General features: G+C 34.5%; 4 protein-coding genes and 2 long non-coding RNA genes across 11 annotated transcripts; 4 read left to right on the top strand and 2 right to left on the bottom strand.

The window, feature by feature from the left end:
• The first annotated feature begins 56,766 nt into the window (after positions 1-56,766).
• LOC117315028 lies at positions 56,767-65,350 on the top strand. The gene is made up of 3 exons (XR_004529666.1): positions 56,767-56,843; positions 60,992-61,061; positions 64,763-65,350. It is a non-coding gene; the product is annotated as an uncharacterized LOC117315028 (long non-coding RNA).
• Positions 65,351-70,231: 4,881 nt separating this feature from the next.
• LOC117314992 (cilia- and flagella-associated protein 77-like) lies at positions 70,232-82,670 on the bottom strand. Of its 6 annotated transcripts, none has more exons than XM_033869117.1 (8): positions 82,456-82,670; positions 81,172-81,274; positions 78,939-79,188; positions 78,594-78,696; positions 77,705-77,740; positions 74,006-74,011; positions 72,237-72,347; positions 70,232-71,770 (listed from the first exon to the last, which is right to left on the bottom strand). In XM_033869117.1, exons 1-8 carry the CDS (start codon positions 82,555-82,557, stop codon positions 71,642-71,644), a joined length of 840 nt encoding a protein of 279 aa, XP_033725008.1. In that variant the 5' UTR covers positions 82,558-82,670; the 3' UTR covers positions 70,232-71,641. The 6 variants fall into 6 exon arrangements, with proteins under 6 accessions (XP_033725008.1, XP_033725020.1, XP_033725027.1 ...); XM_033869129.1 differs by lacking the exon at positions 77,705-77,740 and adding an exon at positions 76,039-76,065; XM_033869136.1 differs by lacking the exons at positions 74,006-74,011; positions 77,705-77,740 and adding an exon at positions 76,039-76,065.
• A 1,381-nt stretch (positions 82,671-84,051) lies between these two features.
• On the top strand, positions 84,052-85,436 carry LOC117340636. The gene is made up of 2 exons (XM_033902403.1): positions 84,052-84,726; positions 85,416-85,436. Exons 1-2 carry the CDS (start codon positions 84,052-84,054, stop codon positions 85,434-85,436), a joined length of 696 nt encoding a protein of 231 aa, XP_033758294.1.
• Positions 85,437-88,113: 2,677 nt separating this feature from the next.
• LOC117314976 (zinc finger CCCH-type with G patch domain-containing protein-like) lies at positions 88,114-130,372 on the bottom strand. Its single transcript, XM_033869101.1, has 13 exons — positions 130,218-130,372; positions 127,754-127,850; positions 127,212-127,333; positions 118,929-119,153; positions 118,594-118,688; positions 118,188-118,250; positions 116,618-116,775; positions 116,103-116,272; positions 115,126-115,234; positions 114,101-114,289; positions 90,619-90,746; positions 90,076-90,159; positions 88,114-88,809 (listed from the first exon to the last, which is right to left on the bottom strand). Exons 1-13 carry the CDS (start codon positions 130,263-130,265, stop codon positions 88,789-88,791), a joined length of 1,509 nt encoding a protein of 502 aa, XP_033724992.1. The 5' UTR covers positions 130,266-130,372; the 3' UTR covers positions 88,114-88,788.
• On the top strand, positions 97,971-106,629 carry LOC117314969. Its single transcript, XM_033869088.1, has 2 exons — positions 97,971-98,723; positions 103,359-106,629. The coding sequence occupies exon 2, from the start codon at positions 103,394-103,396 to the stop codon at positions 105,590-105,592; it is 2,199 nt and encodes a 732-aa protein (XP_033724979.1). The 5' UTR covers positions 97,971-98,723; positions 103,359-103,393; the 3' UTR covers positions 105,593-106,629.
• On the top strand, positions 109,775-111,753 carry LOC117314984. The gene is made up of 2 exons (XR_004529654.1): positions 109,775-110,422; positions 111,621-111,753. It is a non-coding gene; the product is annotated as an uncharacterized LOC117314984 (long non-coding RNA).
• Positions 130,373-143,681: the final 13,309 nt, after the last annotated feature.

Here is a 143,681-nt window from a genome sequence, read left to right as displayed (position 1 = left end):
TGTCGTTATTCCAGTTCGTTGAATGCGAACATACACTGAGCATTCCTTAGTCCATAATTTGACCACTTAAACACCATTTCCTGGCGAGGTCACGCAGACATTTCGCTATTAGTGCGAAACCGAACATGAATTTCCGATAATTTGACGCAATTCCGAGATCTAACACTCTATAGCTGTAACTCGGTAATATACAAAACTGGAGCAACATCGCTTCAACTGCCGCGATTTTCGAAGGAGTTCCAATGCTATCCTGAGAAACCACCTGTCCTAGGATCTAAACTTCATTGTACAAGAAGTTGCATTATTCGCCTTAAATTTCGCGCGATATCAAGGCTACCAAACAGCGGTCAAACTATACCAAAACTGTTTAAAATCCTTCGCGTACACAATTATTGTCCAGATGAAGCACCATATATATAGTATTATATGCACTAGCTTCCACTTAGCGCCTACTCCATCCTGGACACATGATTGGCACTATTCAAAGTCCAAAATCATCTACATGTACAAATATCATCCTCACTAGCTAAGACGTAACGAACGCGGACTTGGCTCATTAATCTGACATCGATGAAAAGAGTCAAATTAACAAATACAAGCGAATTAAACCACAGCTCCACTGAATGCGACCAAATATCATCTATACGACCAAATACGTGTAGGATACACATCATCTGCTATGTTAACACATATTCTCCAGGAATTCTTCATTTTCTATACCAAAACCACGAGCTAAAACTTGTCTCTTCAATTCCACATTTTCACAATTTCTGAATAATGCACATTTCTCCATGACATAAGTAGTTTCAAATCGCGTGCGAAACGGTACTAACACAGGGCGTTCTTCTGGTGTTACATTGTATTCGATGATACGCCAAAAGATGTTTCCATCATGGAATTACTCCTGGCCCCAGAGTCTAATTTCCAATTAAGTTAACGGCTATTTTGCTATCAACTTCCTATTCGCGTTGCTTCGAACATCACGAATTTAGCTTTCACATCTTCCTGTCTGCGACTTTGCGCGGAAGATTTTAAACTTTTCCACTTTCTCCCAATGTCTGTTTTAGCACCACCGTTCGCTTTCCCCGTATGGTCGACCCCATCAACCTTACTGTCTTAGGTCCAGAAATTGGCGATACTTGACTTTGGTTATTCCCTGATTTGAGCCTTCCCGAATCTAGGACTGACACACGATACACTGATCAAGTTCCTGCTCATTTTACTACTTATTCTGAGAGTCGTCAAAATCTATGAACGATCATAGTTTCCTAAATGGTCAAAAACATTTGTCTAAAATGCTTAATCATTTTATTTAGCAATCCGAAAGTTCTTTGACACCGTCACAGCTTTTATAACCGTTATTCAACAATATTTCGATGATTTTTAAATGTACTCACTGTTCATTGGATAAAATTTCCTATACATGTCCTGTATATATCCTGTATATAATCCCGGAAAATTGTCGGATTTTAACTTCCAAGTAGCGAAAATATTCATTTTTAATTTCCTAAATACTTCTCCGTTAGGCACTATCAACGCGAGAAAACACAATGAGTTAACTTCCATAGTAACTCGGAAACCACTAGAAAAATCCTCAGCTTCCCGAGGGTAAATATCCTCCGAAAATCCCAGACCTGTGTCCTGCATCATATCCCGAGTAAATAGATCTCTCATTACAACTTCAATATAATAGAGAACACAACTGCTAAACACACAGTCAAAACGTTCCATTACTCAACATTTCTTTGTGAAACACACAACTATATGATGTGGGTAGCGGAGATAAATCCACAAGCTCGAGGCAAGCGCTTCTAGGGTTAAAATCCATTTCCGAACAAAGTTTCCGAATATATGCCGTTCCTTTGTAAATTAAGAGTAACGGACTTAAAACACACAGTTTTCGTGCTCTCGATAGCACTACAGGATTTGACGAGTTGTATGAATCCAATCGTACCAAACTCCGTCGAACGAAAGACATCGCAGTTTTTCGTAGAATTCAAACATCCATAGTGTTAGTTACAGTTTATCACAACCACATTTTAAAACCATCCCACCGCTGCTGCCACCAATTGTAACGTCCGCTCTCCATGGACACGGGACGTGAAAGTTCGTTTTGGGATGGTTGTGGTGTGATAAACATAATTCAACACTGGATATAAAGTTTACTTATATTTATTAATCCACAGGAAAATCCCGAAGGTACAATACAATCCAATGAAGTTTCATCCATCTTCCACACTATCGCCGGCGCATTCACACTTAACAGTTCACACACATTTAAACAAAACTAAGTCCTCACATCCTAAATATGTACATCCAAACGGCACTAAGTCCGTTTAGACTGAAAGCTGCTGGAGAACTCCTTATGCAAAACGCGCAAGTCTTTTTATATCCCCTAAGGGTTAATTAATATGTATGAATTGAGGATGTGGTCAATTGACCAATCCTGACCTTTAACCCGAAATATGGGCGTATCTAAACCCCTATCTCGTCATTTCCAAATATAGCCCTAGGCACTGACCACTGGTCCCACGGACCGTGTGCTACCTAATAACGACTGACTTTCAGGTTCTACCGTTTGGTTATATTTTACCTTGATATAGAATGAAGGGTGTAAACCTAAAACGGGTTAATTAACTACTGATCTAAGGGAAGCAACTCGAATAGATTTGGCTGACTATAGCGTATAGCTTTAACTACTCTAGGTAACTTTGAACACATAACATATAAAACTTGTCTATTTCCTAGTTCACTACACTTAATCAAAATATCTCCATAGATATTCCCCCGATGTCTGTATATCCAAAGAGAACCAAACTTTAACACGACATATCCATACAGCATGTTATATTTTGAAATTCCATCTCATATTCATACAACGTGTTATGTTGTCAAATTCAATCTGATATTCATACAATATGTTATGTTGTAGAATTTCATCTCATATCCAGACAGCATGTTATGTTGTGAAATTCCATCCTTAATAAGGTCATTGGTACGTGAAACCACATGTACAATACAATGCCACCTTAATACGTCTTCACGTTTTTGTATGGACTCCTAGATTAGTAATAGAAATACATTACCTTGGTAATTATACCTTGATTGAATTACATTTTTGTATTTGATTTTATCTTATTTTGGGCATAACAAATTATTGCTCTATGATTTTCGTTCACGCGACTAGAGATTTCTTTTCAAAGACAGGCGAACGACGTTTAGGTACATATGGCTGTGAATTGTATTAGCATTTTTCATTAAACAAATATGATGGAATTGTGAGAATGATTAAATGTTTGGTTATACACATCTTTGTGGAGTTAAGTGACAATATCATGAAATGCTACTAAATGTACGATAGACTTTTCTTGAAAAGCTGTCTTACATATCCAGCATGGCGAGATATGAAAAACAGATATAATTGCACGTTAGAGGGCATTATTCCATTCTGGCATTACAAATTACTTCACCGCGTTAACTTTAGCACAACTAATATTCATTTCAAGGGACCTCCCTTTCCTTACATATTACACAGTTAAAAAGCAGCTTAGCGTTTAAGTGTGGATACGGATGGGAAGGATTAAGTATTTGGTATGATTATTCTTTTTATTTCCTCCAAATAATGAAGATTTCATAAACAGAATATTAAAGTACAAACAACATGTAGACTAGGATAATATAATTGTACACAGTTATTTTACAAGTAAAAAGGAACTGGATACTTATTTATAAGTGATAAATATTCAATATCTTCTTTTGACAAGTCATAGTTAATGAACTTCCTAGTAAAATATTAGTTAAATGATGGTCTGATGAATCGTGTAGAGATATAAAGAAATTTATCCCATATTTTTGATTAAATGACACCACAACTCTGGAACATTTTCCTCGAGTAAATATGACAGCAGTTCACCAGAAGTTGGGCGTCGTACGAACTCTGCTCAACAGATGTGAAACCATCGTCACAGAAGATCAAGACAAGAAACAAAAGCAAAATCACATTTATTTAACACAAACGCTTACTCCCCCAGAACATGTATACATTGGAATGCTGCCAAGGTTGGGACCTTGGGGGTCAGTCTTCAAAATATAAACAATGTCCCCACACAGGGGGCTTTCACTCACCTAACAACTGACATATGTTACACATGTCATACTCTCACACTTGAAATAACACATAACAATAACAATTTACACTGATTATCTCACCCAGTCTATCAGTAAATCTTTTACCATCTCGGACACTACATCAGACAGTGCTGGTACGCTTCACATTGTTCATTAGTCTGATGAAGGTGAAATTGTAGTCATCGAAACGCCAGACTCTTAAATATCATATTGGTTGTGTCATATAACTTCTATGACACCACAATTCGTCTCGAACATATGTCGTTTTACCATCGTGAAGAATTATATTTGTTATAGTATCATTATGTACATTGTAAAATACCACAGTAATGACATAATTGCATGTTATTCATTAGGAGAGAACTTGTACATACTCTAAGAATACAAGGAATATATGTATATGTAATACTGGAATATTTCACAGCTAGTTTCCATAGGTGATATGACAAGCTTATAATGAATGGACGTAAATATGAAGAAAAAAAATCGTTATCTTTGACATACTTTCTAACCATGCATTTCCTTCTGTCCTATTGATACCTTTATAAAGACATTTTTCCATTGTTAGGACCCAAGTTATATGTTACCATCAAAACTGTCATATAATGAATATTTCTTCAAAGAGAGTTTGAAGTTTCATAAGCTGTGTATCTTAATCTGTTTGAAAAAGGACAATTACAGTATTTCTCAACATTCTAAATGTATACCAGTCATTAACTTTATTGGTTTGTTTGGCTATTTTATTAAGTCTATTTCTTTTTCCATTCTAGGTTATTATTTCATTAGCCATCTATGGTTTATCATTCTTATTACTTTACATGGTATATACTTTTCAGTAAGCAAGTTCATTTGATTTATAATACACTATTTATCTCATTAACAGTATCAGTAGTTCCATTTAACGTATTAAAATCGATTGCTAAAAGACATCTTTATTCATTCCCCTCATAAAATTAAAAAAACTTCTTTTACAAATGATTATACTTAAAATACTTTAAGACAGAAATTCATAACAATAGGACCGTGATCACTACAAAGTGGTGATAAAACTTCCGAACTCTGTACTATGTCGAGTTTGTTTACATAAAGTATGTCAATAACAGTTGCTAATATATAAGTAATTCTTGTAGGATATTGAATGACATTCTGAAGTTGATATTTACTTCTTGCAAATTCTTGCAAGGTGTGTTTGATGTGGAAGAGAAAACATTCTTGGTTAGTTTATCAATTTATTTTAATATACGTATAATATCGGGTATAAATCCCCGTTGCTTTCAAATACATTGTATTAACATCAAGCATACAAATCTAATAATAAAAATTCTGTGTACCAGCATACTACTACCCATACTATAAATTCGCACTAGAATTTATTTTCATTTTTCTATTAATATACAATATATCATTCAATGCTTGTCCAGCCAAGTAATGTGTCCACACATGTCTGTTCCCAAATGACCAAACTCAGATGAAAGCAGCAAACACCAATAGACCAACAGCCTAACTAATCTAGTCCTTTTTTCAAATTCTTGGATAATTTAAAAAAAAAAATTGTGTTCGTTCCAAAATTAGAAATTCGAGTTTAGAAAGTAACAAATACGACACAGGAAATCCTTTTCCTTTCAGATAATACAGTAAAAAGCAGCTTATAATTTACGTGAGTTTAAGTGTTTGACGGATTAAGTACTTGGAGTGATATTTAACGGTACATATATAATACACATCCATATTAAAGTCAGCATGATCTTAACTCTGTATTTGTCAATGGGTCGTTGTCCCAGAAGTTTTCCGTAATGTATCCAACATTCGGAGCTGTCGAGTTTAACAGGTAAGTATACATGCATGTCAACTAACTATCATTTCCTCGTGGATTTGGTTTCAAAAATATATGCTGTACCTGTCATATATCTAAACTCTTGCAAGAAATTAAACAATGAACTATGAAAATAACATATCCTGGACAATGTTTAATGGCTTTCATCGTGGTCTACTTTACTGATAAGTAAATAATATACGACGCGTTAACTTACGGGTCTGATCCTAATGACAACTAGTAAATGTACACTAGTATAAATATCAAATTTAAATGCAGTTAAGAAAATAGTGTTAGTGCCAGGGACATGATAGAAAAAAACTAGGATGACATGGTAGAATGATCACTTACGGAAAAACAATAATGAGATGAAAACAAACAAACAAACAAGCTCTTGAACTAGAGATCTTGTATTGAAGTATTGAATATGCTGAACTTTTGAAAATCGAAATGATTAAATTATATTACACGAATCAGCGAATGTGGATGATACGCACAATATAAAGATATATAAATATACAGTATATTTCAGTTTCCTTAAGATACATTAATTGAAAAGTTATGCATGCCAATGTTGTATTGAAAAAAGACATCATACCTTGTCTGTCTGTCTGTCTGTCTGTCTGTCTGTCTATATATCTATCTATCCAATCGATCAATCCATCCATCGATCATAATTGCCGTTAATCTATTACCCTTTTTTCTGGAGTCTTCTATTCGAAACTGAAGATAAATTTTTCTGTCTCATTATATAAGAATAATAGCGAATCACACAAATAATGAATGTTATAGAACCACAGGTATCAACTAAGAAGATATTGAAGGTATACATTAACAAAAATTACACGTTTATGTAATTTCATGTCTCGCGTGTCCCGCTTTGTCAGCATAGTGAATTTTCACCAAACATTCGCTAAAAAAATCCCTCAACAAACAACCAAACAAATATTCACATTAAAAACGTGATAGTATGTGAGCATCCCCTTAAACGTTTTATAAACTTGTGTAAATATTGATGGATTACATATCAAATAAAAAAAGTCTCAAAAAGATAAAAAATAATAATAATAAAAATAATCATAACATAAAATGAAATAAAACCAAATAATCAGAAAACACGAATTAATAAAAAAAATATATCAGTGAGATATTGTACACATAAAGGTTACCTTACACAAAGTACATCCGGAAGCTTACTGTTCTTATCCGTTTTTGTTGTTGTGGTTATGTTATTGAAGAATTGGATTAAATATTCTTAGAAACACTCCGTATTTACAAAATGTTTATAACCCCTCAAACCCATTCCTAACACACATACACAAACAAAAGAAGAAAAAAACACAGAAAAAAAAAATTACTACTATTATCTACACCATTAGTTATTCCGCGGTAGCGGTTCTCTCGAGTTTTAACAACCTCGGTTGGACCCCGTATCAGGAGTAACATTTGAAAGATTATGATATAGACCAATAAATGCATACTTTAGGGTTTTAGTGATATCGCCTGTAAATCAAACTCTCTGCAGTGAGAACAGGTTTGCTTGCTATTTTTAGCTTCAAGACTCGAAAGGCAAGACTATGCGTGGCGTAGCGTGCGTTGTCAGTCGGCAACTTTTCCTAAACAATACGTACTTGTCATAAATGACTCAGTGGATTCTGCCCAAATATGTTCTAAAGCATCCTTGGGTGACAGAAAACCAATTTGGCATAAACAAAGGGCCTGAATCCCTAGGAAGCTGAGGGCGGGACCGATTTGGGAAATACAACAAATTCTGTAAAATCATTCTTCTATGTGAATAAAAGCATTTTATCTTTATTTGGGCTGAAACATCCTTTGTTGAAGAGGAACGATTTTGTACAGAGGTGGGTGATGTCCTATAGAGGTATTATAGCAAATTCTTTAAAATCCCCTCTTCTGCAGGAATGAAAGGTTTTGATCCATATTTGGTCGGAAGCATCATTGTGTGACGGAGAACCTATTTTGTATAAACTATGACTGACCTGAGGGTCGGAGCTCATTTGGGGAAATACACCAAATTCTTTGAAATCCTTCTTCATCAATAGAAATGTTGAGTGTTTTACCATAACTACTGCAATATTCAGGTGAGCGATACAGGCCCTTCGGGCTTTTTGTTTTGCAATCTATGCCATGCCCTCAATCAATCTATGCTTTGTTTTCGTGCACACATGTTATGAGGTTAACACAACCCGATTGGCACTAACACTAACGTGTGATCTTAACACAATTGCTTATCATTTCACAAACAGAACGCACTAAAATCGTCATAGGGATTATATGTTTTCGCTGGTGCAAAATATTTATATTTATTGAAAATGATGGCTGCATTTCTAAGGCATTGTTCAGAGGAAAATGCAAAATGTGTCGTGTTAATTATTTCGACATTGTAGAATGTTCTGTTAGAATTCGTATAATTATTATAAAAAAAAAATCAATGATTTAAACATTTGACTCTCGTCATTTCATGCAAGGAACATATTATATTAGAAATATCCAACGTCGTACTAAGGATAGTTAATTATTTGAAAAATACCTTTGTATATCCAGTAGCTTACATTTCTTCACCGCTCCTATTGATGCCATATATGGGAGGCTGCGGTACGTCGTAATATTGCTGATGGTGGTGAATCAGGGTTTCAGTGATGGTGCTGACGTCGGTAAGAAATCACATACACTTTATTAAAATATGTCCTTGGACGGTCAGTGTTAGGATTGAATTATTTATAGAACACATATTACACGGTCTTTAACGGAAATTATATGAGAAGCACACTTTTTCAATATGGGCTAATATAAGAATAAATCGTCCGTGGACTTATAGACTTCACCACAGGAATAGAGAAATTGTTGTTACTTATACCAGAGACAAGTACTGTAATTTCCTGTGTATTGCCCTTCCGTTTGATTTGGCAGCTACGTAAGATTGCCTGCAGCAGCAGAAATATTGGGTTTTTCTTTTATGGTCTATATATAGCTCGCTTCGGTACATTGTCCGCAGGTTTCGTAATAAAGTACAATTTCACTATCAGGCGAATGCCCTGCCGTATTGTGTTTAGCTTTCACGGTTGACATGCATTGTCTTGACACGTGAACAACAGAGAAACACAAAAAGTCAACTTGGATTTGACAAATGTCGTGTAGCTCGCAGTTTTGGTGATTTTTCGAAAACAAATTGTCAGATAGACCTCTTTATCAGATACTCAACAGTTGGCATTTTCTAATGTTTTAATTCGCGGACACAGGAGATTACGGTACATATATAGAATATAGTTCTCAGATTCCACTCTACATCATAAACACATGTATGGAAAAATAAGGCATTGATAAACACTTATTAATCGTAAACTACCTGGTGTCCCATCCTTGTTGATGACGATCATACATTAATATTGAGACAATGACTGATGCGACAGGCTTGCAATGAAGCTAAATGGAATATAATCATAATCAAAAACAAAGTATTTAGCTCTAAATTCAAAATATATGTAAAGATTCTGAATTGTAGAGTAGATATGCAGTCCAACCCACTTAATACAAACTCTGATTATACAAAAACTCGCTTTATACGAATGAACATCAAATCCCCTGCAAACCGTGCACAATGTGCTTATATTGTTTACCCACTTAATACGGAGCGGTTACGTCGAAAACCCGGGTAATACACAGACATGCCAGGGTCCCTAGACCACTGTTTGTGTTGTTTTAAACCCACATAATACGAAGTGTCAAAGTCAGAGTCAGCCAAGTGTGACATAGGTAAGTTTTCATGACTTTTGTCTCAGACCGACCCACACGCTCTATAGAAAGTGTATACAGCTGTAATATACAACAATCAAAATGACGTTCAAGATGGTGTTTTCAAAAATCTCTTATATATGGAGATATTTGTAAGTAAGGTCAGCTCGGAAGGAGTCAAACAAACACAGGTCAGTGAATATTTCGCAGCTGCAAAACGTGATTAGCGCGATCGTGATATGACATTACGTAGCCGTTGTAGGTCCATTGTGCATAGGTAGGCCAACTGTAAATAACCAAAGGCTGAACGCCAGGCACTTACAATGTACAATGTTTTAAACATTATATTTTTTTCGGCATAGCCGTATAATTTGCTTTTGTTCCTGGATATGATGCGACAGGTGGCGTTACTGGTCAAGATGGAGTATGTGATTGGTCAAAGTAGCGGTAAATGCAAAATGCAGACACGCAGTTTAAGTGGATGTATCTATTCAAATGGCACATTAATAAAATCATATTCCTGATTCAAATGCAGTCTTATTATCACTAAAAATGATTCAAACTGATATAGTTTTGTTATCCGTGCTGAAACTGCACATTTATTAATAAAATTAGTTCGTTAATTTATTTTACCAGCGGTTTTACATTAAAACCACTAGCATTAAAACTATGCCGTTTATCTTTTTTAAAGATATTTCTTGTTATATTAAATAATTAAATTAACATTCGAATTTGTTTATTTTCAGTGAGAAAAGTGTAACATGAAACGTGTGTATACAACCATGTTCAAAGTGTACATGTGCTGTGCGAGCATACATGGTGTTGCACATTGGAAATACGACCCCAAATAATACGAAACCCGTATAGTACGAAAACATTTGAGGGGTCCCCAGAAATTCGTCATAACCGGGTTGGACTGTATGTGCAGTCAAAATATCAAGCTTTGTTTCTTATTTTCAGAGATAAGAACCAATGTTGGCAAATGTGTGGACGTCGGTGAGACCTTTAAACTAAGCTGCAGTATTAACAACTGGGATGAAAGCAATGAACCTGACCTGCAACTACTAAGAATAACACACACGTACAAAAGATTGACAGCAGTCAACACTTCCGTAGTTGATAATAGAACGATACACGCCATTATACCAAATGTGGAAATACATGACAGCGGGAGATATGAGTGTTGCTACAAACCAAGCTGCAGAATAGCATATTCTGTTCTCCTTGAAGTGTCAGGTAAGTCATTAGATAAGGGCACATAAAGATAAGTATAGTATGCATATACATATATATGTATTTGCTAATTTAAGACGCTGCTTGTGCAATTACATATTACATGTTTTTTGGATTTTGAGCATATCTCATGGCGCGGCGTCCGTCGTCCGTCAACATTTGCTTCAAATCGCTAAATTTGGTCAGAAACATCACCCAGACTCTGATCCTAAAGGGGCCGGAGAGGCGGGGCCCAATAGGGGAAATAGAGGTAATGCCTCTAAATCGCTACTTGTCATAAAGTTTTGAATAGATTTTTACCCAATTTGGTCAGAAACGTCCTTGGGGGAAGGGGAACAGATTTTGCAAAAATGAAGACTCTGACCCCCAAGGGGCCAAAGCGGCAAGGCCAATAGGGAAAATAGAGGTAATGCCTTTAAATTGCTACTAGTCATCAAGTTATGAATGGATTTGATTCAAATTTGGTCAGAAACATCCTTGGGGGAATGGGAACATATTTTGCATAAATGGTGACTTAGACCCCCAAGGGGCCGGAGGGGCGGGGCCCAATAGGAGAAATAGAGGTAATGCCTCAAAATCGCTGCTAGTCATTAAGTTAGGAATGGATTTGATCCAAATTTGGTCAGAATCATCCTTGGGTGGAGGGGAACAGATTTTGCATAAATGGTGACTCTGACCCCAAAGGGGCCGGAGGGGTGGGGCCCAATAGGGGAAATTGAGGCAATTCCTTTAAATCGCTACTTGTCATAAAGTTATGAATGGATTTAAACCCAATTTAGTCGGAAACATCCTTACGGGAAGGGAAACAGATTTTGCATCAGTGGTGACTTTGACCCTCAAGAGGCCAAAGGGGCGGGGCCCAATAGGGGAAATAGAGGTAATGCCTTTAAATCGCTACTAGTCATAAAGTTATGAATGGATTTGTTCCCAATTTGGTCAGAAACATCCTTAGGGGAAGGGGAACAGATTTTGCATAAATGGTGACTCTGACCCCAAAGGGGCCGGAGGGGTGGGGCCCAATAGGGGAAATTGAGGCAATTCCTTTAAATCGCTACTTGTCATAAAGTTATGAATGGATTTAAACCCAATTTAGTCGGAAACATCCTTACGGGAAGGGAAACAGATTTTGCATCAGTGGTGACTTTGACCCTCAAGAGGCCAAAGGGGCGGGGCCCAATAGGGGAAATAGAGGTAATGCCTTTAAATCGCTACTAGTCATAAAGTTATGAATGGATTTGTTCCCAATTTGGTCAGAAACATCCTTAGGGGAAGGGGAACAGATTTTGCATAAATGGTGACTCTGACCCCCAAGGGGCCATAGGGGGGGGGGGGGGGGGGGGCAATAGGGGAAATAGAGATAATTCCTTTAAATCGCTGCTAGTCATTAAGTTAAGAATGTATTAAACCCAATTTCATCAGAAACATCCTTTGAGAAAGCAAAACAAATTTTGCATTAATGATGACTAAGACCCCAAAGGGACCAAAGAGGTGGGGCCCCATAGGGGAATAATAGTAATTTCTTTAAATCACTATTAGTCATAAAGTTATTAATGCATGATGTAAACTTAGAGAGTCTGGACTTTGTTTGAGGTTGACAAACAAAAGGAATTGAACATGAACATTATTTTGACATATGGTTAAATCCAACCAGGTGATCGATACAGGCCCCATGGTCCTTTTTTTTTCTTTCAGTAATTGCATCAAGGTTGAGATAATGTTTAGAAATGTAACGTATTATTAGGGTAAATTAATTTATCTAATTGTCGACTTCATAATTGTACTATCATACTAGTATACATATATATAAACCTATTCAGAAATAATATGGATTACATTCAAATATTGTTCAGTATATTTTTTCTTATAACATGTAAAACATTGCAATATGTAGCTATTTTGGTTTCTTGAAGGAGATAGATTTGGTACGAATTCCAACTGTCGGTTTAAAATAACATTTCTGTGTGTTCACGTTCTGTTACACCTTTAAAACCATTGGGATAGACTAACTTTTCTAAATATTTTGAAAAACGTCCTTGTGATGCCGTATCACCAACAGGAGCGTTTTTCAAAACATTTAGAAAAGGTATAATTCATATGCGTTGTATTACATTTATTCATTGAGACCGGAAGCTATATTCATAATGACCATTTAAACACAATATGCGATTAAATTATCCAAAGGCCCTGTTCAATTGGTTGGTTTGTTTTGTTTGTTTTTGTTTAACGTCCTATTAACAGCCAGGGTCATTTAAGGACGTGCCAGGTTTTGGAGGTGGGGGAAAGCCGGAGTACCCGGAGAAAAACCTCCCACGTAGGTTTCGAACTCGTAACCCAGAGGTGAAGGGCTAGTGATAAAGTGTCGCCCCCCACCCCCCACCCCTGTAATACACCGCGTTAATTATTTGACAGCCGTACGAAAACTAACCAGACTAACAACAAGAAGTCTTGCTGTACTACAGGATCGAACTGTTATGTTCTAATATACAATACATAATGGAATATTTCATTTCAATTTTATTATCTTAGAGACTGGTCCAATACCAGATTTCCATTGCATTGCTAACGGACTGGAGACAAAAGCCCATTGCGTCTGGATGAGTCATAACCAATGTTCGACCTGGCGCCTGATGTTTCGTTCAAAGTAGGTCATGGAAAGGGATAGTTTTATTATCTGTATTATTTCTATATCCGCATCCATATTTATCATTTAGGAGTCAGTGTCCGGAATTTGATTAACCCTCCTTAGTTATATCTGACCAATGCTCTAGATTTTCCTCTGTATGGTCATGGTTATAATATCATGTCGTAACTTTATTCCATTATTGCCAGATGATAACTTCCTTGTTTATTGACATAATTACTACAACTATCTGTAGATTGGTACAACAAAACCTCGATACTGATGCCCTTATATATGATAAATACTGCAGAGCATTTAAAGTAGTAAACTGAGAATACCCCGGTCTAACGAAAACAAAAAGTCAAATCATTTGGTAGCAGGAAAAAGATACCGGCTATGAAAATAGCTCATAAGACAGCTTTTTCATTTACTCCCCGAACCTGATGTTGTCTGATGATTTAATGGGATTTTATAAAGGAAACTGTTGACAAGAACTGCCCAATCAAACAGTAAATGAAAATCGTTCACAAATTTCATGTATTTTATTATAATATGCAGTCGTTTTTTTAATAATAATTATGATGTAAATTTACATAGTGATGGCATTGAGACCGAGTGTGTTCATCCACGGCACAAGGTACCAAAGAGATGTGCAGGGAGCAACATTGATTCTAACAGATATGTACGTACTTCAGTCTAGTGTTTTACTAACAGAGGTACATGTATGTTAACATTTAAAGCTATAATAAATATCAAACAATGTAAATTCATACAAATCCATCTGTATCTATTGTTTTATCTTATTAAAAATCTGTTACTTTCTACAACCATTGTTCTCGTCTCTTCTGTCTTTCACTTATATGGTCTTTTGTATTCCTCTGTGTGGTTCCTTTCGTTTGCTGTTTTCCCCTTTCCTAAGGCGTTTTAGCCTTCCTCTACCAGTCTTTACTTTTATTTTTGTCTTTGCTGTCAAACTGTTTATTGTCATCACATTTCTATGGTTATTATTCTTTCTTAATATCCTATTCATGTAACGGATGATTATCTGTTTCAAATGCAGATGAGGACACGATGCCGCATTCCCTATGAAAGCAAACCATTGGAAATTGGCTGTGAAATAGACCTCTATAAATCTAATTATACTGTCCAACTTGAAAAAACCAGTCCATACTTGCAAGTCATCAGTACACAATGGATCGTTCCTTATAACGGTAAGTATGACAGCGACAATTACTACACGTGTTTAATGAAGATATGGAGATATATTCAGATATATAAGAACTTATATTGCCAGACACAGTCTTTTTGCAACAAACATAAACTCTCTATATACGTTTTTGATGCACATATCCACTTAGTCACATACCATCTTTCCCAATAGAGGATATGCCTTGATATTTTTGCCTTGCCTGCGATATTATGCAGCAAGCATGCAATTTAGTTTCATAGTCCTATTTTTCACGTTTTAATTCATTTGAATAGTGACATCCTTCATACTATACAAATGTACTTGATGTTATGTTGAAATCCAATATTGAAAATTATAAAATCTGTTGAAATATTGGGGTCTTTTTACCATCCCGTAGAGACTCGGACATTTCTTTTACACCATCCCATAGAGACTTGGATATTTGTTAAACACCATCCCATAGCGACTTGGATATTTCTTTTACAATCCCATAGCGACTTGGGCATTTGTTTTGACCTATTTTGAGTTTTTGATCACCTCCTTTTTTATCCACACATTTAGGCTTTAAAGATTAGTGGCGAGTCCTAGGAGGACGAAGTAGCTGTATGTTGCTGTTTGCTTCATGTTAGCTTTAAGTTATCTAACTCACATTTTGTTTTGAAAGGTGCACAATTCGTGTTTGTCTTTTGTATAATCCTGATATTCTTCGAAAAACCATGTTTCCAATATAAATTTGGGGAAATGTTATCGAAAGGAGTCTATCAAAGAAAAGAGCGGGCACCGTGGAATTTTCATAAGGGCTCTGTCCGAGCAGTGTTGGGTCAAGAGTTTTCTGTTTGAACTATTTATCAAACATGCCTGTAATGGACCATTATCATTAAATAAGATCATACGAAAAAGTGGAAATCAGAATCAACCTGTTTAATCACTACCACACCCGTACTATTAGTCAAAGATGACTGGGTGTCATTACGAATCGTCATTCGATGGTTTCAATCACCGTATGACCGCACCGTGGATAGGCGACAGAAGTCTTAACCTACTGCGTTACAAAACTAGGGTATATTTCAATATTCTGTAAATGAACAATTCCGGACACCATGTCTTGAGATTATATCAATAACGGACTGTTCATTGATTTGATAACGTTATAATGGACACTAATTTAAAATTATCTTACAGTCAAGATAGATCCTGTACAAAACCTGAAAGTAAAGCAGACATCTACAGCATTCTCTGTCGACTGGACATTCCAAACCCCTTTATCGTGTAATTATGAGGGAGGAAGTTCCTGTATGGTGACATGTGGTGACGAGACAACATTATTGGTAAGAAACAATACATGAACATTTTCACTACATTTTATTATATCTTATACTAAGTCAAATCGTATTCGATCATTTAAATTTTCTGGAGAAACAAATGTTTAATGGGTCTAGCATATGTACAGGTGCGTCGTTTTAAGTAGTAGAATAAAATGTTCAGATTTCTTGAAGATGCGTAGATAAAATGATCAAATAATCGAAAAGAAACGGTTTTTTTTTTACTTTGTTACACACATATATAACTAATACTGTTTCATGAGTTCAGACCAGTTTAAATCAATTAAAATTTAGTGTTTATATAACTTACACTTTTTTAAGAAGCTGATGTAATTGCATATTTTTAACGTCTATGCACGCGACGATTATACAGACGGAAAGAGCAATACGCCTGTCTTGGTGAAACAATAGTAAATAAAGTAACAATGTTCATACTCCAATGCTTCAGGAATTCCATAGTAATGCCAGTACCTATGACGTTACTGGCGTTCTGTTTGACGGGCTACGTCCATTCACAGAATATAACATATCCGTCATGTGCAAGTGCAAGATATCACGTTATTGGGGAGATCCAATTGAAAAGTCGTTCTTCACAGAGGAAGACGGTGAGTACTATCACATCTAGAGTACCGATAGTGCCTAGGGAGTGATGGTGGGTATTTGGAATGTCCGGAGAGTGATAATGAGTATTTCGAGTGTCTGCAGAGTGATAGTGAGTATTAGAGATGTATAGAGAGTGATAGTGAGTATATGGAATGTTTGTAGAATGATGGGGAGTATATGTGAGTACAGTAGATGATAATGACGATAATGTGTCAAAGGTCAAAAGGTCCATATCAGTATATCTAAACTGTTAAGAACTTTGGTCTACATACCCCTTTTCAGTAAGAATAACGCCCAAAGAAATCTCTTGAGTGACAGCACTAAATCTATACAACAGCACCACAGAGATGTACAGATATTATTGAACACAAATTATGAATGTTTTTTTATCTCAAGTCAGTGCTCTTGTGTTTATCATCTATTAATACTCAGTCATAGGATAATGGTAACTTATTGTAAAATATGCTTTAAGTACATTTAAATGCATAGCATCTGCGGCATTTTCCCCCATATAGATCTTGTCCGTTTTAACTGATATAACTTCATAAAATGTAAAACATGGTTTGTAAAGTAATTATGAAAGTTGATTTGTTATGTTGAATATCAGTAGATAATTATTATCGCTACAATATTAATGTATTTGCGCTAAACGATCGTGAATAATTCCTTAGTTACGACTATGACACTGAAGACAAAACAATGGAGGGTATGCTTTTTAAATCGTTTGCTTGTTTGATTGTATACACTCGTTAATTTAATTAATAGCACCAGTTAATTCTTATTGTTGTATTCTTTACATATAGTTCCTCTTGTCGGACCTGACACAACAAACCACTCCTACATGTTATCTGGATGTACAAGGAATAAATCTGCTATCTGTTTGAGCATCCACACCAAGGTAAATATAAAATAGAATATATATACATGTGCCTTAGATACTTTTGTATTTTATTGAATCTGAATATTTTCAAAACATTTTCACGTTTGAAAACTACCTGGTATTTCATGCAACAGAAAGTTAAAAATTGTTGGGCATTTGATGATACCCTTTCTATTTTCTAGCAGGTAGACGTGATCAACGCTAATGGGAATATATGTGGATGTGAGGTTAGGATCAGAAGCAAAACCAAGCCATGTTTGAACCAGTGGTTTAATGTTTCAAGCATACCAGCAACGCTGGAGATTGGTCCGTTAGACCGTGGAATGATACCGCCGTATGAAGTATCTATATGGTCTAAAACTTCTAAGGGACTGTCCATTAGATCAACAGACATTTTCATTAATCCAAACAAAGGTATGTACACATTGTACACACAGGAAATGTATATACATATATGATAATGTTAGTGAATTGTAAACCAGAGCGATTTTCCTAGTAGTAATAACATATGTTTATTGTGACAAAGGGTTGACAATACCATACAAGAATCAATTACAACTCGCCAAAAGATAAAACTTTTTTTTGATAATATTCGACTACATGGCATACTAAAACGTACAATGCACTTAACTGTGTGCTCATATTGAACATTTCATACACAGAATACTCCAAGGCTTCCATTCATAGCAGACATTTCATGAAAAGTATACATCTTTATATTGAGCATCGATATCTAGCATTCCGTATACAGCATACCATCATATCAAATGTTTCATAGACACCATACATATATAGATAATATTCATATTGAACACGTCATACACTGATACTCAAGCTTCCATTCCTATACAACATCTTTAAAAATAAAAACTGAAAAAAGTAGCCATGTGTAGCTTTTTAAATGAAAGAACGAAATAAAGAAAGCAAGGTAAATAGGGGCAAATAAAGACATGGCAAAAAGAGTAATAGACAAGACAGACAAGAGCTGTCAAATAAACATACAGACACATACAAAGATGCGACACACAAACGAACGAAAACTTAATAAAAACAGAAAAGCACACAAACATCACACACAGCAGGCACAAGGACAAGGGCAGACAGTTCAAAGGAAAAAACAGACCTTTGGAAAATCATAGGTTAGAAACGTTGAGAATAAGTCATTGACAATTGTTCCATTTATATAACTTACTCAAAGATATAATACATCAAACAATTTGAATTTAGTCTTTTACACAAGCTGTCAAAGTTCAGTATATTATAGTCAGTAATTGATATAAATAGATGTGATCATACAAATCGAGTCATTCTAAGTCTAATGATTTTTACCCCTCCTCTCCCACTCTGTATTAAACTTTTTTAGAAACCCGTCACCCTTAGCAGCTGTTATTTATATTCTAACGTTGTGATGCTCTTTTATCAAGTTGATTAGAGAGTTTATGTCAAGTGAAGTGTCAAGTTATCAGTTTTGCAAATCTTATGTTTAATTATGATGTTTATTTCATTGTCACTTTACTGCACTCATTTTGAATAGACAAGGAACCAAAAAATAGCGAATGTTTTCATACTAGTGAATGGAAATAAAAGAGCTTCTTAAAGTATTTCCTGACTCCTGGCAGTAGATTTTGAACATTTTGACATTTCCAAAATATTTGAGTTATGGATTTCGACTTGGATTTGCGAAAAGTAAATAATGGGGCTTTCAGTAATATTTGCTTTAAACTGAAGTGAATTTGTATTCAATATATTATGTAGAATTCTATACTGAAACCACTTTTGAATCATTTGTTACTTTGAAAGGAAGGGAAATATTTAATAATGTTTCCCAGATAGAATCATCGAAGCCAAAATCATCTGCCCATCTTTTCCTACCTGTTGGAATTTCATCATTCTTGGATAAGTTTAATTTTTTTATTCATCTTGCCTGTTTAAAAAATGGGGCGATGTTAAAAGGAATGAAGAGGGTAGAAGTTTTATATACTGGAGCCTTTATGTATCTAATTAATGTTCAGAACATGTCAACTTTCTTTATTAATTTTGAATGCCTGCTTCAGTCAATGATGTTGCTGTCGGTGAAGTGCTTGTAGAGGAATATAATTCATACTTCTCCCTTTCCACGAGAACATCAGGATCCATTCCTTCATATTATATCTTCCATTGGTGCTACGGAATTAAAACTGACATTGAAACGGTAACATGTAAGGTATGTAAAGAAACTTTAAAATTGCATTTCTTTAGTAGAATTCATCTCAGAAGTGAGAAATATGATAAATAAAATCATTGAATAACTAATTAAAGAATTTAGCTGAACAAATAGAGATTATACAACGAGTGGTTGTTATACATAATATTTCTTTCAATCAAGTTAAGTAAAAAAAACAAAACAAAAATAAAACAACTTCGCTAGCTAAGGGTGTTCAGTCCTGAATGGAGAGTATCGTGTTAAACAACCTTGGCTGGCGAAGTTGCAAAAAAAAAGAAGAGCGAGTGTGGAAAGAGGAAAAAACTACCGAGAGTGAATGAAATAACATTTATGACAACCACGAGTACGTTTGACTTGTTTCCACCACAATAGAAAAGCTATTCTGAAGTTGAGTTACCTGTTTTGTGTCAACGTAGGTTCTTTTCACAATATCAGTCCGGATGTAACGATATGACTTGCTAAAATACTGCTAAAAATATATAAAATGTGTGGAAATATTGCAAGTTATTATAAATCATAACAGGTAATTAGCAAGTTTGTATTATCAAAGCAATAAAATTATATAAATATATATTTAAAAAAACCCATAATAATCACAAAAAACGATTTCGTTTCCGTGGCACTGTGAAATGGCCTTTATGTGTTAGCTTGTCAAAACGCATTGAACTACGGGATAGAAAATTAGTTTATTCCGCGTGTGGCATAAACTAAAAGTCATCCAACAGTGGCAATGATATGTGGTGCGTTGGGAGATGATTAAAACCCACCTGTTGTCGTAGGAACTGTCGTATGAAATATACAATAAAATATTTTGAATGGTTTATTTAAGGTAGATAACAATACTGTCACATGATAAAACAGAACGGTATTTAGCGTATAAAATGTCTATAATGATAGCAATCTCGCTTAAAGGGTGGCTACGGATATCGGAATTCTTCCACACCGAATTTAAGGATATCAGGACGAGAACTAAATTGGCCAGATGTTTTCACCGAAGACACTGAAGATCAGGACCGATGGCATTTTGGTGTGTCAGTCAGTGGTGGGCTGGATACGACAGGAATACACTGGGAAGACTGTACATTCGTGTCAACAAGCGAAGGTAATTTGCTTTAAAATTCCAAATATTTCATTGCTGACAATTTACCTGTAAATCTGACACGTAACCCCACTTCCAGTCTCCTGAAATTTATATAGGCTCTGCTTTAGAAATGTTATTTTCCTGAACTCAATCTGATGTCATCGCTTAATTATCTGTTGAGGAAAAATTGCGACATTAACTATTTCTGTCTTACTGAATAAGCTTAAAATTATTCTCAAGATTACCCACAATAATGAAATTCATATGGATGTCCAAATGGATTTGTAAGTATTTAATACTTTAAACTAAATGTTTTATTATTAGAGTTTTATTATTAAAGTTTTATTAAAAGTTTTTTGATGAGATGTTGAAATCAGAATTGCTTTATTGAAATATCTAGTTCGGCGTCCTTACCAACCAGAAAAGCCGGTACTGTCTGACGGAAGTGATGACAGGATAGTTGTGGATGTCCAGTCATTCTGTCCACCAGACACTAGCAGCAACCAAAGCACTCGGCCGATGAATTACACCATCGTCTGTGTTAACAACGATAATCCTCCGCGTAAGTTACTCTACATTGATTTGCCCCTGACATTTAATAAGCCAGAGTAATAAAACCATATGAACTAGGATACATAGTTAAATGGATACTGATCGTTCTAACACTGTAGTATATTGAATAATGGACATATCCGTGTACCTTGACACTAGGGATGTGTCATGTTATCCCGTCCGACCATCAATCTTTTTCTGCTTTCCTATGTTTGCAATTTAGGGTCTATCGAAAACTCACATCAGAATATTTTTAAAAATCACAAACCAGTTATGGGAAATGATTGAACTTTCGACCTATGACCTTCCTAAAGAGATTTCTCTAAATGTCTTAATCATAGGTTTCCCGGAACAGTCATTCTTATGAGAAGATTACAGGCATGTTGAGTCAGTGGAAGATTATGTTTGTAAATATATCCTCACTTCCGCATACATAAAACAGATAACCACGAAAATCTAATAAGATGACTATGAACTAAATCTGTGGAGCGGTGCATGAGGTATTTTATACATGAGCTTTTTTATTTCAAAACTAAAAGTGTATGACCTTTTATCATTTGGTATTCATCGATCACAACCTACTTATATGCTTGATGTTGGTACTGTGCAACTATGAATTAAGGGATTGATATGCTGCACCGGTTATCAAGGAATCAAGGAATTTTTTTTTTTTTTTTTAAGAAATTTTGTGTGGACATCGGATACTTTCTAATTCATACCTTACTTTAAAATGTATTGTGTTATAACACTAAACATGAATATTATTCAAGACATTCAACCAATTTATATGTACACCTTTCAGATGAACGAACAAAAACATTTCAAGCTCGCTACGAACATGGCCGTTTTGAAATCGACAACTTAAAACCTGGTACAACCTACAATGTGAAGTACAATATTGGATATCGACGAAGTATTAGTCTCTACAGCGAAACAGCCACCAAATACATTAGCCCTAATCCAATCTTCAAAAGTACGTACTCCATGTGAAATTATATGTATATGGAACATTGCATTTCCATGAATAATAGTAGTTATAAGATATTCGTTCTAAATTCATAGGATTTTGAATAGAAAGACACTGATATTAGCACATTCCAAAGCAAACCTGGAGTAAGGATTGATAGGCCTATAACTTAATTAAACTACATGATACAAACCATACCTACTGTTGTATATATGTTATGCTATTAGTATTGTATCTATATGACAGGTGTGCATTTTCACAGCGTAAATCTGTATTAAACAACATACTTTACAAACATGACAAAACGAGTAAATTGTATGTAACTTCTATCACCAAAATGTCTTCTACGAATTCTTTCTTATGTTATCTATCACAGGGAATCTACCAGGAATCTGTACTTGCATTAATACGGCGATAGACGGTTGTTGGTTTTCACCATACACTTATATATGTATCATAATTCTTGTTTCAGAGGTCACCGGATTAGGTACATATAACGTACATAACGTACATATAAGCACGATTTCGATTCTAATGTTTTGTTTTGTTACAACAGAGCAAGTTTAACTGTGGAGCCAACTGCTTTTCTGATGAAAGCAGCACCGGGTCCCAAATCATTGAAGACGCCACAGATAACATAGTTGTTGGAATCTGCAAAGGAGATTATCGTCTCATTGTCCGCCTGATATCCCGAGAAAAAAACCATGTTCAAAGAATATTCGGATTAGTTGTCGTGATTCTGGCATCTCCAACTCTACGACAGAACAATTGATTTAAACTCAAATCAAACTTCTGAGAATACTACGTCGATAAATGTAGAACTATCTTTTATGAAAAATTCCACTCCAGAATGCTGTCCGGGAATCGCTGCGGAACGAACTGAAAATATAAGAAAACTGCTCGGACACTCTTCGGTAACAACACTTGCTACATGCAACGGAACATCGACGGTTAGTAGAACCATTCGCAGTCAGTCTGTCCAGAGAATCATCAAAGTGTCTGAATCACAATTCGATGTAAATGATACTGGTTATATTCCAATGAACGGACGATGTAAATTGACATCAGACGAGCGGAATATTGCGGTGACGTGGCAAGGTACAGTTGGCAATGACGATATCAATGATAGAGGTTATTCAGCCATGTATATGCAACAAATCGAGGACTACAGTTCAGTGCACCTAAATAACTTCCCTAAGGAAGAAGCTTACAACGGGACAATGCCAACTGAAGGTCACGTGTCACCGAAATCTGATGAAAGTGATGATGACATTAAACCTGTAAAGACTGATACCAAACAACATGTTTAGATACCGAACGACTGTCACTTGTTATCCGCAGCAGTGTATATAAGATGCAATATAATAACAATAATATTGAACTGTTACCCGGTTACAAAAGCGCCATCACTCGGAGGCGATATTACCAAAGGCCGAGGGAAAATAATCTTCGTATTCACATAAACAGGTCAAGAATTGTATAATAAACATTACATTATACACGGTCAAATCATTTATGATGTAAATATCGGATAAATAACCAAGAGAGATTCTGTTATTTCAGTGTAAATATGTAATAAATCGTCTTTCCTTCAATTAACACCATAATATCTTAATATAGATTATAAGCTAGCCTTGTTAAGATTCAGAGGGTCATTTGTCAACTGTGAAATGAGTAAATTGTCAGTTTTACATCCGATCACTATAATCATTATTATCTTTATGGCATATGGGTGTCTATCCGCAATTGTAATCGTTAAATAGATACATGTAGTTTATTCATCTTCTTCATAAAGAGTTCTCTGTTCTGTTTCCTTTATTGGCATGCTCGTTCTAATCAGTCTTTATTTTGCAATAGTGAAAGTGACCTTTAATCATTAGACAGTAATCCCATTTTCCTTAAAAACGCTAACAGTTAAGAAGGTCGAGTTTATTTTTACGAATTGTCCAGTAGTGTATAAAAGGAGGGCGTGCCCCCCTGGGGCAGGGGTGATGGTCGCAATAGGAAAATAGAGGTAAATCTTTTGTAAATCTGGGTATTTTGAACATCAGAGTTCGGTTGACTTGGCTAATAGGGTAATAACATACCCTCATGTGCAATCCGTCATGTTCGCCAGGTCCTAATGTTTGACACCCAAATCAATTCAAATATCGATAGGCCGTAAAAATACATAACCGAAGACTCATTGTATAAATAGTAAGACACATATATACAGTGTATCTAATTAAATTCATCTTACTCTGTTTCAACTGTATTTAACCTAAGGCGTAATAGGTATGGTATAGGTACACTATACACAGAATTACATCAAGATTCAGGGTGTATTCTTAATCTATGTGTTTAAGGTTATGCTTTATCATACCTGCGAATCACCATGTAAACTGTCGTCTACAAATCTTGCCCGCGAATCTCTTCCTAACCCTGTGAATGAATTTGAGCAGATGTACATGCGAATTTTTCTTGACATCAGTTTATGGATCCGTTTTAATATCAATAAAATACATGTCAATATACATAGGTTTTTTTATGGAATGATCAATATTATGCATACTTAGCCAAGTGGTGTAACTTACCTATGCCTGTAAATCGACATTTCTTCGATTGTAATTCCATATAAGTTGATTAATTATTTGAATACACACGATAAAGTCCATTTATGTATATAATCCCATATCTTCTATTTTATTGTAATGGTTGATGTATTTTTTGCTTTCAGAAAATATTGGAGTTGTGTTTTTCAATTACACAAATATACAAAAACGTATAGAGTATCTCATAAGCAGCAATACAAAAATTATCTCATAATAATCTTTTATGTCTGTTACACCAAAAATAAAGGTCATTGGATGTCTAGGTAAAGTTATTTGGCATTTGTTTCCCAACATTTCCATAAACGAAAGCCAGAAAGTTTTCACAACACAACATTCCCAAAATAAATGGAGAATAGTTTCCAATTGTGCAGCAGGTACATCTTTCAGTTTCTGAAAGTTTACATTTCATCAACTTAGTATTGGTGTACAATATCCTGTGTACCAGTTTATAATGGAAGTTAATAAGTTTAGTATCATCAGTTACATCCCTTGGTAGAAGATATAGTAATTCCCAAGTTTCATCACTGATATTAGTATTTAATATTTCTTGCCATTTTCTTTGGCTATTAATTGGTTTTTCAGAAAGAGGACTGATCATAATATGATAAAAATAATTGGTGATTTTTATTAATCAACTTTTAAGTTAACAAGTTAACTGGTTTGTAAATTACACAATCTTTGTCTTTTGTTTAACCAATGGGTTTGTAAACTACACAGTTTCTGTTTATAGTTTTACCATGTTTCGTAAGGTAACAACAGATACATGTCCATATCTTACATGTGTAATGTACTGTAGATACATATCATAAATATAAAGATCAGTTCAGTAAAGAAGAAAGGGTAAAATATAAATGGATTTTTATTAATCAACTTTTAAGTTAACAATTTAACTGGTTGGTAAATTACACAATATTTGTCTATTATTAAACCAATGGGTTTGTAAACTACACACTTTCCGTGTATAATTTTACCATGTTTCATGAGGTAGCAACAGGTACATGTCCTTTCTTTTTTTTACATGTGTAATGTACTGTACATGCATATTAGGAATATAATGATAATTTAAATAATCTATTTAAAATTGTCATTGAATATAAGTATAAGTTGTAATGTGAATAATTATATATCAAATTACATATGCATATTAATGAACTCATTTAAATGATAGTCTGATGAATCATGTAGAAAAATAAAGAAATTTATACCCATATCTCTGATTAAATGACACCACAACTCTGGAACATTTTCCTCGAGTAAATATGACAGCAGTTCACCAGAAGTTGGGCGTCGTAGGAACTCTGCTCAACAGATGTGAAACCATCGTCACAGAAGATCAAGACAAGAAACAAAAGCAAAATCACATTTATTTAACACAAACACTTACTCCCCCAGAACATGTATACATTGGAATGCTGCCAAGGTTGGGGCCTTGGGGGTCAGTCTTCAAAATATAATCAATGTCCCCACACAGGGGGCTTTCAGTCGCCTCACAACTGACACATGTTACACATGTCATACTCTCACACTTAAATTACCACATAACAATAACAATTTACACTCATTATCTCACCCAGTCTATCAATAAATGATCAATAGCAAACAGTTTTCCAAACAAAAATATCCAGGCACATAGGATATAAAATAAGCAATTGCAAATATATTGGCTAGAAATTTAGTAAGCCCATGTCCAGATACACAAGTATAAATATAAAAATTTGTGCTACATATTTTTATCAGCATCTTTATATTTTGTCAGGAAACAAAAACACGATTAAGGCGCATATGATGAAATAAACAAATTCAAATATATTGGCTATAATTAAGTAAATTCATAGCCAGATACACAAGTATATTACTATACATGTGCTGTATATATCTATAAACTTTATATATACTTTGTTATGAATAGGAATAGGAATAAGATCAGGCCACATAGAGGGAAAAATAAATTAAAAGAAAATGACTAGAATTAAGTTAACCCATATGCATGATCAGATGTCAGGTAACACAAATATAAATATACACGTGCATTCACATTTACAGAGCTGTTAAACGGATGTTAATACGGATGTTAAACGGATGTGAAAACCCCGACTGGACAATCCAGATACACAATAATGCAATAATAATTAATACCGACCTGAAGGAAAGCAAAAAGAAGACCGAGAGGCGCGGAACACCAAACGCAAAGAACGAAACGTAAGGGCGGGTAGTTATTCCATACATCAAACGTCTGTCAGAAACCATCCAGTGAATTTATCGCTGTCATATGATTGCTACAGCCATGAAAACTGAAAAGATTCTCCGAAATATCTTAGTCCACTAAAAGGATAAAACACCTAAAGAGAGCGTCGCCGAGTGTATATCCAAAATAGGATGCAAGAACTACGAATCATCATATATCGGACAAACGGGCAGAAGATTTGGGGTCTGATTTAACGAACACCAGAAAGACGTGGAATCCCAAAAAATCACCTGATTAGAAAGGAAGCAATCTCAGTCCCAGCTCAATAAATCGGCACTTATTTCATTTTCATTTCAACAAATTTTATTGATAGATGGAAAAGTCAATTGGATTGAATAACAGGCTAAAGCCTATATAAATTCCTTCCATAAGTCGAACAAGTTTTACAAATCAATATTCATTATATGATAATTATGATATGTGAAATGAAATTTTATAAACATATACACAAATGTTAACAATAAATATATAAGGGGAGGTAACTCATTTGAATGAAATTATAACAAGATAACACAAGAACACATACAATACATCCACTCACACAAAGTACAATAGCTACAAACATAGTCAATGTTTAGTATATACATGTAGTTGAAATTAATTAGTAGTAAGTATAATTAATCGTGCACATACAAATTGTTTAATTTAACTACAGTTGAGTGGCTAGACCAAAAGTCCACGTGCAATTACTGCACAGGTCATCCCCACCAAAACTGTTTAATGCTTAGGATAATAAGGATATGCTCTATAATTGAAATGCATGCACATGATTTTAACAAATTAATTACAATATAAATAACGCACAAGATCATTGAAAGTAAATTTATTCATACTAAACTAATTTATTTTACATGTTCAACTGGCCTCACATATCATGGATTAAAAACTTCAAAATAAAATAGATGTCATAATAATTACAATTAACAAATTTATTAATTAATTAGCATGATCATTGTGACGTGACTATAAGATAACATTTTTGAAGCTTTGAGACTTCCCTATCAAGTAATAAATGTTATTTAGAATTTGCCTATTTATGAAAACATTACAGTTAGGACATCCATATAGGAAAATGTCAATACTAATATGGTTATGATCATGTGCATAATTATAAAGAACTTGAAAAAGGTTATTACGTAGATCATTGTAAAAGCGACATTCAAAGAAAAAGTGAGAAACTGTCTCAAGTGCGTCTGAGCAGTTACAAACATGACTGTCTGTGAGGTGGTCATGATGTAAATCAAATTTTAAATCACTACAATAATTTCTAAGCTGACAAAGAATAATATTGGCCCTTCTTCCCCCTTCAGATTTAAAAAAAAATTTACAGAGTCTATATCAGACACTTTATCTTTATCTAGTATATGTTAAAAGTTTGCAAGTGTAGGAATCAAAAAGGTTAGCATTATAATTAATTTTGCGACACATAAGAGGAAAAAACTGTCATAATAGTTATTAGTTCTGCATAGTGGCGGGTTAAATTGCCTTGTGTGACGGAGAGGATAGTGATTTTGATTGGGAATGCTAGTAAAAGGAGTGAGTACATCTTGTAAATAAGTTGGTGCGTGTCCATGCATAAGTTTGGACATCATGATGTATTTGTGTTTTTCTCGTCTGGCTGCCAGAGATTCCCAACCAAGTTCAGTATACAGTTTATGATGTGAGGTTCCTGATCTGAGTCCTATGATAATTCTTGCTGCTTCTAACTGTATGGATTCCAAAAGTTCAGATAATTGTTGGGTGCAATTATCCCAGACAATGTCTGCATAATCCAAAATTGGTCTTATAAATGCTGTATAGATTGTAACTAATGTTTTTCTGTTGACTTTTGTTTTTATGTAGCGAAGAATGTTAAGTCTGCTATAAACTTTTTCATAAATTATCTAAATATGTTGATTCCATGAGGCATCATCTTTGAAAGTTAGTCCTAAATGTGTGTGTGATCTAGTGTCTGTAATTTGACTGTTTTAAAACGTTATTTTGGGGTGGTTTGTGTTATGTTTCCTGGAAAAGATTATAGATTTTGTTTTATTTGGGTTGAATTTTATGTCCATATTTAAATTATCTAAAGGTCCAGGATTACTTTCAAGATCAAAACAAATGTAGAGGATGATAAAATGTGATACTAAAAAGTATGAAAGGTTATCAAAATATAAATTCAATGTAGATATTAAGCAAGCAAGCAGTTAAAGTCACTACATTGACCATTGATAGAATGACTATATATGATCGATAATAATATACAAGTTTACGATGTACCGATGAACAACAATTTACAATAACAATTTGGATATAGTTTGATTTACCCATTATCGATCTTCAACCAGTGGACATCGTGACAGCATGCGTCGATCATCGGATGGCATAGTACTTTTTGTAATGTTATAAGTGAAAACCAGTTGAACATGGCTGTAAAATAATGAGGCGGCATATAACACAAAGATACAAACACACACACACAAACACACATAACACACATGGCGAAAAAAAAGCGGAAGTCAATTAACTCATCGAGGTACTCGGGACACTTGAATACACCAATCGGGAACCGCCGGCACTTTCCGTGAACGATCGCGAGAGCTCCGACGGCTCCCGATTGCTGAGGACACAGGTCATTGAGAAACATAAGTTTATATGTACAAGCCTAATACGTATTCCAAACACTGCGAAAACAACAAATAGATGGGGAAATCAAAATTACTAATCCACTATGATATATATGATACATTATATATGCAATAACAGAATGAAAATTTTAATTGTATAATATAGGATATCGAACATAATACGTCAGAGTATAGATTTGGGCTACCGTGTATCAAATCCCTGTGAAACGGTCACCTTGATAGAGTACTTACTTTTAGTAAATCATACCGATCAAAACCTTTAGATATTTCATAGTAAGGAAAGGAAGGGAGCAAAGCGTAGTCGATTCGACTACAGTACCTCATACCATCTCGCACACTTGTTAAATTCTATTTTATTTTAACCATCTCGTCACGATATTTTCGAACTTGGTGTCAATAGGATCATGATAAAGACGGAAAATCCTTCGGAGTAAATCGAATCTTTTACCATCTCGGACACTACATCATACAGTGCTGGTACGCTTCACATTGTTCATTAGTCTGATGAAGGTGAAATTGTAGTCATCGAAACGCCAGACTCTTAAATAGCATATTGGTTGTGTCATATAACTTCTATGACACCACACTTCGTCTCGAACATATGTAGTTTTACCAACGTGAATATCATATTGGTTATAGTATCACTATGTACATTGTAACGTACCACAGTGATGACATAATTTCATGTTATTCATTAAGCGAGAACTTGTACATACTCTAAGAATACAAGGAATATATGTATATGTAATAGTGGAATATTTCACAGCTAGTTTCCATAGGTGATATGATAAGCTTATAATGAATGGACGTAAATATGAAAAACAAAAATTGTTATCTTTGACATACTTTCTAACCATGCATTTCCTTCTGTCCAATTAATACCTTTATAAAGAAATTGTTCCATTGTTAGGACCCAAGTTATATGTTACCATCAAAACAGTCATGCAATGAATATTTCTTCAAAGAGAGTTTGAAGTTTCATAAGCTGTGTATCTTAATCTTTTCGAATAAGGTCAATTACAGTATTTCTCAACATTCTAAATGTATACCAGTCATTAACTTTATTGGTTTGTTTGGCTATTTTATTAAGTCTATTTCTTTTTCCATTCTGGGTTATTATTTCATTAGCCATCTATGGTTTATCATTCTTAATACTTTACATGGTATATACTTTCAGTAAGCAAGTTCATTTGATTTATGATACACAATTTATCTCATTAACAGTATCAGTAGTTCCATTTAACGTATTAAAATCGATTGCTAGAAGACATCTTTATTCATTCGCTTCATTAGATTAAAAAACTTCTTTTACAAATGATTATACTTAAAATACTGTAAGACAGAAATTCATAACAATAGGACCGTGATCACTACAAAGTGGTGATAAAACTTCCGAACTATGTACTATGTCGAGATTGTTCACATAAAGTATGTAAAAAACAGTTGCTGATATATAAGTAATCCCTGTAGGATATTGAATGACATTCTGAAGTTGATATTTACTTAAAATTCTTGCAAGGTGTGTATTATGTGAAAGAGAAAGCATTCTTGGTTAGTTTATCAATTTATTTGAATATACGTATAATCTCGGGTATAAATTTCCGTTGCTTTCAAATACATTTGTAACATTAAGCATACAAATCTAATAAGAAAAATTCTGTGTACCAGCATACTACTACCCATACTATAAATTCGCACTAGAATTTTTTTTGTTTTATTTTCTATTAATATATGATTCAATGCTTGTCCAGCCAAGTAATCTGTACACACGTCTGTTCTCAAATGACCCAACTCAGATGGAAGCAACAAACACCAATAGACCAACAGCCTTACTGTTCTAGTGCTTTTTTTCAAATTCTTAGATAATCTTAATAACTTTTTGTGTTAGTTCCAAAATTAGAAATTCGATTTTTAGAAAGTAGCCAATACGACACAGGAAATTCTTTTCCTTTCAGATAATACAGTAAAAGGAGGTTATCATTTACGTGAGATTAAGTGCTGGACGGATTAAGTACGTGGAGTGATATTTAACGGTACATGTATAATACACATATCCACATTAAAGTCAGCATGATCTTAACTCTGTATTTGTCACGGGGTCTTTGTCCTAGAAGTTTTCCGTAATGTATCCAACATTCGCAGCTGTCGAGTTTAACAGGTAAGTTTACATGCATGTCAACTAGCTAGCATTTCCTCATGGATTCAAATATATATGCTATACCTGTCATTTATCTGAACTCTTGCAAGAAATTAAACAATGAACAATAAAAATATCCTGAACAATGTTTAGAGGTCGGGGTGCGTGGTGGTGATGGCGTTAGTGTAACTGGCTTTCATCGTGGTCTACTTTACTGATAAGTAAATAATATACGACGCGTTAACTTATGGGTCTGATCCTAATGACAACTAGTAAATGTAGCAAAAATATCAAATTTAAATGCAGTAAAACAATAGTGTTAGTGCCAGGGACATAATAGAAAAAACTAGGCTGCCATGGTAGAATGATCACTTACGGAAAAACAATAATGAGGTGAAAACAAACAAACAAGCTATTGAATATTCTAAACTTTTGATAATCAAAATGATTAAAAATTATATTACACGAACCAACGAATGCGGGTGATATGCACAATATAAAGATATATGTCTGTCTGTCTGTCTGTCTGTCCGTCCGTCCGTCCGTCCGTCCACCCATCCACCCATCCATCCATCCATCATAATTTCTGTTAACCTTTTTTCTGGAGTCTTCTTATTTGAAACTGAAGTTAAACTTTTCTGTCTTATTAAGAATTAATAGCGAATCACACAAAGAAAACCACAGGTATCAACTAAAAAGATATTTAAGGTATTCATTAACAAAAATTACACATTCATGTCATTTTATGTCTCGCGTGTTCCGCTTTGTCAGCATAGTGAGTTTTCAGCAAACTCCAAAATTCACTAAAAAAATCCCTAAACAAACAACCAAACAAATATCCACATTAAAAACGTGATAGTATGTGAATAACCCTTAAACGTTTTATAAACTTGTGTAAATATGGATGAATTACATATCAAATAAAAAATCTTAAAAAGATATTAAAAAAATAATAATGAAAATAATCATAACATAAAGTGAAATAAAAAAATAATCAGAAAAAAACAATTAATAAAAACTATATCAGTGATATATTATACACATAAAGGTTGCCTTACACAAAGTACATTCGGAAGCTTACTTTTCATATCCGTTTTTGGTGTTGTGTTTATGTTACTGAAGAATTGGATTATATTTTCTTGGAAACACTTGAAAACACATTTACAAAATGTTTATAACCCCTCAAACCAATCCCTAGCCCCTAGGGTTTTAATGATATCGCCTGTAAATCAAACTCTCTGCAGTGAGAATAGTTTTGTTTGTTATTTTTAGCTTCAAGGCTCGAAAGGCAAGACTATGCGTGGAGTAGCGTGCGTTGTCAGTCGGCAACTTTTCCTAAACAATTCGTACTAGTCATACATGACTCAGCGGATTCTGCCCAAATTTGTTCTGAAGCATCATTGGGTGACAGAAAACCAATTTGGCATAAACACAGGGCCCGAGTCCTTAGGAAGTTGAGGGCGGGACCCATTTGGGAAATACAACAAATTCTGTAATATCATTCTTCTACGGGAATAAAAGCATTTAATCTTTATTTGGGCTTAGACATCCTTTGTTGAAAAGGAACTATTTTGTACAGAGATGGTGATGTCCTATAGGGGTATTATAGCAAATTCTTTAAAATTCTCCTCTTCTGAAGGAATGAAAGGTTTTGATCCATATTTGGTCTGAAGCATCATTGTGTGATGGAGAATCTATTTCGTATAAACTATGACTGACCTGAGGGTCGGAGCTCATTTGGGGAAATACACCTAATTCTTTCGTTTTGTTTTCGTGAACACCTGTAATGACGTTAACACAAGCCGAATGGCACTAACACTAACGTGTGATCTTAACACAATTGCTTATCATTTCACAAACAGAACGCACTAAAATCGTCATAGGGATTATATGTTTTCGCTGGTGCAAAATAATTATATTTATTGAAAATGTTGGCTGCATTCATTTTTAAGGCATTGTTAAGAGGAAAATGCAAAATGTTTCGTGTTAATTATTTCGATATTGTAGAATATTCTGTTAGAATCCGTATAATTATTATATAAAAATCAATTATTTAAACATTTGGCTCTCATTTCATTAAAGGAACATATTATATAAAAAATATTCAACCTGGTCGTACTAAGGATAGTTAATTATTTGAAAAATGTATATTTGTATATCCAGCAGCTTACATTTCTTCACCGCTCCTATTGATGCCATATATGGGAGGCTGCGGTACGTCGTAATATTGCTCCTTGTGGTGAATCAGGGTTTCAGTGATGGTGCTGACGTAGGTAAGAAATCACATACCCTTTATTAAAATATGTCCTTGAACGGTCAGTGTTAGGATTGAATTATTTATAGAACACATATTACACGGTCTTTAACGGAAATTATATGAGAAACACACTTTTTCAATAAGTGCTAATGTTAGAATAAATCGTCCGTGGACTTATAGACTTCACCACGGGAATAGAGAAATTGTTGTTACTTATACCAGAGACAAGTACTGTAATTTCCTGTGTATTGCCCTTCCTTTGATTTGGCAGCTATGTAAGATTGCCTGCAGCAGCAGAAATATTGTTTTTTTCTTTTATGATACATAGCCCACGGGTTTCGCAATTAAGTACGATTTCACTATCAGGGAAATGCCCTGCGGTATTGTGTTTAGCTTTAACGGTTGACATGCATTGCCTTGACACGTGAACAGCAAGTTGTTTCTACCAGGGAAACACAAAAAGTCAACTTGGATTTGACAAATGTCGTGTAGTTCGCAGTTTTGGTGAATTTTCGAAAACAAACAGTTGGCATTTTCTAATGTTTTAATTCGCAGACACAGGAAATTACGGTACATATATAGAATATAGTTCTCAGATTCCATTCTACACCATAAACACATGGATGGAAAAATAAGGAATTGATAAACACTTATTAATCGTAAACTACCTGGTATCCCATCCTTGTTGATGGCGATCATACATCAATATTGAGACAATAACTGATGCGACAGGCTTGCAATGAAGCTAAATGGAATATAATCATTATTAAAAACAAAATATTTAGCTCTAACTTCAAAATATATGTAAAGATTCTGAATTGTAGAGTAGATATGTGCAGTCAAAATATCGACAAGTCGTACGTAACCATCTCATTGATGTGAGTGAAGAAAGACAATTCGACAGATGACATCGATAGGACATTCTGGCATTTAAGATTTGAACAACGCACACACAATTTCATATGATTTGACGAAATACTTTAACATAGAGGAGAAATCAAATATGCGGGCTTTGTTTATTATTTTTAGAGATAAGAACCAATGTTGGCAAATGTGTGGACGTCGGTGAGACCTTTAAACTAAGCTGCAGTATTAACAACTGGGATGAAAGCAATGAACCTGACCTGCAACTACTAAGAATAACACATACGTACAAAAGATTGACAGCAGTCAACACTTCCGTAGTTGATAATAGAACGATACACGCCATTATACCAAATGTGGAAATACATGACAGCGGGAGATATGAGTGTTGCTACAAACCAAGCTGCAAAATAGCATATTCTGTTCTCCTTGAAGTGTCAGGTAAGTCATTAGATAAGGGCACATCATGATAATTATAGTATACATACATATGTCTTATATGTCTATGCTAATTTGAGACGCTGCTTGTACAATAACATATTACATGTTTTGTTTTTTGTTTTGCAGTAATTGGATAAAGGTGGAGATAATGTTAAGAAATGTAAATTGTTATTAGGGTTATTTAATTTATCTAATTATCGACTTCATTATTATCGTACTAGTATACATATATACACTTATTCACAAATAATATGGATTACATTCAAATATTCTTCAGTTTATTGTTTCTTATATCATGTAGAAGACATTGCAATATATAGCTATTTTGGTTTCTTGAAGGAGATTGATTTGGTGCGAATTTCAACTGTAGGTTTAAAATTACATTTCTGAGATCGAATGTGTCACATTCTGACACACCATTAAAACCATTGTGATAGATTAACTTTGTTCATCCACAAAAGGGTGACGGTGATCAATATTATGTATTAAACGCTCTGCGCTTCATTGTAAATTACATATTATGAAAAATGTCTAGAACATAGGTGGCCCGTCGTGGTGATGCCGTATCACCGACAGGAGCGTTTTTCAAAACATTTGGAAAAGGTATCATTCATATGCGTTTTATTACATTTATTCATTGAGACTAGAAGCTATATTCATAATGACGGAACATAGCCACTGTAATACACCGTGTAATTATTTGACAGCCGTATGAAAACTAACCAGACTAACAACAAGAAGTCTTGCTGTACTACAGGATCGAACTGTTATGTTCTAATATACAATACATAATGGAATATTTCATTTCAATTTACAATGGCATTTTTATTATCTTAGAGACTGGTCCAATACCAGATTTCCATTGCATCGCTAATGGACTGGAGACAAAAGCCCACTGCGCCTGGATGAGTCATAACCAATGTTCGACCTGGCGCCTGTTGTTTCGTTCAAGGTAGGTCATGGAAAGGGAAAGTTTTATTATCTGTATTGTTTCTATATCCGCATCCATATTTATCATTCAGGAGTCAGTGTCCGGAATTTGATTAACCCTCCTTAGTTATATCTGACCTGAACCTGATGTTGTCTGATGATTGAATGGGATTTTATAAAGGAAACTGTTGACAAGAGCTGCCCGATCAAACAGTAAATGAAAATCGTTCACAAGTTTCCTGTATTTTATTATGATATGCAGTCGGTTTTTTAATAATATTTATGATGTAATTTTACATAGTGATGGCATTGAGACCGAGTGTGTTCATCCACGGCACAAGGTACCAAAGAGATGTGCAGGGAGCAACATTGAATCTAACAGATATGTACGTACTTCAGTCTTGTGTTTTTCTAACAGAGCTACATGTATTTAAAGCTATAATAAATATCAAACAATGTTAATTCATACAAATCCATCTGTATCTATTGTTTTATCTTATTAGAAATCTGTTACTTTCTACAACCGTTGTTCTCGTCTCTTCTGTCTTTCACTTATATGGTCTTTTGTATTCCTCTGTGTGGTTCCTTTCGTTTGCTGTTTTCCCCTTTCCTAAGGCGTTTTAGCCTTCCTCTACCAGTCTTCACTATTTTTGTCTTTGCTGTCAAACTGTTTATTGTCATCACATTTATATGGTTATTATTCTTTCTTAATATCCTATTCATGTAACGGATGGTTATCTGTTTCAAATGCAGATGAGGACACGATGCCGCATTCCCTATGAAAGCAAACCATTGGAAATTGGCTGTGAAATAGACCTCTATAAATCTAATTATACTGTCCAACTTGAAAAAATCAGTCCATATTTGCAAGTCATCAGTACACAATGGATCGTTCCTTATAACGGTAAGTATGACAGCGACAATTACTACACGTGTTTAATGAAGATATGGAGATATATTCAGATATATAAGAACTAATATTGCCAGACACAGTTTTTTTTTGCAACAAACATAAACTCTCTATATACGCTTTTAATGCACATACCCACGAAGTCACATACTATCTTTCCCAATAGAGGATATGCCTTGATATTTTTGCCTTGCCTGCGATATTATGCAGCAAGCATGCAATTTAGTTTCATAGTCCTATTTTTCACGTTTTAATTCATTTGAATAGTGACATCCTTAATACTATACAAATGTACTTGATGTTATTTTGAAATCCAATATTGAAAATTATAAAATCTGTTGAAACATTGGGTCTTTTTACCATCCCGTAGAGACTTGGATATTTGGTTTAAAATCCCATAGCGACTTGGGCATTTGTTTTGACCTATTTTCAGTTTTTGATCACCTCCTTTTTTATCAACACTTTAGGCTTTAAAGATTAGTGGCGAGTCCTAGGAGGGCGAAGTAGATGTATGTTGCTGTTTGAGTCATGTTAGCTTTAAGTTATCTAACTCATATTTTGTTTTGAAAGGAGCACAATTCGTGTTTGTCTTTTTTATAATCCTGATATTCTTCGACATGTCATGTTTCCCATATAAATTTGGGGAAATGTCATCGAAAGGAGTCCATCAAAGAAAAGAGTGGGCACCGTGAAATTTTCATAAGGGCTCTGTCCGAACGGTGTTGGGTCTAACGCCGCTTTGGCACCGTATGGTCCACTTCTGACATTTGCTGCACAGCAGAATACGCTTAGTTTTCTGTTTGAACTATTTATCAACCACGCCTGTAATGGACCATTATCATTAAATAAGATCATACGAAAATGTGAAAATTAGAATCAGCCTGTTTAATCACTACCACACCCGTACTATTAATCAAAGATGACTGGGTGTCATTACGAATCGTCATTCGATGGTTTCAATCACCGTATGACCGCGCCGTGGATAGGTGACAGAAGTCTTAACCTACTGCGTTACAAAACTAGAGTATATTTCAATATTCTGTAAATGTACAATTCTGGACACCGTCTCTTGAGATTATATCAATGAGTCTTTAATTGATTTGATAACGTTATAATGAACACTAATTTGAAATAATCTTACAGTCAAGATAGATCCTGTACAAAACCTGAAAGTAAAGCAGACATCTACAGCATTCTCTTTCGACTGGACATTCCAGACCCCTTATTCGTGTAATTATCATGGAGGAAGTTCATGTATGGTAACATGTGGTGACGAGACAACATTATTGGTAAGAAAAATTACATGAACAATTTCATTACATTTGTTTATATCTTTATATCTCGTTTAATGGGTCTAGTACATGTACAGGTGCGTCGTTTTAAGTAGTAGAATACAAAGCTCAGATTTCTTGAAGATGCGTAGATAAAATGATCAAATAATCAAAAAGAAACTTTTTTTGTGTTACTTTGTTACATATATATAAATAAATAAATATGTGATGACTAATACTGTTTCAGGAGTTCAGACCAGTTTAAATCAATTACATTTTAGTGTTTATATAACTTACACGTTTTGAGAAGCTGATGCAATTGCATATTTTTAACGTCTATGCACGCGACGATTATACAGACGGAAAGAGGAATACGCCTGTCTTGGTGAAACAATAGTAAATAAAGTAACAATGTTCATACTCCAATGCTTCAGGAATTCCATAGTAATGCCAGTACCTATGACGTTACTGGCGTTCTGTTTGACGGGCTACGGCCATTCACAGAATATAACATATCCGTCATGTGCAAGTGCAAGATATCACGTTATTGGGGAGATCCAATTGAAAAGTCGTTCTTCACAGAGGAAGACGGTGAGTACTATCACATCTAGAGTACCGATAGTGCCTAGGGAGTGATGGTGGCTATTTGGAATATCTGGAGAGTGATAATGAGTATTTCGAGTGTCTGCAGAGTGATAGTGAGTATTAGAGATGTATAGAGAGTGATAGTGAGTATATGGAATGTCTAGAATAATGGGGAGTATATGTGAGTACAGTAGATAGTAATGACGATAATGTTTCAAAGGTCTAAAAGGTCCATATCAGTATATCTAAGCTGTTAAGAACTTTGGTCCAGATACCCGTTTTCAGCAAGAATAACGCCCACGGAAATCTCTTGAGTGACAGCACTTAAACTATACAACAGCACCACAAAGATGTACAGATATTATTGAACAACTATGAATGTTTTTTATCTCAAGTCAGTGCTCTTGTGTTTATCATCTATTAATACTCAGCCATAGGATAATGGTAACTTATTGTAAAATATGCTTTAAGTACATTTAAATGCATAGCATCTGCAGCATTTTCCCCCATATAGATCTTGTCCGTTTTAACTGATATAAATTCATAAAATGTAAAACATGGTTTGTAAAGTAATTATGAAAGTTGATTTGTTATGTTGAATATCAGTAGATAATTATTATCGCTACAATATTAATGTATTTGCGGTAAACGATCGTGAATAATTCCTTAGTTACGACTATGACACTGAAGGCAAACAATGCAGGGTATTTTTATTTTTTTTAATCGTTTGCTTGTATTTGTCACACGATTATCGTAGGTCCTAGGAAATACTTGCTGCGGACGCGTGATAATGATATTATGATTGATTAGTTATTAGTACCACAATATTGTAGACACTCGTTAATTTCATTAATAGCACCAGTTAATTCTTATTGTTGTATTCTTTACATATAGTTCCTCTTGTCGGACCTGACACAACAAACCACTCCTACACGTTATCTGGATGTACAACAAACAAATCTGCTATCTGTTTGAGCATCCACACCAAGGTAAATATAAAATAGAATATATATACATGTGCCTTAGCTACTTTTGTATTTTGTTGAATCTGAATATTTTCAAAACATTTTCACGTTTGAAAACTACCTGGTATTTCATGCTACAGAAAGTTAAAAATTGTTGGGCATTTGATGATACCCTTTCTATTTTCTAGCAGGTAGACGTGATCAACGCTAATGGGAATATATGTGGATATGAGGTTAGGATAAGAAGCAATACCAAGCCATGTTTAAACCAGTGGTTTAATGTTTCAAGCATACCAGCAACGTTGGAGATTGGCCCGTTAGACCGAGGAATGATACCGCCGTATCAAGTATTTATCTGGTCTAAAACCTCTAAGGGACTGTCCATTAGATCAACAGACATTTTCATTAATCCAAACAAAGGTATGTACACATTGAACACACAGAAAATGTATATACATATATGATAATGTTATTGAATTGTAAACCAGAGCGATTTTCCTAATATTAATAACATATGTTTATTGTGACAAAGGGTTGATAGTACCATACAAGAATCAATTATGACTCGACAAAAGATAAAAACACATCCAACATCTTTTTTATATATAATATTTGACTATCTCGCATACTAAAACGTACAATGTACTTAATTGTGTGCTCATATTGAACATTTCATACACAGAACACTCAAGCTTCCATTCATAGCAGACATTTCATACACCGAATACTCATGTTTCCATCCGTATCAGTATACATTTTGTATATTTAGCATCAATATCTAGCATTCTGTATACAGCATACCATCATATCAAAGGTTTCAAAGACATCATACATATGTAGAGAATATTCATATTGAACACGTCATACACGAATATTCAAGCTTCCATTCTTATACAACATCTTTAGAAATAAAAACATAAAATAGAAGCCATGTGTAGTTTTTTAATGAAAGAAAGAAATAGAGAAAGCAAGGTAAGTAGGGGCAAATAAAGACATAGCAAAAAGAGTAATAGACAAGACAGACAAGAGCTGTCAGATAAACATACAGACACATACACAGATGCGACACACAAACGGACGAAAACTTAATAAAAACAGAAAAGCACACAAACATCACACACAGCAGGCACAAGGACAGACAGTTTAAAGTAAAAAACAGACCTTTGAAAAATCATAGGTTAGAAACGTTGAGAATAAGTCATTGACAATTGTTCCATTTATATAACATACTCAAAAATATTATACATAAAACAATTAGAATTTTGTCGTTTATACAAGCTGTCAGAGTTCAGTATATTAAAGTCATTAATTGAAATAAATAGATATGAACATACAAATCTAGTCATTCTAAGTCTAATGATTTTTACCCCCCTTCTCCCACTGTGTATTAAACTTTTTTAGAAACCCATCACCCTTAGCAGCTGTTATCTATATTCTAACGTTGTGATGCTCTTTTATCAAGTTGATTAGAGAGTTTATGTCAAATGAAGTGTCAAGATATCAGTTTTGCAAATCTTATGTTTAATTATGATGTTAATTTCAATGTCACTTTACTGCACTCAATTTAAATAGCCCAGGAACAAAACAATACCGAATGTTTTTTAATAGTGAAAGGAAATAAAAGAGCTTCTAAAAGTATTTCCTGGCTCTGCAGTAAATTTTGAATATTTTGACATATCCAAAATATTTGAGTTATGGATTCCGATTCGAAAAGTACATAATGGGCTTTCATTTATATTTATTTTAAACTGAGGTGAATTTTAATCAATATATTATGTAGAATTCTATATTGAAACAACTGAAGTTTTGAATCATATGTTACTTTGAAAGGAAGAGAAATATTTGATAGTGTTATCCCAGATAGAATCATCGAAGCCAAAATGATCTACCCATGTTTTCCTACCTGTTGGAATTTCATCATTCTTGGATAAGATTAATTTTTTTTATTATTATTATTCATCTAGCCTTATTGAAAAATGGGTCGATGTTAAAAGGAATGAAGGGGTAGAAGTTTTATATCCCGGAGCCTTTATGTATCAATATCTAATTAATGTTCAGAACATGTCATCTTTCTTTATTAATTTTGAATGCCTGCTTCAGTCAATGATGTTGCTGTCGGTGAAGTGCTTGTTGAGGAACATAATTCATACATCTCCCTTTCCACGAGAACATCAGGATCCATTCCATCACATTATATCTTCCATTGGTGCTACGGGATTAAAAGCGACATTGATACGGTGACATGTAATGTATGTTAAGCAAAGAAACTTTAAAATTGCATTTCTTTACTAGAATTTGTCTCAGAAGTGAGAAATATGATCAATCAAATCATTGAATAACTAATTAAAGCATTAAGCTAAATAAATAGATATTACATTACGAGTGGTGGTTATACATAGTATTTCTTTCACTCGAGTTAGTTATTTTAAGTTACAAAGCAACAAAAACAAAAAAACACAACTTCGCTAGCCAAGGGTGTTCGGTAAACAACCTTGGCTGGCGAAGTTGCAAAAACCAAGAGCGAGTGTGGGAAGAGGAAAAAAACTAACGAGAGTGAATTCAATAACATTTATAACAACCACGAATTCGTTTGACTTGTTTCTACCAAAATAAAAAAAAACTATTCTGAAGATGAATTAACCTGTTTTGTGTCATCGTGGGTTCTTTTCACAATATCAGTCCGGATGTAAAGATATGACTTAAGTGAAATGCTGCTAAAATATGAAAAATGTCTGGAAATTTTGCAATATATTATAAATCATAACTTAATAATTTGTTATTATCAAAGCAATAAAATTGTAAAAATATATATTGAAAAAAACCATAATAATCACAAAAAACAATTTCGTTTCCGTGGCACTGTGAAATGGCCTTTATGTGTTAGCTTATCAAAACGCATTGAACTACGGGATATTTATTCCGCGTATGACATAAACAGAAAGTCATTCAACAGTTGCAATGATAAGTAGTGCGTTGGGGTATGAATAAAACCCACCTGTTGTCGTAGGAACTGTCGTATGAAATATACAATAAAATATTTTGAATGGTTTATTTAAGGTAGATAACAATACTGTCACATGATAAAACAGAACGGTATTGAGTGTACAAAATGTCTATAATGTTAGCAATCTTGCTTAAAGGGTGGCTACGGATATAGGAATTCTTCCACGCCGAATTTAAGGATATCACGACAAGAACTTAATGGGCCTGATGTCACCGAAGACACTGAAGATCAGGACCGATGGCATTTTGGTGTGTCAGTCAGTGGTGGGCTGGATACGACAGGAATACACTGGGAAGACTGTACATTCGTGTCAACAAACAAAGGTAATTGGCTTTAAAATTCCAAATATTTTATTGCTGACAATTTACCTGTAAATCTGACATGTAACCCCAACTTCCTGAAATTTATATAGACTCTGCTTAAGAAATGTTATTTTCCTGAACTCAATCTGATCTCATCGCTTAATTTTCTGTTGAGGGAAATCTGCGACATTAACTATTTCTGTCTTACTGAATAAGCTTAAAATTATTCTCAAGATTACCCACAATAATGAAATTCCTATGGATGTCCAACTTGATTTGTAAGTATTTAATACTTTAAACAAAATGTTTTATTATTAGAGTTTTATTATTAAAGTGTAAACAAAAAGTTTTTTGATGAGATGTTGAAATCAGAATTGCTTTATTGAAATATCTAGTTCGGCGTCCTTACCAACCAGAAAAGCCGGTACTGTCTGACGGAAGTGATGACAGGATAGTTGTGGATGTCCAGTCATTCTGCCCATCAGACACTAGCAGCAATCAAAGCACTCGGCCAATGAATTACACCATCGTCTGTGTTAACAACGATGATCCTCCGCGTAAGTTACTCTGCATTGATTTGCCCCTGACATTTAATAAGCCAGAGTCATAAAACCATATGAACTAGGGTACATAGTCATTTTTTCTGCTTTCCTATGTTTGCAATTTAGGGTCTATCGAAAACTCACATCAGGATATTTTTAAAAATCACAAACCATGGGAAATGATTGAGCTTTCGACCTATGACATTCCTATAGAGATTTCTCGAAATGTCTTAATCATAGGTTTCCCGGAACTGTCATTCTTATGAGAAGATTACAGGCATGTTGAGTCAGTGGAAGATTATGTTTGTAAATATATCCTCAATTCCGCATTACCACGAAAATCTAATAAGATGACTATGAATTAAATCTGTGGAGCAGTGCATGAGATATTTTATACATGAGCTTTTTTATTTCAAAACTTAAAGTGTATGTATGACCTTTGATCATTTGGTATTCATCAATAATCATCACAACCTACTTGTATGTTTGATGTTGGTACTGTGCAACTATGAATTAAGGGATTGACATGCTGCACCGATGATCAAGGAATCAAGGATTTTTTTTTTTTTTTTTTAGAAATTGTTTGGACATCGGGTACTTTCTTATTCATCTCTTACTTTAAAATTTATTGCGTCATAACACTAAACATGAATATTATTCAAGACATTCAACCAATTAATATGTAAACCTTTCAGATAAACGAACAAAAACATTTCAAGCTCGCTACGAACATGGCCGTTTTGAAATCGACAACTTAAAACCTGGTACAACCTACAATGTGAAGTACAATATTGGATATCGGCGAAGTGTTAGTCTCTACAGCGAATCAGCCACCAAATACATTAGCCCTAATCCAAACTTCAAAAGTACGTACTCCATGTGAAATTATATGTATATGGAACATTGCATTTCCATTAATAATAGTAGTTATAAGATATTCGTTCTAAATTCATAGAATTGTGAATAGAAAGACACTGTTATTAGCACATTCCAAAGCAAACCTGGAGTAAGGATTAATAGACCTATAACTTAATTAAACTGCATGATACAAACTATATCTATATATATATTATGTTATTAGTATTGTATCTATATTTCAGGTATGCATTTTCACAGCGTAAATCTGTATTAAACAAAATACTTTACAAACATGACAAAACGAGTAAATTGTATGTAACTTCTATCACCAAAATGTCTTCTACGAATTCTTTCTTATGTTATCTATCTCATGGAATCTACAAGGAATCTGTACTTGCATTAATACGGCGATAGACGGTGGTTGGTTTTCACCATATACATATACTGTACATGTATCATAATTCTTGTTTCAGAGGTCACCGGATTAGCAGTTGGGCTCACCATTATCTTACTGGTCGGATTCTCGTGAGTTCTAATATGTAATGTAGTTTTGAGCGCAAAAACATATTACTGCGTTCGCGTTGGAAATGTACCTCGCTCTTTTGCGTAGCTTGTTAGTATTAATGCCTTACATTAGAGTGAAGATAAAGGTTATATCGACCATCCTTAAAATGTCAAATATGCTGTCTGATTTACTTAATATCATCGTTCTAGCTTCATACACATAGCACGCGTATTTAGTAATAACGGATTATAATGAATCTCATTGTTTCAGTGTAGTTTTTATCTTGTTATCTGCAACATACATGCGTACTTATAATGTACCTTGAGTATTACACCGTAAAATGCAAGCTAGATAATTACCTTTATTATCCCCTCGCGATGAAGTCGGGAGGAGTGTATAGCGTTTCATTCGTAATTGTGTTCATATCTCGCTTTTTTAGCGCTTTTGCCCGGGTTTCAGGGTTGCAATCAAACTTCATACATTGATAAAATATACCTCGAAAGCAATCGTGTTTCAAGGCCAATACGGATACAACCATCACGGTTGTAATCTATAGAAAATCTTGTGACCTTGTGACTTATTTAATGCATTTTAATCAAGATTCATATAATCAATGCTCATGCATGAAAATACCTCCAAAGATGCGTTTCAGGGCGTTAAGGTCAATGACAGGATCACTGTTACTATCGAAGCCGCAAGGCTGGTCTCTACATTTTGGATGCAAATTGTTATAGTTTGTACATAGTGTATAAACATGTAAAGGACACTACTTATGTAATAGATAGAACATATGTGTTAATGTTCTAACTTCCTTTTTAAATTGATGTTTATCAAAGTTATATATTGGTAACGCAAGAGAATACCTCGAACTAGTCTCAGGGCTTAGTAATAGCAGAATATTTCGGCGCGTATACCGGGGGTACTCGGCAAGCGAGATCAACTGTATGGCTTGCGATGCCTTGTTGATATTCATGTTGTTCATGTTATTATCTTTTATTATTATTATTGTAAGATATTCACGACTTTACATTTATCCTATATCATTTCAGAATGATTGCGAAATTCATCATATGGTATAAAAATATCGAGCAGCCAATTGAGGGTGTTGAAATTAACAAGAGCAATGAGGTAGGTACTACTGATATTGAAGTATTTGCTATCAATAATGAGTTAGGTACAATTAATAATCAGATAGGTAAAATTAATAACCAGGTAGGTACAATCAATAATCAGGCAGATACAATTAATAATCAGGTAGGTACAAGTAATATTGAGGTAGGTAAAATTAATAATCAGGTAGGTACAATTAATAACCAGTTTGGTACAATTAATAATCAGGTAAGTACAAGCAATAATCAGATAGGTACAATCAATAATCAGGTAGGTGAAATCAATAACCAGGTAGGTACAATTAATAATCAGGTAGGTACACGCAATAATCAGGTAGGTACAATCAATAATCAGGTAGGTACAATCAATAATCAGGTAGGTGAAATCAATAACCAGGTAGGTACAATTAATAATCAGGTAGGTACACGCAATAATCAGGTAGGTACAATTAATAATCAGGTAGATATAATCAATAATCAGGTAGGTATAATCAATAATCAGATAGGTACAATCAATAATCAGGTAGGTACAAGCAATAATCAGATAGGTACAATTAATAATCACGTAGGTACAATCAATAATCAAGTAGGTACAATTAATAATCAAGTAGGTACAATTAATAATCACGTAGGTACAATCAATAATCAGGTAGGTACAATCAATAATCAGGTAGGTACAATCAATAATCAGGTAGGTACAAACAATAATCAGGTAGGTACAAGCAATAATCAGATAGGTACACTCAATGATAAAGTAGGTATAATCAATAACCAGGTTGGTACAATCAATAACCAGGTAGGTACAATTAATAATCAGGTAGGTATAAACAATAATCAGGTAGGTGAAATCAATAACCAGGTAGGTACAATTAATAATCAGGTAGGTACAATCAATAATCAGGTAGGTATAATTAATAATCAGGTAGGTGAAATTAATCATCAGAAAGATACGATTATTAATCAGGTAGGCACAATTAATAATCAGGTAGGGACCAAGTATATCAATTATAAGTAATATTGATAATGAGGTAAATAAGGTAAGTATTTTGGAAAGCAAAATTGATTAGGTAAATAAAATCGATAATGTGGTACGTAGAACCAATGATGACATGCAAGTCAATTCGAGGTACAATTATCGTTGACAACAACAGTCATTGGGATGAAAAATATTAATGTACATAATCTCGCTGGGCGTCTTTCCGTCAAAACAATGCTGCTTCAAATAAGTTTAAGCTGCTTACACTTGAATATCGTGTTATCTTAAACAGTGTGTATCGGATTTGTTAAGCACGCAATCGCGATAACAAGGGTGGGGCATTTCCCTTATTCCCTATTTTGAGATAATGAATAAAAACCCACGTGGGTATAGTTATTTATAAAACATTAATATGACGTAATAGACACTCATTTTTTAACATTGAAGGTTTGAACCGGGTAGCAATTAATACGTTTGTAAAAGTCCGCTTATAATTGGTAGCAAACACACAAAACAGACGCAAATACTCCGACTGATGTACCATTGTCGGGTTGACATGAGATAAAAAAAAGAAATCCTTATCTTGCCAAAAATACAGCTTATATTTTGAGACACTGACCATTGTTCTATCTATCCTGCAACAGTAATAAAAAAACATCTTTATGTATAAATCAATATGAGAATGATGACTGCAGGTCTAGTACTTCCATTGTATTTACTGGTCAATCAGACGATTGCACTATCACGTTTTGGACTGAAAGGAACCTTAAAATGCACCATGCACAATGTAAGTAAACTAAGAGAAGCTAAAGTAACATTTGATATCAAGTTACAGACGGGGTTGCGATTATAGCTCGGTAAAGTCACTGACGACGGTTTCTGTTACATACCAGTTAAGTTGTCCACGTGGGTTACATTTATTTAAGCAATGAACTGTTTTTGTATGGTATTTATGATCTATTTGAATACAAAGGGCTTTGCAAGCAAACAACATCATGTGTGTTACGATTATATATCAGTAAAGTTACAGACGTGTGTTACGGTTATTACTCATGTTTGATACGGTTATATATCGGTTAAGCTACAGACGTGTGTTATGGTTATATATCAGTTAAGTTACAGACGTGTGTTACGGTTATATATCAGTTAAGTTACAAACGTGTGTTACAGATATGTATCGGTTAAGTTACAGACGTGTGTTACGGTTATATATCGGTAAAGTTACTCACGTGTGTTACGGTTATGTATCGGTTAAGTGAAAGACGTGTGTTACGGTTATATATCGGTTAAGTTACTCACGTGCGTTACGGTTATGTATCGGTTAAGTTACAGACGTGTGTTACGGTTATATATCGGTTAAGGTACAGACGTGTGTTACGGTTATATATCGGTAAAGTTACAGACGTGTGTTACGGTTATATATCGGTTAAGTTACAGACGTGTGTTACGGTTATATATCGTTTAAGTTACAGACGTGTGTTACGGTTATATATCGGTAAAGTTACAGACGTGTGTTACGGTTATATATCGGTTAAGTTACAGACGTGTGCTACGGTTATATATCGGTTAAGTTACAGACGTGTGTTACGGTTATGTATCGTTTAGGTTACAGACGTGTGTTACGGTTATGTATCGGTTACGTTACAGACCTGTGTTACGGTTATATATCGGTTAAGTTACTCACGTGTGTTACGGTTATATACCAGTTAAGTTACTCACGTGTGTTACGGTTATATATCAGTCAAGTTACTCACGTGTGTTACGGTTATATACCAGTTAAGTTACTCACGTGTGTTACGGTTATATACCAGTTAAGTTACTCACGTGTGTTACGGTTATATATCGGTTAAGTTACAGATTTGTGTTACGGTTATGCATCGGTTAAGTGAAAGACGTGTGTTACGGTTATATATCGGTAAAGTTACAGACCTGTGTTATGGTTATATACCGGTTAAGTTACAGACGTGCGTTACGGTTATATATCAGTTAAGTTACTAACGTGTGGTACGGTTATATATCAGTTAAGTTACTCACGTGTGTTACGGTTATATATCGGTTAAGTTACAGACGTGTGTTACGGTTATATGTCAGTTAAGTTACTCACGTGTGTTACGGTTATATATCAGTTAAGTTACTCACGTGTGTTACGGTTATATATCAGTTAAGTTACTCACGTGTGTTACGGTTATACATCAGTTCAGTTACTCACGTGTGTTACGGTTATATATCAGTTAAGTTACTCACGTGTGTTACGGTTATATATCGGCTAAGTTACCCACGTGTATTACGGTTATGCATCGGTTAAGTTACCCACGTGTGTTACGGTTATGCATCGGTTAGGTGAAAGACGTGTGTTACGGTTATATATCGGTTAAGTTACAGACGTGTGTTACGGTTATATATCGGTTAAGTTACAGACGTGTGTTACGGTTATATATCATTTAAGTTACAGACGTGTGTTACGGTTATATATCGGTGAAGTTACTCACGTGCGTTACGGTTATATATCGGTTAACTTACAGACGTGTGCTACGGTTATATATCGGTAAAGGTACTCACGTGTGTTACGGTTATGTATCGGTTAAGTTTCAGACGTGTGTTGCGGTTATATATCGGTTAAGGTACAGACGTGTGTTACGGTTATGCATCGGTTAAGTTACAGACGTGTGTTATGGTTATACATCGGTTAAGTTACAGACGTGTGTTACGGTTATGTATCGGTTAAGTTACAGACGTGTGTTACGGCTATATATCGGTTAATTTACAGACGTGTGTTACGGTAATATATCGGTTAAGTTATAGATGTGTGTTACGGTTATGTATCGGTTAAGTTACAGAGGTATGTTACGGTTATATATCGGTTAAGTTTCAGACACGATTTACGGTAATGCATCGCTAACCTTACACGTCCATGTGTGTTAAGATTGTTTAGTGGTAAAGTTATAGACACGGGTTAATGCTCAAGATCGCTTAAGTTATAGACGTGGGTGCCAGTTATATATCGGTAAAGTTACAGACACGGACTACGGAGTATAGTGGTCTAGAGTACTCGCAATACATATAACTCATTATCGCAATGAAATACGTTTATGTACTTATTTACTGATCGATTTACATATCATAACATACAGTGTACATATAAGCACGATGTCGATTCTAATGTTTTGTTTTGTTACAACAGAGAAAGTTTAACTGTAGAGCCAACTGCTTTTCTGATGGAAGTAGCACCGGGTCCCGAATCAGTGAAGTCGCCATAGATAACATGGTTGTTGGAATCCGCAAAGGAGATGTATCGTCTCATTGTCCGCCTGATATCCCGAGAAAAAAGCCATGTTCAAAGAATATTCGGATTAGTTGTCGTGATTCTGGCATCTCCAACTCATCCGACAGAACAGTTGATTTAAACTCAATTCAAAGTTCTCAGAATACTACCTCGATAAATGAAGAACTATCTTTTATGAAAAATTCCAATCCAGAATGCTGTCCGGGAATCGCTGCGGAACGAACTGAAAATATAAGAAAACTGCTCGGACACTCTTCGGTAACAACACTTGCTACATGCAACGGAACATCGACGGTTAGTAGAACCATTCGCAGTCAATCTGTCCCGAAAATCATCAAGGTGTCTGAATCACAATTCGGTGTTAATAATACTGGTTATATTCCAATGAACGGACGATGTAATATGACATCAGACGAGCGGAATATTGCGGTGACGTGGCAAGGTACAGTTGGCAATGACGATATCAATGATAGAGGTTATTCAGCCATGTATATGCAACAAATCGAGGACTACAGTTCAGTGCACCTAAATAACTTCCCTAATGAAGAAGCTGACAACGGGATAATGCCAACTGAAGGTCACGTGTCACCAAAATCTGATGAAAGTGATGATGACATTAAACCTGTAAAGACTGATACCAAACAACATGTTTAGATACCGAACGACTGTCACTTGTTATCCGCAGCAGTGTATATAAGATGCAATATAATAACAATAATATTGAACTGTTACCCGGTTACAAAAGCGCCATCACTCGGAGGCGATATTACCAAAGGCCGAGGGAATTAATCTTCGTATTCACATAAACAGGTCAATAATTGTATTATAAACATTACATTGTACATGGATAGTCTAATCATTTATGATGTAAATATTTTATAAATAGAGAGATTCTGTTATTTCAGTGTAAATATGTAATAAATCGTCTTTCCTTCAGTTAACACCATAATATCTTAACATAAATCATAAGCTAGCCTTGTTAAGATTCAGAGGGTCATTTGTCAACTGTGAAATGAGTAAATTGTCAGTTTTACATCCGATCACTATAATCATTATTATCTTTATGGCATATGGGTGTCTATCCGCAATTGCAATCGTTAAATAGATACATGTAGTATATTCATCTTCTTCATAAAGAGTTCTCTGTTCTGTTTCCTTTATTGGCATGCTCATTCTAATCAGTCTTTATTTTGCAATAGTGAAAGTGACCTTTAATCATTAGACAGTAATCCCATTTCCTTAAAAACGCTAACAGTTAAGAAGGTCGAGTTTATTTTTACGAATTGTCAATAGTGTATAAAAGGAGGGCGTGCCCCCCCCCCCCCCCCCCCCCCCCCCCAAATACACCCAAATCAGTTCAAATATCGATGGGCCGTCAAAATACATAACCGAAGACTCATTGTATATATAGTAAGACACATAGGTATGTAATTATTTTCCTCTTACTTCTCAACTGTATTAACCTAAGGCGTAATAGGTATGGTATAGGTACTCTATACACAGACTTACATCAAGATTCAGGGTGTATTCTTAATCTATTTGTTTAAAGTTATGCTTTATCATACCTGCGCAATGAAGTTAGGGTGGGGTATATTTGAATCACCATGTAAACTGTCGTCTACAAATCTTGCCTGCAAATCTCTTCTTATATAACCCTGAATGAATTTGAGTAGATGTACATGCGAATTTTTCTTAACATCCGTTTATGGATTCGTGATTACATCAATAAAATCAATGTCATTATACACATGTTTTTCGTAATGATCAATACTTAGTCAAGTGGTGCAACTTCTGAACATAGGTAAACAAAGCTTTTGATTTGAGAAGTGGTACTATTTTCCAAAACATTGGATGTCATTTGGTTGCCATAGTAACCAAAGGAATACCAATGAAAAGACGGATCTTGCCCAAACTACACTTTGTAAACTTATAACCCAGTTTCAATGAAAACAAACAGAAATATTACAGGGCAATATGTAGATGTGAATACATGTTGTTTTTTGTAGAAGTTTCGGTTATCATGTTAACATGGTCACTTCACACGTTTTGTGTCAAATTTCATAGCTCATCAATTCCAAATCAACTGTATTCAAAACTGGTGGAATGGTGCGACTTATCATAGCCTACGATTGACATGCCCATGGGAACAAACTGTACCTGTCTGTTGGCTAACTTAATTATGTTTGCACACGACGCTGATTATATTGAAGAAGGTATATTGACGATGTGTTATACTAAGATAATAAACAGTATTGACCATATCGATCAGATATACCCTGTGGAACTTCAACATCACCTGCTTTTCTCGATATTTACTAACAACGTAACCAGCATGGCCAGCTTAGAAATTATCTGTATGATAAGCGTGATTATTTCAGTTTTTCAATTTTTTTAATTATTTTTCCATTTATAAATAGTAATATCCCTACTTTCCCTAACCATGGTGTTTACATATTCTTGTTGATTCACTATTCAAGGGCTAGATGGACTCGAGCACAGCGAAGATTTTGTACAAACGCTAAAGGGTTAAGTCTTATGGTGTAACATCGTTGTTTACCAGTTTACAAGTTGGCAAATCTATAAAGATTAGCAAAGAGAAGCCAATCGGGTGCCGCCGTGGAACAGGAAGATTGTTCGGCTGGCAGTCAAACAAAAAGCATTATGGAGCGAGCACACTAACTCCGATGCATGTTTATAAACGCTGACACACTAACAAACAAAATGGAGGAACTAGAATTTATCACCAGACATGAGAAATTAGACATCGTTGGCGTTGTTGAAGAATTATCATATATATGGCACACAATCTAAGAGCAACGGAGATAACAATTAAGAAACCGCTTGACGAGCAGCTTTGGAAACAAATTTATTTAAATAAAGGAAACACCTTAACAATCGGATGCCTTTATAAGAGTCCTAACAGCGTAGATGAAAATGGTATGAAATTATGGGAGCTGCATGCCAATATAGGGGGAATCAAAACATCCCATTTATTAGTAATGGGAGACTTCAACTTAAAAGATATAGACTGGCCTCAATGTATCCCGTCTAGTGGAGCCAATAATTTAGAATATATATTTATCGAGTCGGATAATTATGCAGTTCTATGTCAACACATCAATAAGCCAACAAGAGTACGATCGAATAACGAACTAAAGCATTTTAGATTTGATTTTTTTCGAATGAGCAGGATATGTTTAGTAATATTGAAATACGAAGTGGATTTGGAAAAAGTGATCATGGTACTATATTTTTATATTTTAACTGCACATAAACGCATAGATTAAGCAAGACAATCAAGCATAACTACAACAAAGGAGACTATGAATTAATAAAAAGCCGCTGAGAACGATCAATTGATTGGAGGGAACCATTAAACTGTGCATCGGATACAAAAAGTACGAAATATTCTATCAAAGAATTCAGTCCGCCATAGATCGACATATACCCAAAAGCATGCAAGAAACAAAGGAAGGCAGAACCCTCTAGATAGCCAACCTATACAGGCCATCAAACGGAAACACGGGAGCTGGCAGCGATATCTTGATTCAAAAGAAAACGGGAAATAAAACGAATATGTAAGAGCAAGAAACAAAGTTCAAAAATGCAAAAGAAATTTAGAACGTGAAATTCCTAAGGAAGTAAAACTAAACCACAAGAAAGTTTGGGGATATGCAAGCTCCAAAACGAAAACGAGATCTGGAATCTCGGATATTGACATTAAGTGTGGAAACGAAACGATAATCGTGCAAAATGATCGGAATAAGGCCAATGATTTCAGCATAAAGAGTCCATGTATTACTACTGAAATATCAAAGCTGCAAGTACTTAATACCTTTAAAGACATTGAATCCCTACAAGTTCACCCGGACTACATAATATCCATTCGAAAGTACTTAAACCAATATCACTCCCACCTCACTATGACTAACCGGTCGGCCGACGAATTCCTTTCAAGTTGATCGACAGACACCTTTCTCATTTTAGTCGCTTTGGTCAAACGTAGTTCTCGATCTGGAACGTTAAACACCTGTAAGCAAGAAATATGGAAGAATCTGGCCAGAAACGTGTGACGATATCGGTAAATATTTTATTCAAGTGTCGCACACCAATTCACGAAAAACATCCGTTACATAATACATCAAAAGGAGTTGATATCCGGACAAGTCTTGTTTAACTATTGTAATCAGCATGGCGTAATGATAAAATTCACTTCTACATAAAGTCAACATTATGAGAGTTAAGTAAAGAACCATCTCAGAATTATGTACATGTATGTATTCCTACTTTCATGACAATATAATGATAAAAGTACATACATATCAAAATACAATTTCCGTTAAACATTCTTAAAGGGTTAGAGGCTAATATTCTAGTGTAAACCATATTCATAAGTAAATCCTTTGTAAAAGTAGTTGTTACTTTAAATCTGAATAAAATTCGCAAGCAGTTAAAAAAGTCACTTCCAATCACATTTCATTTACAATGATAACATATTTGATATAATGTGACCTTTGGCACGTAATACAACCAAGTTTCTACGGCAAGCAACAGACTTACTACAACAAAACCAACTATGGATTCTGCGGGCAATAGAAAAGAACAGTTTTCTATAACAATTTCTGATTGAAATAAACTCTAGGTTCGTAGTTTGTTTCCATCATTACCTAGTCTGTCACTCATTAAATCTCCGTAAATGTACCATTTAAAAGGTTCCTCAAATGATAATCGAACTTCGAGCAATGTTGTCAGAGTTGCATGCATATATATATAGCCTGTCTTTTAGCACAAAATGCCAGCCTCGTATATATATTAGTTTGCGTGATAATAACCAGGGTCTAAAGCTTTAGTTAATTAACCGAATTCGTACTTCAACAAGAAATACTGTCCTTAGGACACATTACCAAAGTTACTTCTAAACATTTACACCACGAAACTCATTCAACAACACTTAATTTTGATCAGAGAGATGGTAAATCCATTAGTAAATATATGATGAAAATATGACACAAAAAGCCCACAGGTTTAGACTTTTTATCCACAAAGCTGCTACATATGACCAAAAGTAAAATTCCATATATTGTAAGGTGGAAATGTTCGATACCAACTAAAAGTAGAAAGGGTCACGCCTATACAAAACATCGTCCAGTCAGTATCCTCTTCCAAAGTGGAACAGCTTGAGGGTTTGTTTCTATCCGTTTATCGGCTAGGTTAAAGTTGTCCAAGTTAAAGCTGTCAGCACTCGTAGAGGGGTAGCGATCGGCTCTGGATAATAACCAATATGACTGAACCAGTTTAATGGATCTGACCAGGGCATTCGACTGTGTCTTGCCAGGACTGCATTGCGATAAATTGAGGGCATATGGTGTTGTAGATTACGCTGTCAAACTTATCATAAATTACCTCTCAAATAGAAGGCTATAGATAATCTGTCAAATGGGAATTAGCAAAAGTACAGTGCAGAAAGAGGTAAAAGGGGCTCACAGGTTTCAATGCTGGTCCGACCAGAAACTTGTATATCAGGTATATATACATGTACGTCTCTGTATATACGTCTCTGGAGTCTGGTCCGACCTATTTTCCTTTTCACAATAGATGCATGCTGATTTTTATAAACATGTAAAATATAATACGGATATATTTGAAGAAAATGCCCGTATGCAGATCTAGGTCATTAGATACGTTAAGAAAAAGAAATTTTGCGTCCCGTGTTGGTCACATATTGCCGACAACCCATATCCCGCAATACCGCACCCCAAGTGGTGTGAAATAGTTGAAATATATGTAACAAATTCTCAAATCCCTGTGGCTAAATCATGTCAGTGTCAAAGTGTACATTAATATACAGTAGATCAGGCAATCCACGTTATATCGGAATTACTAAGTATACGCGAATACATCTTTAAAGCAACTCATACATAGTAACTCATACATAGTATTGAATTCGGCATGCCAAAATCAAGTACGCCCTCGGATAAATAATTGTACGAAACTAATAGTTAGAAAAATACATCTAGCTCTGTATGTGACAGCCATATTTGTTGTTTTTGATTTCACGCAAAGACCACGTTTTGACAACATCTCGATAAAGAAAGCGGTGAGTTTGCAATGTTTGTGATCTTATAAACAAAATCAACGGTTAGTGATATAAGTAGTGATTTCTGATGTATCCCATAAGCCAGTAATACTCCAGTGCTTCTGTATCACGACAGCTCGTTTCTATTGATAAAAATAATTAAAAATATTTGCGGTTCATTCGTGCCGCGACAATAACAAAACAAATACAATCTACGTAGTGGCCTTAATTATGATATATTTACATTCTGTGTTGCATTTGCCTATATGACGTTAGTAAACCAAATTGTATTCATCAGAGTGTATACTACAATTTACAGTGATTCGGTCAGAGTAGGGATACAGCCCCAGGTGTTGCTGGTCAAAACAATGGTCCCCAGTTACATTCGGCCAGGAGAGATTTCGAATGCTAGCATTTATCTACGTAAACCACCACAAAAAAAGCAACGCAAGTTATGAGAGTAAAATTTAATAATAGAAAAAATGAAGTCGACGGACTCGACACAAAATTATTATAAGCTCTATTCCTGATCTATAGGAAGTGATCAAATTGTCACTGTCGTCACACAGGGGCTCGTTGTCGAATTGTCAGAAATGCTAGACACGACAACATTTAAAGTCCAGCAATTAAAATAAAAAATGTTGCCAAAAATCGACAGTATCGACATGGTTTCTGGTTGTGTATGCATACTGAATTATAGTTATGTGGTTATTCACTGATGTCAAAGGCCTACCTTACTCCAAAATCGAGCCCCTGTGAAGTTGAACATCGTCTGCTAAGTTAGCGACACTGATGTGACCGGTTAGACTGGATTCTGTTTCTAATGAAATATCCTTGGAATCGTTTTCACCTACTGTCAAGACGACGTTCATTTAGAATTTAAGAGATGATATTCCTCTGAAAATAACGTAAATCCAGTCGATAGAAACATAAGTGTTTCCGAGGAATCGAGTCTGTCCTGTGCAGTACCCATTCAACGCCGCATCACTTCTAAATGTTAACCGTATATCATGCGCCGAAAAACGGCTTTATTTTTAAACAATCAGAAATTATGCAATTGTGAACAATTTGAAGATATCTACAAACGTTTATAAAATATAATATAAAGCCAAATTGTGCAAAAAACATTTCATGTGATTGCTATTTTTAACGATATGAGGGACTATATTATTCCTTCTGGAAATTTCGGCTGTTCCGGTATTTGAACTTGATGACGTCAGTGATAGGAGAAGCGGCAAATTTAAACGCGTCTTAAGCTACAGTAAATAAAATAAAATTATGAATATAAATATAAGCATTGAACTGTTACCAAATGGTAGTATACAGTCGATATGAATACAATTTGGGTGACAAATAAATATTTCATGTCGCCATTTATCTGTCGCCCAAATTGTATTCATATCGACTGTATACTACCATTTCGTAACAGTTCAATGCTTAATTGAAGGTGACTATGTGGATTTTCAATTGTATGAACTTTTAAAATGAAGCATCCCATTATATTGCTATATGAAAACATGGAATTCTCCGACGTTTGGTGTAGCCCGAGTTCTTCTGGCCCTGACACCATTCACACAAACTCTTTAAAAAAAGCCTTTAGGCAACCTAGCTTGTTATACGGAAAAAAATATTTACTGTCCGTCATACATGCCATACCTCCCGGCGTGAGACAAAATCTCCCTTATTTTCAAGTCATATATTTCCTCCCGGGAGGAGAGCCCAAATTCCCGTATTTTGTAATTCCCTCAGGTATTTTTGCCGACGCCATTTTTGTTTACAATTGAGTAGTTTTTCTCGCGAGATTTGACTAAATTTAGCGATCACGTGATCCATCTGTTCACGTGATCACTGAATCAAAATGGCGCCTGTTGGACACGGCTTTCACACGGAGCTCTGGCTAGTGTAATGTTTGCGCTAGAATATCTATCACCATGAAATAAAGGCAAGTCGCTTACAACTTAAACCCCCTTTGCTAACAGACTTGAATTATTGTTTGTTTTCTTTTAGGACCATACCTTGACGATGGTAATTGATACAGAGTCTAGAGTCAGACGCAAAATCACCAAAATCACGCGTGTTTTTCATTTAACATGTGTGTCGTTGATCAGTGATAGCAAGATGAAATCCGATATTTTCTTTTAGAAAACTATATATCAAAATTAGCACATCTGTTGGTCGTAGTGGTCAATCATGATGTTTACAATGACTGTACCGTCCATGACAGAGACAATATACAAAATCTAGAATGATCGTGATAAGATTTACTGCAGTCTCATAACATGAACATCTTCAGTTCTCATGACTTCATGTACATGTACATGTATATACTTGCACACTTGGAATATTTTTATGTCTAAATGGTCCAACATAAGAGATCCCACAGGACATTTCATGGTGATTTTTACAGCTGGTGTGCTCCCTCAGAGTGGATCAAGCTTTCTAATTTTCAGAAAATCCAAACTGATAAATGATTACCTTGCTTATCTTAATCTTTAGCTATGTAATTATTATAAACCCTTTTCAAATACTGTTATGTAATATGCATAAAGCTGTGAAACTTTTTGTGTTACATAAAAAAAAATTAAAAAATAATTTCAAAGCACCAGAATCTGAATATATACTTATTGCATTTTTTTACCTTATACAACTTTTTGTTTTTTGCATATACAATATGATTAATATCCAAAATAAAGATAAATATTCTTTATCACTTTAAAAATTAGTTTATTGGCTTAAAATTGAGTAAAACTGTTGATATTCATGTCGCGCACAAATCTCCCTTATTTTAGGCAAAACTCCCTTAAAATAATCCTCAATCTCCCTTATTGGTCTCCCAAAAATATGGCATGTATGGTCCGTGTAGTTGATCTTTGGAACAGTCTTCCTCAGGATGTAATAGATTCAACCAATGTTATAATGTTTGAAATTAATTGCTCTAGATGAGGTCTATAAACGTGGTAGTAGAACTTTAAGATTTTAGTTTAAATGCTGTTCATTTGACACAGGAAGTATGTTATAATGCAAATTTTGTTTTTGTGTACAGATTTCATTTCAAAATATTTTATTCAATCAAGCATTTGAATTAATTTACATACAATATTTCATAATAGAGATAGATTTTAGATATAAAGTGGATTGGACAACAGGCTAAGCCTATACAGGTCCTTTCCGTACTTCCGTTATAAATATTATAAATATTTTTATTGGTATAGTTATATTTGTAATTAATTAACGATATAGTAAAATGGAATGCTTATTATCAATTAATGGAGGAAAAGAAAGATCATAGTTGAGAGGAAAGTTTTGCTTATAATAGAGAAGATAATTTATTGAAGAGAAAGTATAACAGAGAAGAGAAAAGGTCAATAATAAATATATATATAAATAAATAAATAAATAATTAAGTAAAAAATGAATAATAGATTTAATAGTAAATAATAGAGATGCTAAAAAAAAAAAAAAAAGACAACAGATATTGATATATCTATATAGGCTTATATCCTACATTCGTAATGTCTAATATTAAAATATATTGAATCATATGCATGTCTGGTGTAGGCCAGAGTGCACTACTACAGTATACTACATGAAAACGTGGAATTCTCAGATACTGGGTGCCGCTAAGATTTTAGTGCAAACAAAATAAAATCGGGGGTGACATAACACCTTCCTAACATATATGGATTAATGAGATATTATAATTTATTTACCCCTAAACACCCATTTAGTCCCAAATCGATGCTCTATTCTGTCTGTATAGCCTTCGCTTTACACTGGTCAAAATTTTTTACACATGACTCAATGCCATATTGCTAATTATATATGTAGGTTATATTAATGGGCCTCATTCCTGATTCAGATTGAAATTATTTCATATTCGATCAAATTACCAAAATTTGCAGTTTACTCAAGTCTACCAATTCACCATTTTGGTCCAAAAATGAGGCTAAAAGACCCCATCCCAAAAACAATGAGAAAATGTCCTGGACAATATTTGGTAGACTTTGATATTAATTAATTACTTCACAGTACATTTCATACACACTGATCATGAGTTGTATCAGATATTCAACCAAACCATTGTGTGTACTATCATTCGTTGATTCAAAATGAAATTCTTGATAATGAATATAACTATATCTAAATGTAAACAATATGTTGTATTTCAGAAGTCTACGACAACATGCTTGAAATCACGTGTAATGATCGGCTCGGGAAGAAGGTGCGGGTTAAATGCAAGTATCCTTTATGATGAGTTCATGCAAAGACATGATCATTGTCAGAACTAGTAAAATGTATCACTTTTGGTCTTGGAGTTGATCGTGAGGGCTTGTCCATCAAAGGAAGACTGGGTTTTGTCCCAGGCAGTTGCGCATGCATACCAAAGCCACTATATATAGTTATGGTAGTTCATGTTCCTGCATGATGCTCAAGAATGAAATGAATTCACACAGCTATGTTTCAGTCTCGGTTAAATAAACTGGGATCAGGAAATATCATTTTGATGTGTCCGCAACACGACATTTTCGTGAAATAGCAATAGATATAGAACAGTTTCTATTATTCCCAATTTAAGTAGGCACCATGCATGATATGGGTAAATGACCTTAATTTGCTGATAGAATATCTAAATGCTAATTATAACCCATATTAAGGAGGGTTTGTGATATCACTTCCAAGGGGTGTAATTCACCTGATCTGATATCAACTTGTGGAAATTTTAGACTTATTATGTATGCTAAAAGGGTGTTAATTATTAAAATCAAACATATGATCATGATAATAAACGTTAATAATTGATAGCAAACACTAATAACGGATCATATTCAAAACAGGGATCAACATTAAGGTTTGTTTAAGTTGTTATTGTCTGGTACCAGACTAATTAAATTGCAGTCAGACAAGTGAAAGTATCAAAACACTTGTCTGTCGAGACATGGAAAGTAACAAATATTGTCTTCTTGTTGTTCATTTGTATTCTAAAATCAACATTGACAACATTTCATTTTACTTTATGGTAAACGATTTTGAGATCTGAGGCCTTTTAGATTTTTGACTGGATCAAATCATGGAATTGACCAATACTATCTCATTCGGAACTGAATATGTGGAAAATAAAATAAAGCTTAAACATTAAAATATCTTAATAAAAGACGGAGTCAATGATAACATAATTATAATTCATTCAAGTTCACTTATTGTATAATGCTATAGTATATAAGTATATTTTATTCATTTTACTTAGTCAAAACACCAATAAATATCAGTAGTATATATATATATAGTTGTCATTGCAATAGGTTTTGCCTGCGTCCGTCTGTCAGTCCGTCCGTCCGGTTAAAGTTTTGGTTAAAGTTTTATAAGGCACACCATTCACTTAATAATGGTATTAGGATGCTGATTCTTTGCATAGAGGTTCTTTGGGTGTGTGGCATTACTTTTGTATGGTTAAAAGTGAAAAAATTATTTTCATTTTTTGAAATTTTTGCCATATTATGAATTTAACTTTTTTCTCTGTATTCTTCAGGTTAAAGTTTTGGTTAAAGTTTTATAGTGGCACACCATTCACTTACTAATGGTATTAGGATGCTGATTCTTTGCATAGAGGTTCTTTGGGTGTGTGGCATTACTTTTGAACAGTTGAAAATGAAAAAAATTTTTTTTTTTTTTGAATTTTTTTCCATAATATGGACTTAACTGTTTTCTCTCTGTATTGAATGCTTCACTGATGTGAGATTCTTTTGGAATAAAATCAGTGTACTACTATGCTGTGCTATGCAGAATTATGTTTATATTTCAATCCAAGGCTGTTATTACACATTTCAATTTAAATTCACTTTAGATTCTTTTACTCTGTACAGTAGACATACCAAAAGAATACCTGAATATCTTTTATGGGCAGGAAACATTATTTATTCACCCCAATAGAGTTGAATTTACACATTGATTGGAATGAACTTATTTTCATAAAATGATCATGTTTCAGTTGTGGCTAAACTTTTTTACTCAAATTTTGCTAAAGTTTTAACTTGGGGGCACCGGTAGGGGACATGCATTGGTTTAGCAATACTCACAGAATGCTTGTTTCAAAAGTTAATGTCAACCCCTAGCCTGCAATATTGAACATTAATAATACAGTTTTTCTACACTTGAATGATTGTACTCCTTAAGCTTATTCCAATTATGCATAATGCCATTTATAGAGTGTATGAGGCACAAATAATAAGAGAGAAACCTTTATGAACTTTTTTGGAAATGTTGAAAATTAAATTTTGTTGTTTGTCCATTAAAAAAAAACATCCTTGACCATGGGAAGTGATGATGATAAAATTGGAGATCTCAAGAAGTTAATAGCTGCCCAAACAGGAACAAGGCCAGAAAAAATTGTGCTAAAGAAATGGTGAGTGATGTTCATGGACAATCTATATACTAATGGGATCTAGCTTTTATTCCAAGCAGAATATTATACTCCAAATAAAGAATGCCCCTTGTGACAAAGGTGTAAAGGAATATCCTATTGTCATTATGTTTTCATAGGGAGGTCAGGTGGTAGTGGTACCACACTTTTATTTCACCGATAGGTGGCCAGAGTTGGATTCCACAATTGGTCGACGTGAACAGAGAAGTTATAGGGCACCTGCCCAATAACATGTTTTCCCAGTTACTGCGGTGTCATCCCACATTAAGGCTGCTTGCATATGTGCTTTCGTCCAAGCCATCAAGTCATTACTAGTCTGATTACCCGGTAATATACCAGTTGATATAACTTGCTTCACAATTATTGTAAAACAAATAAGTTTATATTTTCTATCACATTTTCACTCTTCTATCATACCAGATTTTGCATAAAATGTTTTTTGTCTGGTAATAATACCCATTCTCAATTGAAAATTAGCCAAGTATCTTCTCAGTTGTATTTTTAAATTTATATTTAAATATATATTTTTTATATTTTATGGTCAATTTCATATTTGTTTTCATATTTTACAGGTATACCATCTTTAAAGATCATGTGACTGTAGGAGATTGTATCCTTTCTCAAAACTTCTTCTGATGAACTACATGTATCAGATTAAACACATCAATCAGTGACTAAAACAAGAAAGTAGTGTCAACTTTTCCTTACGACAGCTTTCTCTTGATGACAAAAACTCCCAGAATCAAGATATTTGGCTAGTAGGTTCCTGGGATGACAAAATTTTTATGAAAAGGAATGACCTTGACCCATATTGAAGGTCACATGGATCAATTAAATTAACTTAAAGAATTCAAAACTCGGGTGACTCGAGGCTCATGGGCCTCTTGTTATATTTTTAGCCCCTGTAAGCAATGATCAAATCTTAGAAGATGAGTTTTAAAAACAAATCTAAGATTATGCTGTTTATCTTATCAATCAGAAAACTTAAACTTTGACATTTAAGCAAAATATGGAGAACAGAATAAAAAGGAAGGAGCCATTTTGTGGCACCATTTACAAGTGCATGATGTGACATCATTTTCTGTATTATTGTACCACACTTACAAAAAATACTAGATGTACAGTACCTTCCACTTAATCGGGTAATGCTTAATTAATAGGGTATTTCTTTTATTGGGGTAAAAATTCAAAAACCAAAACCTTTTTCTCTTAAATCAGGTTAAAAAAAAACATTTAAAAAAAAACTATTATGTATTATGACTATTGATTTCTTCCTGGCACATTGTACACAGCCGTTGAGAAACACTGCTGGGTATATTACACTAGTAACATACGCAGTAAATACAGGTATTACATAGAAGCCACCACTAGGTAGCAGACCGATTATGTGGTTAATAAAATCTTGTATATTTGATGTTATATACTTAACATCATCAACATGAACTTTGTATGATTAAATATATGCTATTATCTATCAAAATGTCCTTTCAATTAGTTAACATATCCTTGACCATTTCATCAGATGAAATAAAAGATGGCATGAATCTTGAACTGTATTACCAGTGAAAGATGTGCAAGCTATATGGTTAACCGACAGCAGATCACGGACTTGGATAACGGACACAGATGACAGGATGATCACAATTTAATGGTCAAGTAACAGAACATTAAGAGTAAATGAAGGGAGACTACTCCAGCAGCTGATGTACATTTACATGTCACTAGAAAATAAGTGACTTTGTGTTATAGAATGCCAGTGGGAAATCATGAGTTTAATTTTTGCTATTAATGTCTTTGTCAATGAAAGATACAACAGATGTGAGATGAGAGTTTAAATTTAAATGCATTTGATACAAACTTGTAAAATTGTGTATGATATATGGAGAAATTTAGTAGAAAATTTTGGTACCATTTTGATGGCGACCTACATATTCACTCACAATTGGTTGTATTGAAGAAAAGTATAAGCAGGTGTACACACATTGAAACATTGAAGATTCATTATTGTCCAGTTTGGTGTGAATGACTCGCGAGTGCGAAATTTAACACTGTATATTGTGTATGAAAGAATGTAAAAACCTTAAGTTAATAAAATATGTGGTAAATTTTCCAATGTATTTTTGTTCGTGACATATATATGTAACTTGTGTCCATTGATCACAGGCATGGTTACACGGTACCATATATGAACGGGTCTACACAGGTACACGGTACCATTATATGGACAGGTCTTCACAGGTACACTGTAACATGTATGGACAGATCTTCACAGGTACACTAACATGTATGGACAGATCTTCACAGGTACACTGTAACATGTATGGACATATCTTCACAGGTGCACAGTAACATGTATGGACGGGTCTACACAGGTACACTGTAACATGTATGGACAGATCTTCACAGGTACACTGTATCATGTATGGACAGATCTTCACAGGTGCACAGTAACATGTATGGACGGGTCTACACAGGTACACTGTAACATGTATGGACGGGTCTTCACAGGTACACAGTAACATGTATGGACGGGTCTACACAGGTACACTGTAACATGTATGGACGGGTCTACACAGTAACATGTAAGGACAGGTCTACACAGGTATACAGTAACATGTATGGACGGGTCTACACAGGTACACGGTAAAATGTATGGACAGGTCTACACAGGTACACGGTACCATGCATGGACAGGTCTACACAGGTACACGGTACCATATATGGACGGGTCTTCACAGGATCACGGTTAGCCCGAGTTTCCTCTGGCACTGACACCATGTCTGTATTATTGTTGTATCATTTGCCTCCAAAATTGTGTATGTACTTCGGATCAGCAGGTCATTTCTGCAGGCCATTTGAACAATAAGGCCGCGGCTGTGTATGTGAGTGAGGTTATGGCGGTTGAAAACATTACCCCTATCGCTATGGACTATACGGGTGGATTAAAGTACTGTCGGTTGCATTCCGAAAATAAAAACTGTATATATATATCACTCTGATATATACGTCTCTGGCTAAAGGTCAGTGGTCAGCGCCGAAGAAAATTGGTAATTAGTCGCAGACATCTCGTGAAAGTTATATTAACAATGCATGAATATGGAAAGTTCTAGTTTTGTACAAAATGCAACCGATTTTTGATGCAGAAATCGTCGGTTGAAGTGAGGTAGTAATTGCTGTCATACTTTGTGTATCGTGTATGATTGTGATGGACTTAACACATGGCGACAAAACATTGACATACAGACGGCACATTAACACCCACGCTTTCATTGATAGGATACTTCCTGGACATTGGATGGTTCTTAGAACCAAAGTATTCGCAAGACTTCAGATGTTGATTGAAAGCAAGTAGATATTTTAACGATTCTTTCGGGGTATTAGTAAAAACGAGAGAACACTTAACAAACGCCATGACGATTGATAAATGTACGAAGAAAGTCTGCGTAATCAACTCAGCAATGTGAACCAAGGTCAGGCTACGTCACGTTATCAAAGTAAGAATCGACCGGGTACTGTTTTTTAACGAGTGAAATACAGAAACTTAAGCTTCATATCACACAGAAACGTAAGCTTCATATCCACTCGGCAGATTTTAAAAGGGACATCCCATGTCCCTTTTAAAACAAGGCATCGCAAATGATACAAATCCCCTCGCGTGCTAACACATGAACTCTGACGCAAAATGGGGGGTGGGGTTATTGCAGGACATTGAAATAACATCAGTTGTCATTTGCACTGAACTGCAATAGACATGACCTTAACCTTGACCTTGGCACCCTGAAACACGAACTCGTTCGAGGTATTCCCATGCTGGACCAATATATGAAGTTTTGTCAGGATCCGTTCAAAAATGAAGTCGCAAGAGCGCTGACAAAGATTTTCTATAAATAGTAACGCTGACCTTGACCTTGACCTTGGCACCCTGAAACATGAACTCGTTCAAGGTATTCCCATGCTGGACCCATATATGAAGTTTGGTCAGGATTCGTTCAGAAATGAAGTTGTAAGAGTGCTGACAAAGATTTTCTATAAATAGTAATGGTGACCTTGACCTTGACCTTGGCACCCTGAAACACAAACTCGTTCGAGGTATTCCCATGCTGAACCCATATATGAAGTTTGGTCAGGATCCGTTCAAAAATGAAGTCGCAAGAGCGCTGACAAAGATTTTCTATAAATAGTAACGCTGACCTTGACCTTGACCTTGGCATCCTGAAACACGAACTCGTTCCAGGTATTCCCATGCTGGACCCATATATGAAGTTTGGTCAGGATCCGTTCAGAAATACAGTTGCAAGAGTGCTGACAAAGAATTTCTATAAATAGTAACAGTGACCTTGACCTTGACCTTGGCACCCTGAAACACGAACTCGTTCGAGGTATTCCCATGCTGGACCCATATATGAAGTTTGGTCAGGATCCGTTCAGAAATGAAGTCGCAAGAGCGCTGACAAAGATTTTCTATAAATAGTAAGTGACCTTGACCTTGACCTTGGCACCCTGAAACACGAACTCGTTCGAGGTATTCCCATGCTGGACCCATATATGAAGTTTGGTCAGGATCCGTTCAGAAATGAAGTCGCAAGAGCGCTGACAAAGATTTTCTATAAATAGTAACAGTGACCTTGACCTTGACCTTGGCACCCTGAAACACGAACTCGTTCGAGGTATTCCCATGCTGGACCCATATATGAAGTTTGGTCAGAATCCGTTCAAAAATGAAGTCGCAAGAGCGCTGACAAAAAGTGAACATAAGTACGTACGTACGAACGGAACGCTATATCCCCTCCCCGACTTTCGTCGCGAGGGGATAATAATTCTAAAACTGAATTCTTCTCAATCAAAACAAAATTGATTTCACCTATTTAGAAACTTTCCATGATGGCATCATAAACTTACAGGGATTAACTCTACAGTGGGGATAACCTTGGTGTTGCAGGGTCTGGGCTGAGCCCTTGACCAATCGAAACTTGATGTGTGTGCGTGCATGTTAACGTAATAATCCTCCCGGTGAACCAGAGATCGATCTAATTTGAAAACTATCGACATTTGATAATGATTTCATCGGTATATATATGTGACGATATCTTTGGTAGACTGTTTGACCATTATGTATGGTATTTTCTGTCCCTAGAGAAAACAGCAAGACAATATAGCTATGCTATCTCTCGGCCATTTGCAATATTTATAAATGTATATAATAAGTGTCCAGTGTGTGTAAGCTTAATACGGCTTTCTGATTGGTTGAGATTTTTTGTTCATACCTCTATGAAAAAAAAATCCGAAAATGGTGCGAAATATGTGACATCACAAAACTGCCATTGACATTGCTTATTGATTTGTGAAAAAGAATCCCTTATAAGATCAGTTCAATTGTACATAAAACATGTTTTAATTTTAAAAATCAATTTCAAAAATTAAATATAAGCGTTGATGTCAATTATTTTTCAGTTTCATATGAGTATGAACAAAAAATTGTTTGCAAACTTTTGTAAGAATCGCGGATTCATACAGCCAGAGACCTATATACTAGTACATGTATATAGGTCTCTGATACAGTTTGGAAACAATTTTTTTGATGCAATGACATCAATGCTTAAATACATTAGCATTCATTTAATGCCGAAGAGTACAAAGTTCATGGGTACATGTATATCATATTATATTAACAATTGATAGTGCAGACAAATGAATAGTTATGTTATTAAAATCCAGAAATGTTCATGGAAACGAAGGGCGGGGCAAAATTAAACAAGATTGGTCTAAGGACTGCAGGAGTTATCGGCCTTTATATATAAAACGTATTTAGTGACCTGATAACCACAGGAGCAATACGGTTCCTAATATGGCTGTGTAGTTCCATTTTAATTTGTTCACAAAAGGAGTAATCCGATTCCAGCAAAAGGGTTTTTATTTGCTACCAGTGCAACCAAATGATTTGACAATCAATGTTTTGGAAAGGAGTGCCATTGTCTTTGTCATCTCTCAAATTCCATAAACTAATAATATTCAGCTTAATAAGACAATATCTCATTTTTTAAACTTAATTTGAGAATATCTCATTTTTAAACCTAACTGGACAATATCTCATTTTAAAACTTAATTTGACAATATCTCATTTTTTAAACCTAATTGGACAATGTCTCATTTTTTAAACCTAATTGGACAATATCTCATTTTTTTAAACAATGGGAAGCATGTAATGTTTCCAAAAACAGTTGTGTTCAAATTATAGGTGCGATAAGTGATACTACCAGACCAAGTTTGAATACTGATGAGCTTTGTGTCAATACTCGAAATATGTACCATGACAACCAAACGTTCTGTTAAAAAACTTTATGCACAAAATCCAGTATCACTATGTTATAACGCTTGTTTTTTTGTTCGAATCAGCTTGAGCGTCCGTCGTCAATCCTTAAACCATTCTTGTTATCGCATTATATACCGTATGGATCTTTCTCAAAATGCATATATGAAAAAATTGAAAGTTTCGAGATATTTCTTCGACACGATATACAGATTATCCTTTTTATCAAATGATAATGAGGAGGGGAGGAGAGCAGTTAGAAATAGAGAAATGATCAGTCTTTCATATGGTAAAACCGATATAAATAGATTATTCAATGGTGGTCGCCAAGATCCCTCTACGATACCACACATGTTCAGACAAACCACAGAAGAAAATAACAAATTAAATTGAACACTTACAAGTATAAATCATGAACATGATCTTCAAACCGATATAAATAGATTATTCAATGGTGGTCGCCAAGATCCATCTAGGATGCGTATGGTATGTTCAGACAAATCACAGAAGAAAATGTTGAATTAAATTGAACACTTATAAGATATCATTTACTACTGCCTATACAAGTATAAATCATGAACATGATCAAGTAGCTTCGATCGGCTATACAGTGATATATGTTTTGTCTTAATGTTTTTAATACGATGTATAATGGCACCTCGGAGCAAACTACAAACAATTAAACAAGCTGTAAAACGTATTTTTATTTCACTCAAATATGACAAATTTTGTATAATTATGTATGCACAGATGCATTTTAACGGTGGCTTTAACATGCACAATGACACTGTGCAAGGGATATCACAGACAAGTGCAAGCAACAAGCTGTATGATGTACAGACGCAAACAAAACGAGCAACAATTCTAGGCAACAAGACCTAAAGAAAATAATCATATCTAATCTATTTTGGGAGAGATTCTTGTTCAGTAATGAATAAGCTATATTTCTAGATTCTGGAATTCTATCATTGTGAACTATATAACAAACTGCCATTTCTCTTCCACTATACACTTGTATGACTCCTTCAAGGTTTATATGTAAAACAAGCTCAAACTCCATACTTCGTTATAAAATTCATGAAAATTGTAAAATGGACAGAATTTTCTTTAAAAGATAATGACCAAAATATAATTTTAATCACAGGACAGATATTAAAAGGGAAATATTCACTAATCGGTTCATTATTCTATTAAAAAAGGCAAGATTAAGAACAATTGAAATACTGATTTTTCTCTATATGATCACTTCCTAATGTATAAGTATATACTCCGCTAAGAACTATACATATGATAAATAAACTGGATCAACACGTAAATCGTGAATATTAATCTTGGTGTATTTGATTAGAATTTTAAAATCTCCAATTCGACTAGCACTTATGTAACTTTGGTAGGAATTCTTCTGTACTTCAATAATATATCACATGATTACGGTAATACTATTTCACCTCGGGTTCTACTACCCGGACCTTCATAGCAATTTATAATTGTATGCCAAGTAAGTGTAAAAAGAAAGAGAGAAAAAAGAAAACATATACATGAAATAACTGTGCACTACCAAACATAAACTGAATTTATGTCATTAAGCTTGAATAACGGAAATATTTTTTTCAAACATTCATGCAACACATTTGCATTTTAATATTATATTTTCCAATCAATGAGAAACCACACTGTGTGAATACATGTTCTTCTTTTTCGTAGCCAGTCTTTGTATGGATAAGCAGCAAACAAAACAAACAGATATAAATTAAATATTCAACAAAAAATTGTATATACAATATATCATGTTTATATCAAAGAAGAGGTATTTCACAGTAAATCGCAGGGATTTAAATATAACTAGAGTCAACTTATGTTGTCTTCACATTTCAAGAAAATATCTTCTGTAAAATACTGTTTTCCAAGGATTTCGTAATCGCTTGTGCACTTTTATCTTCCGATATAAATATATAAACATGCATACTTTTCGGTACATGATCCTTGTGTCATGTATTAAAATTACTTATAAGGTGTGCTTAATAAAATCGATAGATGTGATGGATGTACTGTTTTTCAAATATAGGACGGACTTAAACATGTGAATAATAATCATCAGTTCTTTGCAGATTCAAATACTCCGTGACCAAGTTGTCCTTTCCTGGAAATTTGGTCAGATTCAAAATGTTCATATCCTTGCTTTCTTACACCTTCTGAGCGGAATGTTTGTAGAGATGCTCTGGCCTGTAAAAAAAAAAAAAACGTTTGAATAAAAGAAATTGCAATGCTCCTTCAGAAAGAATAGTTTTGAGGCAAAAATGAATTTACACAAATATAAATATTAAGTGCTGGCTGAAATAGAAATGCTAAACTACAGTAGGTAAGGTTATATAGTGATAATTTTAATGTCATAGAGTGATAAATATACATAATTGTATTTATATTTATCATTCTACGACTTCTTCACTATATAACCTTATCTAATGTAGTTAAACATTACCATCTCATAAACTGCCAAGTGGGGCATTAATGGTGCGGAAAAATGCCAACTGGACAAAGACAAATTTTACATGAAACGTCATCAAATTTGCCTTTGCCCAGTTGGTAATATCAGCCTATAACTGCCATGAAAGCAATTCTATGCTTAAATAAATCACAGTTGACACCTATTTTTTTGCCAAGGTTCTTTTAAGAATGGAATTACACTTACATTTTTCTTGAACTTTGGTAACTGCCAAAGTGGTGCTTCGTCAACAGGGTTTTGGTACGTTCTCAGCAGAGAGGCCCGTGTCTCGTAGACTGTGTTAGGGTTTCGTCGTTGCTAATAAATTAAAGAATAAAGAATCAGTCAGTTGTTTAAATGTAATCAATTACATGCCTTTTATGCTGATAATCATTATCAAATAATCAAACATTTTAATATGCATTGTGTTCAAGATTCAAAAATTCTTTTGTCATAATATATTGATATGAACATACGGAACTTTACTTTGAGATAACGCGATGTAAAGCTACTAAAAGATTCCGATAAAATCACATTGCGTCCTATAACATTTAAAAAAAGCCCAAAGGTATCCAAAATGGACACACATTTATACCATTTAAACATCAGAGGACACGATCAGGTAGGCCATATTGTATACTTTATCATATATAATTGATGTGGGAGACACTATTTCATAGAATGGCAGTTAACAGAATAACTTCAGGCAATAATTCTCACTTCGTAAGAAAAAAATATACTGATAATTAAATAAAATCCGCAGACGAAAAATGTGGTAAACAGTAAGACATTGAATTTCATTCTACAAGTTTATAAGTAACAAAGACCTCGGCGCTTAGGATTCATCTGAGGTGTTGATCAATAATTCGATTTATAATGTATGCACTTTAAATATATTTACTGTATTTTGACAATCTATTGTACAGCTACCGTGTACTTTAAAGGAGCTTTTCGAAAAATGTGAAGTGGTAAGCATTCCATTTAACAAATACATTAGATAATAAATTCAGATGTGAAATAGTGAAAAAAAAAGTTTAAAGCCAAACAGGAAATAGCATAAAATCGTAACTACGATAATTCAGCTAAATCTGCTATTGAAACCTTATCCAAGTAGTCAATTACCGACCACAAATAGTACGATCAGTTTATTTGAACTATCACTTTCTAAATACAGTTATCCAGGCGTAAATGTGGTTCGATGAAGTAATTCAGCACTTAACTAAATCACTTTTAATAGTACCATACAAACTGGCCGCCGGCGGCATTTAAATCACTTCACCACAATAAAAACTTAATTGTTTTGATATCATACCATAATATTCCTAAACTACATAATGTAATACTTAAACTATTATACTAAAGTAGATTTTAATAAGTATGAAGCACGCTAGTATAAACTGTAACAAAACGACTAGAGGAATGTTTACCTAACTATAAAGCTTTTATTATCAAAAAATGAAATGACCGAACTTGCAAAGAAAATATTTTTAAAACGAAACTATGTAATTAAACAAAACTGTTTAGACCTAAATCGGTGTTTTGTTGTTACAATATATATATCTTTAAGAATTCAAATACTGTACACATACACTGCCTGCCATAAGTCCCTCACACTTTCCAGATAGACGTTGTATCAGATATTTGAATTTATCATTTCAATAGTTTTTCATAAATGGTTTCTTTTACAATCCTCAAGATGCCACATCGATCATAATAAGGTGTAATTACAATCATCATTAATATATAACGTATTTGCAACGGTTTCAATATTCTTATGATTTTAGTGTACATCAACAACAAATCAAAATAATGTGCCAAGGTATTTTGGAGGGCAGTGTAAAACATATAATACTAGTGAACTATACAGATATCTAATATTAAATAAGTAGGGTAAATAGGTACTAGTATACAGTAAAAATGAAGTCTAGACTACTGAACATTGATTACAGATGTTCTATACTATAAGTGGTAGTTACCTTCAGCTTCATTTGAAGAAAATGGAAAGCATGGGAATACAAATTAAGTTTAAGTTATTTCTGTTTACACATATTAAAGTATAAATAGAGGAGCATCAATTCAAGCTAGGTATTGTGAGAGGAGATGAATAAAAGTATTATAAATGATAAACAAAGTGAATTGTAAACAATATGTAGGGTATGGCTGCAAGCAGCTCTGACAGGTTTGGATCTAACAGTTAAAAAATATTTAAAAAAAAACCTGTCCCTTTGAATTGTTTTTCTTCAGAATTACATCTATGGCTTTGATCGTCTGAGAATTGTACAAAATGGATAAAACAAAGAATATGGACGAGTGGTGATCAACATGTGAATGAAATCCTTCAATTCTCCCTAATAATCATTTACATCAACAACAATAAAGTCAACTCATTAAGTTATTACATGCAACCATTGGATATTTTTAACAAAACCGTCATCTGACTGATGCCGTATACTCGTCTGAATACAACTACAACTAGGGATAACTTTAATTAGAGACTCCATCTTTTTTTTTTATTTTCTTTTTTATTTACTTTTAACTTTTGATATCACCGAAATCTTCAAAAAACATAGCAATCTGTTTTGATCCAGCTCAAATAACTCAATATGTAGAACATTTGTCAAATGGAGTGGTTGTAACTACAACAGTTCTAGATATTTCGTCTATATGTATCTTCTCCCCTGTGGAATTGGTTGACATACTGATATATTACTAATTTATTTGGTCATGCAATACCTTCTACATGTATGTGTTGCTGTAGATGTCTCCAATGATACCTTGCCTGATCAGATGTACTACACATGCATATACTGTACATCACACAGATAATATGTATTATGTGTGATTACCATGCAGTATTGATCAAGGACAATACATATTACTGGGTGTTGTTAAGGTCGGTAAGGAGATGCTTTACTGTGGTGTCAAAACTATAAAATACTTTAAATGAATGAATGATATTAATAATTTACTGATGTGGACCACTCATTTCATAACAATATATGGTTTAAGTGTTTTTGAAGCAGTTTTATTTTCATTGTCTGTTTATAGAATATTAATTTTAATTGATTAATTTCGTAGTCAATGCAAAAATATACGTTAATGAGGTAATTGTTAAAATCATATTTTGATAAGACATGATCTGTTTCATGTTTCCACTTCTAAGTTATACCACAACACAATACTTTTATACCAGGTCTATAAGCCTGTTCTCAATACAGCTTATCTATAGCTAATTAAAAGTCCTGAAAGATGCTTTTCTAATAATCCAGATGATGAATTTGAGGAAAATATGATATGCTATAAATATGTTATATATATATATATAATATTACTTTCTGATTCATAAGGTTATGATATCAAATAGAAAATTAAAATCACTATATAATGTAGACAAATGTACACTGACTTGGTACATTCTTAATGTAACTAAAACAGTGTTGCTGTTAGAGGAAAGCAATAAAAACAGACTGCCTTATCATCAAGTACTGCATTAATGTTGCAGCTTTGTTGTGATGAACAATTTTTACCTGTAGAGAAATCATCCTACAAAAAATATACTCATTCTTAACAAATTAAATCTGCAACAAGGGATTTATGTTTTTCTAATGAATTATTTGAATCGTTTTTACTTATCAATCTTATTGACATGCATTTTGTAAAAAAAAAATTGTTTTAATTTGCATTAAAGACCTTACATGTACACTTGACTCAAGGTATCATTATTGTTTTATTCCATGTATGAACACTGATTTATATATAAGCAGTTTACCTATAGATCAGAGAGTGGACAGCAGGCTATGACAGCAACTACAGCATGTAATGTAAGACAGGCAGAATCAAAAGCTCTCACAATAGTGATTACAATATCTTCTGTACAATACACTTCCTGATTGTCATATATGACAACATAACAATGCCCCACATTTTGCTAAATATTAGAGGTATACATGCACATTCCATAAACATGCTCGGATCATACTAATCTATTGAGTACCATTCCTATGTTTACCTTTAACATCTTGAAATGTTCCTTTCGCTACAGAGGTTTACACAAAGAAAATACATTTTTGAATGAAAATATAGGAAGCAACAAAAATATAACTAATTTAGAAATATGTTTTTATTCTAAGCAAGGTATCTTAAAACAAAACTAAAAATCAATCACTCAATGAGTTGCTACATCATACACTTAAGTGCTCTGCGCTCCATCACAACTGCCATCAGGAGACGACATTTAGAAGATGCACACTTTTAAAACAGCATGTTTACAACATGTTGTAAAACATTGACAGTTGTTCTTTGTAGAATTCCTCCACCAAAAGTACCTAGCTGGCTTGGTTAACAGTTTTAACATCTAGAATATCTTATCTATACAATTTTATGGGCTCTATATCTTTGTTTGAGACATATTGATGGTATAGTGGTGCACTTCTAATTAAAAGAAATGACACAGTAAAACCAAATCATGATGCTAAAGCTACTTCCATCCAAAATACATTAAACAAAATTAAAATAAAGTTGATGCATTTATATACAAAAAAAAGAAAGAATGACAGATATACTAAGACGTCTCCATATAGAAACATGTGATTTCATATGATTATGCCCTTTGACTAGATCTATGTTAGGTATTTATAAATACATGCATATATTATTTTTGTTTGTCTGTACTACTTACTGGCTATGTGTCTGGAACTGGCTGATACTTATTAGAGTTATCAAACCCATGTTTGTTAATGTCTTGGTTCAAACATTAACTTCATATTTTCAACCATCTGTTATTGAATTATTTAATCCATTTAAATGTGTTGTGATTAACAGATATTTAGTGTTAAACTGTTAATTGACTAATTCTTTTACTTCGTTATTGGAGCTGTTTACACATATTGTTATACTCAGATGTTATCCTATTACTACTAGTAACATACAGTTATAACACAAAATATCAGTCTAAGAATTACTAGAGGATATTGTGATGAGCCGTCGCCAGGATAATGTTGCTCTCAGGTTAATCCCACTATTTTACAGCCGTCGCCAGGATAATGTTGCTCTCAGGTTAATCCCACTATTTTACAGCCGTCGCCAGGATAATGTTGCTCTCAGGTTAATCCCACTATTTTATTATTTCTACTTAATAAAATCCTAACAAAAGTCGAGGGAAATAGTTTGTAGACAATATCCATTACCAAGAGAATAGAAAAAAAGATCTTCAAATTAAGATAAGGAAGCATTTTAAACTCAGATGAAATGCACAACCACATAAGAATTGTGTGAGCAGGTTGAAGTATTAGGTGCATGGAGACTGTATATTTGGGTGTTGTACCACGTCAAACAATGTCACCTTCAGTGCAGTGCACCAGCCTTACCCACAAAATGCATGTTCAACAATTACATCGATAGTTATTGAATATGCAGGCTGTAGATATGTTAGGCCTCATCAAACATAGGAGTACCTTTCTAAAATATTCTACCATGAATGTTCATTTTTGTCCATGAAGTTTTATCTTGATTTTTTTTTTTCCAATATAATTTTCCAAAATTTCAATGGTTTTGCCAAATACATCACTAAGAATGGTTTGGTGCTGTCACTATGCCAATGTCTTAAGTTGTACAAGCTGTGGTGACAATGCAGCAATAGCACTTTATTATACAGTATACGACTTGGTCCAACTCACTGTACTGGAAAATCCTGCTGATCTAGTGGATGCACTCTAGATAGGACAAAATATACACTGTGTATCAAAGGCCACCATTATGTAAGGTGATTTGGGGAAAATTCTATGACAACATATTGTATGAGCTCTGGTACCTTCACAATATGACCGACAAAATAAATAAGAGATATATAAAACCGACTTGATATGACAAAAATATAGTTATTTATGAATAATATCTTTCTTCTTACATTTCTAATTTAAGAGAGTGATTTGTAAAAAGATTATTACCTAATACAAAAGCATCTGTAGCTTCTTATAACACCGAAAGCCCCGTAAAATTGAAGCTTTAAATTTCGAATGATCAATTACACATTTTTGAAAATCTTTAAGACAGGCTGATTATAACAAGTCAATAATATTAACATTGGGCTGAACCTAAGAGGATTGCTCAAAAGATTCAGATACATGACCATTCATAATCACATGCCTCCCAGAGCTTTTTGTGAGGGCTTTTTGGGGCTGTTAATGGACCCCATTATCAATTGGAATTATTTTATTTTACAGCCAAATTCTCAAATTTTGCAGTTTACTCTGCAAAAATCTTTCCCAATTCACCAAATTCCATCCCAAAATGAGACAAAAAGGCCCCATCCTAAACCAGTGAGAAAAAGCCCCGCCTCCTAACCAAGTAAAGATGGCAAAACAAAAATAGTAATTTACAGTGAGATTGTACACTCTTAACACTATTGTATATTAATATAATTCCTGAGAATGAAAAAAATATAGCATTAGTCAAAGGTTCAATTCTTGAAATGAACAGTTTCAATTCTGAACATAAGTGATTGTAGAAACCTGAGTGATTGAAATGATATTAGATATAATTGAACTCAGTGGGGAAATATTTTACCTTGGATTCTTCTTGTCTCTTTGTGAGCTCCATTTGACGACGGGACATCAACCATTTATCTTGGTATTTGTGTTCTAGGAGGTCAAAGATTGGCGTAGAAGGCCTGAAAAGAAATAATTCCTAAAATAATTTGTGTTCACCTAAAACTTTTCAATAATGATTTAATACACTCCAATTCAAAACAAAAAACAAAAGCAAAAAGAGAGATGAAATCATAGTAAATAATATACAACAATTGTAAAAATATTATTTCAACCTTTAATGGAAACAGTAATATACTTATTTATCAGGCATAGCCTTTGTAGTATCTAAAACACAGAATGAGTTAGTATATATGTAAGTTACCTTGTAGAGATGCCAAACACCATGGTAGGAGGTATCCTCCGTGTACGGCTTCGTGTGTTCTCATCACCAGCTGTCTTCCTCCTCACATCGTGAGTTGCTCGGAACTTGTAGTTTTCTGAGGCAGTAACAAGACCAGCCTGCACTGCAGCTTTGTTTAATACCATGAAATCTCTGTCAGTTTTCTTTTCTTTACGGGAGAAGGGAAGTGTTGTTGCTGCCAAAGGGTTCATTGGTGGCCATCCATGTAGTGCTAGAATTGGAAAACAGATTTCTCCCATACTTCACAGATGAATCTCTGATTTTGGCAAAGATAGCTGTCTTCTTCCCCATAACCCAAGTAAGAAGTTCCAGTGACAAGAAGTGCAGGAAATCAAGCCTGAACAAAATTTTTATTTGATGTAGGTCAAAGGTCAAAATACATGACACACCGCCTCACCTAGGTGAACCCATGCATGCTTTCAGTCACACTTTGTTCCGGTTGGGATCAACTTGATCACACAATTTGTATTTTGGTGGGGAACAACTTGATCACATAATATGTATTTTGGTGGGGAACAATTTGATCACACAATATGTATTTTGGTGGGGAACAACTTAATATTTGTATATATTAACAAAATACAAAATGCATTAGCCAAATATGCTATTATTTATTGATTTTATTTTATTTGGATAAATGTCTCCTACATGTATAAAGTGAAAATATGCTGTAAACAAGAAAGAAACTGTAGTAGCAATGCCTATAGTCTATATATATTACCAATTTAAAGAAGTTTATTAAAGCAAAATGTCATGTAGTCATGCAACTCCTTGAACTGCTGAATAGGAGAGGTTATTTACAGTGGTAGACCATAAATTCTATAAGATAATTTAAACGACGGAGAGCAAGGTCAATAAAAGGCACAGGTTCACAATAATTTTATTGACACTCTTCCTGTAGAATGTAGTATATTTGTTAATGTTGATAACCTTCTTGACTCAGCATCATATTTCAAACTCTACCTTGAGAAAAGTAAATACAATTAACTATGGGCTTTATGATGTTTACTAAAGTACAACATTTAACATAATTTTATCCATATATGGCAGATCATTTTCATTGAAACACTTTCATTATAAAACTAGAACAGTTTTGTATATATAATTAAGTACTCACTGTACAGACTGATAAGTTGGATAGTAGCTAGTTTAATAATGGTCTGAATTGATTTTAAACAATAAACTAATGATCATTAATGTATTTTTTATTAATCAATACAGTAGTATTTTAATAATTCTTCATTTTCTGCCGAATCAGTTGTTTTAAGTAATTAACTAATTTAATAAGGTATGCGATTTGCAAACCTCTAGATTTTTCTTTATAAATTATATGTAAGAACTTGTCATTTATCACATCTATTACTGGGGTAATTGTTATCAATATTCTATGAATGACTCATATAAAAGGAGTAGGGAGAAAACTGCCTTAATCACGGCAATACTATCATACCACCAGTTAATAATGTTACACATTTTGGTCAGGTCTTGGAACTAATACACAAGACAAAAATTAACCTCCAGCAATATCCATATACATGTAGAAAAATATTAAGTAATCAAAACATCCAGCATAACCTCAAAATGTTAAGAAACTAAATCATTCGGCATTATCTTAAAATGTTAATAAATTAAAAACCTCTAGCATTATCTTACAGAAAAAACATTGATAAATTAAATCAACATGATCTTCATGCCTTATATTTCTCAAGATTATTTCTTAGGATAAAGCTATTGTAAGGAAAGTTCCTGGGATATCTTTAAGGCATCAATTTAAAAAAAATTCAATACCTCAATTAATCCTCAATGAGTTGAAAATTGTGGAACCTCGGCTAACTAGCTAGGTCACAACTTACCGAATGCACTGAAGAAAAATTAATTCTCCGCTGCTGAGTAAGTAGGAAGCAGCTAGCACCTTATACCAACTAGGGTGACACTTGTGTCCGAATATGGATGGACATATATATATATGCTTAAGTTAAGTAAAAAGAATCTTCAGTAGTAAAATGATTGCCAGCTTTTGTTATAATACAAATTCTGTTTTCTCACCCACAAGCCAGCTGAAAGATTTTGAGATTTTCTATTCAGCCAACTTATAATAAAATCATGGGAGGGGGATACAATTGTACTGAGTATTGGGCTATTGGAATTGGATACCCCTAAAATTGCCAAATGACATGACAAAGTTGAAATTTACCATCATCAGCACCTCCCTGACGTGGTTCTAGAGGTCGACCATATACAAAGTGTTCTGCTGGAGCCGAGCTGTATCCTCTTCTTTTGGGTCTTCCTAGTTGTGTCTGTAAATCAGTATTTTAAAAAAAATTAAAGTATAAAAATTTATGATATATATATAGTATACGTGGTGGAGTCATATTTTGTCATAAGGTATTAAATATGTACATACAGTGGGATTTATAAAGTACTACTCCAACCACACAATTCATATATCAATTACAAATAAAGTTATATTTAGATATCACTGTGGTTAGTATGCTTACATTGCAGACTCCTGTGAAAATATCATGTGATGGCCAAAACACATATAAAGGTTTCAAAATATATGATAGGAAGTAGTACTAAATCTAGTAATACATGTACATGAAAGCCGGATTTATACAAAACAGTGCACTGTTGAGAATTAAATGTTTTTCTGCATAATTCAGCGTCGTCTCAACATTAAATGTTAGTCTAAAGATATATCGGGATAATCACAGGAAACAGAAATTTTCTTCGGACACATACATGTTAACTTATAAATGTAATTTCATTAAGTTATTATGATAGTCTTCATTTTATACACATCAATGCTCGTTCAATAATAAACAAACTACACAACTCCAAATTATAGCCAACACAAAGGCAGCGGTCGTTTCTATTTCGGAAACCTGGCTAGACGATTATAATATGTCATTTATCAGTTTAGAAATATCACGAGTGACCTCATGTAATTTAAAGCTGCATATTATGAAAAATAAACAGATAAATAAAATGAACAATAAAACTAAATTTCGTGTGGTACTGCGTTCCTTCATATGCTTACAGTATTTACCAAAGTAACATCAAAATGGCGCTTCAAAAATGTCATGCTGTAATTAACTTTGTTACTCCCCTATTAAAATGTCAACGGAAATTAGCCTAATATGAAAATATCGAACCCATATCATTCAGCGAGCAATGTTTTGCCAAAATCAGCCTATCAACAAGATTATATAGTAGAATTCGACAAACGTATTAGGCCTACAATGTATTGTATCGTAGGTCTAGTGTGCTACATGTATACTTGGCAACAAGGCGTGCCATTAATCAGCTGATGTGGATAAAATCTCAAGGTGAAGTCCCAATTCAACTAATACAATATATTCTTTATAAGAACGTGGTAATTATCTCTTTGGAATGTATATAACACGATATTAATTCATTAACCATGGACAAATACATCTAGTCGGCTGACATGACCGTACAAATAAAATTTACTTACTCTCAACAGCAATTCATTGCTTAACATCGTGTCTCTGTTTTCTCCGAGTTCTCCTGTCGCTGTGTAGGCAAAGGGGTTCATCGATAAAATCTCTGCTGCCATGTCTGGTTTTCTATGGCGTTAAATGACCTCCTGTTATACTGATTGTTTATAGAAAATATTATACTGTACAGGAAGCCATGTACATTATATCACCATAGTGACAATAATCAATCTCCAGCTTCCGGTAAAGCGCCATCTAGTTGGCTTGGTGTGGCAAAATATAAAGGGAAGTCACTCTAAACGATACATGAATATTTCGATCGTGACATTACTTATACCGAGAATAGAGTTTTTCAAATTATTATTAAATCAATACACACGCATTGCGTATAATATATTTTTCTTTGTGCGAAAAGCTAAGAATATTTAACTTTTATTCCCTACTTAGTCTTAGTATATGTCTTAACACAAAGGATGGATCAAAATAAATTCCTATCACAATGGACTTGTTATATAATATCACAATGGACTTGTTATATAATATAAGTCCTTCCTTCCTTTATATCATCTTATTACTTCATTCGAAACAAGAAAAAAAATTTAACACGCACCTCTCATTATCATGATCAGTGTCGTCATAAGAGGAAATTCTCCAAGGTTTGATAAAATTAGTTGTAAATATCGCAGTTTTAAATAACGAAGGAAAGTTTAATGATGATGTCGGTAAATTTTATTTTCTGTATGCCATGTTTTTCATGAGTAGATACATTGTATCATAGATGAGCATGCTCCTATTAAAGAAAGGCGTAATAGACCCAGCAAGTTGCCTTATATGAATGGTATCTCAGGCGTGCTTTTTATAGAAAACGTATGTGTTTTAACAAATATCGTAATTTTAAAACTTCAAAAAACTGGAAATGTTACAGGAAACAGAGACATTTAGTAAATAATATAAATTAGTGATGGCCCACAATGTAAAGATTTTTGGCCCATTTATCAAACCATTGTTATAAAAAAAAAAGCGGTCAAAGGAGACAATGCTATTATTTTGTGTGATAATAACAGAGTCTTGGCTGATCAAAGCAAAGTGTATGAAATTTTTAATTCTCATTTTAGTACAGTGACAGAAAACATAGGGAGAAACATGGAAAACATTAACCTTGATACCATGGAAGTGTTGTAAATATTGAAAATAATTTTCATTCTCCTACTGAATTATCGTTTCCCCCTATTGTACACAATGATGTCTCAAAGGTTTTATCAAAACTCAAAAAGAAGAAAGCCACAGGGGCTGGCGGCATAGCATGTAGAATTCTTAAATCTTGTAGTGATTCCATTAGTCCAATTCTTTCGGATCTTCTAAATTTTTCTATTTCCAAAAATACCTTTCCAGATCGGTTGAAGTATACTCAAGTAACTCCTGTATTCAAGAAAAATGACCCTTTAGATAAAAGTAATTACAAGCCAGTCAGCATACTTCCCAGCATATCCAAAAATTTTGGAAGAATTCTGCGTGATCAACTGTCTACTTTTTTTTTAAAGATACTTTTCATCCTTTTTGGGCTGCCTATATGACTGGCTTTGGGTGCCAGACCACTCTGCTGCGCATGCTGGATGACTGGCGATAGGCCTTGGATGGTCACAACCAGATTGAGGCCATTCTTTTGGATCTCTCCCAGGCCTTTGACTGTCTTCCACGTGACTGTCTTCCACGTGACCTGTTCCCCAGGAAGCTCTAGGAAGCTCTCATCTTTTGGGATATCGACTGAGGCTGTTAGTCTCACGAGTAGCTATCTATCGACTAAGGCTGTTAGTCTCACGGGTAGCTATCTGTCGACTGAGGCTGTTAGTCTCACGGGTAGCTATCTGTCGACTGAGGCCGTTAGTCTCACGGGTAGCTATCTGTCGACTGAGGCTGTTAGTCTCACGGGTAGCTATCTATCGACTAAGGCTGTTAGTCTCACGAGTAGCTATCTATCGACTGAGGCTGTTAGTCTCACGAGTAGCTATCTGTCGACTGAGGCTGTTAGTCTCACGGGTAGCTATCTGTCGACTGAGGCTGTTAGTCTCACGAGTAGCTATCTGTCGACTGATCATGAGGCTGTTAGACTCACGAGTAGCTATCTGTCGACTGAGGCTGTTAGTCTCACGAGTAGCTATCTATCGACTGAGGCTGTTAGTCTCACGAGTAGCTATCTGTCGACTGAGGCTGTTAGTCTCACGAGTAACTATCTGTCGACTGAGGCTGTTAGTCTCACGAGTAGCTATCTGTCTGGGGAACAGGAAGCAGTGAGTGGGACTGGAAGGCAACACCAGCGTGTGGATGTCTCTCATCAAAGGGGTACCCGAGGGCCTCTTATTTTAAATATTTTTTTACGAACTACTTTTTATTGTATTAAAGAGGCTACTCTGTATCAGTATGCAGCTGATAACACTTTAGGTTATTTCATACATTGAAAGATGTTTTAAGAGAGAGAGAGAGAGAGAGAGAGAGAGAGAGAGAGAGAGAGAGAGAGGCCAGTATTTTAATAAACTGGTTTGATATCAATAGTATGAAAGCAAACCATGAAAATTCCAGGCTATTTGTTTTGGAAAGAAAACCCTTCATCATTTTAACATTTAAAACTCTGAAATTATCTGTGAAGATAGTGTAAAATTATTTGGCATTGCTATCGACCATCTTTTAAAGTTTGACAAACATATTTCAACACTATGTAGAAAAGCCTCCAAACAGTAAGCAGTTCTAAAAAGGATAGGACATTTTTTTTATCAAAAGCAACCAAACTTTTAATCAACAAATGTTTTGTTTTATCAAATTATGATTACAGTCCCCTTATTTGGCATTTTTGCAGTGTTTCCGCCACAAAGAAAATTGAAAATATGCAAGAAAGGGGCTTGCGATTTGTCTTAAATGATCATATTTCTGACCTGAGAGAACTGCTTACTAAATCTGATGTATCTTTCCTCCATATTCACAGGATGGAACTTATGGCCTTTGACGTTTTGTTTTTTTTAAATAATATTACTCTAGATTATATTTGTAATCTTATTAATAAACTAACAAGAGATCCCAGAGGGATCTTGGCGCCCACCATTGAATGATCTTTATAGGTTCTATGTCAGATTGATCTTCTCTCTATTTTTCCTTTCCTTTTACTAATCTGTGCAAATTGAGAAACATACCTCCAGTACTTTTCAAACAAGGGAACCCTAACTATATATGAAATTTGAGATTTAGCGATAATGGCTGTTTGTTGGCCAGGTTGTTTTCAGGACAGATTGGTCCCAAAATGCAATACAAGGGACCAAGGGGAACCTATATATGAAATTTAAGAAAGATCCCTTCCGTACTTTCTGAGAAATAGCGATAACAAACTTCAATTTTCAAAATCCAAGATGGCTGCCTGTCGGCCATGTTGTTTTCTGACTGCTCCCAAAATGCAATATGCATAACTAGGCACCAAGGGCAACCTACATAGGAAATTTGAGAAAGATCCCTTCAGTACTTTATGAGAAATAGCGATAACAAACTTCAATTGTCAAAATCCAAGATGGCTGCCTGTCGGCCATGTTGTTTTCCGATTGGTCTCAAAATGCAATATGCATAACTAGGCACCAAGGGGAACCTACATATGAAATTTGAGAAAGATCCCTTCAGTACTTTCTGAGAAATAGCGATAACAAACTTCAATTGTCAAAATCCAAGATGGCTGCCTGTCGGCCATGTTGTTTTCCGATAGGTCTCAAAATGCAATATGCATAACTAGGCACCAAGGGGATCCTACATATGAAATTTGAGAAAGATCCCTTCAGTACTTTCTGAGAAATAGCGATAACAAACTTCAATTGTCAAAATCCAAGATGGCTGCCTGTCGGCCATGTTGTTTTCTGATTGGTCTCAAAATGCAATATGCATAACTAGGCACCAAGGAAAACCTAACTATGAAATTTGAGAAAGATCCCTTCAGTACTTTCTGAGAAATAGCGATAACAAGAATTGTTTACGGACGGAGGGACGGACGGAGGGACGGACCACGGACCACGGACGCAGGGCGATTTGAATAGCTCACCATCTGATGATGGTGGGCTAAAAAAAGCCACCATGTAATTAATTGTCGTAAATTGACTGACATAGCTTGTCGTCATTATAGCGCATGGTTCAAAAATTGTCAAAACAACTATATATTAAGGGGAACAGTTGTCTCTCAAAATTTACTGACGAACAAGATATATTGTAAGAGATGACCGTTAAAGTCAATGGGCCTCTTTTGGAGTTTCTACAGTGCATGACATTGGGCTTTCAGTAATACATTGTATAAGTGATTAATGTGTAAAATTTAAAATGAAATTTGAATAAAATGTTCGTAATTAGGGACAAGGGCATCAAAGAGGTACCTACTACCCTTCCGGATTTATTATGTATCGGAATTCTTGATGTATAAGATTTACAATATTCACGTGAAAAATATGTCCAGTTTTGATGGAAACGACTCTGAAGTTGAACTAATAAAAAAAAAATACATTACATTGTATTGTTTTCACTGTTAAAACGTAATGAAGATATTGACGACTGTTTTCTGCTTTCGTACCAATAGTAATTACCTATCGATTTTCAAAGTTTTATACATTTTTTTTCTTAAATAAGGAAAGAAGGAAAGGAAATAACCCGGGGACACAGGAAAATCGAAGAAAAAAAAAAAAAATACTGGCGTGATCGCCAACACGTAATGGTATGGCTAATTATAACCTTTCAGTCGCAAGGTGCCTCCTTGGTGCGCGAGCCTTTCCTTCATCACGTGAAACATTTATTCCTTTAGCGACATCTGGATGAAGCTGAAATCTATTCACCATTGCGATTGTATTTGTACTTGACTGTACAAATATGTTGAACATATTTTAATTCATAATAAATTTTATTACATTTTTACCAGTGAAATATCAAAAATTATTCATTCTATAAAAGTGATATTTTTCACTAGTGAAGAATATCATATTTTTCACTAGTGAAAATGAAAAATATCAAAAATATCACTTTTGCTTATTTGACCAATCAAATTAATGATTAGAAAATACCACAATAATTGACCAATCAGAAAGCTCGACATATATGTCAGCACCTGGACAGGGGGAACTACATTTTTTAGTATGCAAACTTTCGCTGTAGGCCTAGTTAGCATACGGGGTAGGTTTTTCGTTGATAAAAAAATGTAATAAACAGAATATCTAACAGTGTCTTCAGTAATACCAAATATATTTCACTCGTGTGGCTAATATTTTGATATTTTTCACTCGTGCTGCGCACTCGTGAAAAATATCAAAATATTAGCCCCACTCGTGAAATATATTTGGTATTACTGAAAACACTGTTAGATATCCTCTATCCATGTTCGACAACTACTTTTGGTGACATGTAGAGCTACTTAAGAAGTTTCAGGTACACATATGTTCAACTGCATATCTATCGTAGGCACGGTAGCGGTAGGACGCACGGCTACGTGACCAAAGAGTCACTAGTTCGAGTCCTGACACCATCGCTTCGTTAAATCCTAAAACAAGATACTTTACTCCGTTGTGTTCCACTCGACTCAGCTGTGCTATAGTGGTATATAAAACTCCATTTTATTATCATTATGTTGACATTTCAAAATGTGGGTTTGAGAGAAGGGAAGAACAATGCACTAATGAAGATTTTATTTAAATATACATAAATTAAAATTACGTTTAATAACAAACAACAACATTTGCAGCCATACGTACATACATGTCAAATATTCCATACAAAACTTACCGTCAGTCAAACATCAACAGACCTAATTAACTATCTCCCTCGTAACATTTTCATGTACCATCGTGAATACTATATTTGGTTGAAATCAAGCAATTACTGAACAAGAACTCAATCAGTAGACATACAGACAGGCAGACGGACCCATACTTAGCCCTGATAAATCTTAGAATGGCAGCCCAACGTGTTCTCGATTCCACGTCTTTGTTAACACAGCCAAATGTCCAGAAGTTCATGTTCTTCCTTGACAATCGGTTGCAATACATTTTTTTTATTTCTCCAAATCGTAACCGTAAACTGATCTCTTTATAGATTATGGCAGTAGTAGGTCTCTGTTAGAGTTCCCATTACACGACTGCCGAGTGTCCTTCCAGCCTCAATTTAACACAGTCCGTTCTTACTCACGGTTTCTGTTTGTAAGATGAGATTCATTAAAATGATGACGAAGTCAAAAGACTGTGAGTTTTTTATGGTTGGTGCGTTTTTGTTTGTGTTGCTGAATAGCATTGCCTGATGTCGTCAGGCGCTGTAGGTAAGCCTCTGTGGTCTCAATCTTCTGACGGATCCTACTTGCCATACTCTTGTCTCTGTAAGTATATAATATGACCGTCCTTCAATGAACGGCTACCACCATACACCATTTAAACAGGAAGAAATGACTCAAACTGACCGAAAACTCCCAGCACCAGCTGTACCGTCTGCTTATTGATTAGCCATAAGTATGATTATGCAAAACGTAGGATTAGAAAATAGGATTATGACCTATAGAAATCTCTTCTGCTTCTATACGATGACTGAGCCCAACAGAAAATACATGTCAAAATCAAGAAGAAAACAAAATCTGCATTATATCACTGCCATGGGTAAAATGTAACTACTGTACTAAACTTCTTAACCAAATGTAACGGACGGACACATGCAACTACTAAATTTCTTAACCAAATGTAACGGACGGACAAATGGAACTACTAAATTTCTTAACCAAATGTAACGGACGGACAAATAGAACTAATAAACTTCTTAATCAAATGTAACGGACGGACAGAAATATGAAGGGTAATACTTTATGCCTCCGATCACTTTGTGGTGGGGGGCATACAAATAAATAAAAAAAAGTCATTGGTGGTTCGGATAACAGTTGTGACATAACGAGTCAGTTAAAGGCACCCTGGGTAATTAGGTAAAGGTTCGAAACCAAAGGTTTCCTGGATACTTCACGATTAGTTTTGAAATAGTGTTCATCGCCATTGTGATAAACATCTCCAAAGTTTATAAACAGAACGAATCCTGTGATTTGTATGCTTAGCAAATCTGTAACTATTATTTCATTTGTGTTTGTAAAAACCTTGTAAATAGTATTAGAATTTGTGTTTGATATTACTTTAAATGGCATATGATATTTTCGTTCTCGAAATCAGCATAATTCCAACACAAGTTGACAAATTTAACAAGCAAACTTTAAACTTGTCTTTATACACATTAACTGTTTGCTCATCACATTAGAAGCAGAAGGTTCAACACCAAATGTGTATAATGATAATATAATATACATGAAGTGTTTGAGTAACTTAGAACCGGATAACAAAACACTTGCTCTAAACTGAAAAATTAAGATAGCGTCACCGTTATCAGTTCAGAACAATGGTTCTTCAGCATCCCTCCTTAAAATTTTCATTATTTTTTTCAAAAAGAGTATTTTGAAATATGTCCGGAAACAGATAATTAACAGACCGATCTATGCAAAAGCTTACAACATGTTATAGGACAGATGGCCATGATATCATTCTACTCTGTCAGGTACAATTTGACCTTAACCGTTACTGTACATAATGAAGGTAATTATCAATACCTACCTTAACTCGTTCCGTGTTAAAGGACTCTCTCAACTTTTCCAATTCCTTTTTCACATTTTTAATTTCTTCGTCTGTTTTCAGCAACTGGTATAGAAATATTACAAGGTAGTAGAAATATAGCCTAAATGCTGCTTCATATTTACTTCATTGGTAAGCGAAGAGCGAGTAAAGAGCGATGGAATAATCACAAAGCTGAGTGTAACGGAAACGGGTGGCCACACCACTTATAATGTAACTGTATCTAATATAAGGTATAAAATACAGTGATGTATACAAATCCCATACAACATTTGAAAGCAGAGAGTGGACTTGTGAGAACGTAATAAGTAGCGTGAAATTCCGGAAGTCGATGAAAAAAATATTGGAATAAATATTTTAATGATAAAATCTAAGAAGAGAGAACGGGTTGTCAAAATATAGCCATAATGACAGAAGAGAAAATGGAGAGAATGTCTAACTTAACAACAGTTGTTAAGATAATCAATAAACACATAGTTTGCTTTTTCATCACATTACCAAAAACGTCATCATCAAGTGATTTACCTGTATGTTTAAGTGCCTCTCTGATTTAGAATTGAGGTCTTGCTCAGAGATATTGCGATGAGTTCCACTGGAACTTGTCTCGTTGTTATGGCTACCCTGATTACGAGCCACCAGGTCTTTTAGGTTTCCTAGAACAAACAAGGGTTAAATACAACATGTTTTGTGTACACGTACACGTTATGATTACAACACGTTTGGTATTAAATACATGGTCCTTGGGGGGGGGGGGGGGGGGGGGGGGGGGGGGGGGACCAAAGGTCAGACAAAAAGACCTATACATGTATTATATATTATCATATATACTTATATTACAAAGAATGGATGATACAAAAAGACTTATACATGTATTACATATTATCATATAGACTTATATTACAAAGAATGGATGATACAAAAAGACTTATACATGTATTATATATTATCATATAGACTTATATTACAAAGGAATGGGTGATACTCAAAGACTTATGTTATATAGACTTATATTATACAAAGGAATGGATGATTCTAAAAGACTTATATTATGGTCTTATATTATATGGACTTATATTATATATAGAGGATATTGAATGGTTTTCCCGTTTAATATAACATATATTTCACGAGTATGACAGAATATCGATATTTTCACGAGTGCGAAGCACGAGAGTGAACATATCGATATTCTGTCATACTCGTGAAATATATGTTATATTTAACGGGAAACCATTCAATTTTCTTTTTATTGCATTTCATAAACTTAAAAACAAAATTAAAAACATCGAAAATTAATAGTGTCAAAAAGTGCGGGAATCAGTAATGACGTCATCTCTTTGTGACATTACTCCACGTCAACTTGACGGCGCCATTTTGAAAGGACTGATCAACGCAATTTAAGCGTTTTCTGCTGTTATAGGAGAATATGTGCATGAATAGCTAACGTCAAGTGAGTATTTTGTCAAAAACTATTCTGAAAATTTCAGAAATACAGCAAAATAACCAATTTATCTACCTCCGCTTCGATTGGAAAAATTGGCAAGTTTCAACGAGGTGAATACAAAGGTCTGCTATGATTGGTCATAAACGGAAAACTTATATTTTCACTGCAAAACTTAAATTTTCACTGCAAAATCTTATATTTTCACTGCCAAATCGTTTATTTTCACTGCAGTGATGAGCAGTGAAAATGTAAGTTTTATTAGTTTCATAAATTTCTATATTTCACTGGCAAAAATGCAATAAATACTTATATTACAAAGGAATGGATGAAGCTAAAAGACTTGTATTACTAGTATATAGACTAATATCACAAAGGAATGGGTGATACTCAAAGACTTATGTTATATAGACGTATTTTATAAATGAATGAGTGATACTCGAAGACTTATAATGTATACACTTATATTACAAAGAATTGAGTGATACTCGAAGACTTATATAGACTTATATTACAAAGGAATGGATGATTCTAAAAGACTTTGATTCCTCACAGTTCCAAAATGCTATAGTGATAAGCTTCAAGGACGAATAACAACCATTCTTATGTTTACAATAACAGCTTACAATCTAAGATACCGGACTTTTTCAGCAATGACCAGGCAAAAATCAACACTCTCGGTATGTTAACAAGTGCAAGTCATAAACTAAGCACAGAGTATATTTGTCAGGACCAGCGGCCAAATATTCAACCAATGTCGCTATCAGGAAGTAATCCAAAAAGTACGGTAGCAAGAACCAACAACTATCCATTTCATAGAGTACGTTAGCAAGGACAACGAAAATCAATCCATTCCATAGCGTACGTTAGCAACATTCCACAGCGTACGTTAGCAAGGACAACGACAATCCATTCCATAGTGTACGTTAGTAAGGTCAACGACAATCCATTCCATAGTGTACGCTAGCAAGGTCAACGACAATCCATTCCATAGTGTACGTTAGTAAGGTCAACGACAATCCATTCCATAGTGTACGCTAGCAAGGTCAACGACAATCCATTCCATAGTGTACGTTAGCAAGGACAACGCCAATCCATTCCATAGTGTACGTTAGCAAGGACAACGACAATCCATTCCATAGTGTACGTTAGCAAGGACAACGACAATTCATTCCATAGTGTACGTTAGCAAGGACAACGACAATCCATTCCATAGTGTACGTTAGCAAGGACAACGACAATCCATTCCATAGAGTACGTTAGCAAGGACAACGACAATCCTTTCCATAGAGTACGTTAGCAAGGACAACGACAATCCATTCCATAGTGTACGTACGTTAGCATGGACAACGACAATCCATTCCATAGTGTACGTTAGCATGGACAACGACAATCCATTTCATAGTGTACGTTAGCAAGGACAACGACAATCCATTCCATAGCATTTGTTAGCAAGAACCATCATTAAACCTAAAATATCCTTAACAAGCTTAAGGAGTCTTTTTATTGCGATGAAATCAAAGATAGAAACAATTGGTTATTCAGTATGGGAACGAATATTGTATCTTTTCAGGCAATTATTGTCCAAATATAACCCATTCGACGCCTGTTCGTATTGATCACTAACAGGATCCTTATTGCTTTCACACAAAACCACATGTTTGCATTATATATACATACAAGTTGTTTAAAGTACGAAATCACCAATGTAACGGGATTAAAAATTCATGTTTTTAGAAGTTCTCGTTGACCTAATTACTTGAAGTGCGATAGAAATGGCTCGACACTATTTGCTCAGCGATTTGCTTTTGTTTTGCAACACTAGACCTGACTTTTATAAGGCGAGGAAGGAAGGTAATAGTGTGTTTACAATAACATCTTTCATCAAATACACATTCAGCTATTTTCTAATCTATTTCACGCTACTCCTATGAAAATGACAGTATGTTCTTTCCAAGACACCATTACTGTCTCCAAAATTAAAGGTTACATGTCGCTTTTTCTGTGGTATATGGGGTATATATTTTCATAAGCATACCTTGTGTGAGTTGAAATAAAAACCATCGAAGTACATGTATACAACGGTATTTACCTTTCATGTAAAAACAACTGACTGTATTAACTGTTTAGTATCGGGTAGCTAACTGAAACTGAATATGACATTTAATCTACACAGTATTGACTCAAATATCAATATATAACAACATGATATGCGAAAAGACTCAGGAAGTGGTTTGCGCAACCAGGACCAATTACATAGATGTATGAATATTATCTAAGCTTCAAGTATTATCTATCACTACATCATTAACGGCACGTGAACACTCCCAGGGGCATTAGAGCTAAACACGTTGAGTAAAATGATCATGAAGCGAAACAACGCCAAACAAACGAAATATGTAAAATCAAGTTATCATTGCTCTTATCTTGTTGTAAAGAGATTAAAGAAAATCCATTTAACCTGTTTAAACGTGAGAGATAGCAGTAAGAAACCTTACATGTTAAAAAGCAAAAGCAGCCGCTGGTGACAATCCTGAACGTAGTTGTGGCTTCCTCAACTAGGACTCAAGAAGATCACTAAAACTGTTCTCGTAAAACCCATCTGATCATCTAATAGCAAAACGGCTGCTGAATATTTTTATCATTTTTTTTATATATATATTCCAAGCTTACTATAAATCTTAAAATATGCACTCACTGATTCCCATACTCGATCGGGTCTAGTAGCACAACTATCGGGTAGGCCTAACACTGATTACACCTCTAATGTATCAAAAAGATCATTAAAACCTTCTTGATAAATAGCAGTGACAATTCGGCGTAAGAATTCATTAGATGGCCTAAGCTAGATACACAAACGAATCTTATCTTATCGAACAGCGACTGCAATTTTCAGGTGAGGGTAAAATGGGTCCTAAAGAGAAAGCTATTAGGCCAGAGCAAACAATAATGAGTTAAATACTTGCTTTGGAGAAAAACGAAATAACATTTTCAAATATGTGAACAACTGAATTTAATGAGTACATTAATACCAGAACTATCAGCTGATTCGAACAAAACTACCCACAAAAACTAAGCTAACCAAACCTACAACAAAGCTTTAAAAATATATGAAGGCTATACGGTACGAGACGTAAATTAACATGTTTACATAAAACAAGAGGCACAGAGGGCATGTGTGGCTTACCTGTACATTTCAGTGATTATGGCAAAATACGCCCACTTAAGTTATATTACAAATACCTTTCCCATTCTGGGATCTGTCACTCCGTACATGTATCATGCATTACAGGCGACATTTTTCTTTAAACTAACACGCAATAGGAAAGAAAGAAAATGTATAATATACAAGTACTAAAATGCTACTCGTTTCCTTCCACCCCCATATTTGCTTAGCTAATATAAATGTTAATATCAGTATCACCCATATGTTAGCATAGATTTGATTAAACTTTAGTTACATATCTGGAATCCCACAACGCACCAAAATTATCGTACAGACATAGTTTCGCATAACTGTGCACAGTGCACAACTGCGCGATTGAATCGAATGATAAATATTGTGAAACGACAAAATTACGGAATGAGTTGTATCAAGGATGATACTCAAGGATATGAATAAATTACAATGGCATTTTAAATTCTGTATTAAATCTTAGTCAGTAAGAAAAAAAATCAAGCTATAATTATTTGCATAGACCTATACAGATATAACTACATGTAAAAAAAACTTGCCTGAATCTACGTTTTCATAACGTACGCATTCAACGCCAGTGGGTCTAATATACTAGTACATTGTATATTGTACTGTATATACCCTAGCCACTGGGATGTTTCCTCACGTTTTGGAGACTAAAGAAATGTGATGGATTTGTAAGACTAATGCAAAGCAATCAAAGCAATTATAGTCAGTTTCTTATTTACCACAGAGAAAAAGTAAACATACAGGTAAATTTATTTGAAATATAATAACATCGCTCTCCCTACACATATGTTTACAGCCTACGCGGGTTAAATAATGATCCCAGCGCCAACGAATTCAATGCTTATTAGCATTTATTCATCAACACAACATGGTATGAACTATATCATTTTTTCTTGTATTTTTACCTCGACTTTGTAAGCAGTTGAAGCGTGTATATTCATGGGGATATTCAGAATGGCTTCTCTAGATCTGTAACACAACACGCTTAACGCCTCGATGGCGAGTGTCAATAAATACGGTCAAGGACCTGAGCCGTGGTTGAGCACAAATTAAATGTTTCTTCATAAACTCAAGATAGATAAGATGACATATACATTTTCAAGAAGAATATTACAGAAACGATGCATATACCATCTTTTTTTTTTATCAAAACCGTTCCGAATTGTTTTACCATCTTTTATCAAAACCGTTCCGAACTTTTTAACATTATTCGTAATCGATTCTTAGATATATATCAACTGCGAAAGCTATCGCACACATTTCTTTTCGATCGGCCTTTGCGCACACATTCGCCTGCAGGATATCATCGCACACCGTGTAGACTTCGACGTGTAGTTTTCACAGATGACCTTGACATTTGACCCAAAGGCCTTGGTATTTGGTTAGTTGACTCTTTTTTTAATTCCAACCAACTTTTCTTCATAATGTCTTAGCGAATTATTCATTGGTGAAAAGATATAAAAAATTGACATTGACTTTGTCCCATTACCTTGACATTTGACCATTTTTAACGAATGTATTTTTGTGAACTTAACATCTTGACCAAATATTATCTAAACTGGTTAATAAACACTTATAACAGCTGAGGACTAATTTGTGGATGGACAGACAAACGGACGGACAGACAGACAGACGGAGTGATTACTTCAAGGCACCATATCTCCGAACCTTATTACATTTTAAGATATATATTTTTCCTATCTACAATTGTTTTTCTCAAATGAACCAAATCTCCCTATTCAGCCCCGCCCTTCATCCCCTGTGGTGTCAGCCACACCATTTGTACAATTTTGAGTCCCACTACCTAGAAATGCTACCAAACATATCTAAACGATATGTAGCGCATAGTTTTAGTGGAAGAGTCCTTTATAGCCATTTTGCCAAATTGTTGCCTTTTGACCTCGCCCCTCAGTCACCCAGGTTCAGTCGCACGATTTCTACAATTCCCCGCTAACTATTGTTGCTTCTTGTCAAATTAGGTTAAATTACAATCAGTGGTTAAGAGTAAATTGTTATGACGGCAGGACGACGGACGTCATGATATGGCATAAGTATATCCTCCATATCAGGTGATCAGAAACATAAATATTTGTGTTTGTTAAGTTTAACGGATATATCTCTATTTGTGAAGAAATGAAAATCGGTGCTATACCACCCATGACCTTAAAGTGACAGTCATCACAATGAGGAAAAACTGTGTCGTAAACATGTGTTTTTACATACCGCTTCACTGCAAAGACAACAAATCAACCGATGGATGAAGCATCATTGCGGTATGATCACAACCGATGGATGAAGCATCATTGCGGTATGATCACATCCGATCGATGAAGCATCATTGCGGTATGATCACAACCGATCGATGAAGCATCATTGCGGTATGATCACAACTGATGGATGAAGCATCCTTGCGGTATGATCAAACACAAGAGTGATAACTGGAAGTAACTATCGTCCTAATATGATATTGGCGTAATAGAACACAGCTTTGTATGCTATTCTTACACTAATTCGATTGAATTCACATCTGAAATGAAGTTTTTAAGCGAATAACATATATTAAGCGGATTTAATGTCCACTGTTACGGCTTTTCAGGAGATGAGCAGAGCTATTTGGAAAGGTAAAACCGACCTCGAAATATAGATACCGTGGCACTCTGAAATCCGAATTTGCATCAAAGATAACGCTGCTACACTGTACAATGGAATTCCTGCCAGGAAGAGAAAATATTAGATCGCTAGAAATGACACCATACTATTGCCTCGTGATAAATACATGGGACAAGGGTGTTAATACGAAACCAACCACGCGTAAACTGAAGGCACCGAGTGGCAAACGTTAATCATGCCTACCATGCAGTCGATAACACAATAATAGGTGACGGGAAAAATCTATCACTGAGAACCAGCTCGATCAATGGCTGGATTGATATAATGTTTCAGAGCGCTGTTTCAACATGTAACCACGCAGATCACAGCTGATTATACAGTACTACAGATAGGGCGTAGAAAGTAAATATCCAGAGTAAAAAGAAGTTAAAGGTGTTTCTTTTCCGTTGGTTCATATGCATACTATTCACCCGATCATTCTATTGATGTGATCTCTAAAACACCAGGCAGGCCCCGTACCCCTATCTCTACAGACAGTACGGGCAGCATCACTGGCATTCAGCTCTCTCCAATTAATGGCAAGGGCCAGTAGCCGAAATCAGACAGGCTACAGTACTGCACTGGAGACCCATGGGACATCATAGCCGATATCTATATGAAGTCAGTGATTCTCCTACCAGGTTTATAGTGTATTTAGAATATATATAATCGGTGTTTGTTGCGATGGACAGTGTGGCTATAATATAGTGGGTATTTTCCGCTGGCAGACGCCACCGACGCTTTCCAGACACAGGCCACCATTTTATATTGCTGTTACAAGTCCGCTCGCACTCGGAGGGCTTCAACAAACATTGTGGACATCTTATAATGTTTATTACTTTATTGCTCATTCAGCGTAAGCTTAGTGAACACGGCCTATTTTGTGTATTCACAGGAGATGTAGAATCATATCTTGCACTAACATAGCAGGTATGATTTTTATAATGTGAAATAACGGTAAACTGCATCGACTTATTTCTGGAAATAACAAATAGTGATACTTCTTGATCAGCGGGCTAAGAATTCAAATTGCTATAACGAATATACAGAATCGACGACCATCGCTATCATTGCAACATTATATATCAACAAGAAGCAGCTCGGAGTTTACAGAGGCATGACAGGGATGTGCGCCACCTGTGACACTCTCTGCAGGCTGATTCGGATGAGTGGCAGCTCATTTTGTGAACACTAGTCTGTAGTATTGACAGTGAGATTATTTCATATGGGCATGATACCATCACATTTGATGTCTATTTGAATATCATCTGGTTTCTAACACAGGATTGTTAACTCTTGTCCAGGATACAGCAGTCACGGAGTACTTCAAATTAGGTAAGGCAACTGTTTAATCAAATCTACAATAATTGTAAACGAATAATTGCCTTGGTGTAAAATCGGTGAGTTCTCACATACAGTGTATATGAAATTAGTTGGATTTTAAGCCGCCCTATTGTCAGTGTGTTTATGAACATTGCATCGAGTTTATTTTCTGAATCATGGCGGGCGTGTCAACGAGCAAATATAGCGGATATAACATTGGAAATCCTGATATTATTGATACTTGTACAGGCTTACTAAATAACCCAGGCTAAGTGTGCTATCAACCGATATCACACACGACTATATCTATAATAATCAATATATCTACAAACGGAGTCTGCGACGCAGTTAATACCATGCACAGCATTGTCTATCGGAGATGCAAAACCACAGGTCAAAAAATTGCTGTTGTAGATAATCACGCAGTGCAAACAGGACAGACGGCATTAATCGTAGCGTAGTGTTATACTGGCATGTTGCACAAAATAATCGTGTTCTATTGGCATGTTTCAATGAAGAAATGATGCCAGTGACGCAAATATATTGAACAAACTTCGCCCGACACTTTCAATTTGTTACCAGGCCGAATCATTGACGGGGAAATCAATAGCGGCTCTCCCCATATAACGCCTAATTCGAGCACCTGGTTATGTAGCATATTATGTGGTCAGAGGAATTGTGAGATATAAAAATAAATGTCACTGTACGGTAAATAATACAACAGTACAGCAGCCACGCCATATACTCCATATACAACATTTCACGGCTTAAAACTACAGGAAAACACAAAATATGGACTTACTTTTGCAGAGACAATTCGAAAAAAAACCTGTTACTTAGCTATCAAATTAGACGTCCTTCTAATGAAATATGTCACGGTCTCCCTAATAACTAATTTGCTTTCAGCCAGTTTTGCTTACTGATGATTACATGACATGCTAACTTGACTAATTGGGCATTTCGATCTCGAATATAGAATCTGTTTAACATGTAATAGCAAACACGCACATGTTTAGATTGGAGAACCTAGTTCAAATCACACGTAACAAGATGCGGTAGCGACAACGGAAACTTAAATGACAAAAAAACATATAAAAAGGAGTGAAAAGCAATTAAATCAAGTCCTATATATGAGAGAGAGAGAGAGAGAGAGAGAGAGAGAGAGAGAGAGAGAGAGAGAAAAGTCTCATGTAAATAGCAAATCTAGTGATAACTTACAAGCCTATAAATCACTATTATCTTGTAATGGAATATTGCTAATATGTATGTATCCATGGGTCTTGATTTTGACATTTAATTTGTTAAGCTACTCATGTGGATCAGACATATTGCACAGAATAACCATGCCGCCATGCTCAATGCTATACCACGTATTGCAAGCGTTTGTTTTACCAGTTTTTACTTTCTGCAAACATAAACATCGACTCTGTTTTGACCTAGAAATGCAAATGGCTACTGTGAATAATATACAACAATCAAGTCATATAGGGATGCATTTCAATCGTTCTTAACGGACATCACGAAAAACTCTGAAAATAGCAAGAAGCCCGTCTTTAGGAAAAATAGTTCAACCACTGAGTTTGAAGTAAAATGTACAGATTAACAGATTCCTGGAAATAGCCCCAAACTCCACTATTTAACTATTTGCCTCAAAACAGTCCTCTTACTGTCCTCAGATGTCTTAATAGTATCTAATATTGGTATTTTTAGTAATTAAAATGCCTTTCCATATACCATATTTGTGCAGTATAATTCACAGTCACCATTTGCATTTCAAGGTCAAAAGAGAATCGAGGTTTATGTTTTTTATAAAGTCAAATCAAATGTCAAGATGAACACCCGCAGTTAGCGTGCTACAACTTAACAATTGGTCAAGTTACTTCTGTTCCATTGCACCAGAATTGTGATGTATGTGCTTGTAAAATATCACTGGATTTGCTATTTATATGAACCTTAAAACGGTTTAATAAAATAACAGAAATTACACTGTACACTACACTACGTAAAATGATTGTACAAGAGAAGCAATAGAAACATATAACGTATGGGTCTACATAATGGAAATATATCCATGTTCTATCCTATACACAAATAGCTTTCATATATTGCATTGATTAGATGATTGGTATACATGATCTACCAAAGCAAACAAAAGTGACATATCGATTTCTGATATTTATACCAAGAGGGAATAAATCCAGTGAAATGCTAGCATGTTCTATTTGATCATTACCCTGATGTGCAACAGACGTTAGTAAATAATACACCGTAATAAAATCTACCATTGCGTTCCTATCAAATAAGCTTTGATCTAATAAGCAGCAAATAGATCTGCAGCTAATCGCTTTATACATTTGGGCAGTAGTGTTAACGATATCTTTTATACATTAGGGACGTAAGATTGAACATTTACTCTAAAGTAGGTACGTACGACAAGCGAAACTCCAGGATCGACTCGATTTCCTATACAGCAGGGACATACATCAAACGGATTGTCTCAAGCAGGGTGACGGGTAAAAGCAACAACAAAAATGTCATCTATAGAAGGGACGATAGGCTGGTGAGATGTTCTCTTAATTAGGACGACTGCATAACGATGTTTTCCTTGAGTAGGACGAAAGACCGCACTTGATTTCAAGTATGGTTAACGAAAAGTTCTCCATAGCAAATGTCAGGATAACGAGACATTTTTACAGTATATTCATCAAGCAAACATGACATCCTCTACAAACAGAACCCACATCAGGCGATTAAGACATTTGCAACATCACATACATCAAGCAAACAAGACATTGGCTATAGTAGACACAACAGGATAAGACATGTCCCATCGCAGACACATCAGACAAACAAGGCAATGGCTACATTCCTACAGCAGACACATTAGCTTTGACTCTACAGTAAACAGAGCGGTCTGACAAGACTACGTATCAACATCAGGCCAGACAGTGCTGTCTCTAGGTATTCTGAAGCCAAAACAGCAAGCCATATCCTTAGTTTATTGTTGAATGGTGGACAAAGCAATTTGCTTTACTGTGGTGATTACTGGTTTCGGTTAGAGTAATTGCAGCCAAAACATTACATTAGCAACAAGAGAGATACTCATTTTGACAAAAATTCACCTCCGGGAGGGCAAGGGGGGAGGGGGAGGGGGAGGGGGAGGGGGCAACTATAACAATGCCGTTCATAGAAACAAATGACAGACTACAGATATTACAGATATTATGTGATATCCTTTGAAATATAATTTATCAATACCATGTTAGCAATAAAAGGCCGATTCCAAATGACAACTGTTAAGATATTAAATGTCAGGTCAGAAATAATGGAAAGATATCGAGAACTATCTTTAAAATATGGACATTGTTGAATATTTTAGGACACAGACAACGGAAATGAATTATGTGTACACCACTAGGAAAGTCACTCAATTTCTACGAAAGTTTATACCAGTAAAATAGCCGGTAGTAGTTTCACTCAATATGTATGTATGCATAATTTCAATGGAGTGCTGTACGTTCAAATGGTTATGAATACAAAAGCACAAACATTTATCATAAGAATCAACGTTTGGTATATTAATCCAGTCATGTAATATAAAACGGCATTAAGGAGCTCTTGAAGTTGTGCATGTCAATCGTGGGGTTTCTCCGAACAGTATCTGGACGTATGATAATGACGAAAGTTACAATCAGTATACGCTTCTAGCAAATAAGTTTCAAAATATCAAAATAACCAGGCTTTATCATACAAGGACATCATTAATAGATCAGCAGAGTAGCGGGAAATCCATACGGTTATATTACACATGGGAATGATTCCACGAAACAGTGTGAGACACGGAACATGATTATCCACTCAGGAAACTTTGTGTAACTTTCCATAAACGTCGTTTAAGATTTATTATCACTGATATGTTTTTAAATATGTAAGAGTTTACAATTAAGAAGTTGACAATACATAGACAATTGTTAAGAAAAGACTGCCTCACCTAGGGCTAAACGTTAATAGTGCACACTACGCCATGCATACATATTACAGAAATATTGCACTTGTTTGTATGAGAGTCATGATCTCATCATGTTGACAACATCACAGGTAAAATAAAATACTTATACATGTATTTAGCATATTTGTTTCACATAGGTGTACGTGATCAGAATGTAAAGACTTGTTCTACTGTGGTCGATTGCGTAATATTGAGGTTTTACAAAATTTATTTCCTTGGGAATTTGGAGTGTAACTGATGGGGGCTGCGATGGAAATGCAACACTCGATCAATAAATTATTCTCATGAAGCAGGATGAAAATAACAGGCAATAAACTATTTTTTTTTCCGAAACCAATGCATCCCGTCTAAATAGTAGTTCACCAGATATCAAACGACATTCCCTGGTTAACAATTGATCAATTGTTATTTATAGAACATTCAAGAGAACTCCAAGATGGTCATATAAGTATTAATGCAATTATTATGCGGTTAAATAAGTAAGCTTGACTCATAAGCATATAATTACTCTAATAAATATTTCAATACATCAGCATTTTACATATTTCGTTATGACAAAACTTAATACAATATACCGATTGAATGTCTTTCGCACAAGTTGATTAATTACTTCTTTACTGATTATTATCTCTTTGCAGTCCGTTTGACCAAGAGTTCATCCATCATAAACAACATGGAGCCCCCGCCAACTTCTGATCCTGGCTGTACAACCCCTCCATTGTCACAGATCATCTGCTGCAAACTATGTTTTAGCGTCTACAAAAGTCCAAAACTGCTGCCGTGCCTTCATAGTTTCTGCTGCTTGTGCCTGTCCAACCACTGTGATAACAATTTCTCCCATGGCAGGGCCATAGTGTGCCCATCATGCTCCGAACCCTTCGAGGTGCCAGAGCAAGGCGTTGCAAGTCTGCCCAACAATGTGGTGCTACAAAGGGCAATATTGTCGAATGTAAACCAGATTCATATTAAATCGCCTACACAATATAGAAACCGGTCAGTTGAAAATTCCAACTCACTGACATTTAGCGACACGCCCATTGGGTCAGGTTGTATGAACTGCCCTTCTAACAGCGGAAGTACAGATAGCGTTACAACTGAGGGGGTGATTAAGAGAGAAAGCTCATTGGAAAATTCTGATACTTACCATGGTGAAAACGATCAAGTGTTCATCGATAATCGCACAGATAAACAAGGAAAAGGATCAAATACAATTTGTCAGCCAAGACAGGAGAACGTGACGCCAAAACTCGACGACAGAAAACAAACGCCAAATCCATCCAATCTTCCGTCACCTTCAACAGACGTGTCTCTATTTCAACAGGAACGCCATACGATGGTCAAAAGTTGTTCTGAGTTGAGCAACTTTTCAATAGGTAGTCTAAAGTTCGAACCCCCACAAGATTATGCTGACATTACAGAAGATCACTATACAGAGGATGATACAACAGTTGTCTCGTCTGTAAACCATGACCCTATTATTGAAGAGCAAAAACAACGTGACCGAATAAAAGATGAGTTGGCAAGTTTCCAAACCGAAGCACTCGCCATTGTTTATTCCATCGATAATTTGAATAAAGAAAAGGACAGATGGAATCAACAGAAACAGAACCTACAAAACCGAATACAACAGAGATCAGCTCGTCTACAAGATTTGATAAAAGGTTGGGAGCGGCAACTTCTGCTGCAGGTTGAAGCCTATTGGCATGACATAAATATGGTGGAAGTGATAGAGAAGTACAAATCATCCATGCATAACAGATTGAAAGGAATACTCGCAATGACAGACTTAGCGAGAATGCTTCTTGATCATGGTCTGAGTGACGAACTACCAGTATTTGAAGAAATGATTATCAACAGAAAACAAAAGCTGAACGGACAAAAATTGTCGTTTGAGAAGCCATATATGGAATTTAGTGCACCTGCAGAAGAAGATGTGGTTGTCGAAAATATATTCGGAAGTTTAAGTGTTATGAAGAAATCTGAAAGTTTTTGGGAATTCTGCCCAGCCAACCAAATCCCGACTCCTACATCTGGCACCGATGAACCGATCAGTAATAGATGCATCTCTGAGCCTATATCTGGCAGGTTTGCATCACAAACAGATTCCAAACCACCAAAACCACCCCTTACTTGCAAAACAGTTGGTGTTACATTAGCCTGCAGGTCACCGTCGATCGAAAAACTAAAAGCAGAACGACTTCCCACTAAACGAAGCAGGAGCTCATCGGCCAGACGGAGTTTCTCAATGCAAACAAGCTCTTCTCATCCAAGAAGCAGGCGACAGTCTGTTGAATCGCCAAATTCTGAAGAGGTCAACATATCAGGTGGATTATATCCCAAATCAATTCTACATCCAAGAGGTTCTGTCTCTACCACGAACAGAAGAAATTCTGGAGGGTATCAGGAGTCAGATCATCCAGTGTTTTCACCTCCCTCTACTCCAAATAGAAAATCTGGTGGTAAGAAATTTGACTACACACTAGATCTTCCAGCAAGTAACAGACGAAATACCGATGGCAATATTGAAATTGACTGGGAAAGAGACTTTTCAAATACAGGTGAAATAGAAACAAATCGATATTCTACCAGCAATAGAGAGACTGCTGTTTTGAATGAAAGTGGCCGGCGTGGTCATTTCGATGACGATGTACAACACACTAGACGAATTCTTGCTATGTGCAAAAAACAACTTCTGGAAGCACAGACAGAGTCTAATCCTTTATTACAAGTTTCATCACAGGATGTTAGGACGGGAAGTCTGCCATCATCCCCAAGAGAACGTTTCGATCATATGAAATTCTCTGCTCGTAAAAAGTCTTCCAAATGGAGGTCAGAGTCACGTGGGAGTATATCCAGTCTTGATGGAGATTGATAAACGGTATTGACGTATAACTGACAAACAACATGTCGTTATATTCTTATATACAAATGCACATAGTTATTAAAGCAAACCTTTCATGTTGTTTAGAAATGTATAAGAATATTTTTCCTGAAAGATACGTATATTCTACAATTATCTAGAACCACTATTTTAATGGCACATACAAACATTGTATTTAACTGTTAAACATTTAAGTGCCTAGTATAAGGTTTAATAGCTCTTAAACTAATTATCAAAATACCCCATTGGCAATAGTCTTACAAACAAGTAAATGTGCCAAATATCAAGAAGTCAATATCAAGTTTGTAAAAAAGAATAAAATTGAAACATTTTGTTTCATTTAACCACAGCTAATGATTTGCAGATATTGGAATCTCTTATGGTTTATGCATTTAAGAATATGTTTAAATAACGAAATCTGAAACTGAAATAGAGCGCTTTCTTTAGGATAAAAATACTGAACATCATCTTGATCAGATTGCTTTTATTGTTGTTACAATCTTAAAGGCTGTGGTGAATGGGGTAATTTTGTTGAGTTTTGATTGTCCAACCTAGTTACTATGTATTGTAATTATGGGTTATGTTATGGGGAAAGTGTACATGTAGTTCCTAATGTGAATCTACCTCATATTAGAAATGAGCAAAGATCAGAATAGGTTATTGGATTTGAAGCATCAAGGAAATTTATTGAATAATTCAAACTGATACAACAAGGTTGGAATATTTTCACCCCATTGAAATGATTTACAGTGGACCTAAATAGCAGAAAGACTTTTTTCATGATATGACTAGGATTAACATATTAATGCCAGTGAAACAAGTACAATTAAACAAAGACTCTTCAAAATAGTACTAGGATATTTATGTGCTTGGTTCCATTGCTATTTTCGGTAGTAATTAAGATCATATTTGACTGTGATAGTAATATATTGGACACATTGAAGACATACAAAACAAACACTAAACCACAATCTATTGGACACATTGAGGACCTTCAGAACAAACACTAAACACAATATATTCGACACATTGAGGACCTCCAGAACAACACTAAAACACAGTCTATTGAACACATTGAGGACCTTCAGAACAAACACTAAATCACAGTCTATTGGACACATTGAGGACCTTCAGAACAAACACTAACCACAATATATTCGACACATTAAGGACGTACAAATCAAGCACTAAACACAGTCTATTGGACACATTGAGGACCTCCAGAACAAACACTAAAACACAGTCTATTGGACACATTGAGGACCTACCAAACAAACACTAAATCACAGTCTATTGTACATATTGAGGACCTTCAGAACAAACACTAAAACACAGTCTATTGTACATATTGAGGACCTACAAAACAAACACTAAATCACAGTCTATTGTACACATTTAGGACCTACAAAACCAACACTAAAACACAGTCTATTGGACACATTGAAGACCTACAAAACAAACACTAAAACACAGTCTATTGTACATATTGAGGACCTACAAAACCAACACTAAAACACAGTCTATTGGACACATTGAGGACCTACAAAACCAACACTAAAACACAGTCTATTGTACATATTGAGGACCTACAAAACCAACACTAAAACACAGTCTATTGGACACATTGAGGACCTACAAATCAAACACTAAACATAGTCTATTGGACACATAGAGGACCTACAAAACCAACACTAAAACACAGTCTATTGGACACATTGAGGACCAACAAAACCAACACTAAAACACAGTCTATTGGACACATTGAGGACCTACAGAACAAACACTCAATCACAGTCTATTGTACACATTGAGGACCTTCAGAACAAACACTAAAACACAGGCTATTGGACACATTGAGGACCTACAAAACCAACACTAAAACACAGTCTATTGGACACATTGAGGACCTACAGAACAAACACTAAATCACAGTCTATTGGACATATTGAGGACCTACAGAACAAACACTAAATCACAGTCTATTGGACATATTGAGGACCTACAGAACAAACACTAAAACACAGGCTATTAGACATATTGAGGACCTACAGAACAAACACTAAAACAGTCTATTGGACACATTGAGGACCTACAAAACCAACACTAAATCACAGGTTATTGGACATATTGGGGACCTACAGAACAAACACTAAACCACAGGCTATTGTACATATTGAGGACCTACAAAACAAACACTAAAACACGGGCTATTGGACATATTGAGGACCTACAAAACAAACACTAAAACACAGGTTATTGTACATATTGAGGACCTACAAAACCAACACTAAATCACAGTCTATTGGACATATTGAGGACCTTCAGAACAAACACTAAAACACAGTCTATTGGACATATTGAGGACCTTCAGAACAAACACTAAAACACAGTATATTGGACACATTGAGGACCTACAAATCAAACACTAAACATAGTCTATTGGACACATTGAGGACCTACAAAACAAACACTAAACATAGTCTATTGTACATATTGAGGACCTACAGAACAAACACTAAAACACAGTCTATTGGACACTTTGAGGACCTACAAAACAAACACTAAATCACAGTCTATTGTACACATTGAGGACCTACAGAACAAACACTAAATCACAGTCTATTGTACACATTGAGGACCTACAGAACAAACACTAAATCACAGTCTATTGTACATATTGAGGACCTACAAAACAAACACTAAAACACGGGTTATTGGACACATTGAGGACCTACAAAACCAACACTAAATCACAGTCTATTGTACATATTGAGGACCTACAAAACCAACACTAAAACACAGTCTATTGTACATATTGAGGACCTACAAAACAAACACTAAAACACAGTCTATTGTACATATTGAGGACCTACAAAACAAACACTAAATCACAGTCTATTGTACACATTGAGGACCTACAGAACAAACACTAAATCACAGTCTATTGTACATATTTAGGACCTACAAAACAAACACTAAAACACAGGTTATTGGACACATTGAGGACCTACAAATCAAACACTAAACATAGTCTATTGGACATATTGAGGACCTACAGAACAAACACTAAAACACAGGTTATTGGACATATTGAGGACCTACAGAACAAACACTAAAACACAGTCTATTGGACATATTGAGGACCTATAAAACAAACACTAAACATAGTCTATTGGACATATTGAGGACCTACAGAACAAACACTAAAACACAGTCTATTGGACATATTGAGGACCTACAAAACAAACACTAAACATAGTCTATTGGACATATTGAGGACCTACAGAACAAACACTAAATCACAGTCTATTGGACACATTGAGGACCTACAAAACAAACACTAAATCACAGTCTATTGTACACATTGAGGACCTACAAAACAAACACTAAAACACAGTCTATTGGACATATTGAGGACCTACAAAACAAACACTAAACATAGTCTATTGGACATATTGAGGACCTACAGAACAAACACTAAACATAGTCTATTGGACACATTGAGGACCTACAAAGCAAACACTAAAACACAATCTATTGGACACTTTGAGGACCTACAAAACCAACACTAAAACACAGTCTATTGGACACATTGAGGACCTACAAAACCAACACTAAAACACAGTCTATTGGACACATTGAGGACCTACAGAACAAACACTAAAACACAGTCTATTGGACACATTGAGGACCTACAGAACAAACACTAAAACACAATCTATTGGACACATTGAGGACCTACAAATCAAACACTAAAACACAGTCTATTGGTCACATTGAGGACCTACAAAACAAACACTAAAACACAGGTTATTAGACATATTGAGGACCTACAGAACAAACACTAAAACACAGTCTATTGGACATATTGAGGACCTACAGAACAAACACTAAAACACAGTCTATTGTACATATTGAGGACCTACAAAACAAACACTAAAACACAGGTTATTGGACATATTAAGGACCTACAGAACAAACACCAAAACACAGTCTATTGTACATATTGAGGACCTTCAGAACAAACACTAAATCACAGTCTATTGGACATATTGAGGACCTACAGAACAAACACTAAATCACAGTCTATTGGACATATTGAGGACCTACAGAACAAACATTAAAACACAGTCTATTGTACATATGGAGGACCTACAAAACAAACACTAAAACACAGGTTATTGGACATATTGAGGAATTACAGAACAAACACTAAAACACAGGTTATTGTACATATTGAGGACCTACAAAACAAACACTAAAACACAGGTTATTGTACATATTGAGGACCTACAAAACAAACACTAAAACACAGGTTATTGGACATATTGAGGACTTACAGAACAAACACTAAAACACAGGTTATTGGACATATTGAGGACCTACAGAACAAACACTAAAACACAGGTTATTGTACATATTGAGGACCTTCAGAACAAATACTAAAACACAGTCTATTGGACACATTGAGGACCTACAGAACAAACACTAAAACACAGGTTATTGGACATATTGAGGACCTACAGAACAAACACTAAAACACAGGTTATTGTACATATTGAGGACCTTCAGAACAAATACTAAAATACAGTCTATTGGACATATTGAGGACCTACAAAACCAACACTAAAACACAGTCTATTGTACATATTGAGGACCTACAAAACAAACACTAAAACACAGGTTATTGGACATATTGAGGACCTACAGAACAAACACTAAAACACAGGTTATTGGACATATTGAGGACCTACAGAACAAACACTAAAACACAGTCTATTGTACATATTGAGGACCTTCAGAACAAACACTAAAACACAGGTTATTGGACATATTGAGGACCTACAAAACAAACACTAAAACACAGGTTATTGGACATATTGAGGACCTACAGAACAAACACTAAAACACAGGTTATTGGACATATTGAGGACCTACAGAACAAACACTAAAACACAGGTTATTGGACATATTGAGGACCTACAGAACAAACACTAAAACACAGGTTATTGGACACATTGAGGACCTACAAAACAAACACTAAAACACAGTCTATTGGACACATTGAGGACCTACAAAACAAACACTAAAACACAGGTTATTGGACATATTGAGGACCTACAAAACAAACACTAAAACACAGGTTATTGGACACATTGAGGACCTACAAAACAAACACTAAAACACAGTCTATTGGACACATTGAGGACCTACAAAACAAACACTAAAACACAGTCTATTGGACACATTGAGGACCTACAAAACAAACACTAAAACACGGTCTATTGGGCACATTGAAGACGTACAAAACAAACACTAAAACACAGTCTATTGGACACATTGAGGACCTTCAGAACAAACACTAAACACAATATATTGTACATATTGAGGACCTACAAAACAAACACTAAATCACAGTCTATTGTACATATTGAGGACCTACAAAACAAACACTAAAACACAGGTTATTGGACACATTGAGGACCTACAAAACAAACACTAAAACACAGTCTATTGGACACATTGAGGACCTACAAAACAAACACTAAAACACAGGTTATTGGACATATTGAGGACCTACAGAACAAACACTAAAACACAGGTTATTGGACATATTGCGGACCTACAAAACAAACACTAAAACACAGGTTATTGGACATATTGGGGACCTACAGAACAAACACTAAACCACAGGCTATTGTACATATTGAGGACCTTCAGAACAAACACTAAAACACAGGTTATTGGACATATTGAGGACCTACAGAACAAACACTAAAACACAGGCTATTGTACATATTGAGGACCTACAAAACAAACACTAAAACACGGGCTATTGTACATATTGAGGACCTTCCTTCTGAACAAACACTAAAACACAGGTTATTGTACATATTGAGGACCTTCTGAACAAACACTAAAACACAGTTTATTGGACATATTGAGGACCTACAGAACAAACACTAAACACAATATATTCGACACACTAAGGACGAACAAATCAAACACTAAAACACAGTCTATTGGACACATTGAGAACCTCCAGAACAAACACTAAAATATATCATATTTAGACAATTATTTTCAACTGCTTCATTGTCTACTTGTTATTGCGATATACTTTTTACAATAAAAATGCTTGTTAAACTTGTTTTTCGTTTTGAATTGGCTCTAATTATATTAAAGGCATTCTGAAGCTTGGTATTATTAAAATTAGGTGTCAATTTTGGTATTGTAAGACCACTAGTCTTCAGAACTAAAATACATAGTACACGTACACATACTTCATCATTAAATTATATAATATCATTTTTAACAATTTAAAAAATAAAGACTATTTTTTGGAACACATCTTTCAAGCTTGTGTGTTCCTCATACATACACCCAACACCATTACAGGCCTCGTATACCTCTATTCATTATCAAAAACGGATTTGGATGGTCTATTTTATATAAGAGTTTTGAATTTATCAATTTGAAACTATTTGTAATATTATGAAAATTATCTGTCTGGAAATAACCAGCATTCAGCAAACATGATCCATAATATATACCATATAGAGACAACATGTACACAGAAGACCATCAGAAAGAGTCCCCAGTTACATAGCTATATGTTACATAGGTCTGAACACAGTACTCAAATTAATATTTATCAATCAAATGATTTGTTATTACTAGATAGAGACTAGGTATATTTAAAGTTTATATCAACCCGAACAAATCAATTGTATTTGTTATTTTTAATCTATGTTTTGCTTTTTTAGAAGATAGAAACATTTTTCTCTGAACATGATAATCAGCATAAAACCACCCTGTTTAGAGACAGAGATCGCAGTGTTCTGTTAGTTGATATAGCTGAGCTTTATTATACTGCAAAGACCTTTATCTCATCTCATTACTTATTCCATATAGGTGATGTAGACGTGACATTAGCAATCTCTATGTACTATGATAGTTGGTGAGAGTCCACAGGAGGACAAGCTCTGAAAGTTGCTGTTGTCAACATATTGGTTGGTTTCTTATATAAAGGACAGTTATCCAGTGGGTTATGAGTTGGTTATGGCCTATGACCTATGATGACAATAGGAAGTAAAGGATTCATATACAATGTCTACTGATTCATACAAACAGTTACACAAGTAAACCATGCAGAACAAAGGGCCAAGACAGGATCAAATACGGCATTTTTAAAAAAAAATTTAACTTCATGTTTCAATTCAAGAAATAAAACTGAGTTAAATTGGGATCAAATAATGTATTATTTGTTTTTTTTTTCATTTACTTAATGTATTTATTCGGGAAATAGACTTATAGATTTCTTTTCGTCATTGTAGAAAATGACTTGTGAAATTCAGTTAAAGGGGCATTCCATTGTTTAAATGAGTTTGTGCTATAAAAACAAGAATCTTGTGTTTTTCTCAACTAGTATAAGTTATAAACCTTACCGTAATACAACACTCAAAACCTGAAGATAACCCAAAGTTCATAAAAATAGAAGTTTTTTGAAAATGTGACTTGGAACCAAAGTGCAAAAATTAACCGCCACTAACAACTATCAACACAAGTATGCGCAGACAAGTTCTTGAACAGAAAAGAAAATGGTGCACACAGCTCCCCAAGATAGCAATTAGCTAATGGGTCATTAATATCGGGATCAGCGAGAAATGAGGACATGACAAGATATAATAAGTAGTATAAATATGAACACCTAGTTAGGAAGAAGGAAGGGAGCGAAAGAGGTTGCGTCGGTCGAGTCAACCGAGGAATTTGCATTGCTTCTGGTAAGTTCTGTGGGATAAACTGTCACAGATAGTCGACTCAACAGTCTGACAGATTTGTAATGAAGTTCTGCTCCAAGTTACACTTATTACCATGCTGACATTAAAGCTAAACATTACCTAATCGAATTTCAATAAATGATTTTACAATCATACTGTGCATTTGTCTGATCTTTAGCCATTTCCTTCACCTACATTCAGACCCACATTTGTTTGTAAACACGGCACACGTGTTTGTGCTCTGTGGTGCTCATATTTATGCAACTTTGTGCACGATGGTGATAATGCTTGTTTGTTATATTTTATCTTTTTTTATATTCTTAACTGATTTACAAGGTAGGCATGTTACTGTGGTATCACGTGGTATCTAAATGATGCGTAGGAGGAGTGGCCGAATATGCCAGTGCTGATGCTGAGTGGCAGAGTTTTGCAGATTTTCTTAACAAATATGATATTGATTCTATCATAGTTAGTTATAAATATGAGTGTAAACCTCTTTTATTTATAAATCTCATAAATTACTGTACAACTTACATCTTGTGTACAAATGAAGGAATGCCCCTTTAAATGTTATGACATCAAAAAGTTGAAGCACTATAAATATAGATTGAGCACCTTGCATTGGTAGCTAATGGCTGAACAACATTAAAGACTAATTAATCTTTCTGTTTCTGGTAAATGGGAAATGATGCAAGAAATCAGCAAAATGATACATTACCTTTCTTCCCTCCCAATCTTCTGTTTATGAAATCAAAAACATTATGGTCTTTTGTTTTCATTTTTTCATAGGCTTGAGCTTGCTTTTTCTCCTGTGCTTTTTGTTTCTTCTCTCTATTCTTCATAACATCAAATAAATCCTGTTCGCCGGCTATTTCTTTTAACTGCATAATAGTATCTAATGATTTTCCTGCAATTGATAATACAACCAGATTGGAGTGGTATACAATGGAAAGAAAGAAAACTGGAAAGCTTTGAGAGCTACATTTACACAGTAGTGGTTATTAAAATTATGGCAGAAGAATATTCTGTACTAAAATAAAACAAATAAAGAATAATTATGTTCTCTAACAAGATAAGTGGCTCAATTTCATATTCTAGAGAGTCAGCAAATTTGATGGTTCTGGAGTAGTTCTGAGAAATTTTATGCTTTTTTAAAGTAAGACACATGCAACCGACTCTCTCAGATGATATACTGGTATAATGTCAAACTATATATCAGATACTGTTCTGGATTGGGAACTAGCAGCACAGATTTAATAGATATGTTATCAACCCAACTAAGTAGACATATGGGATGTGGATATTCTACATGATCAGCATCAAGACTTGCTGAGGTTACGACCCCCAAATACTTTACAATGTAAGGTTAGAATATCTTCATACCACATATATTAATAATGGATTTTCTCCATGATTTCAAAATTCTTATGAAACATGACAATTACCATGCAAATGCAACACTAAATGTTCGTGAAAATCTAGATAATGTTCACTCAAATGAATGTATACCCCACATTTAAATAACTATGCTGAAGCTTCCTGACAAACTTGCCAAATATTTTCCTTCCTTCATTAGATGGTGTCTGCATGAGCAAGAATGACATTTACAGTGATTATTTGACTCTGTTAATTTTATTATAATGTCAACATGCTAAAGGTCAATGAGTGTTGGAGAGAGGTATAGGATATTCAACTTAAGTGTTCCACATGGGACATGTGTATCTTGTTAGGTAGACATGTTACCTGGAGGAAGGAGTTGTATAGGAACAGGCTCTACACGGCCATCCTCCTTCTTCCCAAGGCCCTGGCCAAGGACGTATCCCATCTTGGCCATCAGTTTGGATCCTATACCCTTAAACAGATAATAATTATGTTGATATGATGCTGAACTATATCATTCAAATAAAGCTATGACACAGCTTCAATTTGGGCATCTTATTGCATTATGTATTTTGTAAGTTCCCCCACCCAAGAATTCTGTTATCAAGCTTGCTTCCTTCAGTTTCATGGCCTCAGCTAACAGCTTCACCTGCCAAGCTAATTATTAGGTTAATACAAATTAACTGGGTCCAACTGAAGTCTAGTCAAGTGCCATAGCTGTTATAGCCCCTCAGCCAAAAAAAATTAAATTAATAAATTGCATTGAACCTTATATATTCTCTTTGCGTCTTTTGTTCATATACATGTACTACATCATTCAAATAACTGTACAGAAATAAATGTTGGCGGATCAGAAATTTCCTTTACATATAAAATAGTGAGAAACAAATCATCAGGCAGACAACAGCTTCAAATTCTCATTGGAGTTGTATTATCCATGTACAGTGTGTATAGTGATTGTGGATACTAACCTGTTTTTATTATGGTATTCCAATAAAAAAAAATACAGTCAGCCAGATGTATAGCTAGGGGCAAGGTGAAACTGATAAGAATTCTACAAATCTGATGACCATTGAATTTTATATTTCTGTAGACTAACAGTAGCTTACAAATAATTTTATTTCAATGAGGATCTTTTCCAACAAAAATATATACAACTTATATGGTACAGGAGAACTGTTGGCAAACATCAATAAAGTGTCACCAGAGCTATGGCCACTTTTTGTTATATATAACATTTGTAGTAATCAATGCACATTATTCTAAATCTGAAGCTGACTTTCGAACATGTTATGTTGTATATCGAGTCCTGATCAGATCACACTGACTTCTGTATTTACCTTTGTGTGAGCCTCCCATGTCCCAAGCCTCTGTGAGCTATTTGGGGGTTTCCAAAGAAACACGGGTATGTCAAGTTCATCCTCTTCATCAGATACTAGAAGTGTGGTTACCGTAGATCTTTCATCATCTGAATTGTCTTCCTCAACATCTGATTCCTCATCTGTTTGTTCTAATAAAAAAAATCTTAAGTAATACAGAGCAAATATTAAATTGATTGATACAAAACAAATCAGGAAAGTCTGATTTTACGACCAAAACCTTCATACAACTAGGAGATAAAGAAATGTTTGTTTGTTGTAAATTAAGCAATTTCTCAAGAAAGATTATGTGTATACTTAGCTAAGCAAATCAACAATGATCCAATTACAAACTTTGCAGAAATTAAATTTGTTTAACTTTATCCTGCCACATTACATAGATTTCAGATATATAAAACTTACTGCTGAAAAAACTCTTTCAGTAAAAAATACTTATAATATTACTTTATTCAGTTAAATGCTTTGCATTATGTTACCTAAAGGAAAAATGTGTTTTATGTCAAGTTTATGAACTCCTTCATATGTATCCATGGTAACGCTGTATTGGTGATCATCATGAAGGTCAACAATCATGGCCTTATACCAGAGGTTATCTTCATACTGAGCAAGAACACGCCCTCCTAAGGCTAAAGTACTGCAAAACATTTAAATGGTCATAAAGAGAAGAACTGTGTTCAATTACATAACTTTTTATAAAAGAATAAATCAATATATTATTAACTTTTTTTAAAAGAATAATTCAATATAAAAACTTTTTATAAAAGAATTGTTCAATATAAAAACTTTTTATACAAAAACTAAAATCAAATAAAAACAAATATGCACATGACATATGTATATATACAGCATCGTGCCAAAAGTATTCGCGGAAACGGTTGTGACGTTGTTCAACGTCGCGCTATCGCCGTTGCATTTTGGGATTGTTTTTTTTTCAATCTGCGATCGATGTAAATTTTAAGAACACCAGCGTTATTGTGGAAGAATGGCGTGTGCCATGACGTCAGTTTCTGTCATCTACATGTCATCGCATAGCTGTCATCAGACGTAAATAAACATGGGTCGGAAGTCAGCCGAGTTGTCTCCTGACAAAAACAAGTCATTGTGGATTTAAAACGCGAAGGACATCAAGTAAGTGAAATTGCCAGCTGATTGTTAGGCATACCTGAGTCTACATGCAGGTCAATGTTAAAGAATTTTAATTCAAGGGGAAGCACCGAAAACGCTTGTCGATCGGGGAGACCAAAAAAACTTTCCACATGTGGAAAAATGGAAAATGTTATATTCAGTGATGAATCCCAGGTTGTGATTGGACAAAACAACTGGGTTCACGTGTGGAGATGGAGTGTCGGAAGGGGATGGACAATTTCTGTCATGGTGTAGGGGTGCATCAGTTGGTTTGGACATGGAACTTTGTGTCATGTACAAGGAAAATATAAATGCTCAAAATATATTGACATATTAGATGAACATTTATGGCCAGTTTTAGCCCGCTATTTTGCTAACCAAAGATATATGTTTCAAGATGACAATGCCCCCGTCCATAGAGCCCATATAGTGGAAAGATGAAAACATGAAAACGGTATCCGAGGCATGTTATGGCCAGTTCAATCAACGGACATCAATATTATTGAGAATATTTGGCTCTAAAACAAAACAGAATTGCAAAAACAGGCCGCCAAAATCAACACTACCGATCAGTTGTTCCAATCTATACTCGCCGTATGGCAGAATTTATCCTCGGAATATGTGCAATCTTTATTTAATTCGATTCCCAGGAGAGTAATGGCATGTATACATTCCAAGGGGCACCTGACCAAGTATTGAAGTAAATTTGTGTTGTTTTTTTTTTCAAAAAGCGCTTCTTGTATTCCAAGCGAGACAACTCGCACTAAAACGGCGGCCATTTTCCCGCGAATACCTTTGGCACAGCGCTGTGTATATATATCTGTTGCAAAGATACTAAACGTAATACAGAGGAACATTAGAAGTACCATGTGAACAGCGAAACTCGTGGCCTGTTGTAAGTAAATCTCAATAATATTGTACCTGTAATCTGGTTCCAGGTATTCCTTCAAATCCCCCAATTCTACTGGATGTCCATGGGAAAATCTATAATAAAAACAGCATATCAATCTCTGATCAACCATGATGTATCTGTTGTTCCTCATTGTTACCTGTTTTGCTCATTCCACTTTCGTCTAATTAAATACTCCTGAGTCTACAAACCTTCAAACATGAAAGGAATATGTTAGGAAACACGAATGTTTCTTCCAAAATTTTTGACAAGTTATTTGAATAAAACTGACATCCCAAAGGGGAAAAAATCATTTACCAACATATACAGTAAAACTGTAAAATCCAATTAACCTTTGAATACTTAACACTACATATTACTTCTGGAACAATAAGATTTTTGAATTAGTGATTGAGTGAAAGAGTTTGTTATTTTTACCTGCATCTCTCATCGGAGAATTTACAGTTTCCCTCCAGGTGATATGTACAGGGCAGCATGGACATGTGTGTAGGGTTACAGAACATCACTGAAACCTACACGTATGTAACAGAAAACACTCGGCTTTATAACAGGGGATACATGTACTAGAAACTTTATAGTGTTACTTTAATACATATTAGCTAGGTACTCATACTGTATCTATGGCCATGGATATATCTTTACCTTACATTAGTCTCGCAAAGGATACAGTATTACAGAAACTGAGAGATGAAAAATATTGCAACTAATTAGTAAACATCATATATTGAATAAAGGGAGATAACCTAAGTTACCTTCGGTATGTGGTCTGTGGATGTGCCAGGGATGACCTCCGATATAATGGCATTATGGTAGCTTAAGGCACCCCAATCATGGGCAAAGGCAGCACGACACTTCATCCCAATCATTTGTTTCAACTCATCATGAGTCTGCCGGGAAACTGTGTCATGTTCTGGAGAGGCTGAGGCTGACTGTGTGGGGACCTCATTAGGATTGGTGACATCATCCGACAACAATGCCTGTGTATTATGTTTCATGAATAAATCTATCTACTCGGTAATTTCTCAGAATTGATTTATGTGATCTAATTCCAGAAATGTGAAAGCAGATTTGTTTCAGAAATTTCTGAATAAACTATTGCCATATTATGATTGTGAATTTTGAATGAATGCAATAACTGTAGTACATGAACTTACATGAACTAAAAATTACAAGTAAAAGAACAATGGCAATTTTCTAAAAAGTATATGTATCTACAGCTAATACAATGTATGTACTTAACATAAGTATAGACATTTAATAGGTAAAACAATGATTCAAAGAGATATAGGTACTCCATGCCAATGTAATACCACTGAAAAGATGTGAAGTGACTTAAAAGCAAATAATGTTTACCAATGATGTCTGTAATATAGATACTTTGTTTACCAATGATGTCTGCTATATAATTACTTTGTTTACAATGATGTCTGTTATATAGATACTTTGTTTACAGTGATGTCTGTTATATGGATACTTTGTTTACAATGATGTCTGTTATATAGATACTTTGTTTACAATGATGTATGTTATATAGATACTGTGACAACACGGGGTTTTGTCATACATGTGATATGAATCTATTTCTCTCAATATTGTAGGTTTGCTTTAATCAGCTGGACACTTACTACTCCCGTTAATAATCTTACAGAGTTTTTATCATGTAAGTCGTCAGGTAATTCGTGTATTGAAACACATGTTCCCGCTACAGAGCGCAGCCATGATGTTTATATGACAGCTGTAAAGCTAGCATGTATGTGAACTGTTTACGTGTGCGTAGTTTCGTATTTTTTACTGCCCTAATATTTACAAGTTGCAGACGATATTTCTACTGTGCGTGGGAAAGGTATGCAAGTTAATAGAGTTATGTTGTTGAGTTATCGCAGGGTTTATAGAACTTAAATTATATTTATTATACCATTGTTTATATGTGTTCGAGATTATCAAGCGAATTCCAGCAGTTACCAGCGAATACCAGCAATCGCTTCACGCGACTTTATTCCTATTTTAGCGGGCGATTCAAAACAGGCAGTCTGCGTTCGTCTGCGTCTGTAGTCAGTCGTGTTTGGTTAGGTGGGTGTCTAAGCGATGGACAAAGAGGTGCTTCCTCAGTTCCAAAGCTTGTCATGTATTTATGTGTTAGGTTAGGTATAGTCTTTATGTGTGGGGATGGGTTTATGTAATTTAATGTGGGATTTTTGGGAATTTGTTCTTGTTAGTTGGGACGGACAGGGCATTTTTACAAAATAAGTGAGTTACTGATAGGATCTGCTGCTGAGATTTTTGGTGTACTATCTAATGTTAGATGTTTATTATTATTTAGACAAATAGCAGAATTAACGGGATTATCTAAGGAATATTTTAGAATAATTATTATTCTTAATTATTAAGGGAAATTGTTGTATTTTCACAGACTTCTGGAAGCTTTGAAGTTCTTATGAACAAAGTTTAAGTACATGTAGTTTTATTAGGTAGGATTTATTCTGCTGATGTTGAGTATAGTTCCATACACATATGGTTAAAAATGAGTGAGAATTATTTATTAGTTTATTTCTACAAATACTAGTTGAGAGTGATATTACACATTAGTTCAGTATTTTGATTCCTGTGGTAGATTATTTACCATATTAATGTTAGTGTTAAAGTACCCAAGTTAATAGAAAGTTTGTATTTGCCAGTTAAGAATATTTATTGTTGTTATCAGTCAGTAAGTGTTATAATTTTAGAGAGTGATTCAGGATATTAGTGAATACATAATTCATTAGTGTGGAACAGATATATATAGTTAAGAATGTGAGTTAAGAAACAATGTCATGTAAGAGAGGATAAATTATTGTCATAAATGGAATCTTTTATGTCTCATAAATAAATGCCTAATTGTACTGTAATTTGGTATCTTGGTTGTCTCTTAGAAGTTATAAGCTATTCAGGTGTTTAATTGGTGCAAACTGAGTCGTCAGTTTAGGGTAGTTAGGCAAGAGTCTCCTACCCGTCCTTTATACTATTGTGGCGGTATAGCCACGCTACCACAGGTTATTTTCAAGCTGAGTCAGGATACAGAGTCCTGACCACTTGACTGTCACAATACTTTGTTTACCAATGATGTATGTTATATAGACACTTTGTTTACCAATGATGTCTGTTATATAGATACTTTGTTTACAATGATGTATGTTATATAGACACTTTGTTTACAATGATGTCTGTTATATAGATACTTTGTTTACAATGATGTCTGTTATATAGATACTTTGTTTACAATGATGTCTGTTATATAGATACTTTAATTACAATGATGTCTGTTATATAGATACTTTGTTTACAATGATGTCTGTTATATAGATACTTTGTTTACCAATGATGTCTGTTATATAGATACTTTGTTTACAATGATGTCTGTTATATAGATAATTTGTTTACAATGATGTATGTAATATAGATACTTTAATTACAATGATGTCTGTTATATAGATACTTTGTTTACAATGATGTATGTAATATAGATATTTTGTTTACCAAGGATGTCTGTTATATAGATACTTTGTTTACCAATGATGTCTGTAATATAAATACTTTGTTTACCAATGATGTCTGTTATATAGATACTTTGTTTACAATGATGTCTGTAATATAGATACTTTGTTTACAATGATGTCTGTTATATAGATCTTTGTTTACCAATGATGTCTGTAATATAGATACTTTGTTTACAATGATGTCTGTTATATAGATACTTTGTTTACAATGATGTATGTTATATAGATACTTTGTTTACAATGATGTCTGTAATATAGATAATTTGTTTACAATGATGTCTGTAATATAGATACTTTGTTTACAATGATGTCTGTTATATAGATACTTTGCTTACAATGATGTCTGTAATATAAATACTTTGTTTACAACGATGTCTGTAATATAGATCTTTGTTTACCAATGATGTCTGTAATATAGATACTTTGTTTACCAATGATGTCTGTTATATAGATACTTTGTTTACCAATGATGTCTGTTATATAGATACTTTGTTTACAATGATGTCTGTAATATAGATCTTTGTTTACCAATGATGTCTGTAATATAGATCTTTGTTTACCAATGATGTCTGTAATATAGATACTTTGTTTACCAATGATGTCTGTTATATAGATACTTTGTTTACAATGTTGTATGTAATATAGATATTTTGTTTACCAATGATGTCTGTTATATAGATACTTTGTTTACCAATGATGTCTGTTATATACATGCTTTGTTTACAATGATGTCTGTTATATAGATACTTTGTTTACAATGATGTCTGTTATATAGATACTTTGTTTACAATGATGTCTGTTATATAGATACTTTGTTTACCAATGATGTCTGTTATATAGATACTTTGTTTACAATGATGTCTGTTATATAGATAATTTGTTTACAATGATGTATGTAATATAGATACTTTAATTACAATGATGTCTGTTATATAGATACTTTGTTTACAATGATGTATGTAATATAGATATTTTGTTTACCAAGGATGTCTGTTATATAGATACTTTGTTTACCAATGATGTCTGTAATATAAATACTTTGTTTACCAATGATGTCTGTTATATAGATACTTTGTTTACAATGATGTCTGTAATATAGATACTTTGTTTACAATGATGTCTGTTATATAGATCTTTGTTTACCAATGATGTCTGTAATATAGATACTTTGTTTACAATGATGTCTGTTATATAGATACTTTGTTTACAATGATGTATGTTATATAGATACTTTGTTTACAATGATGTCTGTAATATAGATAATTTGTTTACAATGATGTCTGTAATATAGATACTTTGTTTACAATGATGTCTGTTATATAGATACTTTGCTTACAATGATGTCTGTAATATAAATACTTTGTTTACAACGATGTCTGTAATATAGATCTTTGTTTACCAATGATGTCTGTAATATAGATACTTTGTTTACCAATGATGTCTGTTATATAGATACTTTGTTTACCAATGATGTCTGTTATATAGATACTTTGTTTACAATGATGTCTGTAATATAGATCTTTGTTTACCAATGATGTCTGTAATATAGATCTTTGTTTACCAATGATGTCTGTAATATAGATACTTTGTTTACCAATGATGTCTGTTATATAGATACTTTGTTTACAATGTTGTATGTAATATAGATATTTTGTTTACCAATGATGTCTGTTATATAGATACTTTGTTTACCAATGATGTCTGTTATATACATGCTTTGTTTACAATGATGTCTGTTATATAGATACTTTGTTTACAATGATGTCTGTTATATAGATACTTTGTTTACAATGATGTCTGTTATATAGATACTTTGTTTACCAATGATGTCTGTTATATAGATACTTTGTTTACAATGATGTCTGTTATATAGATAATTTGTTTACAATGATGTATGTAATATAGATACTTTAATTACAATGATGTCTGTTATATAGATACTTTGTTTACAATGATGTATGTAATATAGATATTTTGTTTACCAAGGATGTCTGTTATATAGATACTTTGTTTACCAATGATGTCTGTAATATAAATACTTTGTTTACCAATGATGTCTGTTATATAGATACTTTGTTTACAATGATGTCTGTAATATAGATACTTTGTTTACAATGATGTCTGTAATATAGATAATTTGTTTACAATGATGTCTGTAATATAGATACTTTGTTTACAATGATGTCTGTTATATAGATACTTTGCTTACAATGATGTCTGTAATATAAATACTTTGTTTACAACGATGTCTGTAATATAGATCTTTGTTTACCAATGATGTCTGTAATATAGATACTTTGTTTACCAATGATGTCTGTTATATAGATACTTTGTTTACCAATGATGTCTGTTATATAGATACTTTGTTTACAATGATGTCTGTAATATAGATCTTTGTTTACCAATGATGTCTGTAATATAGATCTTTGTTTACCAATGATGTCTGTAATATAGATACTTTGTTTACCAATGATGTCTGTTATATAGATACTTTGTTTACAATGTTGTATGTAATATAGATATTTTGTTTACCAATGATGTCTGTTATATAGATACTTTGTTTACCAATGATGTCTGTTATATACATGCTTTGTTTACAATGATGTCTGTTATATAGATACTTTGTTTACAATGATGTCTGTTATATAGATACTTTGTTTACAATGATGTCTGTTATATAGATACTTTGTTTACCAATGATGTCTGTTATATAGATACTTTGTTTACAATGATGTCTGTTATATAGATACTTTGTTTACCAATGATGTCTGTTATATAGATACTTTGTTTACAATGATGTCTGTTATATAGATAATTTGTTTACAATGATGTATGTAATATAGATCTTTGTTTACCAATGATGTCTGTAATATAGATACTTTGTTTACCAATGATGTCTGTTATATAGATACTTTGTTTACAATGTTGTATGTAATATAGATATTTTGTTTACCAATGATGTCTGTTATATAGATACTTTGTTTACCAATGATGTCTGTTATATACATGCTTTGTTTACAATGATGTCTGTTATATAGATACTTTGCTTACAATGATGTCTGTAATATAAATACTTTGTTTACAACGATGTCTGTAATATAGATCTTTGTTTACCAATGATGTCTGTAATATAGATACTTTGTTTACCAAGGATGTCTGTTATATAGATACTTTGTTTACCAATGATGTCTGTTATATAGATACTTTGTTTACAATGATGTCTGTAATATAAATACTTTGTTTACAATGATGTCTGTAATATAGATCTTTGTTTACCAATGATGTCTGTAATATAGATACTTTGTTTACCAATGATGTCTGTTATATAGATACTTTGTTTACAATGTTGTATGTAATATAGATATTTTGTTTACCAATGATGTCTGTTATATAGATACTTTGTTTACCAATGATGTCTGTTATATACATGCTTTGTTTACAATGATGTCTGTTATATAGATACTTTGTTTACAATGATGTCTGTTATATAGATACTTTGTTTACAATGATGTCTGTTATATAGATACTTTGTTTACCAATGATGTCTGTTATATAGATACTTTGTTTACAATGATGTCTGTTATATAGATACTTTGTTTACCAATGATGTCTGTTATATAGATACTTTGTTTACAATGATGTCTGTTATATAGATAATTTGTTTACAATGATGTATGTAATATAGATACTTTAATTACAATGATGTCTGTTATATAGATACTTTGTTTACAATGATGTATGTAATATAGATATTTTGTTTACCAAGGATGTCTGTTATATAGATACTTTGTTTACCAATGATGTCTGTAATATAAATACTTTGTTTACCAATGATGTCTGTTATATAGATACTTTGTTTACAATGATGTCTGTAATATAGATACTTTGTTTACAATGATGTCTGTTATATAGATCTTTGTTTACCAATGATGTCTGTAATATAGATACTTTGTTTACAATGATGTCTGTTATATAGATACTTTGTTTACAATGATGTATGTTATATAGATACTTTGTTTACAATGATGTCTGTAATATAGATAATTTGTTTACAATGATGTCTGTAATATAGATACTTTGTTTACAATGATGTCTGTTATATAGATACTTTGCTTACAATGATGTCTGTAATATAAATACTTTGTTTACAACGATGTCTGTAATATAGATCTTTGTTTACCAATGATGTCTGTAATATAGATACTTTGTTTACCAATGATGTCTGTTATATAGATACTTTGTTTACCAATGATGTCTGTTATATAGATACTTTGTTTACAATGATGTCTGTAATATAAATACTTTGTTTACAATGATGTCTGTAATATAGATCTTTGTTTACCAATGATGTCTGTAATATAGATACTTTGTTTACCAATGATGTCTGTTATATAGATACTTTGTTTACAATGTTGTATGTAATATAGATATTTAGTTTACCAATGATGTCTGTTATATAGATACTTTGTTTACCAATGATGTCTGTTATATAGATACTTTGTTTACAATGATGTCTGTTATATAGATACTTTGTTTACAATGAGATGTCTGTTACATAGATACTTTGTTTACAATGATGTCTGTTACATAGATACTTTGTTTACAATGATGTCTGTTACATAGATACTTTGTTTACCAATGATGTCTGTTATAAAGATACTTTGTTTACAATGATGTCTGTTACATAGATACTTTGTTTACAATGATGTCTGTTACATAGATACTTTGTTTACAATGATGTCTGTTACATAGATACTTTGTTTACAATGATGTCTGTAATGTAGATACTTTGTTTACCAATGATGTCTGTTATATAGATACTTTGTTTACAATGATGTATGTAATATAGATATTTTGTTTACCAAGGATGTCTGTTATATAGATACTTTGTTTAAAATGATGTCTGTTATATAGATACTTTGTTTACCAATGATGTATGTTATATAGACACTTTGTTTACCAATGATGTATGTTATATAGATACTTTGTTTACAATGATGTCTGTTACATAGATACTTTGTTTACAATGATATCCGTAATATAGACACTTTGTTTACAATGATGTCTGTAATATAGACACTTTGTTTACAATGATGTCTGTAATATAGATACTTTGTTTACAATTATGTATGTAATACAATGTATAGATACTTTGTTTACAATGATGTATGTAATACAATGTATAGATACTTTGTTTACAATGATGTCTGTAAAATTGATACTTTGTTTACAATGATGTATGTAATACAATGTATAGATACTTTGTTTACAATGATGTATGTAATACAATGTATAGATACTTTGTTTACAATGATGTCTGTTATATAGATACTTTGTTTACAATTATGTACAGTTATAGATACATGTATAATTTGTTAACCAATTTGATGTACAGTTTTATAGAAACTTCATCAATGATGTAGTAATTATTTACGGATACTTTGTATATCAGTAACTATCTACACCTGGTCAAGTGTGTATTTCAAGTTACAGAATATGTACCTGGAAAGCAGCATATTCAGAATCCAGATCATTGGAGCTCTCCTGGGTTGTCTCCCCTGTTACACGAGTGTCTTGTTCCAAAGATTTCAACAGGTTGCTTTTCTTTAGTGACAGCAGTGATTCTTTAAAGCATATTATTTTTTTCATTTGAAATAAATAACATTTAATAGCAATAAGGAAAGACAACAAATCATAAAGCGTCTGTTATAGGTGGATACAATATGATGAAATAATCTTTTATTCATGATAATCATTGCTACTGTATGGCATTTCTTTATCTTTCTAAAACTTCAGTAGACATTTGGAATATACATGCATGTGTCGGTAGCTGATTATTATATATCTATTTTCAATAACAAATCAAGTTATAAAATAACCTAATGTACAAAAACTGTTAAAAAATCTACTGTTTTACTTTAATTCAATATGAACAAAACTACTTATTAAATACATAATAATATGATCATATTAGAAACAAGTAGAAGAAAAATCAGTTACACTGTAATTACATTCATTTCATCTGTACATCACAAACTCAGTACCTTCAGTAAGACGAATTAGTTCCTGGAGATCAGATTGTAACTTTGATAGATCAGCATTATCTCCAGAAGCCTGTAAAGCCTGGTCCACCTGGGAAAGCTATGGAAAGGAAAAACAATATCATATACAGCATGTATGTATCAGTCAGGATATGTTACAATTTATCTGTCATCAGAATATTACTGTACACTGTACTTTACCAGAGATAATGGTTACTGTAACTTCTTGTATATTATACACTCCTTTAGTTTTGCCTCCATAAGGCAAAAGTACTCTTTCATGGTTTGAAGTCTGCAGAAAGCCCAATATAGTACATTTCCCACAGGTCATCTAGATCTGCTATATATATTCATCAATTAAGAGTACACTAATGGGGAATCCTCCAAATGTATTTCTAGGTCCACCTGTGAGTTGTTTGTATGTCCACAAATTAAGAAAACAGGTAAATGTAAATTCACATTTCTGATTAAAGCGATATGTCATCCCCTGGTACTACACCACATATTCCACATACAAAATGTAATAAATTAATTTGGGCGCACGGACCATTGAAGTCTTTCATGACACATTGGACATGGAAGTAGAGAAAGTTCTCTTATAAGACATATAGTTGTACTACAGAGCAATCTACAATCTAATCATTGGGTAAGAAAAATAAATGGCGATCACTTGCAAATAAGATTCACTTATATACTGCAGCTGCGAAAATGCCTGACTATACTCAAACAATGGTATATAGCCTTAAAGGAGCAGGAGGGTGTGGCTTGTAAGTTACAGAATCTGTTACTCGAGCTCGGGCTTTGTCATACCACTGACCGAGCATGGATTATCACAGAAAACCAACACCGAGTGTTACAAGAACTATAAAACATCAACAACTCAAACAAGAATTGACATGGCAACGGTATTGGTTACACCTGGCCAGAGGAGCTCCTGACCATCAATGGCTTCATGCCTGAAATAAGACTATGTTTTTGTAATTGGCACAGTGATGGGTAAAAGTTGTGTGGTCCAAATGATTAATTAACACCTGTTGTTAATTGCCTTTTTTAGAATTTCATGAATTTTTGTTAATACAATAGACAACACGCATGTGAGCTCTATCTGGCTATTTATAGCCACCATACTTGTGTGTCTCCTTTCCATTGTTTGGATACCTCACCTGTACGACCGACCTGTCGTCACACACTATTTGACTGCGATATTCACCCTTATCAAACTTACTGGAACTCTGATGTGTTTTATTGGATGAATGGTATATATTACCTAAACAATATTTTTCGAGTCCATGGGTAAATAGCGTAAACAACACAAGGAAAAAAGTAACTTATTAGCTATATATAGGGCTCATAGATATCTTTATGGTCCTCGAGCGCTCCTCCACATGGTAATGTGACAGCCACACAACAATTTTTCCAACTGGTTCCACAGTTTCTAGTACAGAGTCTGTGTTTACAACCAAGTAGCCCCGTGAACCCCCAGTACACGAAGATGACTCCTCCCTCACCCTCATCATACAATGAAGAAATTCTACATGACATTTATCAAAAATTAACTAAGTTGGATTTACTTGATCAAATTCTATCACAACTTAGTACCATAGAAGGAAAATTCATTAAGATGGAGGGATCATTATTGGAGGTTAAGCATGAACTTCAAGTTCACAGTGAAAATTTAGAGGGTATCAATTTCGATCATTCTATACTGGAAGAATGAATCGGTAAAGTTGAACAAGAACGAGAAGATGTTAGGGAAGAAAATTGATTACTTAAAGAACATATACTTGAGATACAGATGAGATCTATGAGAGAAAATCTGCTAAAAGGGGGGATTCGTGATGATAACGTGACTGTATTTGCACTAGGGTGTAAATTAAAGGTTAGCTTACACTCAACTGTATGTAAGCTGCGAGAGAACCTGGTTTGTGTACAGAAGTAGGCACGGACCAACGTGTATGTCACAAAAAAAATAAATGTCAGATCAAAGTCACACGACTATATATTGTCAAGGATATGTTTTGATCTGACAATTATTTTTTTGGTGACGTACGCGCCTACCGCCTCTTGGTTTGCGGTGGTATTTCAGGTGGTAACGACTTTGTGAAGGAGGGTGCAGTCTCAAAGTTAAGTAGATATCATAAGACTAGCTTAGGTGATATTCCTTAAGCAAAATGGTAGGATGTCCATCCGGAGAGCGACATGTTGCTAGTTCATTACGGTCTCCTTCAGCGTTCTTCAGCGACACCCCTCGGTTTTCTGCATTTTCTAATTATTATGATATGTCTATGGCCAGTAAGGTATATGGAGGCCTCTGTAAACAAGTCGTTGTAAGCTTTGGATTTTCATTTTCATTGATAATCCCATATCTGTCTTTTAATTACTCCACATCAATTACATTTTCAACTGTCTGACTGTTCCATACAATATAGTCGTTTTTTCAGAATTTCAAACCTAAGCTTTAACTTACCTGACTTTTATAAAGTTCTAAAGAAGATTCGATACTGTCCTCGTCCATAATTCACTATATGACAATCTTATTAAGCTAGATGTATCAAGTATTTTTTTTTTCAATCCGGCCAGCCTCCAAAATATTACACTTTTACCATGGGCGCTGCCATATTGGCAAAGCTAACAAATATTTTCTAACACGTAGTTTCGCATTTCAGTCGAAAGATTAGGTGCGAGGACTTGCAAGATTGGGTAGGATCGGACCTTTTCTGTGTGTTCGCATACTGTACAAGACCGGATCGGACAGGATCTGACAGCAATTCAGACACTTTCAGAGTCTGCTGAAATATTTTTGATTAGACATGAGTATTTCTGACTGACATCCGTTTTCTCTGTTCATCATTTTTAGGGTTAGTAGAGTTAAATGTAGCAAATATAATAACAGATACACATCAATTCCATTCACTAAACAATTTGACCTGTTGATGTCTGGACCTAGCTCGTTGGATTACGACAAGTCGGAGATATTGACAGTGTACTAGATTTACATAATGTAATCGTCAAAAAAGGAAAGTACAGTTGAGTGTAGGCTTACCTTTACACCTAGTGCACTAGTAGTGGTGTACTATGTTTAAACTACATGTAAACTAGTAGCGCACTACACCCTAAGAGGTGCTGAACAGCAAAACCCACATGTAACAGGCAGTTCCCAAGGCTACCTGTGATTTTTACCTGTACTGTATACACATGTTTAAGGCTATCTATTATTAAAAAGGTTTTGAAAGTTTAGATTGAAGTTATATTTCAATCTTTCTATTCTTGTTAACTATACACTGTAACTAAGTTATGACAAATTTACTTTATAAATCCTTTAACTAAATTAAATTGTTCAAGCCAAGTTTCATTTATCTTTGGGTACTTTATATTTTGGAATTTTGTATTGATTTTGTATTGATTGATCAGTTACATTTGTATGTCACATGTTTAACTGCAGTAATTTTGTTTTCATCGCATGAAAGTATATAATAAAACACTTGAAAACAATTATCGTTACTTGAACATTTCCAATGTAATACATTTAATGTATATTGTAGTTTAATTTCAGAATAAAGTAAGCAGCATATTCATAATTTCATTTTTGATGCTTATTAAAACCTAATTCAGCCCATAATATAGGTTGTACATTCTATGTGTATACATCCAATGCTTAAAGTCAGAAACCTGAACACAAAAAGAAATTAATTAAACATTGATTTAACATGTAAGGAAAGAGATACTTTGAATGTACTGGTAATTAAGTGATCATAATAGTTCTACATTTCATAATTGTAAGTTTATAAAAGGTATATATTACTTGTAATACATCTTCTATCTTCCTTTACTGAAATACAATGTAGTTGAAATGTCTGCACATGTACCCGTGTGCAGGTATCTAACACTTTGAAGATCTAACATATTGGATCTGATTCCAGGTATATGTACCAGTTATAGGTAACACAGAATGAGATAATGGCCTGAAGGAACAATTAATGTCATTTTTGTTATGAAATACATATACTGGCAAACTTGAGGAGGAGGAGGGCAACAGTTTTAAGCTACAGACATGTTCATGTATCCGGAGCTGTACTTTTCCTACAACACTTGAATTATACAACACTTGTATTTGTAATTTCATAATTTTCTTCTATAAAGTTACCCACTAACAAATATATCATATGCATATGTGGACCATGTGGACCTTAAGACGATTTTTTTTTCACTGCACACTAACATGTTTCTTCCAATATTGTTTAAAAACAAATGTTTTGGATACATTTTGATCAGCATTTAAGCGTTTCCCTATTGCATCAAGAAAATGATTGTTCTTTACCTTAAAATGTATAACTGATGGGGATTTTACCTATTCATGTAATTAAAGAAATTCAGCATATAAACTACGTATATTTATTGAATATCTTTATTGTGAAGAAAAATGTATATATAAAAAAAAGTATTCTTGATACTATATATGGTTAGTGTTAGATGCTAATTACAAGTAGGTAAGGCAATTAAAGGAGCCTGGCACAGCATGCTATAAATGGACCCCTGGAGATAATTGGGGACTTGACAAAAGTATAGCCATGTGTTAAAACAGGCACACCTTAAGACTAATCTTCATCTGATACTTATATAGGTATGGTGTTATGGAGGTCCAAACGACTCCATTCTCTTCTTTCCCACTCTTTCCTTTTACTTCATACTATACCCACTACTCAGTTTCCTATCTCTTCTCGTCAGCTGAAAAATAAATATAAATAAACAACAGACGTCTACATTTTGACAATTTTATATTTGCTAATAAGATTGGTCATATTTTGTTGAATGTTACCAAAAACCCTGACATAAGATCAAAACAAGACTTGAACGTGATTGATACCAAATAAGAGTACATCCTTGATTAACAAATCAAACAAGATTGTGTTGCGCCATTCACAGCCTAAATGTTACGTCACGTCAATATCCATACTACGTCACAATCGAGCTCTGAGTGGCACAGCCAACGAGAAAATCACATAAGTGACAAATGTAAACAAATATAAAATTCTATAAACAGGCGAATTCACTGGATAACAGGACGATTATATGATAACTACATTTTAGTACTTAACTTTTCTGGCATAGGCGTCACAATTTGTGCTTAATGAAGATGTCCAATAATAGCAAGTGCTATCATCACCGAACCGGTGTTTAGTTATGTAAAAACACATGGTAGCCTTTAATTGGCAGTTCATGGGACTTTGTTAATTACTAAACCAACAAATTTTCTTTGAAGCAAGGCTTGAGCTAAATTTCTCGTAAAATACGCGTTCTGTCAAATCTGGAATATTATCTAAATGTATATCATCTATACATGCTGTAATCTCTCTACAGTTTACGGTAAACAGGACTTTGTTTATTGATTATGGAATGTTAAGTTTTCCGTTTAGCCGGGGTTGAGTTTTATTTCTATCAAAGTTCATATGATTAATACACGTATGATATGTATACATGAACATGCCCACATACATTTCAGATTTTACATTTCCTTTACAGTATGCCGTTAATTGGACTCTGAGAAACGCTGATGTTAATAACAACGTTTATTTGACCACACAGACTTGTATTTTTTATTTATTTTCTTTTTTTGGGGGGGGGGGGGGGGGGGGGGGGGTATTGCTGTATACATCCAAATATCGAATATCGTGGTTTATAGTAAATCTATATTTATACAAGTGTGTATGAATTGACGTAATCGTATAAAATACACACTAACTGTACATGTATCGCTGTAACTTGGGCTTACATTATACATTATACATGCATGTGTGGGTTCATTGAGATAATTCTACAACTTCGAACAATGTCGGATTGAAGTTTGTCTGCTATAAAATAATACTAATAGCACGAACTCAGGGTTAGAAACTTACCGTATCAATTAGATTTTATTTTTCAATTTAACTAGCCTTGGTCAATTACTTTTTGTCTTATGATTAGATATAATATGTTGTATTGAGCTGTTAATGACTTTTGGGCTAATCATCACTGGTATATATGTGTGGCCTGGTTATTATAATAAATGCGGACTAGTGTTAATTTCTAGCTCTGTAAGTTCCTGTTATATATTTTAGAATTTAATGTATTCAGATGACTTGTTCTATAGAAACAGCAGAGTGTATCCTAAATCAGTATTAGCTGGAGGTCAATATATTTTGATTATTTTAATCAAATGATTTTATGATGTACTTGTGGAATTTTTATAATGTATCTGTATTACTCTTATGAATATGTATATTGACTATAATGAAATAAAACTTTAACTTGAGTAACATTACGTTCAGTTTCATTGAACTGTTACCAAATGGTAGTATACAGTCGATATGAATACAATTTGGGTGACAGATAAATAGAATGTCGCCCGTTACCATTTGGTAACAGTTCAATGCTTATACTATATAACACAATACCATAGAATATAAAAACTGATTGACATATCTATATAACACAATACCACATAATATAAAACTGACTGACATATCTATATAACACAATACCACATAATATAAAACTGACGGTACCTATCTATATAACACAATACCATAGAATATAAAAACTGACGGAACATATCTATATACCACAATACCATAGAATATAAAAACTGACGGGACAAATGGCTGTATTTGACAGTTCACTGGGACCCAATTGATGGGGATGTGCAACTTTTCGGCTGGGCTCTCCCCATCTACTCTCGCATTTCCCCACTTAATTTCGGATCTTAACATACTACTACTTGTATAAAATAAAGCTTTAAATATGTTGTTTTATGATATGATATTGATATTCAATAGAGACTTTTATAGATAAGTGAACACAGTTTTATATATAGTGTCTCGTAAGCCATAATTAGCTGGATTTAATATAGTTTTGATGTGATTGTGCCTCAAATGCATTTTTTGTTGTGATTGTATTAACATGTGACGGTTAAATACAGTAAGATTGATTGATTGATTATAAAAAATTAAAAAAAAATATTTGGCCTAGTCGTTAGTGCAGTCAAAATGGGCTGTTTACATAGAACATTGATTAATTCTGTTGAAAGGGATATAAAATCGGACCCGTCTCTATTTCATAAACAAACAACTTTGATCCAAATAGTGAAGTCTCTTTGGAAAGCGATAAATGAAACCGTCCCTGTTCAGGACTTAATCTGCGACTTCATGTCCATGTGTGGCACATGCATGTACAAATCTGCCAAACACCATCTAAATGGTAAATCAGTATTAAACACCATCAAAGGAGTGAACAAAAGACAGATATTTAGATTAAACTGTAGTTAAACACAAATGGAGAATTACATACAGTAGAGCCAGAAATGAATAAAGCTGCATCATTTAGCTTGATAAAGTTATCTGATAAAAAGTAGGACTTGATAAGCGCGTGATTCAACTCTTCTCGGAAAGCATGAAATCGATCAGTGTAGGCAGCTACAAACATTCTCACCAACAAGAAAACAAGTCAAAATCCGACGCTAAACAAAGATGTATTGGTTTTGCTCAGAACTTAACTCTTTTAAAGTAAAACTTTGTAAAACGTCAGTGACCGTTCATTAATCAATACATTTAGTGTTCATTTTATATATTTTTATTCAAATTCTATCTTCGTTATGTTTATATCTCATGTATACCTGCTTAACGCGGCGATTTTATTGTGACAAGCTGCAAAATAAATGGTTCCGTTTTTAATTATAACAACTAGTTGTGTCACGACATTCCTTACAGATTATATAGATGAGATGAAATTAAAAGTACTCACTCGCCCTGTACTCCTAATTGGTGCGACAGGGCTTCCCGTTTGCGTATCACAGAGGTACACCAAACATACAAAAGAAACATACAAAACTCCCATTTGATGACATCACTTGTACAGAGGAAAGTTTCGGAAAACTCCTTTCACAGCTGGATCGCAATAAATCCCAAGGACGTGACAAAATAAGGCTACATACATGTAATTAAACCATTAAGTATAATTTTCAACAGATCTTCGAATGATATTTTAGTCTACATGGAAAGAGGCTAATATAACAGCCATTTTCAAGAAAGGATCAAACTCAGACCCAAGGAACTATCGGCCTGTCAGCCTCACCAGCATAACAGAGAACACCATAGAACCGATCGTGAGGCACGCCATCGTTAATCATGTGGACATTTATAATCTATTTAGCGATAAACATTTCAGATTAATCACCAAAAGATTAACAATACTCAACCTTCTTATGGTTCTGGATGATTGAGCGGGTATACTTGATCACGGACGAGAAATAGCAGTTATATACATGGATGTAATGAAGGTTTTTGAAAAGGTGCCATATCGCAGACTAGTAGAAAAACTAGAAGCTATGGGATTAATGACCAAGCTGTTAAATGGGTAAAAAAATCGTCAAAGAACAAAGAGAGAAATAGTAAATGGAAACTCACCAATTAGACCATCCCGTATTAAGTGGAATCACTCAAGGCTGCGCTTGGTCCAATTTTATTTGTAATCTATCTAAACGACCTGCTGGGTTCTTCGAGCACTTTCCTGGATAACAGATTTAGACTTGGATAATGTACCAAATTGGTCCAACATATGGCTGCTAAAATTTTATTCACAGAAATGCAAGTAGTAACAATAAAACAAAAAGAAAATGCACCAACAATGTAGGAGTTACCATATGGCAGGAACAAAAGACAATGTACTGGTGCTGGATAATATAAAGGCCGAACAAGACTTTGGGGGTAATGGTGGATACAAATTGGAGTATGCTGTAAGCATCTGGAATCCATATAAAGTCACGGATATAGAAACAATCGAGCGGTCCAGAGAAGGGCAACAAAGGTGATACCAGGCTATAGGAGCTGCCATGTAGTACACTAGCATATCGCAGATTTAGAGGTGATATTACAAATGTATTCATAATTATGAACACATCCCCTGATGATAAAGTCACGAAAAGCATTTTTGATCAGGATACAGAATACAGAACGAGAGGCCACGCACAGAGACTGAAACTTGCTTGGCTTCAGAACTATTGATACTTGGAACAATTTTCCCGACGCCGTAATGCAGGCGTCAACAATTAAAGACTTTGAAATTAATTAAGACAGACACTTGAAACATTTTGAATTGAAATTCAACAATCTGATTGACTGTTATTGAAACACCGAAAGTGTTTATTAAATATAATATATATAATGTTTATGATATGGACATGGTATGTGTGCCTTCGTCAATTATATGTCATATTAAATCCTATCAAATTAGCTGCGCTATCCCAACCCGCTTAGCATGATACACACGTCCGCCGTTAGCATCCTTATTGGTGCGACAGGGCTTCCCATTAACTGAGCAATCCCAACCCTCTAAGCATGATGCACACGTCCGCTGTTTACATCCTTATTGGTACGACAGGGCTTCCCATTAACTGAGCAATCCCAACCCTCTAAGCATGATGCACACGCCCGCTGTTTACATCCTTATTTGGTACGACAGGGCTTCCCATTAACTGAGCAATCCCAACCCTCTAAGCATGATACACACGTCCGCTGTTACAATCCTCATTCCTTTACTTACCATCAAACTTATCAAAATCAAGCTGCTATACTATCTATTCATCACTATACGACTACGACAGGAAATTCAAATCTCTATTTTCGGATCACCAACACATAGTGCATATGATACATTGTGATAATTATTTGATATATAATTGACGAAGGAAGACAACTTTATGAGTCGTGCCCTAACCGGGCCTCGAACTCACAATCTACGGCACCCAATCGCCTAGCCAGAATTTTGCAAAAGCCGCTTGTCTTGTTTACAGTAACCAAATGGGGCCAGTCCTTGAGTTCACGGCCCTATATAGTCAGGGAATAGTAGGACTTAAAAGAACATCCTTGAGTACCCCTTGAATACGAGGCTCAAAACGTATCAATCAGCATACGTATATCGAAACGTATATATAATGGAGAATTCATTCATATATTGATCTTAGCATTGTTTTATTATTTTACTATTAATAATCACGCAAATTCAACATTGGAAGGCAATTACAGGTAACAACCATGCTTACAGATATTTATACAGACCCCGTGATGATGTGCTGACGAAAAACTCACTATATTTCCATGCACTGGGATCGAGTTTGCACAAAAGCGTGTTTGATTAATTTAAAGTATGGATGCGCGGCCACACCAGAAAGAGTAACTTTATGATTTTTATGGTGTCGGTAAATCTCGAAAGATTACGAAAAAAACTATACATCACCATTTTATAATTTATTCGGAGAAAAACGATGTCGTACAATGTGCGGTTAGACAGGCACGTTAACAACATATTCGTGTCATGTAGCTATCTAAATAATGTTATGATAATTCGAAAAAAACTTTCAACAGTGAATGATACGCTCAACATAAACGCGATGTATTTTAATCATTCTATTCAATTCGTCTAAGTTGGTTTTGATTATGAACAGGTCTCCTGTGAATCTGTGCGGCTGTAGATGGGGTTATAATCGATGTCTCCAAGGATAACGTATACCATCTCCTGAAAGGTAGCATTTCTAGGAAGGTCAAGTTACATTCCGTCGCCAATCAGAGTCATCATACTCAAGGTCACGCATCGTTGTTATGTCCTAAAAACCAGAAGCGACATGCCGAATTCGTAACTCATTATCCATGATAACTTGCGTATGAATACACTGATAGCATCGATGTCCAATGTAATATAATTGTTGGATATCTTGTGGAACATTTGTTTCACGGGGAATTTCATCAATACATCCAACTCCAAAATATGTGGCCATCTTCCTCGGAGCCGTTGTCACTCTTGTCTAGATGATCACATGACAAAACATGACATACAAACTCGGCCAAACACGGCACACAATTCTGTGAACTGTTCAAACGTTATCTCTAAATGAAATTGTCCAAATAATATACGATGGATATGCTCTCGGCAAAATTAAAGTCATAAGCACACTATTTCGTCGGGTAACAGTAGGAGGCTCCGTATTGAAAGATGGGTATCTGAGCTGGTGAACAAAAGTGTCGGGTGTTTCTCCAGTTGCGTTTCAGATTTGTAGTCTATTTTGACCTAAATTATTCCACAAATCGTTTGCAATGACTCATATCCGTAAATAGCATAATTCGTATCCAGAGTATTTGGCGGGTCCAATATTGCCATCAACCAAGGGAAAACAACTTCCAGGTAATCGAAGTGGTTGTCAAACAACGTCAGGAGCAGTGGTATCAGTTCGAAAGGAGTTTGGTTATAAGGTGGACAAATGTCACATAAAAGCTGAAATATAAGTATCAAACAAATTCTGGCATATTATTTAAATTTGAGGAATATATTTATCAGTATACCTCTATTAATTCGTGAAAACAACGAAATGAAAAAACAAACTATTTGCGCTTGAATCAGAAACGTCTTCAAGCTCTAACAGCGACACCAATTAGGGTTATTAAATAAATAATAATAAAAAATGATCTGTATAAAAGTGTATTTCTATTTTATTAACAAGACATGTACCGATATAGGCTCAATATTCCAAGCTACTAGTAATGGTTAACCACAGACTCTCCAATATGTAGGTTATGACATCAAGGGAGGCGGAGCTAAACCTGATTACGCGAAGCGTCCATCGGGTCCCTATGCATAAGCGTATACCTTAGGGGACCCCGGTCTGTGCACGGGGTGCTAGAGTCGATGATGCTTTGCTTCAAAATAAAAAAAAATACTATCAACTACTTAAATTTGCATTTAAAAAAAATGAAAACTACATGTATAATGATTTGAAAAATTTAATATAATCAAAAAGTCTGTAAGTATAGATATTAGATACATACATTGTGTTTGTAAATGTATGTGGATCCTGAGATCTGAATGTTGTGCCAAGTCCCTGGGGCCAAGTATAATTCTTATGTTCTATTGTAGTACCCGGTATCCTGTATTATCAAATTCTGAGTGCCTTGTCATTTATACACCCGTATGCACAGTGCACGTGAACATAGTGCGTTTTCGTCTGATAGGCTTTAACAAGGTCTATTAACACTGTTAGCTAGGATGATACCTGGATTAGCCTTCCAAAGCGACATTTCATCAGCAATTTCTTTTCTAACTTTACAACACATAAAATGGTAAAATATATTCAAACTTATGAATGCTCCCTTACATACACGTCCGGATATACGTATGGGTATATACCTTAGCGGCTTACTTTTAATAACTCTACTGAGAAACATTTGGTTGTAGCTATGAACTTAATCCCGAGAATTATTATGCTTTGGAGTGAAAACCTTAAACGGTGTTTTTGTGTAGACCACACAATGTACTGTCTACGGCAACATACCGATGTATCTCCTTAATATGCATGTCACACAACGGAACAAACAACAGAGTCTTTTTAGTCAGCAAGATTCCGAAATTTAGCTTAGACTTATTTAAGATAGGGATATAATGAGTAATGATTCTGTTTAGTATTCAACATAGGGTAGATTGATAGAATCATGGTTCTGTTTAATATTTACCCGGGGTAGATTGATAGAATAATGGTTATGTTTGATATTTAACACATGGTAGATTGATAGAATATTGATTCTGTTTAGTATTTAACACAGGGTAGATAACAGAATAATAATTCTGATTAATTTTAACACATGATAGATTAATAAAATATTGATTCTGTTGGATATTTACCCGGAATAAATTGATAGAATAATGGTGATATTTGATATTTAACACAGAGTGGATTGATAGAATAATGATTTTGTTTGATATTTAACACAGGGTAGATTATTGAATAATAATTCTGATTGAATTTTAACACAGGGTAGATTATAGAATAATGGTGATGTTCGATATTTAACACAGAGTGGATTGATAGTAAAATGATTATGTTTGAATTCTAACTCCTGGTAGATTGAAAGAGCATTGATTCTGTTTAAAATTTGTGAAATATCGTATTCCCTTGAAAACATGAAACGTGTTTTATTTCAGCTTTTATTTCGGAACGCTTTTTTTTTCTTTTAGATTTTACATATTATATGAATGAGAACTGATTTCTTGATAAATGTAAATCATAAACGGTACATTCACATCGTATTCAAACATACATATGTAGTAAGCAAATATAAATATTAATAAGACTATTTTTGCTATCTTCTGTAAAATGAGTAAATTACTACCATTTATTGCAATTATAACACAAATCAATGGTTGCCAAAATATCAACCAACCGTACAGCCTGTCATACATGAGGTGGCTGGCGAACGATCAATACAAATGTTCATACCCTTACACTATTAAGTAGTGGATAAACCCTGTTTTTCGCCTATGTCAACACTTACACTAATACGAAACAAACCAATTCAAACTTTGACATCAATAATGTATCGCTATAAAATAGGGATGATAGATGATAAAAAAACATATTGGCATGTATTTTTGATAATCGTTACATCTCTCGAGCTAACGATTGTTCGACTGTACGCGATCTCTTTCATTAATCTATTGCATCTTTATATTATCATAGTCACACTATACTTTATCTATGATCAACTAAACTGGTAAATATGAGAGGAATGTAGTATAAACGTAAACACAGCTTTTAGTAAATCGATTAAGCAAACGTTAAAGGTCATAGACAATGATACAATAACGGAAACTATAGTTCAAAAAGTGTGATTTATCCTGTAGATAACAGTATTTATACTGCTGTTTTATATTCATTAGGGCGATATTTCGGCTGTAACATTATTCTTGTTCACCTACCAGACTGAGTACATAGTCGGCAGTAAGTGGTTCATCTGTATCGGCTAACTTGTAATTAATACCGGTAATATCCATACAGCAATCAGATATATTATTCTAATGATAAATACAACGAACTAATTTCAGAAGATTATATTCTGATTGTCAGAGATTTAGACATTTATTCATGAATTCTGATTCATACCAGTGGGCCCGTTAAATAGTGTCAAAAACATCGTTTCCTAATGTTAATCCTTGCGATTTGTCTAATCTATATTTCTACAGGAATAAATTATTATAGTTCAGATAAAGATGAACGGTTAGTAACAAGATACAGAGGAGCGGTTAGTTGTTAGACACAGGGGAGCGGTTAGTAGTTAGATACAGAGGATCGGTTAGTAGTTAGATACAGAGGATCGGTTAGTAGTTAAAGAGGAGCGGTTAGTAGTTACATACAAAAGAGCGGTTAGTAGTTAGATAAAGAGGAGCGTTTAAAAATTAGAAACAAAGGATTTGTTAGAAGTAAGATACAGAAGAGCGGTTAGTAAATAGACACAGAGGAGCGGATGGTAGTTAGATACAGTGAAGCGGTTAGTAGTTAGACACAGAGGAGCGGTTAGTAGTTAGATAAAGAGGAGCAAATAGTAGTTAAAGAGGAGCGGTTAGTAGTTAGATACAGAGGAGTGGTTAGTAGTTAGATGCAGAGGGGCGGTTAGTAGTTAGATAAAGAGGAGCGGTTAGTAGTTAGATGCAGAGGAGCAGTTAGTAGTTAGATAAAGAGGAGCGATTAGTAGTTACAGAGGAGCGGTTAGTAGTTAGATAAAGAGGAGCGGTTAGTAGTTAGATAAAGATGATCGGTTAGTAGTTAGATAAAGAGGAGCGATTAGTAGTTAGATACAGAGGATCGGTTAGTAGTTAGATAAAGAGGAGCGATTAGTAGTTACAGAGGAGCGGTAAGTAGTTAGATAAAGAGGGGCGGTTAGTAGTTAGATACAGAAGAGCGGTTAGTAGTTAGACACAGAGGAGCGGTTAGTAGTTAGATAAAGAGGTGCGGTTAGTAGTAAGACACAGAGGAGCGGTTAGTAGTTAGATAAAGAGGAGCGGTTAGTAGTAAGACACAGAGGAGCGGTTAGTAGTTAGATAAAGAGGGGCGGTTAGTAGTTAGATACAGAAGAGCGGTTAGTAGTTAGACACAGAGGAGCGGTTAGTAGTTAGACACAGAGGAGCGGTTAGTAGTTAGATAAAGAGGGGCGGTTAGTAGTTAGATACAGAAGAGCGGTTAGTAGTTAGACACAGAGGAGCGATTAGTAGTTAGATAAAGAGGAGCGGTTAGTAGTAAGACACAGAGGAGCGGTTAGTAGTTAGATAAAGAGGACCGGTTAGTAGTTAGATAAAGAGGAGTGGTTAATAGTTAAATACAGAGGAGCGGTTAGTAGTTAGACACAGAGGAGCGGTTAGTAGTTAGATAAAGAGGAGCGGTTAGTAGTTAGATACAGAAGAGCGGTTAGTAGTTAGACACAGAGGAGTGGTTAGTAGTTAGACACAGAGGAGTGGTTAGTAGTTAGATACATAGGAGCGGTTAGTAGTTAGACACAGAGGAACGGTAAGTAGTTAGACAAAGAGGAGCGGTTAGTAGTTACATAGAGAGGAGCGGTTAGTAGTAAGATAAAGAGGGGCGGTTAGTAGTTAGATACAGAAGAGCGGTTAGTAGTTAGATACAGAAGAGCGGTTAGTAGTTAGACACAGAGGAGCGGTTAGTAGTTTGATAAAGAGGGGCGGTTAGTAGTTAGATACAGAAGAGCGGTTAGTAGTTAGATACAGAGGAGCGGTTAGTAGTTTGATAAAGAGGGGCGGTTAGTAGTTAGATAAAGAGGGGCGGTTTGTAGTTAGATAAAGAGGAGCGGTTAGTAGTTAGATGCAGAAGAGCGGTTAGTAGTTAGACACAGAGGAGCGGTTAGTAGTTAGATAAGGGGAGCGGTTAGTAGTTAGATACCAGCGATTAGTAGTTACATACAGATAATGAATAGCGTGCATACAGCCTATCGTATTACCGATCAGGTTAGATACGTTTCAGGTTGGTTTACGGTGTAACTTGTTGGTGTTGGAAACCAAGAATCTGTTTTATTTTCTTAAAATCTTTCAATAGATAATATTGAGGGAATTCTGAATATATATCCTG

The sequence above is a fragment of the Pecten maximus genome, chromosome 2, assembly GCF_902652985.1.
Source record: "Pecten maximus chromosome 2, xPecMax1.1, whole genome shotgun sequence".
In the NCBI taxonomy this organism is placed as follows: domain Eukaryota; kingdom Metazoa; phylum Mollusca; class Bivalvia; order Pectinida; family Pectinidae; genus Pecten; species Pecten maximus.
This window is presented reverse-complemented; position numbering and strand designations above follow the sequence as displayed.

Bases quoted from the DNA above. Each gene is read 5' to 3' on its own strand.
- LOC117340636 (XM_033902403.1), top strand. From the start codon at position 84,052: ATGACTGGCGATAGGCCTTGGATGGTCACAACCAGATTGAGGCCATTC. The intron at 84,727-85,415 runs GTGAGTGGGACT...CCATATTCACAG, and splicing joins TGTCTGGGGAACAGGAAGCA to GATGGAACTTATGGCCTTTG.
- LOC117314969 (XM_033869088.1), top strand. From the start codon at position 103,394: ATGGAGCCCCCGCCAACTTCTGATCCTGGCTGTACAACCCCTCCATTG.
- LOC117314992 (XM_033869117.1), bottom strand. From the start codon at position 82,557: ATGGCAGCAGAGATTTTATCGATGAACCCCTTTGCCTACACAGCGACA. The intron at 81,275-82,455 runs GTAAGTAAATTT...ACTGATTTACAG, and splicing joins GCAATGAATTGCTGTTGAGA to ACACAACTAGGAAGACCCAA. The intron at 71,771-72,236 runs GTAAGTGTAATT...TTTTTTTTACAG, and splicing joins TACCAAAGTTCAAGAAAAAT to GCCAGAGCATCTCTACAAAC.
- LOC117314976 (XM_033869101.1), bottom strand. From the start codon at position 130,265: ATGGACGAGGACAGTATCGAATCTTCTTTAGAACTTTATAAAAGTCAG. The intron at 116,273-116,617 runs GTAACATAATGC...TTTTTTTATTAG, and splicing joins AAAACACATTTTTCCTTTAG to AACAAACAGATGAGGAATCA. The intron at 114,290-115,125 runs GTAACATGTCTA...TATCAATTGCAG, and splicing joins TATACAACTCCTTCCTCCAG to GAAAATCATTAGATACTATT.